This window comes from Mchenga conophoros, linkage group LG9 (assembly GCF_057382185.1).
Source record: "Mchenga conophoros isolate Kocher_MC1m ecotype Shallow Benthic linkage group LG9, M_conophoros_male_GT1.1, whole genome shotgun sequence".
In the NCBI taxonomy this organism is placed as follows: Eukaryota; Metazoa; Chordata; class Actinopteri; order Cichliformes; family Cichlidae; genus Mchenga; species Mchenga conophoros.
Window position 1 is genome coordinate 6,460,058 of NC_140534.1, and position 144,179 is coordinate 6,604,236.

The window sequence follows — 144,179 nt, forward strand, 5'->3', positions numbered from 1 at the left end:
TTGTACAAGGAGAGGATCAGCCAGGCAAGAAAGTGACAGGAATGCCTTTGTACGAGCCAGGAGACCACTTCGCTTCCCTCGTCTTCTCCAGCGTTTTCTCCGGTGTAGCTTGGGAGGGAGGAACCAGGTGCGACGTAGGTAAGGCGGAATGCCATCGAGCGGTGGAGGCGCACTGCTTGTTTGCCCATCAAAAACAAAGGACAAAGGTGCTGTCACTGCCGAGTCTCGGATGATAAAAAGAGTTTTTCGGTCATAAGTCCGGAGCGAGTTAATTTCCACAGTTAAGGCAATGAACAGCAAACAGAAAACCAGAAAACAGGTGGAGTGACGGCGAGCCGAACATACTGGCGCCATCTTGATTATTCAGATCGGCTTCCTCCGAGGCGTGGACGTCTATCAGCAGAGAATGTACCTTCACCTATCAGCAGAGAATGTCCCTTAGTCTGTAACACAGTCAAATATATTCTCAAGTAATATTCAAGCATGCCATTCAGCGTGTTAGTACGAGCTCGGGAGCAGCTTGGGAGAACAAGAAAACAGAGACTGCTTCAGGTTGTCTTCCCAAATTGACTCAACTTTATTCACAAGTACAACAGTTTATATAGAGGGTAAAATTCATGAGACAGCAGATTATCAGTTTAAACCAGTACAGACCAAGATAAGGGAGCGTCTTCCTGCCCTTGGGTGAAGAAGCACCCTTTGTATAGTTTATCAGTTCAGCTACAATGGTGATTATCTCAGCGACATATTTTCAAGGCACGAAATAAAGAGTTCTTTCATTAGTGAATTCTGAAACAAACCATCTGGCCTTCAACAGGCGTCTCCTAAGAGATTTAGCTGAGGGAGTGATCTCTGTGGTATTTCAACCTTGTACCAGCCTGTGATTCTCACACATCAATTCTTGGGTCAAAGAGAAAAATAACTAAAACAAAGGGGCCTTATTGAATGACAGAGTTTTCCTGTATAATGTCACTATAAAACAATATCCAGTAAATGCTCCCATGGTACTAAAATACCTAACAGGGTCTAAAAGACACGTTGATGGTTTGGAGGAAGTAATTATTGAAGTTAACTCAGAAAGATCAATTGGAGAAAAAGAGTCTAATATAACATCAATGGTACTAAGAGTAGCTGTAGATATTACATCTGTGGGATGATTATTGGTAATTTTTTCTCTAATGATAAAAATTTTATTTGTGAAGAAGTTCATGAAGTCATTACTAGTTAACGTTAAAGGGATGGTTGGCTCAAAAGAGCTCTGACTTTTTGTCAGCCTGGCTACAGTGCTGAAGAGAAATCGGGAGTTATTCTTATTTCCTCAATCAGTGACGAATAGTAAGATGTTCTGGCTTTGCGGAGGGCTTTCTTATAAAGCAGCAAACTATTTCTCCAGGCTAAATGATGATCCTCTAAATTTGTGACACGCCATTTCCTCTCCAGCTTACGAGTCATCTGCTTTAGGCTACGTGTTTGAGAATTATACCACAGAGTCAGGTACTTCTGATTAGAGACCTTAGTTTTCACAGGAGCTACAGTATCCAGAGTCGTATAGTGAGGAGGTGAAATTGGGGGTAGCAATCAGATAGCTGCTCTGCTCTATGTTGGTACAGGGCATTGAAGATGATAACAGTGGGTGGATTATATTCTTAAACTTAGTTACAGCACTTTCAGAAAGACATCTACTTTGATAAAGTCTATAGTAGTGATGGCCCGCTTGAAGCTGACGCTCCGGAGCGTGTGTCGAAAAAAACAACACACTGGTTCAGAAGCACTGTGTCGAGGCTTGCTTCGTTTGGCAAAAGTCACGTGACCAGTGACGTCCGAAGCTTCATTACGCACGTAACTGCTTCGGTACCTGATTCAAACAGATATAAGGAAGTGAATCATCCACGGGATTCGTGGAGTGTGTTGATGGTGACAGATAGCGACGAGGTGATCATTCCACTGACAGATATGGAGCCAGCGAGGAAGAGAGGACGTTCTGGCGTGTGGGAATATTTTGAGTTGATTTTGCTCAATTCATTTTATCTGCCGAAGTGAAAAACTTGAAATGTCCAAAATCATGTTTTCATAATGTAAATATCATTACAGCATATGACTTTAGGAACACTTCCATGTGAATTAAAGCTGATGAAGACTACAAAAATGTATTTGACACTATACGTACATGACATTGCTACAGTTTAGAAAATCATTTTGTTTATTGTTTTTAGGTGATAGTCTGCAGGACCCAGGAATACCTGCATATCTACCAACTTGCAGTGTAGTTCCTGCACTCCACAGCCTCTTCTGTTCCATGCAAGTGGATTTTCTTCAGGGCAGGAGAAACTATTTCTAAGAAAAGAAACAGACTCAGCCAGCGCACAGTAACACTAATCCTCTTGTTAACTGTAAATAACAAAAGGGCTACCTTACATTGATCATGTTTTTACTTTGCAAGTTCTTGATTAGGGGTGGGTTTTGATTATCGCCTTTCTGATTACAATCCATGCTAAATTGAATAAAGTGATATTGATTCATTAAAATCCCGTGTCGATTTGTAAATTAACGTTATTATGCCTGAAACGCCAGCATCTCAGGTTAAACCTCACAACATGTCGTCAAACACCATGCAGCTAAAACAGTAACTGGGAGCAGGTTTACGGTTTCTGCATACAAACGTGAACACAGAGCGCGGACCCGACGCGTCAGAGTCAGATTTTGATGTGTCGTCGGGTCCGCGCTGTGTTTGCCTCTTTTTTTCCCCGCTGGCTTCTGCAGCTGCAGGTTTCATAACTCTGTTTACATCTCTAATTAAGTCTCACATGTGTCAGCTTTCTTTTAATAGATACGAAATTATGGATATATACTGTTAAATGATCAGACTTGTAATATTTCTGACTGAGGCAAAACTTTCCAGATTCCAATCAAATTGAATCGGATCCTGTATCGAATCAAAATGATTCTACAAATCAGTGACGATGCAGCCCTACTCAGCTTCCTAAGCATTTTCCCTTTCCAGTTCACAATCAATCCCACCCCTAGGTCAAAAATATGTATAGGACAATTGGCCTAATCTAATATTTTGTATGAACCTGTCCAGCTGTCCAGTGATTAAACGACAAGTAGATGGAGGCAGGACTTCACAGCAGGGGCATACTCCATAATGTGCTGTGCATTATCATATGTATATTATATATATTGCTCACTTATTGTATTTACCAACATCAAGGAGTTATGAGCAAAGAAAGGCCACACCATAGTGCATGTTTAAATAGGGAAAGTTTATTGATCAAAATGTATTACGCAAATACGCATTACATTTTTTTCAGCCCCCCAATCGAGAAAACAAAACCAATTACATGTTCAAAGCAACGGAACGGTGGCCCAATATCAGAGAGAACTCCACTCTTGAGTGAGCAGTGATAATTGAGCAGTCCGTTTTATTTTGCAGATTCAAGCTGCTCTTCAAAATTTTCACCACCAGATGTCACCGGAGAGGACTGTGTTGAAAAGCTTCGAGTAATGAACCGTTTTTCAATACAAGCTTCAGTGCTTCGGAAAGCTTCATTTGGCCATCACTAGTCTATAGATACCCAAAATGCAGGACTCCGACTCGGGGGATGAACTCAAAATCACAGCTTTAATTGCTAGTCACAGAAAACGAGCATACAAAATTAAACTGGGAAAATATAAACTCACACCTTGCAGAGAGGCACACGAAGAAACACACAGCTTAAGGGACGACGCAGCACTGACTCAGAGAAACACAGGGTTTAAATACAATGGGAAGTAACGAGGGGAATGAGACACAAAAGGAGAGCACAGCTGGGAGAAATCAGAACTGACGAGACAAGGGAGCAAAGTAGGATACACTCACATGAGACACAGACCTTCAAAGTAAAACAGGAATTAGCACAGATGCAAACTAGACTAGGGGAGACAAAGCAACTAAGAAACACAGAGGGCAGCTACCAAATACTCAGAACTAAACAGAATACAAGAAAACCAAACTAAGACACTACACTAAAGAATACGCTGGGACAACAAAGAGAACTAAGAACATAATACAAAAAACTCAGAGGCACAAGAAACTCAAAACACTGGGTCACTGACCCAGGACCGTGACAACCTGTTTATTTTTTGTTTTTTTAAAAAAATCATGCCCTTGCTTTGTCACACTGAATCATGTTGAAAAGATATATTTTCATGGCTCCCCCCATTACCATTTCCTTGTACTTCTTTCTACCAGTCTATTTTATTTTGTGACATTAACATCTTAAATGTACCCCACTAGTTTAATTATTAATAGCTGTGTTAGTATTTATAATGCTTTTTTTTTTTATCATGTGCAGATCTACCAAGGGTCAGTGGCACAGTTCACCTTTTGTGGTAAGTTATAACACTTCATATGTGGTCACATAAGTAAGTTGTTTCATTCAATTCAATTCAATTCAACTTTTTCAATTCAATTCAACTTTATTTATATAGCGCCAAACCACAACATAAGTCGCCTCAAGGCGCTTCATAGATACAGAGAAAAACCCAACAATCACATGACCCCCTATGAGCAAGCACTTTGGCAACAGTGGGAAGGAAAAACTCCCTTTTAACAGGAAGAAACCACCGGCAGAACCAGGCTCAGGGAGGGGCGGCCATCTGCTGCGACCGGTTGGGGTGAGAGAAGGAAGACAGGATAAAAGACATGCTGTGGAAGAGAGACAGAGGTTAACAACAGATATGATTCAATGCAGAGAGGTCTGTTAATACATAGTGAGCGAGAAAGGTGACTGGAAAGCAAAAACTCAATGCATCATGGGAATCCCCCGGCAGCCTATGTCTATTGCAGCATAACTAAGGGAGGATTCAGGGTCACCTGGTCCAGCCCTAACTATATGCTTTAGCAAAAAGGAAAGTTTTAAGCCTAATCTTGAAAGTAGAGATAGTGTCCGTCTCCTGAATCCAAACTGGAAGCTGGTTCCACAGAAGAGGGGCCTGAAAACTGAAGGCTCTCCCTCCCATTCTACTTTTAAATACTCTAGGAACAACAAGTAGGCCTGCAGAGCGAGAGCGAAGTGCTCTAATAGGGTGATATGGTACTACAAGGTCATTAAGATAAGATGGGGCCTGATTATTTAAGACCTTGTATGTGAGGAGCAGGAGTTTGAATTCAATTCTGGATTTAACAGGAAGCCAATGAAGGGAAGCCAAAACAGGAGAAATATGCTCTCTCTTTCTAGTCCCTGTCAGTACTCTTGCTGCAGCATTTTGGATTAGCTGAAGGCTTTTCAGGGAGTTTTTTGGACATCCTGATAATAATGAATTACAGTAGTCCAGCCTGGAAGTAATAAATGCGTGAACTAGTTTTTCAGCGTCACTCTGAGACAGGATATTTCTAATTTTAGAGATATTGCGCAAATGGAAGAACGCAGTCTTACATATTTGTTTAATACGTGCGTTGAAGGACATGTCCTGGTCAAAAATGACTCCAAGGTTCCTCACCGCGTTACTGGAGGCCAAGGTAATGCCATCCAGAGTAAGAATCTGGTTAGATACCATATTTCTAAGCTTTTCAGGGCCGAGTACAATAACCTCAGTTTTATCTGAATTAAGAAGCAGAAAGTTAGCGGCCATCCAGGTCTTTATGTCTTTAAGACATTCCTGCAGTTTAACTAATTGGTGTGTGTTATCTGGCTTCATGGACAGATAGAGCTGGGTGTCATCTGCATAGCAGTGAAAATGTATGCTATGTCTTCTAATGATGCTGCCTAAGGGAAGCATGTATAATGTAAACAGAATTGGTCCTAGCACTGAACCCTGTGGAACTCCATAATTAACCTCAGTGTGTGAAGAGGACTCTCCATTTACATGAACAAACTGGAGTCTATTAGATAGATATGATACAAACCACTGCAGTGCAGTACCTGTAATACCTACAGCATGTTCTAATCGCTCTAATAGGATATTATGGTCGACAGTATCGAATGCTGCACTAAGGTCTAGCAGGACAAGCACAGAGATGAGTCCACTGTCAGAGGCCATAAGAAGATCATTTGTAACTTTCACTAAAGCTGTTTCTGTGCCGTGATGAGCTCTGAAACCTGACTGAAACTCTTCAAATAAACCATTCCTCTTCAGATGATCTGTTAGCTGTTTGACTAACAGATCAAACAGATCAAACAGCTAACAAAAATCCTCTTTCAAGGATTTTTGATATGAAAGGAAGGTTGGAGATTGGCCTATAATTAGTTTCATCAGTTGTTCAGTTCTTATAAAATGTTGTATAATTGTACCAAATCACTGAGGATACATCCAATATGTAAATCACAATCAACAATTTTACTGTGATATTTGCTCGTGTTTAGAGAATCTCCATTATCTTTGTTACTGAGTTTCCATTTTTGTAGGGCAAAATTTGTATTAAAAATTAATATTTTCATATGATGTGAAATGACTCAATCATTTCTAATTTTTAGAAGAAACCATTCATTAAGTCCCTTAAGGTGAAGATTTCATATATTGATAATGATAAAATTAACACAAATTAAAGGTTTCACTGATAAACACATAATTTTTCCTTGCTTTGAACCCCATGTTCTATATAGATTACAGCTCTGATCTGGAGAACACTATTTTAAAATACTGTGTAGGGTTTTTGTCAAATGATTAAGAAACAGACTCTCTGTCACAAGAGACAGAAAGGTTGTATCTTAAAAGAAAAGTCTCCAAAATTTGGTAGAGTCTGATGTCATGCAGTTTCATAAACATGTATTCTCCCCAAAGAATGACACCTGAAAACTTTGCCTTAAATGAACTTTTCTTTTCCCTTTTTAGGAGGCGCCTGATATCAACGTGAAAAGCACTGCAGTACTTCGTGCCCTTGCTGTATGTCTATGTCTGTGTCAATTTTGGGCTCCTGAGAGGGGTTATCATCCACTTCCTGCTCCACAAAGGCTTTGTGTGGATACTGACGCTTCACTGTACCATCCTGTCTGGCAACCTCTGCTTCTTTTCGTATTTGTTTTGCAGAAGAGATCCGCATGTTCCCTTCAATAAAACCAAGATGACGTGCAATGAATTTATCTATCCTTATAGGGAGATTTTCATGCTTGAACAGACCATGTTTAATGTTCTTGAACTCTGCTTCAACATTAGCTAAAGTTGCAGTGAGTTTTTTGCTCTGAAATAGGGGAACCATTTCTCCAGTCCAGAGTGGTAGGTATCCTCCCAATCTAATTAGGTGTGGGACGAGCTCAGGTAGATAGTGCATATTGTCTCGATCACCATGATCTTCAGCATGGCACCTGCTCCCCTCACAAATATCTGCCACCCACTGCCTTAAGTCGGTGTTTATTTCTGTGCATGGATCCAATCTAATGTCTTCTTCTTCCTTGTCATCAGAAACAGACATAGTCTCATCTGCAATTTTTCTTTTCAGATTTGATTTGGACACTTCTGACATAATGAGGTTTCCAAAACTGTCACAGCCTTCTGTCTCACTTAATGCCACAATAGCAATGCTGCATATTAGGACCTCTGCTTCTTCCAAGGATTGGGACTTGACAAGTTGTGCCATTGATCGCACGTAGAAATCCCTCACCCGATGAGGCTTTTTTTCCCTCAAACAGTCCCACTGGCAAATCATTTTGATTAAGTGTGCCACATCCACTCTAATGAAACATTCAATTCAATTTTATTTATATAGCGCCAAATCACAACATAAGTCGCCTCAAGGCGCTTCATAGATACAGAGAAAAACCCAACAATCATATGACCCCCTATGAGCAAGCACTTTGGCGACAGTGGGAAGGAAAAACTCCCTTTTAACAGGAAGAAACCTCCAGCAGAACCAGGCTCAGGGAGGGGCGGCCATCTGCTGCGACCGGTTGGGGTGAGAGAAGGAAGACAGGATAAAAGACATGCTGTGGAAGAGAGCCAGAGGTTAATAACAGATATAATTCAATGCAGAGAGGTCTGTTAACACATAGTGAGTGAGAAAGGTGACTGGAAAGCAAAAACTCAATGCATCATGGGAATCCCCCGGCAGCCTACATCTATTGAAGCATAACGAAGAGAGGATTCAGGGTCACCTGGTCCAGCCCTAACTATATGCTTTAGCAAAAAGGAAAGTTTGAAGCCTAATCTTGAAAGTAGAGATAGTGTCCGTCTCCTGAATCCAAACTGGAAGCTGGTTCCACAGAAGAGGGGCCTGAAAACTGAAGGCTTTTATTCGATTCCATTACTGTGGGGGGGCTGGTAGACCTTTTGACCTTTACATTTTCATTAATATCTTTAAAACAGAGGCAGCACAAACCAGCACAAACGTAGCACAGTTGATTGACACCAGTTTTGTTTGATTCCATTAATGTGGGGGGGCTGGTTGACCTCTGATGACCTCTACAAATTTTCTTGAATATCTTTAAAATGATAGCGGCACAAACAACAATTTTAGCAACACAAACCAGCACAAACGTTTGACATCAATTTTGTTCGATCCCATTAATGTGGGGGGGGGGGCTGGTTGACCTTTTGACCTTTACATTTTCATTAATATCTTTAAAACAGAGGCAGCACAAACCAGCACAAACGTAGCACAGTTGATTGACACCAGTTTTGTTTGATTCCATTAATGTGGGGGGGCTGGTTGACCTTTTGACCTTTACATTTTCATTAATATCTTTAAAACAGAGGCAGCACAAACCAGCACAAACGTAACACAGTTGATTGACACCAGTTTTGTTTGATTCCATTAATGTGGGGGGGCTGGTTGACCTTTTGACCTTTACATTTTCATTAATATCTTTAAAACAGGCAGCACAAACCAGCACAAACACAGCACAGTTGATTGACACCAGTTTTGTTTGATTCCATTAATGTGGGGGGGGGGGGGCTGGTTGACCTCTGATGACCTCCAGAAATTTGTATGGATTTCTTTAAAATGATAGCAGCACAAACGTAAATTTTTGCAGCACAAACCAGCACAAACGTAGCACAGTTGATTGACACCAGTTTTGTTTGATTCCATTAATGTGGGGGGGCTGGTTGACCTCTGATGACCTCTACAAATTTTCTTGAATATCTTTAAAATGATAGCGGCACAAACAACAATTTTAGCAGCACAAACCAGCACAAACGTTTGACATCAATTTTGTTCGATCCCATTAATGTGGGGGGGGCTGGTTGACCTTTTGACCTTTACATTTTCATTAATATCTTTAAAACAGAGGCAGCACAAACCAGCACAAACGTAGCACAGTTGATTGACACCAGTTTTGTTTGATTCCATTAATGTGGGGGGGCTGGTTGACCTCTGATGACCTCCAGAAATTTGTATGGATTTCTTTAAAATGATAGCAGCACAAACGTAAATTTTTGCAGCACAAACCAGCACAAACGTAGCACAGTTGATTGACACCAGTTTTGTTTGATTCCATTAATGTGGGGGGGCTGGTTGACCTCTGATGACCTCTACAAATTTTCTTGAATATCTTTAAAATGATAGCGGCACAAACAACAATTTTAGCAGCACAAACCAGCACAAACGTTTGACATCAATTTTGTTCGATCCCATTAATGTGGGGGGGGCTGGTTGACCTTTTGACCTTTACATTTTCATTAATATCTTTAAAACAGAGGCAGCACAAACCAGCACAAACGTAGCACAGTTGATTGACACCAGTTTTGTTTGATTCCATTAATGTGGGGGGGCTGGTTGACCTCTGATGACCTCCAGAAATTTGTATGGATTTCTTTAAAATGATAGCAGCACAAACGTAAATTTTTGCAGCACAAACCAGCACAAACGTAGCACAGTTGATTGACACCAGTTTTGTTTGATTCCATTAATGTGGGGGGGCTGGTTGACCTCTGATGACCTCTACAAATTTTCTTGAATATCTTTAAAATGATAGCGGCACAAACAACAATTTTAGCAGCACAAACCAGCACAAACGTTTGACATCAATTTTGTTCGATCCCATTAATGTGGGGGGGGCTGGTTGACCTTTTGACCTTTACATTTTCATTAATATCTTTAAAACAGAGGCAGCACAAACCAGCACAAACACAGCACAGTTGATTGACACCAGTTTTGTTTGATTCCATTAATGTGGGGGGGCTGGTTGACCTCTGATGACCTCTAAAAATTTTCTTGAATATCTTTAAAATGATAGCAGCACAAATGACAATTTTTGCAGCACAAACCAGCACAAACGTTTGATACCACTTTTGTTGGATTTGAAGAAGGTTGGGGGGGGCAACTTCACTCACATATGTCATGTCTACTGAATTCTCATTTTTCATGCCTGTGGAGTTTATTATATGGACGTGGTGACAGTGTAAAGACAGCCTGCTCTTCTGATTTAACTTTTCAAGCATTCACACTAATTAGTGTTTAAACCTCCCATGGTTCTATATCTGGGGATGTGGCTTTGGTTTGCACTGATGAAAGCTTATAGTTGAAATGTGTTTGACGGTAAATGGTCAATAAAGAAGACAGCATTTTGTTTTGTTTTTACACAATGATTTTGTCATGTGCTGTGTGCAGGCAGGAACTGTGGACCCAATGTGCAGACACTTGGAGGTAAAAGTGTGAACTTAAAACAGCTTTAACGCTAAACACAAATATAACAAAAGCAAGAATACCAAAAGAAACTTACACAGGCAGCCAAACAGAACACACAGCATAGGATGAGAGAGATCGCGACAAAGACCAAAGAAAACTCAGGGCTTACATACCCAGAGAGAGCCATCAGGGAATGGGAGACAACAGAGAAACACAGCTGGGACAAATAAGGGTAGCGAGACAAGGGAAGCAAATCCAGATACATTAACATGAGACATGGACTTTCAAAGTAAAACAGGAAACATAACACAGACAACGCGGACTTGACGAGGTGATACAGCAGACAGGGGGAGACAGAACAACTATGTAACACAGAGACAGAAACCAGAAGACAGAACTCTAAGAAACCAAAAGACTAGAAATGATAAATAATGGCAAAATCAAAGTTCAATAATAATGTAAAACTCAAAATTTTGGGTCAACGAACCCAGGCACCCTAACAGATTTATTTTTACAGTTAATTTTTTTCTATTTAATTATTTAGTTACAGTCCACCATACCTCTGATCCCCTGTCAATCCATCCACCCCCTTTTTAATGGTGTATCTGATTCAGGGTCATGAAGGGCTGGAGCAGCTGTCACAGACTGAGCAAGGTACACCCTGTACAGGTCACCAGTCTATGGCAGTGTCCCACTGTGTGTAGCACAGATTTCACTCTCTGGCTTTATTTATAGCATAATAAGACATTTTACTTTTAAAAATCAAGGACACCAACAAGGCAGATAGGGCACATGCACTGGGGCCACAAATGTCCCAGGTTTAGTCCGACAATATTTTTACGGACTGGCCTAGTACCGGTACCGTAAAAAAGAAGATTTATTCATAACACACGTGAAAAGACCCAGGAAAACCGAGTTAACGATAAAAACGATAACAAAATAACGCTAAAAAAACGATAAAAATCCTGAAAACCATACATTTCACACCTGAGCCTCAACTCTCAACTCTCGTGGCCCGGTACCAAACGACTCATGGACCGGTACCGAGGCCCGGGGGTTGGGGACCGCTGTATTAATACATAGTGAGTGAGAAAGGTGACTGGAAAGGAAAAACTCAATGCATCGTGGGAATCCCCGGCAGCCTACGTCTATCGCAGCATAACTACGGGAGGATTCAGGATCAGTGCTCTAAGTGCTCTAATGGGGTGATATGGTACTACAAGGTCATTAAGATAAGATGGGGCCTGATTATTCAAGACCTTGTATGTGAGGAGCAGGATTTTGAATTCAATTCTGGGTTTGAAGGGAAGTCAAAACAGGAGAAATATGCTCTCTCTTTCTAGTCCCTGTCAGGACTCTTGCTGCAGCATTTTGGATTAGCTGAAGGCTTTTCAGCGAGTTTTTTGGACATCCTGATAATAATGAATTACAGTAGTCCAGCCTGGAAGTAATAAAAGCATGAACTAGTTTTTCAGCGTCACTCTGAGACAGGATATTTCTAACTTTAGAGATGTTGCGCAAATGGAAGAACGCAGTCTTACATATTTGTTTAATACGTGCGTTGAAGGACATATCCTGGTCAAAAATTACTCCAAGGTTCCTCACAGCGTTACTGGAGGCCAAGGTAATGCCATCCAGAGTAAGAATCTGGTTAGATACCATATTTCTAGGCTTTTCAGGGCCGAGTACAATAACCTCAGTTTTATCTGAATTAAGAAGCAGAAAGTTAGCGGCCATCCAGGTCTTTATGTCTTTAAGACATTCCTGCAGTTTAACTAATTGGTGTGTGTTATCTGGCTTCATGGACAGATAGAGCTGGGTGTCATCTGCATGGCAGTGAAATTGTATGCTATATCTTTTAATGATGCTGCCTAGGGGGTGCATGTATAGTGTAAACAGAATTGGTCCTAGCACTGAACCTGTGGAACTCCATAATTAACCTCGGTGTGTGAAGAGGACTCTCCATTTACATGTACAAATTGGAGTCTATTAGATAGATATGATACAAACCACTGCCGTGCAGTACCTGTAATACCTACAGCATGTTCGAATCGCTCTAATAGGATATTATGGTCGACAGTATCGAATGCTGCACTAAGGTCTAGCAGGACAAGCACAGAGATGAGTCCACTGTCAGAGGCCATAAGAAGATCATTTGTAACCTTCACTAAAGCTGTTTCTGTGCTGTGATGAGCTCTGAAACCTGACTGAAACTCTTCAAATAAGCCATTCCTCTGCAGATGATCTGTTAGCTGTTTGACAACTACTCTTTCAAGGATGTTTGATATGAAAGGAAGGTTGGAGATTGGCCTATAATTAGCTAAGACTGCTGGGTCTAGAGATGCTTTTTGAGTAAAGGTTTAACTACAGCCAGCTTGAAGGCCTGTGGTACATAGCCGATTATTAGAGATAGGTTGATCATATTTAAGATTGAAGAATTAATTAATGGCAGGACTTCTTTGAGCAGTTTTGTAGGAATGGGGTCTAAAAGACACGTTGATGGTTTGGAGGAAGTAATTATTGAAGTTAACTCAGAAAGATCAATTGGAGAAAAAGAGTCTAATATAACATCAATGGTACTAAGAGTAGCTGTAGATATTACATCTGTGGGATGATTATTGGTAATTGTTTCTCTAATGATAAAAATTTTATTTGTGAAGAAGTTCATGAAGTCATTACTAGTTAACGTTAAAGGGATGGTTGGCTCAAAAGAGCTCTGACTGTTTGTCAGCCTGGCTACAGTGCTGAAGAGAAACCTGGGGTTGTTCTTATTTTCTTCAATCAGTGATGAATAGTAAGATGTTCTGGCTTTGCGGAGGGCTTTCTTATAAAGCAGCAAACTATTTCTCCAGGCTAAATGATGATCCTCTAAATTTGTGACACGCCATTTCCTCTCCAGCTTACGAGTCATCTGCTTTAGGCTATGTGTTTGAGAATTATACCACGGAGTCAGGTACTTCTGATTTGAGACCTTAGTTTTCACAGGAGCTACAGTATCCAGAGTCGTATGTAGTGAGGAGGTGAAATTATTAACAAGATAATCCATCTCTGTTGGAGTAGTATTCAGATAGCTGCTCTGCTCTATGTTGGTACAGGGCATTGAAGATGATAACAGTGGTTGGATTATATTCTTAAACTTAGTTACAGCACTTTCAGAAAGACATCTACTTTGATAAAGTCTACTTTCCACTGCTGTGTAATCAATTATTTTAAATGTAAATGTTATCAGGAAATGATCAGACAGGAGAGGGTTTTCAGGAAACACTGTCAAATGTTCAGTTTCTATGCCATATGTTAAAACAAGATCTAGAGTGTGATTATTAAAGTGGTGGGTGGGTTCTTTTCCTTTTTATGAAAAGCCAATTGAGTCTAATAACAGATTAAATGCCATGTTGAGGTTGTCATTTTTAGCATCTACATGGATGTAAAATCACCCACAATAATTATTTTATCTGAGCTGAGCACTAAATCACTAAATCAGATAAAAAATCTGAGAAATCAGACAGAAACTCTGTGTAAGGAGATGGGGGGGGGGGGGGGGGGGGTTGGGAGGGGGTAGCAGTAGGAGAGAAGCTGCAGAGATGCGTTTAAGACTGCAACTCTGCTTCCTGTCCCAACTCTGGATAGTCATATTTTGGGGGGTGTCAATGGAAAATTGTATTTAGTAGTCAGTATAATCTTTTAGTGATATAAGTTTGCTTATGGTAGGATGCTGTTTGTAGTTATTTGTATTAGGAAATGTTTAACCATGTATACTTAGAAGCATATAATTAATTGTGTAGTGACAGGATGTGTGCACCCCAGGAATGCACCCCCACGTCCTGGGAGCATGAGAGCTCGTACCTTGTCTTATTGCTTTACGGTAGGATTAACGTAGCTATGTCTGTTTTAGTTTAAGTGCTTCTTTACATATAGATGAACTGTTGGACTTTCCAGACCAGCAGGTTAAGGGAAGTTGTTTATGGGGCCACACTCTGACCCCACACACACACACACACACACACATACGCTCAATGGAGTATAAAATAAAGACCGGGGCAGTTCTCTCACTGGAGTCTCTTAGAGTGGAGGCTGCCCTTGCTAGCAAGAAGTTCTGTGTGTTTCTCTTCTCTGAGTCTTTACTGAAGAAGTGTTTTAGAACATTTTCCCTAACATTTACTTGGTCCTTCGTAGCCGGAGCAGAATATATCAGAACTGTTATCTGTGACTCTGTTCCAGGATCCAGCACTGATTCCTGACGCCGTGGGGAGCCGGCACCGAAGTCTGTGCACAGCCCTCTTAGACGAGGAGAGAGTCCCAGAGCGTGAATTCGAGTCTGGGCCGGTGACCAGGTCCACGGCGCTGGGATTCAGTCTGGTGATCCGAACCGTCAGTGGGACATCGGGGGTGAGAAACACTATTTGGTATTTAAAGACGGCCGCAAAGATTTAAAGTAACGTGACAAATTAAAAATACGTTTAAGTAACGTGATAAATTAGGTTGGGTTCGCCGGAAGGAGCCGAATTTGACTAGTTTTAGAGGTAGCTGAAATTATCTCGTGACAAATTAGGTTTAAGTTCGCCAAAAAGAATTGTGTTTCGACCAGTTTTAGAGGTAGCTGAAATTATCTCGTGACAAATTAGGTTGGGTTCGCCGGAAGGAGCCGAATTTGACTAGTTTTAGAAGTAGCTGAAATTACTTCGTGACAAATTGTAAAAGCGCGCAAATGTCCATATGTGTGTGTGTCTGGAAGTAAGTTGATTTTACAGCACAATAAATTGCTGAACTACTTCCATTTTTGTGTATCCTGCAAGAGCCCATGTACTGGTGACAAAGGAAAAAGGTTGAGTTTCATCTCATAAAACTGATACCGCTTCACCGTTAGGGTGAAGTCGAAGGCCGTATCAGTAAACCATTCCTGAGTCGAGCGTGCCAGAGAAAGCTTTGCAGTTCTGTGAAAATGGGGAATCAGCCCATTAAACTCACTGCTGACGAGCAGTGGCTAGAAAAGAAATGTCCAGGCGCCGGACAAATAAGTCTAAACAGGTGGAGAAATCCACGAAAAACAAAAAGCTGTAACTGGAAAGGGAAATGCAGCCCCTCAGCTGTTACCCAGCTGGGAGCTGCCTTAAAACAAGAGATTACATTAACGAAAGACCCAAAAAAGAAATTAAAACGTAATGAGGAGTATAGGTTTTTCCAAGCATGGAAAAGTGAAACTGAAAGGAGAACTGAAAATAAAATAAAAAAAGAGGAAAAGAAAAAACAACTAGCAGCAGCTTTAATAACCCCTGATGATGAAACTACAAAACAAGCATGTACTGAACAAAGACCTCCATTAACAGACCCACATAACTCTCTTTTAGACCCCTCCGTTAAATTTTCTGCACCAACTGTAGGAGAAACAGCCAGCATTACATCAAAACCTCATTTTGAACGATCTCCCATGTGGCTAAGACATAGGAAAATTAAACTTGACAATGCATACAGGGACGCACAAACGCTGTTAGCTGAGCATGAAATAGATTTTCATCCAGGAAGATCTGATCATGGCTCTGAAAAAGGGTGCAACAGTCGTGGTTCACACCCAGACCCACCACCACCATCATCTACATTAGCGTGTCCATTAGTTGAAGTGGCAAACCCCAGATATGGCACGCTCCTAGGTGATAGTCATGGAGGAGGCAGGGATGACAGACCCACGATCCTTGTTGTGGACACATAAAGATAGGCAGAATGTAATAAAAGGCATTCCACTAATACAGGAAGGATACGAACCATGGCAAGTTGCCGTGCGTGAAGTAATTACCCAGTGGCATTTAAACGGTCACGAGGTGATACAATTATTTCAAGACTGCCTAGGGCTCTCCTGGGGAAGAATTAGGGGAGACTTTACTGGCTCCCTACCAGATGGTAGAGCGTTTCCCCCAGGTCATGCTGATCTCCAAGCAGCATTAATACCTGTGTTTGATAGGGCCCGTCAACAATTAGCGCCAAAGGCCAACTATGGTAAAATAGACCAAGTTAAACAAAGTAACACGGAAAACCCACATGAATACATGGACAGGCTGAGACCAGTTTTCAGACAGAACTCAGGTCTAAATTATGCTGATGACCCGCAATCACCATACCAGCAACAATTTAAACGTGCTTTTATTAAAGAATTACTGCCAAGCATTAGGTCTCACGTAGAAAAATACTGGGTAACACAAGATACAGGCACAGTAGATGAGGCGCTTCAATATGCTAATCATGCACAAACAGTAGTGAAAAACAAAGAGAAGGCCTCAGTCTTTGCCCTAGACACTGACACCGTCTTTACGGCTTTTAGTGGGAGTGGGGGCTACAGGGGAGTTTTCAGAGGTCAAAGGAGAGGGAGAGGAATGCATAGAGGAGAAGCAAGAGGTAGAGGAAGGTTTAGACAAACACCAAACAGTGATTTTAACATTACATGCTGGGAGTGTGGGAAAAGGGGACACTTTGCACGTGACTGTAAGACACAAAGAACACTTGACACAGAATGACTAGCTGCAATCACTGTGGCTGCAAACAGCCAGGTAGCTGACAGGGAGAGCCACATAGATGAAAAAGAAGCAAAAGTTTTAACAAATGTGGAAAATAATTTAGAACAGGATGAAACTGAAGTATATAATGTTCATCAGCTAGTAAGTTTACTGGACGGTAAGCCAACGCTTACGATCTATGTAAATGGCAAAAAGTTGCAAGTGTTGTGTGACACAGGAGCTTGTAAAACAGTGCTTAAAGCAGAGCCCCCGCGCACAACCTTTTCTAGAGAAGTAGTAATGGTGAAAACAGCGTCAGGGCATGTAAAAACCCAGCCACTAACAATGCCACTGACATTTTTGCATAAACCCAGTCAACGCTCCTGTAACATGCCATGTATAATAGACCCAACCTGCCCAGTGAACTTACTAGGAAGAGACGCGATGACAAAATTAGGGATAGGAGTCATCCCCACAGAAACAGGTATGACGGCAGAAATAATGTTAGTAGAGGGAGACCCCTATCAGAGGGAAGGAAAGGGAGAGCCAAACTACTATTGGTCATTAGATTTGCCACCGCTTATGCAGCTCAAAGAAGCAGCTGAAAAACATCTCCCCGCAAGTGCCGAAAAAATGAAGCCAACTGAGTATCACAACACCCTGCGCTATAAACAAACCCCAGGCCCAGACCCTCTGTATGATAAACAGGTGCACAGCCTAAAAAGCCCATATTTGACTTTGCAACACTTATATGTTACAAAAAGCAGAAATGCAGTATGTTCCGTGATCCAACGAGATCAAATAAAAAACCTGACTAGGATCACAAAACCCCATGTGTCAGTTGCAAAAACGACAAGTACACAATGGAACCAATTAGGTAACATCCTGCAAAAAGTAGAAAATGATAAATATACGCCCACGGAAGAAGAGGGTTGGGCACAGGGTAAAAGAACAGGGTGCATGAGATACACACTAGGCTGGGTGGTAAAAACTACACCCAACACTCATTTGTACGACAGTACGCAAAAATGAGAAATTCTCTCGTTAGAGGAAGAGCCAGCACTTAAAAGTTTACCTTCTACACTGTGGTCGGATGGTCCAACTGATGTGGGATTAATAAAAAACGCAGATTCGGTAAAAGTACAGACCATTTCATCCCACAGGCCCATTAAATCACAGTATCCCTTATCTAAGGAAGCAATAGAAGGGATTAAGCCAGTAATAAAAGATATGGAAAAAGCAGGAATTCTAATAAAAACTAATTCTGCTACCTGCAATACTCCAATCTTCCCAGTTAAGAAAGCTAACACCGGAAAATATCGTTTGGTACATGATCTGCAAGCAATAAATGAAATTACTGAAATGATACCACCAGTAGTAGCAAATCCTCACACTATACTAAATCAAGTCACTCCAAAGGAACAATGGTTTTCAGTGATAGATTTATCAAACGCCTTTTTCTCAGTACCTTTACATCCAGATGCGCGACGTCTGTTTGGCTTCACATTTGAGGGACAGAGATATACCTATACTAGGTTACCTCAGGGATTTCAAAACAGCCCTACTCTCTATGCTGACGCTTTAAAGAAATCAATGATGTCCTGCCCTCTGCCAGCAGAAGGACAGTTTCTACTTTATGTAGATGATATTTTAGTGACTGGCCACACAGAGGAAGGGTGTAAACAGAACACTATGGCTGTGCTGCGTCACCTGGCAGAGCAAGGCCACAAAGTGTCTCTGAATAAACTCCAATTATGGAGACCTGAAGTAACATACTTAGGCCACACCCTTTCAGGTGAAGGAAGGAAACTCCTAAACAAAAGAAAAGAAGCTATACAAAATGCACCACAGCCACAAACTAAGCAACAGATGATGAGTTTTCTCGGGTTATGCAATTACTGCAGGGCGTGGATTCCAGAATATGCGGCACAGGTACAACCACTGCAAAACCTAATTTATGGAAAAAATCTCGTTTTAAAAGATAAAATACAGTGGACACCAGAGGCAGAAGGAGCATTTAATAAATTAAAAGTCATGCTCCAAACAAACGTTGTGCTTGCATTACCAGATTATGACAAAACATTCTACTTAAACGTAGACGGAACACAGGGATACATGAAAGCAGTATTGACACAATCATTTGGAGAAAAACAAAGGCCACTAGCTTTTTATTCAAGCAAACTCGATTCAGTGGCCTCGGGAATGCCAACCTGTGTACAAGTGTGTGCAGCAGCTGCAGAGGCAGTGCAAAAATCTGCCGACATAGTTTTGGGACACACCCTGACTATTAGAGTACCGCATGCAGTAACTTCTATACTGCTACAAGCACATTTACCTTTCTTAACACATGTGAGACAACTCTCCTATGTTGGCATATTGCTTTCACAATCCCATATCAACATAGTGAGATGTGGACCTTTAAATCCTGGCACATTGTTGCCAACACCCACAGAGGGAAAAACACATCGCTGCGTGGAAAAATTAGAAGAGGAAACTAAACCACGTGCTGACATTTATAGCACACCACAAGAAAGTTTCATTGACATTTTTGTTGATGGTTCAGCATCAAAAAATGCACTAGGGCGTAACTGTGTAGGATATGCAGTAACTACATTAGACACTATAGTAGAAGCAAGAGCTTTGCCACACACGCATTCAGCTCAGAGTGCAGAACTAATTGCAGTAATCAGAGCATGTGAGATACATGAAGGTAAGGATATTAATATCCACACAGACAGCCAGTATGTATTTGCAGCAGTTCATCACTTTGCAAAAATATGGGATAACAGAGGAATGGTTACCTCCTCTGGAAACCCAGTTCAGCACGCAGATTTGCTAAAGCGACTGTTACAGACAGTCCAATTACCGCGACATTTAGCAATTTGTAAATGTGCAGCACATCAGAAAGATGACTCTGAAATTACGAAGGGAAACAATTTTGCTGATAAAGCTGCGAAAGCAGCAGCCATGACAACTACAATTTTATTAGCCACTCATGAAAATCATAGCATTCCGATATCTGTACTGCAGGACGAACAAAAAGCAGCACCATCAAAGGAACAAAAGCAATGACTAAAGTATGGCGCAGTACTAGATGTTGATGGTATAATGAAAATTGCAGGAAAACTCATTCTTCCTAAATCGTTACACAAGACAGCCGCTCTAGTGAGTCATGGTTTAAGTCATATCTCGACAGGAGGAATGACCTTTATAATAACCCAACAATTTTATGCTATAAATTTTGAAACTTCAGCAAAAGAGTATGTGAGAACATGTATGATTTGCCAAAAACATAATACCCAAGGTAATTTAAGACCAAAAAGAGGACATTTTCCTACACCACCTCATCCATTTCATACAATTCACATGGATTTTATTGAATTGAATGAGTGTCAGGGCTCAAAAAATGCTCTAGTAATTATAGATGTATTCTCAAAATGGCCGGAAATATACCCAGTGAAAAAAGCAGACGCAATCTCAGTTGCAAAGTGTCTCTGCAATCATTTCATTCCAACATATGGCATTCCTACTCTGATAAGATCAGATAATGGAACCCATTTTGTAAATGATGTGATCAGCAAAGCGTCTGAAGTGTTAGGTTTCAGTTTGAAACATCACTGTGCCTATCATCCACAGAGTGCAGGATTAGTGGAGAGAACGAATGGCACTATAAAACAAAGGCTCAGGAAAATAATGGAAGAAACTGGCAGACCATGGCCAGAATGTCTGGGCCTGGTCAAGATGTGGATGAGAATAACACAAGGAAGCAACAAGCTGTCCCCATTTGAGATTATACATGGGAGACCTTTTCCGCTACCAGTTACTAGCGAGCCACTAGATAAATCGATTCGTGAAACCACTCTGGCAGAATGGATGACTCAATTGTTGACAAACAGAGAAGTTGTGTTGAATAATAAACTGCCGCAAGACTCTCTTTCACCTATTTCTTGCAGGTTGAAGCCAGGTGATTGGATCCTTGTTCGAGTACTCCGAAGGAAAAATTGGAGCTCGCCACGGTGGGAGGGGCCATTTCAAGTGCTTCTGACCACTCCAACTGCCTGCAAAATAGCGGAGAGACCCTCCTGGATACATCAGAGCCACTGCAAAAAGGTTGAGGTCCCAGGGAACCCCGACACCCCCAAGACAGCACAGTAGAGAAATCTCACGCTTGGTTGCTTCAGTGGTGAGGGGGGAGTGCTGATTGAGCCCCCGTAGGGTAAGCTCGCACTTCAACCTCCAGCCTCTGATCAACTGATCAACTCTAGGGCAACCAAGTGTGAGGTGTGACGGATCTGTGTGCAACCATGGGGAGGTGGACCCTCCTGGTTACCTTGACTACGATGCTCACCCTTACAGGACTTCAGCTGACCTCAACAGCAGCTGAACCAGGAGGCAGGCAGAAGAGATGGACACACGACAACTCTCACCTAAGGGACATGATGCAAGATCACATTCATCCGTGGATGAATAATGCCTGGTACCGTTATATCCACGACAGAACAAAGGCAGAATCGACAAATACAGACTGTTATGTCTGTTCTCATATGCCCAGCACGTCGACACACCCCACATTATATGGCAAATATATGAACAACACTCAAGCAAAGTGTGCAGCCAGCTTTGCTGGCATTGGATTCCAACACAGTCGAATCATCATCGATGATAAAATCTCACACGCTGTTGGACTTAGTAATGGAACATGTGATCAACTCTTTTGGATCGACTTCAATGTGACAAATCGGAATATCTCTATCCATTTCCCAGTGTTCCTGGACCAAGTGCCAGGAAAGAACCACTCCATGTGTTACCAGCAAGAGAAAGGTAACAGACCCCTTGGAGACACCACAAACTGTGTCCAAACTGCAGGCCACGGAGAGGGCGCACCTGTGAACATGAGTGGACCCTCTAACGGCACATACTGGGTGCAAGGAATGGCCTGGCTATGTGGACAACGGGCATATTTCATATTGCCCCCAGACTGGACAGGAACATGTGCTCCTATATTCCTGTCAGACCACACCTTCAGGATGACTGCAGTGAACACCACTTCTACAGTACGCCGGAAAAGAAGATTAGTGATTCCTAAACTTCAAGCACATGACCCGATATGGGGAGGCGACGTGCCCAAGGAATTCAAGTTATGGACTACTGGACAGAAAGTACTCCATTCATTGTTCCCCTGGGTGGGAGCTGGAAAAAATATGCTGAGAATTGAAACTCTGGATTACCGGTTTGGACTTTTCCTGAACGCTTCATGTAAGATCAACGAACAACAGAACCAGGAAATTGATGCATTACGGATTACAGCGATGCAACACCAAGTCGCTCTGGACATGATATTAGCAGAGAAAGGGGGACTTTGCGTCCTTTTTAATACCACATGCTGCACTTACATACCAGACGACGTGCATTCATCAAACATGACTGACGCCCTGAATGTTTTGAGACAGATCCAGCAGGCTCAAAATCAGGACTATGTAAGTGATACACGTGACTGGTTCTCTTGGCTATACACTGGCTCCTGGTTACAGGTGCTAAAAAGACTACTCATCGGAGTTGGGATATTTTTACTTTTATTTTGTGTCTTTGTAACGTGTATATTGCCATGCTTAAGACTCATGATTAACCGCATAATATTTTCTACTGTTGCTGCATATACAGCTGTGACAAATGATGATGATAACTTTGGCCTGTTGGAACATGAAGACTTTGTGTGATTAATGACGATGTGACAGAAAATGTACGACAAGATGTTACAAACTGATATCTCACCTTAAAAGTTTTTTCTGACAACAGGAGGGAATGTCAATGGAAAATTGTATTTAGTAGTCAGTATAATCTTTTAGTGATATAAGTTTGCTTATGGTAGGATGCTGTTTGTAGTTATTTGTATTAGGAAATGTTTAACCATGTATACTTAGAAGCATATAATTAATTGTGTAGTGACAGGATGTGTGCACCCCAGGAATGCACCCCCACGTCCTGGGAGCATGAGAGCTCGTACCTTGTCTTATTGCTTTACGGTAGGATTAACGTAGCTATGTCTGTTTTAGTTTAAGTGCTTCTTTACATATAGATGAACTGTTGGACTTTCCAGACCAGCAGGTTAAGGGAAGTTGTTTATGGGGCCACACTCTGACCCCACACACACACATACACACACATACGCTCAATGGAGTATAAAATAAAGACCGGGGCAGTTCTCTCACTGGAGTCTCTTAGAGTGGAGGCTGCCCTTGCTAGCAAGAAGTTCTGTGTGTTTCTCTTCTCTGAGTCTTTACTGAAGAAGTGTTTTAGAACATTTTCCCTAACAGGGGGTTTAATAAATTTGTCCATATTTCTAGAAATGAGAGCTGCTCTATCCAAAGTGGGATGGATGCCGTCTCTCCTAACAAGATCAGGTTTCCTCCAGAAGGTTTGCCAATTATCTATGAATTCCACATCGTTTCTGGGACACCACTCAGACAGCCAGCAATTTAAGGAGAACATGCGTCTAAACATGTCAATCCTGGTCTGATTGGGGAGGGGACCAGAGAAAACTACAGAATCTGACATTGTTTTGGCAAAGTTGCACACAGATTCAATATTGCTTTTAGTGACCTCCGATTGGCGTAACCGGGTGTCATTACTGCCAACGTGAATTATGATTTTACTGAATTTACGTTTATCCTTAGCCAGCAGTTTTGCATTTCCTTAAATGTCGCCTGCTCTGGCCCCTGGAAGACAATTGACTATGGTTGCCAGTGTCTCTAGCTTCACATGTCTGAGAACAGAATCACCAATTACCAGAGTTTGACCCCCGGCGGGCGTGTCGCCGAGTGGGGAAAAACAGTTAGACACATGAACGGGTTGGTGGTGTACCTGGGGCTTCTGTTTAGGACTATGCTTCCTCCTCACCGTCACCCAGCCGCCCTCTTTCCCCAGCTGCTTGGGGTCTGCCAGGGAACAGCTAGCGGGGTCTACGCTATCTTCGGCTGCACCAGTTACAGGGGCCTGGCTAGCTACGGGTGAATGAAGGGTGCGAAGCCGAGTCTCCCTTCCAATGTGGATCACATCAGCCAGCAACACAGGCTCTTGTGAAATGTAGATGACCTCAGACAGTAGCGCAGGCCCTGCTGTCGTGAAGTTGGCCTCAGAGGGAGCACTAGACCTTGGTGTAATGTGGATGGCCTTAGCCAACACCACTGGCCCTGGTGAAATGTGGATGACATCAGCAAGGACCAATGGCCCTGATGTAATGTGGATGGTTTCAGCCAGCAGCACAGGCCCTTGAGTATTTTGAAAGGCATCAGCCAGCAATACCACGGGCCCATGTGAAATGTGGATTGTTTCGGCCAGAAATACAGGCCCTTGGGTAATGTGGAAGGCTAGCAGCACTGGCCCTTGTGCAATGTGGATGATATCAGCCAGCACCAAAGGCCCTGGTGTGGTGATGATAGCCTCACAGGAAGCACTGTCCCTGGTGTAATTTGGATGGCCTCATTCAACAACACTGGCCCTGGTGAAATGTGGATGGTATTAGCCAGCACCACAGGCCCTGGTGGAATGTGAATGTCCTCAGCCAACACCATTAGCCCTGGTGAAATGTGGATGGTATTGGCCAGCACCAAAGGCCCTGGTGTAATGTGAATGTCCTCAGCCATGACCACGTGCCCTGATGAAATGTAGATGGCCACAGCCATGACCACAGGCCCTGGTGAAATGTAAATGTCCTCAGCCAGTAGCACAGGCCCTGTTGTAATGTGGATGGCCTCAACTAACAACTCTGTCGCTGGTGAAATATGGATGATATTGGTCAGCACCACACACCCTGGTGAAATGTGCATGATATCGGTCAGCACCACAGGCCCAGGTGTAATTGTAGCAGGTTGAAAAAAGCTACATGTTTATTTTTTTAAGAAAACCAATTACCCCCTTATTTTTTGTTTATTATTGTGACTTATTTTGACATTGTTATGTGTTGTTATATTGGTTATATTTCATTATGCCAGTAGATGGTGCTCTTGCACTGCTGTGGAACTACCAGAGAGACTCTAGCTATAGGCTCTGCGCATGCGCAGCTCAGAAATAAATGAGCTCCGGCCTGAGCAAGACGCTAACTTCGGTGTCCTCTCTATTAATCCACAGGTACTGACAAACAAACTTTTATGTTACCGAACTGGTTCTAAATGTCATGTAAGTTGAGTAACAACTGTTCGGCTATATTTTGAGATGAGAGTGATGATGTTGTTTTGTGGTATTTTGTTGTAATGAGTATTAGTGTATCATCGGCATAATGCTATAATGCTACGTAGCACTATAAGTATATGCTATGACAGTGGCAACCTGTGACTTCCGAAAATGTGTTGTAGTGTTTGTTTTAGTGTTAGCCAAGCAGTACTGAGTACATGTATTAAGAGGAAAGCTTTTTGTTGGTGAAACAACGTTGCAGTCGTCTGCCGCCATGTTATGTTGCGTTCAAGGGACGCCATGTTCAAAAGTAATAGCGTATATGGCGCGAATGTGGGTAAAGGTTGTGTGAATGTGAGATGGGTTATTTTGGTATGTTGTTATGCTTTAACCGTGAGTGTTTTGTTTAAGTTGTGAGTATGTAAAGTCATTTTGAATTAGTTTGTATTTATTTTGCTTTTGAGAGAATGCTTTTTGTAACTTCATTTTTGTTTATGAACTCTGTTATTTTATGGGAAGAATGCATGGTCTAGTGTGATTTGTATTGTGTATATGTAGGAAATAAATGAGCTCCGGCCTGAGCAAGACGCTAACTTCGGTGTCCTCTCTATTAATCCACAGTTTGCTCATATTTGGCTACGCAGTGCTCTCTAGCCTGTGTGCCGCTTGCTGCCGGTCCAGATTCCCCTAGGTCTGGTGCCGGTAACATAATCTGGATGGCATCAACGACCAGCAGAGGACTTGGTGTGGTGAAGATGGCCTCATAGGAAGCACTGTCCCTTGTGTAATGTGTATGGCCTCAGCCAACAACAGTGGCCCTGGTGAAATGTGGATTATATTGACCAGCACCACAGGCCCTGGTGTAATGTGAATATCCTCAGCCAGTAGTAAAGGCCCTTGTGTTTTGTGGAACGCATCAGCCAGCAACACAATCCCTGGTGAAATGTGGATGGCCTCATCCAGCACCACAGGCCCTGGATTGGTGATGATTGCCACACAGGAAGAACTGTACCTGGTGTAATGAGGATGGCCTCATCCAACATTACACCACCCGCCCTGGTGTGGTGAAGATGGCCTCACAGGAAGCACAGGCCATGGTGTAATGTGGATGGCATCAGCCAGTAGCGCAGGCCCTTGAGTATTGTGAATGGCATCAGCCAGACACACCACTGGCCCTTGTGAAATCTGGATGTTTCGGCCAGCAACACAGGCCCTTGAGTATTGTGAATGGCATCAGCCAGACACACCATTGGCCCTTGTGAAATGAGGATGTATCACCCAGCACCACAGGCCCTGGTGTGGTGATGATGGCCTCACAGGAAGCACTGTCCCTGGTGTAATTTGGATGGCCTCATCCAACAACACTGGCCCTGGTGAAATGTGGATGGTATTAGCCAGCACCGCAGGCCCTGGTGTAATGTGAATGTCCTCAGCCAAAACCACTGGCTCTGGTGTAATGTGGATGGTATTGGCCAGCACCACAGGCCCTGGTGTAATGTGAATGGCCTTAGCCAACACCACTGGCCCTGGTGAAATGTGGATGGTATCATCGAGTAGCACAGGCCCTGGTGTAATGTGGATGGCCTCATCCAACAGTACAGTCCCTGGTGTGGTGAAGATCGCCTTACAGGAAGCAGTGTCCCTGGTGTAAATTGTATGTCCTAAGCCAACAACAGTGGCCCTGGTGAAATATGGATGGTATTGGCCAGCACCACAGGCCCTGGTGTAATATGAATGTCGTCAGCCTGAAGCACAGGCCCTTGTGTATTGTGGATCGCTCAGCCAGCAACACAAGCCCTGGTGTAATGTGGATGGTATTGGCCAGCACCACAGGCCCTGGTGTAATGTGAATGTCCTCAGCCTGAAGCACAGGCCCTTGTGTATTGTGGATCGCTCAGCCAGCAACACAAGCCCTGGTGAATTGTGGTTGGTATCAACGAGTAGCACAGGCCCTGGTGTAATGTGGATGGCCTCAGCCAGCACCACAGGCCCTGGTTTGGTAATGATGGCATCACAGGAAGCACTGGCATTGGTGTAATGTGGATGGCCTCAGCCAACAACACTGGCCCTGGTGAAATCTGGATGGCATCATCGAGTAGCACAGGCCCTGGTGTAATGTGGATGGCCTCATCCAACAGTACAGTCCCTGGTGTGGTGAAGATCGCCTTACAGGAAGCAGTGTCCCTGGTGTAAATTGTATGTCCTAAGCCAACAACAGTGGCCCTGGTGAAATATGGATGGTATTGGCCAGCACCACAGGCCCTGGTGTAATATGAATGTCGTCAGCCTGAAGCACAGGCCCTTGTGTATTGTGGATCGCTCAGCCAGCAACACAAGCCCTGGTGAAATATGGATGGTATTGGCCAGCACCACAGGCCCTGGTGTAATATGAATGTCGTCAGCCTGAAGCACAGGCCCTTGTGTATTGTGGATCGCTCAGCCAGCAACACAAGCCCTGGTGTAATGTGGATGGTATTGGCCAGCACCACAGGCCCTGGTGTAATGTGAATGTCCTCAGCCTGAAGCACAGGCCCTTGTGTATTGTGGATCGCTCAGCCAGCAACACAAGCCCTGGTGAATTGTGGTTGGTATCAACGAGTAGCACAGGCCCTGGTGTAATGTGGATGGCCTCAGCCAGCACCACAGGCCCTGGTTTGGTAATGATGGCATCACAGGAAGCACTGGCATTGGTGTAATGTGGATGGCCTCAGCCAACAACACTGGCCCTGGTGAAATCTGGATGGCATCAACGAGTAGCACAGGCCCTGGTGTAATGTTGATGGCATCATCCAGCACCACATGCCCTGGTGTGGTGATGATGGCCTGACAGGAAGCATTGTCCCTGGTGTAATGCGGATGGCCTCATCCAACAACACTGGCCCTGGTGAAATGTGGATGGTATTGGCCAGCACCAAAGGACGTTGTGTAATGTGGATGGCCACAGCCAACATCACTGGCCCTGGTGTAATGTGGATGGCCTCAGCCAAAAGTACAGGTCCTGGTGTGGTGAAGATTGCCTCACAGGAAGCACTGTCCGTGATGTAAAGTGTATGGCCTCAGCCAACAACAGTGGCCCTGGTGAAATGTGGATGGTATTGGCCAGCACAACAGGCCATGTTCTAATGTGGATGGCCTCATCCAGCAACACCACAGGCCCTGGTGAAATGTGGTTGTTTTCGGCCAGCAACACAGGCCCTTGGGTAATTTGGATGGCTAGCAGCAAAGGCCCTGGTCTGGTGAAGATGGCCTCACAGGAATCACTGGCCCTGGTGTATTTTCGATGGCATCAGCAAACAGCACAGACCCTGGTCTAGTGAAGATGGCCTCACAGAAATTACTGGCCCTGGTGTATTGTGGATGGCATCAGTCGTCAACACAGGCCCTCGTGAAATATAGGTGGCCTCAGTCAGCAGCACAGGCCCTACTGCAATGTGAATGGCCTCAGCCAGCAACACAGTCCCCGGTGTAATGTTAATGTCCTCATCCAACCCCATGGCCCCGGTGCAATGTGGATGGCCTCAGCCAGCAGCACAGGACCTGGTGTAATGTGGATGGCCTTAGCTTACACCACTGGCCCTGGTGTAATGTGCATGATATCGGCCAGCATCACAGGCCCTAATGTGGATGGCATCAACGAGCATCAAAGGCCCTGGTGGGGTAAAGATGGCCTCACAGGAAGCACAGGCCCTGGTGTAATGTGGATGGTAGAAGCCGGCATCACAGTCTCTGGTGTAATGTTGATGGCCTAAGCCAACAACAGTGGCCCTGGTGAAATGTGGACGGTGTTGGCCAGCACCAGAGGCCCTGGTGTAATTTGAATGGCTTAGGCCACCAGCACAGGCCCTCGTGTGGTGAAGATGGCCTCACAGGAAGCACTGTCCCTGGTGAAATGTGGATGGCCTCATCCAGCACCACAGGCCCTGGATTGGTGATGATTGCCACACAGGAAGAACTGTACCTGGTGTAATGAGGATGGCCTCATCCAACAGTACAGGCCCTGGTGTGGTGAAGATGGCCTCACAGGAAGCACATGCCATGGTGTAATGTGGATGGCATCAGCCAGTAGCACAGGCCCTTGAGTATTGTGAATGGCATCAGCCAGCCACACCACTGGCCCTTGTGAAATGTGGATGGTTTCGGCCAGCAACACAGGCCCTTGAGTATTGTGAATGGCATCAGCCAGACACACCATTGGCCCTTGTGAAATGAGGATGTATCACCCAGCAGCACATGCCCTGGTGTGGTGATGATGGCCTCACAGGAAGCACTGTCCCTGGTGTAATTTGGATGGCCTCATCCAACAACACTGGCCCTGGTGAAATGTCGATGGTATTAGCCAGCACCACAGGCCCTGGTGTAATGTGAATGTCCTCAGCCAACACCACTGGCTCTGGTGTAATGTGGATGGTATTGGCCAGCACCACAGGCCCTGGTGTAATGTGAATGGCCTTAGCCAACACCACTGGCCCTGGTGAAATGTGCATGACATCGGTCAGCACCAGAGGCCCAGGTGTAATGTGGATGGCATTAACAAGCAGCAGAGGCCCTGGTGGTGTGAAGATGGCCACACAGCAATCACTGTCCCTGGTGTAATGTGGATGGTAGAAGCCGGCATCACAGGCCGTGATGTAATGTGGATCGCCTCAGCCAAAAGCACAGACCCTTGTGTGGTGAAGATGGCCTCACAGGAAGCCCTGTCCCTTGTGTAATGTGTATGGCCTCAGCCAAGAACAGTGGCCCTGGTGAAATGTGGATTATATTGGCCAGCACCACAGGCCCTGGTGTAATGTGAATATCCTCAGCCAGTAGTAAAGGCCCGTGTGTTTTCTGGAAAGCATCAGCCGGCAACACAATCCCTGGTGAAATGTGGATGGTATCATCGAGTAGCACAGGCCCTGGTGTAATGTGGATGGCCTCATCCAACAGTACAGTCCCTGGTGTGGTGAAGATCGCCTTACAGGAAGCAGTGTCCCTGGTGTAAAGTGTATGGCCTAAGCCAACAACAGTGGCCCTGGTGAAATGTGGATGGTATTGGCCAGCACCACAGGCCTTGGTGTAATATGAATGTCCTCAGCCTGAAGCACAGGCCCTTGTGTATTGTGGATCACATCAGCCAGCAACACAAGCCCTGGTGTAATGTGGATGTCCTCACCCTGAAGCACAGGCCCTTGTGTAATGTGGATGGCCTCAGCCAACAACACTGGCCCTGGTGAAATCTGGATGGCATCAACGAGTAGCACAGGCCCTCGTGTAATGTTGATGGCATCATCCAGCACCACATGCCCAGGTGTGGTGATGATGGCCTGACAGGAAGCACTGTCCCTGGTGTAATGCGGATGGCCTCATCCAACAACACTGGTCCTGGTGAAATGTGGATGGTATTGGCCAACACCAAAGGACGTTGTGTAATGTGGATGGCCTTGGCCAACACCAGTGGCCCTGGTGTAATGTGGATGGCCCTTCTGTGTTGTGGATGTCATCAGCCAGCAACACAAACCCTGGTGAAATGTGGATGGTTTAGGACAGCACCAAAGGGCCTGGTGAAATGTGGATGGTATCGGCCAGCACCAAAGGCCCTGGTGTAATGTGGATGGCCTCAGCCAAAAATACATGCCCTGGTGTGGTGAAGATGGCCTCACAGGAAGCACTGTCCGTGATGTAAAGTGTATGGCCTCAGCCAACAACAGTGGCCCTCGTGAAATGTGGATGGTATTAGAATAGAATAGAATTCAACTTTATTGTCATTGCACATGCACAGGTACAGGGCAACGAAATGCAGTTTGCATCCATCCAGAAGTGCTTTAGTGATATAGATATATTACAATATACAGTATTGGCCAGCACAACAGGCCATGTTGTAATGTGGATGGCTTCATCCAGCAACACCACAGGCCCTGGTGAAATGTGGTTGTTTTCGGCCAGCAACACAGGCCTTTGGGTAATTTGGATGGCTAGCAGCACAGGCCCTGGTCTGGTGAAGATGGCCTCACAGGAATCACTGGCCCTGGTGTATTTTCGATGGCATCAGCAAACAGCACAGACCCTGGTCTAGTGAAGATGGCCCCACAGAAATTACTGGCCCTGGTGTATTGTGGATGGCATCAGTCGTCAACACAGGCCCTCGTGAAATATCGGTGGCCTCAGTCAGCAGCACAAGCCCTACTGCAATGTGAATGGCCTCAGCCAGCAACACAGTCCCTGGTGTAATGTTAATGTCCTCATCCAACCCCATGGCCCCGGTGCAATGTGGATGGCCTCAGCCAGCAGCACAGGACCTGGTGTAATGTGGATGGCATAATCTAACAACACTAGCCCTTGTGAAATATGGATGGTATGGTAAGCACCACACACCCTGGTGCAATGTGGATGGCCTTAGCTTACACCACTGGCCCTGGTGTAATGTGCATGATATCGGCCAGCATCACAGGCCCTAATGTGGATGGCATCAACGAGCATCAAAGGCCCTGGTGGGGTAAAGATGGCCTCACAGGAAGCACAGGCCCTGGTGTAATGTGGATGGTAGAAGCTGGCATCACAGTCTCTGGTGTAATGTTGATGGCCTAAGCCAACAACAGTGGCCCTGGTGAAATGTGGATGGTGTTGGCCAGCACCAGAGGCCCTGGTGTAATTTGAATGGCTTAGGCCACCAGCACAGGCCCTCGTGTGGTGAAGATGGCCTCACAGGAAGCACTGTCCCTGGTGTAATGTGGATGGCCTCAGCAATCAACACTGGCCTTGGTAAAATGTCGATGGTATTGGCCAGCACCACAGGCCCTGCTGTAATGTAGATGGCATCAGCCAGTAGAACAGGCCCTTGAGTAATGTGAATGGCATCAGCCAGCAACACAGGCCCTTGGGTAATATGGAAGGCTAGCAGCATAGGCCCTTGTGTAATGTGGATGGTATCAGCCAGCACCACAGGCCCTGGTGTGGTGATGATGGCCTCGCAGGAAGCACTGTCCCTGGTGTAATTTGGATGGCCTCAGCCAACAACATTGGCCCTAGTGTAATGTGGATGGTATTGGCTAGCACCACAGGCCCTGGTGTAATGTGAATGTCCTCAGCAATGACCACAGGCCCTGATGAAATGTAGTTGGCCTCAGCCAGTAGCACAGGCCCTGTTGTAATGTGGATGGCCTCATCTAACAACTCTGTCGCTGGTGAAATATGGATGGGATTGGTCAGCACCACACACCCTGGTGAAATGTGCATGATATCGGTCAGCACCACAGGCCCAGGTGTAATCTGGATGGCATCAACGAGCAGCAGAGGACCTGGTGTGGTGAAGATGGCCTCACAGGAAGCACTGTCCCTTGTGTAATGTGTATGCCTTTGCCAAAAACAGTGGCCCTGGTGAAATGTGGATTATATTGGCCAGCACCACAGGCCCTGGTTTGGTGATGATTGCCACACAGGAAGAACTGTACCTGGTGTAATGTGGATGGCCTCATCCAACAGTACAGGCCCTGGTGTTGTGAAGGTGGCCTCACAGGAAGCACAGGTCTTGGTGTAATGTGAATGGCCTCAGACAGCAGCCAGGCCCTGGTGAAATGTAGATGGCCTCAGCCGGCAACATGTGCTCTGGTGAAAGATAGTCTGCCTCAGCCAGTGGCACAGGCCCTGTTGTGGTGAAGCCAGTAGTAAAGGCCCTTGTGTTTTCCGGAACGCATCAGCCGGCAACACAATCCCTGGTGAAATGTGGATGGTATCATCGAGTAGCACAGGCCGTTGTGTAATGTGGATGGCCTCATCCAACAGTACAGTCCCTGGTGTGGTGAAGATCGCCTCACAGGAAGCAGTGTCCCTGGTGTAAAGTGTACGGCCTAAGCCAACAACAGTGGCCCTGGTGAAATATGGATGGTATTGGCCAGCAAAACAAGCCCTGGTGAAATGTGGTTGGTATCAACGAGTAGCACAAGCCCTGGTGTAATGTGGATGGCCTCAGCAAGCACCACAGGCCCTGGCTTGGTGATGATGGCATCACAGGAAGCACTGGCAGTGGTGTAATGTGGATGGCCTGAGCCAACACCACTGGCCCTGGTGTAATGGGGATGGCATCAACCAGTAGCACAGGCTCTTGTGTATTGTGGATCGCATCAGCCAGCAACACAAGCCCTGGTGAAATGTGGATGGTTTGGGCCTGCACCACAGGCCCTGGTTTAATGTGGATGGCATCAACGGGCCTGTGGTGCTGGCCAATACCATCCACATTACACATTACGCTGAGGCCATACACTTTACATCAGGGACAATGCTTCCTGTAAGGCCATCATCAGCACACCAGGGCCTGTGGTGCTGGATGATGCCATCAACATTACACCAGGGCCTGTGCTAGTCGTTGATGCCATCCACATTACACCAGGGCCTTTGGTGCTGGCCAATACCATCCACATTTCACCAGGGCAACTGTTGTTGGCTTCTACCATCCATATTACACCACGGACAGTGTTTCCTGTGAGGCCATCTTCACCCGACCAGGGCCTCTGTTGCTCGTTGATGCCATCCACATTACACCAGGGTGTGTGGTACTGAGCAATACCATCCATATTTCACCAGGGCCACTGTTGTTGGCTTCTACCATCCACATTACACCAGGGACAGTGCTTCCTGTGAGGCCATCTTCACCACACCACTGCCTGTGTTACTGTCAGGGGCCATCCACATTACACGCGGGCCTGTGGTGTTGTCCGAAACCATCCACATTTCACCAGGGCTTGTGTTTCTGCCTGATGACATCCACAAAACACAGGGGCCTGTGGTGCTGGATGAGGCCATCCACATTCCACCAGGGCCTGTTGTGCTGGCCAATACCATCCACATTTCACCAGGGCCAGTGTTGTTGGCGGAGGCCATCCACATTACACCACTGCCAGTGCTTCCTTTGATTCATTCATCACCACACCAGGGCCTGTGGTGCTGGCCAATACCATCCACATTTCACCAGGGCCACTGTTGTTGGCTGAGGCCACAGACTTTACACCAGGCACAGTGCTTCCTGTGAGGCCATCTTCACAACACCAGGGCCTGTACTGTTGGATGAGGACATCCACATTACACCAGGGACAGTTCTTCTTGTGCGGCCATCATCACCACACCAGGGCCTGTGCTACTTGCTGATGCCATCCACAATACACCTGGGCCTGTGGTTCTGACCAATATCATGCACAATTCACCAGGGCCAGTGGTGTTGGCTAAGGCTATTCACATTACACCAGGGTGTGTGGTGCTGACCAATACCATCCACATTTCACCAGGGCCAGTGTTGTTGGCTGGGGCCATCCACATTACACCCGGGACAGTGCTTCCTGTGATTCCATCATCACCACACCAGGGCCTGTGGTGCTGGCCAATACCATCCACATTTCACCAGGGCCACTGTTTTTAGCTGAGGCCTGTGACAAAGTGGCTAGGACAGAATTCATTTGCCATTTGTCACTTGCGTATATTGTTATTCTGTGTTCTGTTATTTTACAGTCAGCCATAATGCTTTAATTTAGACATTGCTGGTGTAACTTCTCTTAACACACAATATCCCGGGTTTTGTTTGTGGTAGCAGTAGTTACATTCTTTACATCCATGCATGTGTTTTAAAGCAAACACTACTAACCATCAGATCATCTGAATTCTCTTCTGTTTACAGGCACATGTCTAGCAAATTATGTTTCTTTATGTTGCTTTGGTTATACTTACCATGGTGTCCATGTTGTGCTTGCAGGTCCTATATGTGAGACAGGTGTATGGGAAGGGCCGCCCACTACTTCCTGTTTATATAGGGTCATGAGGTCAATGATTGGATCACTGGGTGTAACCAAATGGAGGGTTTTTCATTTTGTATAGTATTGTTTGTTTTCTTTAAAGTAGCCTTTTGAGTTATATTGTATGCAGTGTTTTACTTTACAAACTATTTAGTTGAGTAAATGAGTTTGTCAGTTTCATGCATGACTTTATTCCTGTTCTTTGTTTAGAATTGTATTATTTGGTTTGACCTATTTTGTTCAATGGTAGGGACTAACGAGGTCAGGTGTGGGCAAAGTCTTGTATAAAGCCAGTGGGATTTTTGCATGCCTGATTGATTGTTTTATGGTAAAAGGGAGATGCTAGCAATAAAGTATGCTTAAAAAGAACTTCAATTGTCTGCTAATGCTATTTACTTATAACCTTCCTTGCTGCTTAAGTTATGCTACATCACAAGGCCATACACATTACACCAGGGACAGTGCTTCCTGTGAGGCTGTCAGGGTCCTGGGTCTCCTGACCCAGCGTTTTAGTTCTTTGTGATTTTTGTATTATTGTACTTGGCGTGAGTTATTCTATAGTTTCTAGTTTCGATCCCTTGCCCTTCTCGTTTCTCTGTGTCCCCTCTGTTCTGTAAGTCTGTGTCTGCATGTTTGAGTTCCCCTCCGTGTCTATCGGTTCTTAGAGTCCTCTGCCTTATGGTTTATGTCTCTATGTTTCTTAGTTGCGGTCTCCACGGTGTCAAGTTCGCGTCTCTGTGTGATCCTTCCTGTTTTACTTTGAAGGTCCGTGACTTATGTGAATGTGTCCTGCTTTGCTTGTCTCGTCAGTTCTAATTTCCCCCAGCTGTGCTCTCCTTCTGTGTCTCATTCTCCTCGTTACTTCCCAGTGTATTTAGACCCTGTGTTTCTCTGAGTCAGTGTTGCGTCGTACCCTCAACAAGCTGTGTGTGTGTTGCCTCCGTGTTGCCAGTGTTTTGTTTCCAGTTCCAGTTCAGTGTTTTGTTTCCAGTTCAGTGTTTTCTGCTTCAGTGTTTTAGTCCACCAGCGTTTTTGTTTGTCTTTTGATGCCTTTAGTTAGTAAGAGGGTTTCCAGCAATAAAGCTGCGCTTTAAGTTGAATTTCTGTGTCTGAGTCCTGCATTTTGGATCCACCACTCCTGCTTGCCCGCCTGCCACACAGCCAACCATGACAGAACGACGCAACCATCAAATGGATCCTGCGGACTCACAGTCTCAGTATCTCGCGCAGTTGTGGAATTACTGCCGGGGCGTAATCCACGCTGAGGACACCCCCAAGAGACTCATTCAGGTGGTCTTTTTCGAAAACTTTTTGTCTTCCACCCTCTGCACAGCTGGTTTTTTTGGACATTAACAGATTAAAACAGCTAACAGCTCTGAGGGCCAGGATTTGCTTCGAACTGTTTGGCATGGGCGGTCCAGGCAAGGAAGGGTCAGCTACCCTCCTGGAAGCCCTCGCTGCCTGGTATTCTCAGCATCAGCATCCTTTCACATCAAGATTTATCACTAAATCATTCGATCCTCCCTTAAGAGAGAAACTGCATCCTCGCTGCCTTCACCCCAGTACACCAGTGTCACCTGTGTCTCCAGTAGCTCAGCTCCCAGTGTCACCTGCCCCGCAGCCTCCCTCAGCTCGGTTAGCCGCCCCGCAGCCTCCCTCAGCTCGGTTAGCCGCCCCGCAGCCACTCTCAGCTCGGTTAGCCGCCCCGCAGCCACTCTCAGCTCGGTTAGCCATCCCGCAGCCACTCTCAGCTCGGTTAGCTACCCGGCAGCCACTCTCAGCTCGGTTAGCTACCCGGCAGCCACTCTCAGCTCGGTTAGCTACCCCGCAGCCACTCTCAGCTCAGTCTACAGAGTCACCCTCAGTTCAGTCTCCAGTGTCACCCTCAGTTCAGCCTCATGACAGAGGCCATCTTCACCACACCAGGGAGTGTGCTTTTAGATGAGGCCATACACATTACACCAGGGCCTGTTGTGCTGGCCAATACCATCCACATCTCACCAGGGCCTCTGCTGTTCGTTGACGCCATCCACAATACACAAGGGCCTGTGGTGCTGACCAATATCATGCACATTTCACCAGGGCCAGTCGTGTTGGCTGAGGACATCCGCATTACACCAGGGCCTGTGGTGCTAGCCAATACCATCCACATTTCACCAGGGCCACTGTTGTTGGCTGAGGCCATACACATTACACCAGGGACAGTGCTTCCTGTGAGGCCATCTTCACCACACCACTGCCTGTGTTACTGGCACAGGCCATCCACATTACACCCGGGCCTGTGGTGTTGTCCGAAACCATCCAATTTTCACCAGGGCTTGTGTTTCTACCTGATGACATCCACAAAACACAGGGGCCTGTGATACTGGCTGATGCCATCCACATTACACCACTACCAGTGCTTCCTGTGAGGCCATCATCACCACACCAGGGCATGTGGTGCTGGATGAGGCCATCCACATTACACCAGGGCCTGTGGTGCTGGCCGATATCATGCACATTTCACCAGGGCCAGTGTTGTTGGCTGAGGCCATCCACATTACACCAAGGCCAGTGCTTCCTTTGATTCATTCATCACCACACCAGGGCCTGTGGTGCTGGCCAATAACATCCACATTTCACCAGGGCCAGTGTTGTTGGCTGAGGCCATACACTTTACACCAGGGACAGTGCTTCCTGTGAGGCCATCTTCACAACACCAGTGACTGTACTGTTGGATGAGGACATCCACATTACACCAGGGACAGTTCTTCCTGTGAGGCCATCATCACCACACCAGGGCCTGTGCTACTTGCTGATACCATCCACATTACACCTGGGCCTGTGGTGCTGACCAATACCATCCACATTTCACCAGGGCCAGTGTTGTTGGCTGAGGCCATCCACATTACACCAGGGACAGTGCTTCCTGTGATTCCATCATCACCACACCAGGGCCTGTGGTGCTGGCCAATACCATCCACATTTCACCAGGGCCACTGTTGTTGGCTGAGGCCATCCACATTACACCAGGGACAGTGCTTCCTGTGATTCCACCATCCCCACACCAGGGCCACTGTTGTTGGCTGAGGCCATACACATTAAACAAGGGACAGTGCTTCCTGTGAGGCCATCTTCACCACACCAGGGCCTCTGCTGCTCGTTGATGCCATCCACATTACACCTGGGCCTGTGGTGCTGACCGATATCATTCAAATTCAAATTTTTATTTGTCACGTACACAGTCATACACATTACGATTTGTAGTGAAATGCTTGGACAACTGCTCGTGACCTAAAGAAAACAAAAAAGGAAAAGGCTATGAATAAGATAGGAAATAAATATGAAAAATTAAAAAGGGTAAATTTAACTACGATGGAATAAAATATAAATTAAGGTTAAAAATGAAATAACTGTACAACACAAATTAGAATGAAGGGTAAATTTAACTGGGAAAGAATAAGATAAAATATATAAATTAAAGTTGAAAATAAAATAACTGTACAACAAAATACACAATATAGAACTATATAAGAATGTATGAAGAAATATAAATAAATATATACACAATAACAGCAGGTGTACAAGTATTAACTGGAAATGAAGAATATAATGTCCGGTGTTGTGCAATCCACATTATGTCTTGTGCAGTGCAAATATGCTTAAAGTGATTTAAGTGATGAAGTGAAAACAATGTCCAGAATGTCCAGTGTGTGTGTAAGAACTGTATGTGTGGGTCAGTGCTGTGTGGTGGTGTGATTGAGAGACCGTATCGCCTGCGGGAAGAAGCTGCTCCTCAGTCTCTCTGTGTTGGTCTTCAGGGAGCGGAATCGCTTTCCTGACCTCAACAGAGAGAACAGTCTATTGTTGGGATGGCTGAGGTCCTTCACGATCTTCCTGGCCTTGGTCCAGCACCGCCTGCTGTAGATTGAGTGCAGGTCAGGGAGCTCGGAGCGGATGGTGCGCTCAGCTGACCGCACAACCCTCTGTAGAGCTCGTCTGTCCTGCATGGTGCTGTTCCCGAACCAGGTTAAGATGTTTCCCGACAGGATGCTCTCTATGGTGCACGAGTAAAAGTTCCTGAGCACCTTGGAGGGCAGTTGGAAGTCTCTCAAGCGTCTGAGGTGGTAGAGACGCTGTCGGGTCTTTTTCACCACGGTGTTGATGTGACAGGACCATGACAGGTCCTGCGTGATGTGAACTCCAAGGTATTTGAAGCTGTCCACTCTCTCTGCTGGGCACTCGTTGATGAAAGTGGTCTGGTAGTTCCTCTCCTGCTTAGTGCTGAAGTCCACTATCAGCTCCTTTGTCTTACTGACGTTTAGAAGGAGGTTGTTCCTCTGGCACCAGTTCTCCAGATTCCTAATATCCTTCAGGTACACTGTAAAAACTGTGATTGGGGTTAATTAGAATCTAATAGGAGAGTAATAGTAATTATTACTCATTAAAAACGTGTATGAGTAGTTTTAATCAAATCTAAGCAAAATTCAACAATTTTGAGATGTTCAGTTATTTAAATTTACACAGTTTTGTTTGGGGTAAATTCAGCAATGGTTTGTTGAGTAGATTTAAAAAAAATGTTTGAGTACTAAAAAAATTTAAGAAATCTAATAGATTTAACTGATGAAAGCATTTTCATTTTAATCATTGTACACTTCCGCCCATAATCCTTTGTGCCACGTGCAGGACACACGCGCTTCATGAGTGGACGTCTCCATTTTGTCAGAGGTAAGACTTCTTAATTTGTTCAAATATAAGACGCGGTTTAAACAATAACGTATATCGGTTTTGAGTAAAGGTTTTAAACAGTATGATACGTCAAAATTTTATTAATAATCATCACTGTAATGATAGTATCGTATTTTTACACAAATGGCAGTTAGTGGACTGCTAGCACAAGGTCACTTTCCAAGCCTTCACGACTGTGTTACTGAACAGCTTTAACTAACCACATGTTTTACCGTATTAAAAAATATCAACGGTATATTCTGATGAGTTTTAACGTCTTTCATCCACGTTTAAAAGTTCATGAAAAGGTTTTGCGGTCAGTTGTGAGTGATTTTGTCAGCCACAGTCAGTTTTTCGAACTCCAGTTTCCAATAATGGCGGCCGCTACTAAGTTTTAAAATTACTCTTAGTAATCTTTCTGGGTCACAAAATAAACTTTTAACATATTTTCAGGCGCGAAAGTAGCTGTGTAAACATCAAATATCTGCTCGGTTTATCAAGATATCGCATGTTTGCAAAAGTGCTTCGACGTTTTCGGAGCATCTGCTACCCACCAGCTCGATAGCAAGCCGGGAGCTCGAGGGTCACTGAAGCCGCTGAGAACGGCACAACTCCCGGCACATCATTTTCAGATCACCGCGGGGTTTCGCTACTCAGTTTAAACGTAATGTATAAGTCACTTAGACAACCTAAAAATGTTATTGTTTGGTTTTTTTCAGTGTTTTATTTGTTCGTGAGTAAATCGGTTTGGCTGAGATTAAAGTTATTAGATTAGATAAAATAAAACTTTATTAATCCCCCGGGTGGGTTCCTCCTTGGTTTTCACACAGCTGACTAAACGTCAAAAATGATAATGTTGCTTTCCTTTCAGGTAATGGAAGATCCCTCAACTTAAATTCACCTGATCAGCATGGGATTGAAGTTGCAGGCTATCATAGCCAAGGTATTTTCCACAGACATTTCAGCTTGGAATTTTATTTAAAGAATTTTTTTGTCAAATTTCATTTGCATGGTGCACAGCTCCACTAATTTGTTTGCATGTTTTTGTCAGTGCAAGAGGACGCCAGGACGTCACTGATATAATTAACAACACAATTATGGGTTTCATGTTTTAATTGTATTTTAAATACATGTCTATTCTTAGTAAAAAAAACAAACAAACAAACAAACAAAAAAACACAAGTACAGGTATTGCTGGGTTTTTGTTTTGTCCCAAGAAGGAAAAACCCTTTCTGACGAACATAAACTAAATTAGATAAAAAAACTAAATGACTAAATTAATGTAATTTACTAAAACGACACATTTAAAGATTGAACCTGTCAAGCATGTTGACAATACCTTTGTGTTGACTGTCAGCACCCAGGCATGTGCATTAACATCAGCTAATTATCGCACATAATGCTCCATGTGATGATAATTTGATATTTAACAGTTTTTTTTAATACTGCCAATTCTCACAGTTTTGTCTTAATAAATGGTCACTTATCTGATGGTAATTTTTGGAATTCTTGCTCATTTTCAGTCACCAAGCAATCCTAGCAATAACATAACCAGAAATCTGGTTATTCAGTGCTTGATGGTGTACCTTGGGAAGTCCATTGATCAACTGATCAAAGAGTACAGTGTAAGTGTTGAAGTAGAAACATTATTCTGTTTTTGTTATTCATATGTGTTTGTCAAGTTTCAAATAATTTGAGGCATTATCATGTTTTATTTGTCATTCAGCTACAGGATGTGTCCAGGAAATATTTCATGTGTGCAACTACAGTCAGAAAACCCATGTGTTTGTTGTTTCAGGATGCTGATGAGGATGGTGTGTCACAAGATCTTTCTGAACAGAGGATGAAAATCTACAAAATCAAGGCTGTTGGATCTGAGGAGGATGACATTGGCATTGTGCTGGAGGGTGTGAGAGTTATGCCTGCTCTGGGCAATTTTCCAAGAGCATGCGCAATGCTGGTTGGATTGACATATGCAGTCGATCTTGCCTATCCCAAAGAGCTAAAATACACCTTGGAAGTATTCCAGAAACTTTTCCTTGAACTGGATTGTGCTAAGCTCTCACCAAAAGTGAACAGCCTCAAGAACAAGTTATTGGCTTAAACGAGGACTCTGAAAGAATGAAAGGGAAGTAAGCTCACTGAAAACCTTTGGTTTGTCTTTGTTAGATGCAGCTATCTTTTCAGTTTTTAAGTTAATTTCATCTTATTCATATCTTACCCAAATGACCTGCAATGTGTCAGGCTGTATTTGTGCTCTTCATTTTAATTTTGTTTTTTATTACCTACAAGTTTCTTAGGAATATTCTGTTTGAAAGGCAGCAAATTGGAGGAATCACTAGTGAAGCTTTTCTTTGTTTATAGTGTATGTTACTATAAAACATTGGTTTAAAACAACTTTAAAATTTAACAGAAGTGCAGTCCTGTAGCTGTAGAAATGTTACTTCCTCTTACATGTGTCTTAGATTTTCTCAGGTTAAACATCCAAATTGGGATAAAAGGTTGATTTACATTATTGATATTCCATGTACATGAGTGAAAAACCTTTGTTCTACAGTTATATTGAGTGATTCAATTTAACAAAAGATTGACAAACTAAAGTTTTTGTTTGTCAATCATAAATAAGTAACAGAGATAAAGGAAACGGTAAAGGATATTCAAATTTCAGGTTCATGTTGATATTACAGTCTAAAGATTAATTTCTTTTTTACAAAACTGGTTTACATTCATGCAGTTTATGTTGCTGTTGCTCTGTACACAAAGCTGTGTGATAAACTGTTTATGACACTAAAACAAATTTACAGCAGAGGAATGTATTTAGGAGATCAGGAGATTGTTGATGAGAATTCAGTGTATACGAGCAGAAAAATGTTATATTATAAATTACTGTGTTTTATTTTCCACAATAAAACAAATTACTGTTTTGATGTTTTCTTTGTGAAATTGATTCATTTTACTCAGAAAATAAGTAAAATTCATTTCATTTTCTCTTATTATTCAGTCATTATTTTTAAGGTTTATTTGGAAAATTATTGAATCCAATTTGAGTTTTACTGAAAAAACAAGAAGATTTCATTTCTTTGTAATGGATATTTTAGGAAGTTTTTACTAAACCTTTGCCAGATAGTTAGTAAATTCAAAGTAATTTTTCTCAGAGACTTATTTCATATCAATTATTTTTTTTGGTAAAGTTGGGCAATTTCAACCTTCAGTTTGAGATTTTGACCCTAAATCCAACACATATTTACAGTTTAATTCTATTAATATCTACTTTTGTTTTCTATTTGAATTTAATTAACATTTTCTCTACATTTTACATAAATCTTTTGAAATTAAAATCTACTTAATTATTTCAAGTGTCACTTTGTTGCCATAACTTTTTTAAGTAACCTCTAGTCACAGTTTTTACAGTGTAGGCCGTCTCATTGTTATAAGAGATCAGGCCCACCTGGTCGTCAGCAAACTGACCATCATGCACATTTCACCAGGGTGTGTGGTGCTGACCAATCCCATCCATATTTCACCAGCAACAGAGTTGTTAGATGAGGCCATCCACATTTCACCAGGGCCTGTGGTCATGGCTGAGGCCAACTACATTTCATCAGGGCCTGTGGTCATGGCTGAGGACATTCACATTACACCAGGGCCTGTGGTGCTGGCCAATACCATCCACATTTCACCAGGGCCACTGTTGTTGGCTTAGGCCATCCACATTACACCAGAGACTGTGATGCCAGCTTCTACCATCCACATTACACCAGGGCCTGTGCTTCCTGTGAGGCCATCTTTACCCCACCAGGGCCTTTGATGCTCGTTGATGCCATCCACATTAGGGCCTGTGATGCTGGCCGATATCATGCACATTACACCAGGGCCAGTAGTGTAAGCTAAGGCCATCCACATTACACCAGGGTGTGTGGTGCTTACAAATACCATCCATATTTCACAAGGGCCAGTGTTGTTAGATTATGCCATCCACATTACACCAGGTCCTGTGCTGCTGGCTGCTGTGCTGCTGGCTGCTCTCTGGCAGGTATACCTGCCAGAGAGCAGCAGGTAAGCGCATAGTCCCTCCTGCTAGCCCTCAATGTCTACGTGTATTTAAAATTGAGGGGTGGGCAACGACGCCAGGGGTGAGGTGTACACCCTGATGGTAATTTGGAGTCCGTGTATCGTGCCCACCCCCAAGATCCTATATGTATGTGTAATGAGAGTGAGTAATGTGAATGTCTAAGTTGTGGGATAAAATTGAGGCAGAGGCAGCCAGAAGGGGACAGGGGGGGGGGGGTAGCCTCCTCTGCACCCTGGTGACACACCCCTACTCCAAGGCCCTGCATGTGTGGGTGGTTGTGGTGGAGCGGGAAGAGGAAGGCAGCTGGAGATGGGGAGGGAAGGAAGGGAGGGGCAAGTGACCCCTCCCTGGGGCCAGCTCCCCCGCTGACCCCAGTAGGCACCCCCATATATTCCCGACCCGCTAGGGAAAGGGGGCCCAGGCCCATCCAGACCGGGGCCCAGTGCAGCAGCGCCTCCCGGCCCCACAGAGCCCGGGACAGTCCACCCAACCCCACCACAGAGAAAACCCCACCATCCACTCATCTTCCAGACTACATAAGACAATAGACACCCAGGCTGAGATCTTCCTCCACCTCTCCTGTATCTCCCCTTCCTGCAGAGAGAGTTCCTGAAGAGAGGAAAGCTCCTGCAAGATGTGACAATCTTCCCCACCAGTTGAAGAGCCCCCCAGGTGGCTCGACGCACCGGCGGCACCCTGCGCCAGGGATGGGCCCCCATGCACCCACCCACCCACAACCCCGGCAACACACCAACCAGGACCCAAGCCCCCGAGGCCCGGCCAGGGCCCCAGCCCAGAGAGGGAGCGCCCCCAGAACCTCACGCCCATCCCGGACCCACCCAGGGGCAGCCAGGCTACCAGGTCAGTAACCCACGTCCGTCAGCACAGACCCTCCCCTAGCCGCGCTGCACGCAGCCACGAGGAAACAGTCACCTGAGAGCCAACAGAGCCCCTAACCGGACATGACCGCTACCCCGGGTTGAGCCCCCCAAGGAAGATGCCTCCGACGCCCTAGGCCTGTCCCTACCCCCACACCAATCACAACAGTGAAGGCGGGACCAAACTAAGACCCCCCCACCCCCACTAGGTGATGGAGCTGATCAAAGGAGCCCAGAGCAATTGATCTGATGTGGTGGCAGAGGCTGTATCAAGACTAATGTAATCTAATAGATAATTTCTATATTGGTTAGAATTAAGATTATTTTTATTTTTCCAGTTCATGAGGACTGTTTTCTTGGCTATGCATAGGGCAGTGAAAACCATATGGGCTATATTCTTTTCTGAAGTGACATTATCTAAGCTGCCCAACAAACACACTAAGGGGGAAGTTGGAATGTTACATTTCAGACACTTTGATAAGTCCTCACATATCTCGCGCCAAAACTTCTGAACTGGTGGACAGAACCAAAGAGCGTGGATATAATTGTCCGGTGAATTGGTTTGGCAGTGTGAGCAGTTGTTGGTAGACGTAAAGCCCATCTTGAACATCCGATGACCTGTATAGTGCACTCTATGTAATATTTTGTATTGAATTAATTGAAGACTGGGATTTCTAATTAGATGAAAGCGATCTTCCTGCCGCTGCTTCTCCAGTTTCCATCGGGCCTCTCTGTCACTTTGTTGCCTCATAAAACCACGCAGGAGGTTAGAAAGTTCAGCAAGGTTATGCAGTCAATACCTTGCTCTTGCTCTGCTTCCTCTAGCTGATTGAGCACTGGAGGCTCCTCACTTGCAGAGTCCATTGGCACTTGGTGCTTTTATTGGTCTAACCCCTTTCTGCATTGCTGCTACCTACTGGCCTGGAGCCACTGCTGCCACCATTTGTGAAGTAGTCAGACTCAAACGTCAAGGAAGGTGGTAGGGAAGCAGACTATGCAGACATTTCAGATTTCCAGAGGTGAGCAATTTATTTACAGTGAACTTAATTTAATGTGTAACTTAATAAAACTTCCCCCCCCCCAAATCAACTCAATTAACAAAACTCAACAGAACATGGACCTGGTAACACAGCTCACCTCTCCACTCTGCTGCATCTGGTAGAGACTGGCTTTAAATAGGGCCATCGATTTCCCTCCAATTGTCCAGCCAGTACCACTCACTCAAACTGAGGGATCTAAAACTCTACACAGATGATCTAAAAACACAAAATCTCTTCACACTTCTAATATGCACATTTACACAACTAAATGGCAGTATTAACGAAAGGAAAAACATTCAACAAATCCCTTTAAACCTTAACACAAACAAAAGGCAGCGTTTCTATCCAATTGTTCAGTCTGACGTCACTAGCCGTGTCTGGGTCTAAACTCCGCTGCAGGTCCATATATCAAACGATCACTATGGCATTACTGAGAGTTGAAAAACTGTCTAAAGTCTTTCATCTTTAATAAAATGATCAGTGTTCTGCTCTACCAGGTGTAACAATTGAGTTTAACATCCAGGCATCCATGAAAACGGAATTTATGACATTTAACGGAGTTAGAAGTTAGCAGGGAGTTAGCTCGCTAGCTTCTATCTAAATACAATATAGCATGTCCTGACTGCGGGGTTTTGGAAACAAATTAAAACGTACAGCTCTGCTATCACTTCCAGCATAAATGAAGACAGAAAACTAAACAGCAGTGACGTTTGTAGGGTTACTGAAGTTGGGCTAGCTGGTATATAATGATGTGCTACGTGACCGCTAGCGACACAGCTATGTTAGCATAATATAAACAAGCTAACTTTTTTTCCACTCGATAAAAGTTAACGTGAGTGTTCTCGGTGGTCAGGAACAAATGTAATCGCATGGCAGGATGCTGTAAAAGGACCAAACTTCAGCCAGGAGAACAACTGAGATAATCCATCCACAATACGAGGTTAGTCATTCATATACTGCTGCATGGGCTGGGCTGTAGTTACATCCTAAGGTGTTAAAAACTGAGCTTAAATAAATGATTAGTGGTAATAAAAGCCGAGGGAGGTCAACAGTGATCACTGACTGTTTTAGGAGCTTTTTGAGATCAAATAGAAGAAAATACATAACATTAAACATGTTAACAACACAAAAGCCATATTAAACGCAGACTACTTTAGACCCGGAAGTAGGATTCGTCGCGTCATCACTGAACAACCGGATTGCCATTCTCTCCTGACTTTCTCTGATAAACCTCCAAACTCTCACTAACCGCAACTCTCCATCAAACACCTACATTTTGAATGAAGTCTGAGGGGTTTATATCGCTGTCATAGCTCGCGGCAAAGTTCGAACCACTTCATGAACCAGTCACGTGGTACAGCCGGGCAACGAGGCTTCGGACGTCATCATTTTCAGCTCCTCCCATAAACGAAGCAAGCCTCGATACGCGCATCGCGGAAACGCCCCCTAAATTACTCAACACAAGCTTTGAAGCCTCGATACAGAACGCCACATCACTATCGTTTCCCCACACCTGACCCTCATGAAGACTGAAAAGACAAACAAAGTATGAACAAATTTAATCTGTAACATAATAAAATATAAAGAAACATGTACCTGAGTATTTGCCTTAATTTGCAGAATGTTTGATTTGCTGGCAACAAAACGCTTACACAAACAAACCCGGGATAGTGAGTGAAGCAATGTTACTTGACAAATAGCAAATCATAGCAAATACATAGAAACAATGTGCAATGTGTACAATGTGCAAAAAAAAAAGGTAAACACATATGGGACAAATGGAGAGCATTGCAACTGCTCCTCCACTTTGTCACAGTCCCCGCTGGCCGTATAAACCCTCGCACTGTGGGTAATACGCCAGACAGAAACCCGGCTAAGTAGACTGGAGAACTCTCACTCGCCGCAGTGAGGTCCGACTGGCGCATAAGCTGCTGAAACACCGGCAATATGCCAGGGGAACACAGCCTACTATAGCCACTTGAGCACAGCAGCTACAATTGCCTTTGCTTACTAAGTGAGATAGGGGGCTAGGAGATAGGCAGCCTCCAGGGAGGATGCCAAGACAGGCTCCCACGAGCGGACACCACTGCCACTGTCACACACAGAAACACACACATAGTACCAAACACAGGTACCACCTGTCAACCACACATGTACAAACAAGTGGAGATCAAACAATCACCGGTGTCACGTTTGCACAACTGTTTTATACGTAGCTATGGGGTGTGGGCGGGCTAGTCAGAGTGTCTTAAAGAAGTATCCACATTCCACTACCGGGAGTATTGAACACATCACCCATTTGTAAATACATTTCTAAAGATGCTACTGACTAGAAATTCTAACCACATTTCTGCAATAACCCATCCAATTTTTACATGCAAGAAATCCAACCGTAGATCATAAATTGAATTATGTGTAAAATTGAGAAATGATATGGAAAAAGTATTGAACACATGAAGAAAGGGAGGTGCAAACTAGATGAAATCTTTAAGTTCAAAATTCACACAGATCAGTGAAAACAATTATGACAAGAGTTGCTAAAGAAGAGAGCTGAAGAAAGACCTGGAATCAACAGGTACAATTGTTTCAAAGAAAACAAAAAGCAATGCACTCAACCACCGTGACTTGTATACACCACACAAAGAGAAATAAAAAAAAGTATGTTGAAGTATGTTTAAAGTTTGCTGAGCAATATTTAGAGAATCATGTGAAATTCTGGGAGAATATAGAGTTATTAGAACAATTGAACTCTTTAAATGCCATAAGGTACACCATGTTTGGAGGTCAAAAGGCACTACATGTCACCCTAAAAACATCATAGCCTTTATTTTAGCATATGGTACTGCCATGCTTCATTTAACTGAAGGAAGGATGAATGGAGAAATGGACCAGAAATCTGCTGCGATTAACCAGTATAATGAAGTTTTAACCAGGGTGGATGTTTTAGCAGGGCAATCATCCCAACACACAGCCAAGGAAACTCTCAATTGGTTTCAGGAAAAAAAAAAAGGCTTCTTGAATGGTGTAGCCAATCACCTGACCTGTATCCAATTAAAAAGCTATGGAAAGAACTAAAGCTGAAAGTTTATGAAGGTACCAGTGAAATGTTTAGGATTTGAAGACTGCTTATGTGGAAGAATGGGCCAAAATCACACCTGAGCAATGCATGAACCTAGCTTCTCCATACAGGAGGCGTCTTGAAGCTGTCATCACCAAGAAAGTCGTTTGTATGAAATATTAAATAAATGTAGGTAACTGTGTTCAATACTTTTCCCCTGTGCCATTTCTCACTATTACACATAGCTTATAACCAGCAATGGTTTGAATTCTTTGCATGTGTGGATTGGATGGGTTGTTACTGACATCTAGTGAGAATTTAGTGTCAATAGCACCTTTAGAAATATATTTACAAATGGGTTATGCGTCCAATACTTATTTTACCTGCTGTATGTGAAAATTCTGGAAGAAAAACCTCAAGCAGTCAGGAGCACCATTTTCTCTTCCAACATGACAATGACCCTAAATTTACTTAACACTTGGTGAAGAACTATGTCCAGAAGAACAAACTGAATATTACTTACTGGCATGCACAAATCCTTGACTTGAATCCCACTGAAAATATGTGGGGTGAACTAAAGGCCAAGGTCCATGCCAGAAGACCAGCAAATCTAGAGGAGGTTGACAGCTTTTCCAAAGAAGAATCAGCTAGAATTTCTTAAATATTTTTGAGACTTATTGATAACTAAAACAAATGACTGCAGGCTGTTATCAGTCAAAAAAGGATACACAACTGACCATTAGCATCTGGGAGCCTAATTGTTTTAACTTGTTATTTTTAACTTAACAGTCTTTTTGTAGAAAAAAAAAAGAGTAAAATTAATTAAAACTTTGGAAAAGTGTGTTTAAAAGTATTTGCGCTGTTTAAAAGCACTGAGGAAATACTTTTAAAAAATGAAATTTTCATAGGAGGGCTACTATTTCTGTCATCTGTATCATAAAGTCTCAGTGAAAGACACTTTTGTTTACATTCCAATTTTGGAAACAATAAGATATATCTGTCATAATTCTTATAATTGTAATCTGCCCGTGGAACTGTGTATTATAGATTCAAAACAAAAAATCGGTACCCTCAATTTTTTTCTCAGAAAGGTGCCTCTCATGCAGAAGATATGACAAAAATATGTTTTTTTATCCTATTTCACAGAATCTGATTAATAACATCAAATGGTATTGTGCTGCCTTTCTCATCTGAAAAAATACAATATGTCAGGTAACTGTGGACCACTTGGGGTTTATGGGTTTTAAAGTGGACATTACTTCTGTTCTTGTGTTTGAAAAAAATGATGCCCAGAATGTTTACACTGAAGATAACCCCAAAATTATCTTTGTGAAATGCACTGTAAGTAGCAATGTAACAGAGTAGCAGAGAGGCAATCATAAAAGTGTCATGTTTCGCTGTGTAGCAGGCAGGAAACAGGGTGCAAACGCAGTACTCATACATTGGAATGAAACTCAAAACGGCAGCTTTATTGCTGGGATCATACTAATACTGAAACTAAACACAAGGAACTACAAACATGAAACTCAAACCAAAGAAAAAAGCTAAACTGGGCACAAGGAACTAGGAAGCATGGAGGAAAACACACAGTGTGAGGGGACAACGAACGGAGGTGAGCACAAATAATAAATACACAAGGAGAACACGGCAAACAGGGAACAGCTGGGAGACACGGCTGAGGGCAATTACACACGTGACAAAACGGGGAGGACACAGAGACAGCCTGGAAGGGGAGAGAGAGAGGTGGACATGATGGGATGAGGGAAACATGGAACATAACATAACATTGTGCTAGAAAAAAAACAGAACTAGACTCCGTTGTTCCTTTTACTGCAGATAATTAACACTGTATTCTCTTTATCTGTTAAGTTGACTGCACATTTAAACCATTTATTAATGCAACATTATGACTTGTTCAAACAGTCGTATCCAATAGATTCTGAAACTTGATTTTGAAACATCACTTAATAATACACTTGCTGACTCGTATGTATCCGATCTTTAATATAAATGCTTACTATGATATTTGAGGGAAAAAAACATGGCTTTTCCAAAACATTCTAAAAAACTGGAAAAATATTGGCTGACAACATTGTCAGTTGTCAGCCAATGAGCAAGTGGTTTTACAGCCAGACCTATCCTACAGTCTTTTTATCTACACCTAAACACTCCAAGAACTTCATCATTAAGCAGGGGCAACTCGAAGTTCAGTATTTCACTACAGCAAATAAATTGTAGGAGCTGGGACTGAAACAATGACCTTGGGGTATCTACTGATGGGTAGAAAACCTGTTCCAATACCTGAGTCTTCAAGTCAAACACTGTTGCATACAATTTAATTTTTGCTTAATGCAATGTGCATAAAGTTAAAAGATTAAAACTAGTGAAACAATTTTTAAGAAGAGGCTTTTTCATTTGATTCAGTTTCACATGGTGGATTATGCAGAAAAAAAAAAGAATAGGGCTGAAAGGTCGAAGGACAAGAGAGGCATTATGGAGAAAAACAAGACATCCCCCCATAATCTTTTAGTTACAATATTATATTTGGTTAAAATGGTCTGATTGTTCAAATATATTATTTTCTTTGGTTGTTGTAAAATAATGTGTGCCTCAGTCTCCAATAAGACATAGTGCGGGAAAGGTAGTTATTCCTTTGTTACACCACAAGAGGGAGTATCCCCTAAAATGAGCAGCTCTAGCAGGAGTAAATAAGCCCAGCCACTAACCATAATGCAGTGCTTCCTAAAAGAGCTGTGTGAGACTGTGTAAAACAAATGTGTAACAATGCAGACACAGTAAAGGTGAACTCACAAAGCTACACTGGTTGCAATTCCTTTCAATCCAAATGTGCAACAAAGGTCTATTTATTATGTATTCAGGTTGTGTAACATGTTTTTAAATAGTAACTAAGTAACTAATTACTTTTGAAAATAAATAATTACTTTTTCAAGTAACTTGACCAACACTGGCTGTTAATAATAGCAATAAAACAGAAGTGAGTGAGGAAGGTGCTATTGTGAATACTCTTCCAGGATCAGAGTAGCTTTGAGAAATGAAGAGAAAAGAGTTAGGCAGCACGTGAAAACCTACATTCCTTTTAAAAACTGTGGATTGGTGCCAGCAGAACTACCTCCAGATCAACACTAAAACCCAGGAGCTGGTGGTAGACTTCCGCAGGCACAAACATCCTCCACTGCAACCACTGAACATCCAAGGTATGAACATTGAGGCTGTGGACAGCTACAGGTACCTTGGTGTTTATCTGAACAATAAACTGGACTGGACTCATAATTCTGAAACCCTCTACAGGAAAGGGCAGAGCGGGCTGTACCTGCTGTGGAGACTCAGGTGTTTTGGAGTGAAGGACCCACTCCTTAACAGGAAGAGACTGAACAGGCTGATCAGGAGGGCCAGCTCTGTTCTAGGTTGCCCTCTGGACCCAGTGGAGGTGGTGAGTGACAGGAGGATGGTGGCTAAGCTGTCATCCCTGTTGGACAACATCTCCCACCGGAGACTCTGACAGCACTGAGTAGCTCCTTCAGTGGCTGCGGCACCCATGATGTGGGGCGGAGAGATTTCGCAGGTCTTTCCTCCCCTCTGCTTTAGACTCTACAACAAAGAATTTGCAGCTGATCAAACACACAAACCCACAAATGTGCAATAAGACTAAGTGCAATACTCTTTTTCTGACAAAGTTGTATTATAGCATTTGTATTCTATTTTTATCCTATTGTATATATTATTTTATTTTATTCTATTGTATATAGTATTTTATTTTATTCTATTCTATACAGTATCTTATTCTTATTGTATTCCAGTGTTCTCTAATTTTTGCTATATAACTTTGCACTGTCCACTTTCTGCTGTAACAAAACAAATGCCCTATGTGTGGGATGAAATAAGGTAATCTTATCTCATCTTATCTTAAAACAACTGCTCAAAGCTCAGCACCGCCTCCAGCATCTGAAATGACTATCAGCAAAGCCAAGGTTACACCCACTTGAGGGGAAAAAGCCTCCTGGGTCTCAACCCTCCTGGGAAACAGTGATCTGCTTTCAACATTAATCCACTCACAAACAAGGTATTACAGGAGTGTACAGGAGAATCAAGAGTCACGATGGCAGAATCTAAATCTAAAAAACATGGATTTAAAAAATGTCGGAGTGCCACGTTCAGCATTGATGGCTTCAGCTTTACAATTGGTAAGAGACTTTGAAAAAAAACCCCAAAAATATATATATGTATGTATATATATATATATATATATATATATATATATATATATATATATATATATATATATATATTCATTCATTTATTTATTTATTTATTTATTTAAACACGGTATGATCTCATATTTAGGTCTATGCAACACTGAAGCATAATTTCTGTGTTAATGCTTAGTAGTTTTCTATCTAGCTTATGAATTCTTAAATGACTACTCTTTAATCAGAATGTGATTATCACAACCTTTTCAATATGAAAATTTTGAGATGAAATTATATTGTGAATGAGGTACTGCCTATATTTACATTAACAGAACTAGATCCCTCTGTGTGTGTGTGTGTGTGTGTGTGTGTGTGTGTGTGTGTGTGTGTGTGTGTTTGGTCAGGGTATAGATATTAGGGTTTTGTTGGGAATTTGTCAAATGAATGTAAGCCAGTATATTTTTCTCTGAATTGATGAAAACTACAGCAGAAAATGGTCACAAAGGATAATTTGCCTGTTCTTTATCTCTGCCTCACAATTAGTGATAATAACTCCCTGAGCTCAGTATCCTAACAACTGACAACACATATTTAATTGGACCAGTCAAAATGATGACATAGTCATTTCCCATGCCTTCTGGTTCTCATGGATACTGCGGTATGTAAACACAAACACACAGAGAGATGTGTGCTTGAACACACATACTCACATAGACACATTTGGGGGCACACTATATTACGTATTCACTCACTCATCCACAATACTGATTCAGATTAGTTTGAAAACAGTGTTTGGGGAGAGCTTCATTAAATGGCTAAGCAGCTGCATCCAAGCCTTAGATCACCAAGCAGAATCCAAAGCATCAGATGCAGTGGTGTAACGCACCGCACTACTGGAGTCTAGAGCAGTGGACACATGTCTTCTTGAGTGATGAATCACGCTTCATCATTTCGCAAATTGGATTACAAGTCTGGGTTTGGTGGTTGCCAGGAGAATGGCACTTGTCTGACTGCATTGTGCCAAGTGTAAAGTTTGGTTGATGGGGGATTATGGTGTGGGGTTGTTTTTCACAAGTTGGGCTTGGGCTCTTAGTTCCACTGAAACGAACTCTGCTTTAGCATAGCAAGACATTTTGGGCAATTTCATTCATAAATGGTATATGAACTGGTTCACTTCTCTATTCTACCTGAGCACTCAAAGCGCTCTATACAACCTGCCTCATTCAGCAATGAAAAAAGGCTTTGCATAGAACACACACACACACACACACACACACACAATCACAGTGTTACCATTTTGTAAAACAAGGTTTAGATAACAAACAAGTGTATTTAACCCTCTGGGTTCTAGGGTAAAATTAGCTGTTTTTGATTCATTTTACCTCTATACAATCTCACGTCTGAACTTACAGTTATTTTTTCAAGTTGACATATGGTATTAAGACAATTGAACTAAAATCAGACAACCCCCCCCCCCCCCCCCAAATCTGAGTATGTTTTGACACACACACAAAAAAACGAGTACACTACACACTAACTAGACACTTCAAACGCACTAGATGTCACAAATCTCTCACATCTCAATCCAATAGAGAACAGGTGGGTTTTTTTGTTTTTGTCTTTTTGCTCACAAGCAGAGTGCTTGCTAGCGTTGTCCTTAGAAAGCAACTTTTTAAACATCTGTTCCTGCATTAAACGTGATGATAGCTTTTATGTGCATTCCTCGACCCCACAGTTGAACAGCAAAAGCCTTTCTCTGTGTAAGGTAGTATTATGATTTTCATAAGATTTTACTCCAAGCAAATTAGTTAGAGGTTTCATGTTGATACAAAAACGCTTTTAAGACAACTTGCATGTGTCTTCCAACATCTTTCATAAGACAAAGCTGTATCTTAGTATATAACAAAACAGTCTTCCGCAGTCAAAATGCATTGGTTAAGGTGTATCCATTTTTTTTGTAACAGACTACAAATTATACTTAATTTATTGGATGAATCTTGGACAGAAGGTCTGAACAGGCAAGAAAAATAGATTCAAATATCTGAATTATGAAAGTTTCAAACTTTTACATTTCTGATTTATATTAAGAATTACAATTTTAAGAGTATTTATTACAATTATGCTTCACAGTTGCCAATGAGGCAGGGGACAACAACCAGCGCCCACTACCCCTCTTTTCACGTAAGTTCTGCACAGTATATGTAATTTTCTATATACTTGAAAGTGTCTTCAGGCCATGATGAATATATGTATTTTGCTCACTAAAATACATAAAAGTCTCTGGATATTCAGGAGTTACGTTAATGTGGTGTGTGTTACTGGTAACAATCTGTATTAAAATTGTCCAGGCTCACGGTCCCAGAATGCACTGTGCACTGATGTCACAGCTCAAACAGGTGTCACTGACTCCAAAGAAATTCTGATCGACCCACGCAGTGCTGATGAGATCCTGGCTGATGAACTGCCAATCCTTGATGCACCAGACAGCATTGAGAAGACTGCTATAAGGTCAGATTTGGACACATACATAAAAATAACTATCAAATAGATAGACACACATCGTTTATTTCTTTAAATGGTCTTAAAGAATGTTTTTCTTGAACGGCATTCAAATCTCTTCTCTTCTTTCTTTGTTGGCTGCCTCTTCTTCCATTCTCTGTCTCTGTCAGATTGCTTCAGTAATATTGAAAATGTGTCGATGTGGTTTTTCAACCAGGAATAATGCATTGGCAGTGTGTTTTGGATCATTGTCATGTTAGATAGTTAAGATACTGACAAAAAGATTCTTTCCAGTCAGTAGAAGTGTGCCTCAAAAATGAATTACAATATTTTAAAAAAGATGCAATAACAACATTTTTGAAAATGTAGAAGAAAGTAATCCTGAAAAATGTTTTATTGATGCTTGTAGGCAGCAGCATTTAGAAATAAAAATAAAGGTAGAGCATTTCTATTCTTTTTCTACTGAGTTACTGTCAATGATTCAATTTTAATCAGTTCAATTTATTTATTTATACAGCACCAAATCACAACAACAGTTGCCTCAAGGTGCTTTATATTGTAAGGTAGACAGAGAAAAAAAGACAACAATCATATGACCCCCTATGAGCAAGCACTTTGGCGACAGTGGAAAAGAAAATCCCTTTTAACAGGAAGAAACCTCTGGCAGAACCAGCAGGGCCATCTGCTGCGACCGGTTGGGATGAGAGAAGAGACACTACCCAATTTGAAGAGCGACTCTGTTGAAATAAGATGCCTGGAATTTTATATTTTGGTTCAGGCTTTTAAACCAGCTGCCTAAACCACTGCTTTTGCAACATGTAACCACATCAGTAATTTCTATCTTTGCTTTTCTTATTCTTTTGTAGTGCAACTAGGGAGTACTTCAGGAGCAGTTGGTGTAGTTGTCTTTACGTTTGCTTAGGACATCACCTCGTTCTTCATAGCTAAGTTTTACTCAATGGTGTTTATGCCTTAAGTGGTGAAACAAATTTGTTGTTTATACTTTTAACAGGAACCTTTTTTTTTTTTTGCATATTTTAGAAAGTACTTGGTTGGCAGTTGTTAAAGTAGCTTCCTTTTAGTTTCTACATTGTTGAAAAATGGTGAATGACATTTGCTATCAGTTATGCCTGGGCTTGTTTCATTATTGTGAAACCTAGGTAACATAAACACTTGGTGTTGATATGGCACTGATGTTGTAATATGACATTTTAATGCCACATAACATTTTTAATGGGTAATATTTAGAGCTGGGCGATATGAGATTTTTTCATATCACGATATGTTTTTTTCATTTCAGGCGATAACGATATCTATCACGATATAAGCCAAATAACTGTATTTATAAGATTTAAATGTGCCGTTGCTCACAAGTAAAATGTGAAATAATCAGCAGCTTGTTTTTATTTAAATATTTATTTCCCATAATAAGTTCAACAGGGTAGATGTACTTAAGGAACATGAGACTTTTTCAGATAGATAAAGGCAAATATTGCAAACTACACAAAAGGCAGCGGCTAAAGCGTTTAAGTTTCAAAATAGAACAAACGAAACAGACTAAATTGTCAATTCCACTTAGAAACAAAATATTAATTCTAAAAATAAATCTTAGTTTGTTTTACAGGTGAACAGACAAAACTGACTAACTTTTGTCAATATCAAATAAACTGAGAACTAAAAGGAAATTCTCAATCTCTCCTTGTTGTATAGCTGAGCTTTTCAAACAGTTACTTTAGTCTGACAAAAGCCGAATGACGAATTAGCGCTTCCAGTCAGAGACTGAGGCTACATCCACACGTACACGGGTATTTTCCGTTTTCGTTTTAAAAATAATCCCGTCCACACATAAAGGGAGAAATGAAAGAAAACCCTGCTATGAACATGCCAAAGCAGCAGGTGTTTCATCTTGTTCTCTCTATAAACTTCACAAGATGCTCGGTTGAACTTTCCCTCCTCCGAGGTAAACTTTTATTAAACTCTTAATAAACAGTCATGAGTCTCCGGTTCTCACCTTCCGGTGTTACACTCTCAAGACCCCGGGTGGAACACACAGGTAAATGCAATTCCCATTGCTACATCCCTTTTCTTTTACAAAGACAATGAACTATTCATAAGTTGAGAACTCAATTTGCAACTGGAACAAAACTTAGACATGACATTTCTTTGTTAGACACAATTTTCTTCAAAAATAAAAATTCTTTCTTCCACTTACTTTTTTTAGCTTTCTTTCTATTTTCCTTTAGTATTACTTTTATTCATTTTTTCTGTTTTGTTTCTCATTTCCTTATTTTTATTTATTTTTTCCTTCCAAACAAGTAAACAGATCACAAAGCCATAACTCAAAATATTATCACAGATGTTCTGCTCTGTTCTCTAACCAGTAAACAAATCACAACATATAACTCAAATGTCGTCACAGATCTTTTTTTTCTTTTTCTTTTGTCTTTCCTCTGACAAGTAAACAAATTACAGCGTATAACTCACAGATTACCCCTTAATTGCATACATAGTCCTTCAAATATCCAGGTTGTTGTACTACCCGTCCTGACCTGGTAGTGCTGTTTTGTGTGTTCTCTTTGCTCTGTGTTGGCACAGTAATGTTCTGTCCCTCAAGCTGGAGATGTGCTGACATGTCTTTTTTGACCTCCGTAGCTCGCCTCAGATGGCGACGATTCCTTCTGAGGACTCTGCCGTTGTCCAACTCCACATCATAGGATCTGTTTCCCAGAGTGTTACACACTCTAGCCTTGGTCCATAAGTTGTGTGGTTCAAAAGGTTGGACTCGCACCAAGTCCCCTGGGTTTAATGTGTCCATGTCCTTCGCTGTCTTGTTGTAGTACTTTGTTTGTCTCTCTCTGTTTTTCATCAGTGCTAACTTGTTGTCAGTCACTGTGGGTTGCAACAATCTGTCTCCTATTGGGAGAAGTGTCCTCGTCCTCCTGCTTAACAGTCTCTGTGCAGGGCTGGTAGTTAAACCTTGTGTTGGGGTGTTTCTGTGGTCCAATAAGGCCAAATATGGATCCTGTCCAGCCAATTTCGCCTTTTTCATGAGTCGTTTGGCAGTTTTAACGGCAGACTCAGCTTTGCCGTTGCTCTGCGGATAGCCAGGTGATGAGGTATGGTGTCGAAATTCCCATTTCCGGCTGAAGTTAGCAAACTCTGTTGAGCTGTACTGGGGCCCGTTGTCAGAAAAAACAATATTTGGGATTCCCTGACGTGCGAAATGAGCCTTTAGTTTCCTAATCACAGTACTCGACTTGGTATCAGGTAGATAATCTATCTCCCAAAAGTTGGAGTAATAATCAACAGTTATTAGGTAGTCCCTACCCTCAAAGTTGAATAAATCTGTCCCCACTTTGGTCCATGGTCTGGTGGTCGGCTCGTGTGGTTTTAGTGTCTCTTTCTGTTGTTTTGCATCCACAGACCGACATATGTCACATGTAGCGATGTACTTTTTGATGTGGTCGTTCATACCGTGCCAGTAGACGCAGTCTCTAGCTCTCCTGAGGCACCCTTCTGTGCCGATGTGTGTTGAGTGAATTCGCTGGGTTATATCTGCCTGCAGTGCTTCTGGAATCACCACTCTCTCTCCCTTGAAGACCAATCCATCCTGTGTGCTCAGTTCATCCTGCAAAGATTGGAACTGGGTTATTTCAACAGGTACATCTTTCTTACAGGCCGGCCACCCCTTTTGTATTGCTTTTATCAGCGTTTGTAGTGTGTGGTCGGTTCTCGTCCCTGCCCGTATTCTGTCCATGCTTTCTGTTGAAACAGGTACATAGTCCACCATGTTGACACATTCTGTCTCCAACTCTGTCTGGCTTTTGATGCTATCCTGCAGGTAGGCCCTACTCAGCGTATCAGCAAGTAGCATGTCCCGGCCTGGAACATATGTTATGGTTATATCATATTTTTGCAGCCTTAATAGCATCCTTTGCAGTCTCTTAGGTGCATGTAACAGTGGCTTTTTAATAATGTTCTCGAGTGGCTTGTGGTCTGATTGCACTCTCACAAGACGACCATATGTATATTGGTGGAATTTCTCCATCCCAAACACAATAGCTAAGCATTCCTTTTCAATTTGTGCATAACCTCGTTCAGTGAGCGTCAATGCACGACTTGCAAATGCCACTGGTTTTCCATGTTGAGTCAGAGCTGCTCCCAGTCCTGTCTCGCTGGCATCATACTGCAGCGTCAGCTCTTCTTCAGGGCTGTAATATTTCAAAACTGGGACTTGTGTTAGTTTTTCTTTCAGTCTTTTAAATGCATCTTCCTGCACGTCTGTCCACTCCCATAGGCTATCTCTGTGCGTCAGTTGTCTGAGAGGCTCACAGTCGTCTGACAGATGCTTGTAAAACTTTGATAAATAGTTGACCATTCCAACTAGTCTCTGCACCCCTTTTATGTCCGTTGGTGCTGGCATCTCTGTGATGGCCCGTACCTTCTCTGGGTCAGCGCTCAGCCCCTCTGCTGTGAGTAGATGTCCGATGTATGGTACTTCCTGTCTTCTAAGCTTGAGTTTTTCCACATTTAATTTGATGTTTCTCTCTCTGCAGCGTTCCAGGAAAAGTCTCAGGTTTCTGTCATGATCCATTTCTGCCAACTCAGTCGTCTCTCCTTTTCCAGTGATCAGGATGTCATCAGCAATGATGTATGTGCCTGGCAGGTTCTCTAACGCTTGCATCAGTTTGCGCTGAAAGACCTCTGGCGCTGGGCTGATCCCCATCGGCATTCTCAGCCAACGAAAGCGACCAAATGGTGTTGCGAATGTCGTGAGATGGCTTGACTCTTCTGTAAGCTTCACATGCCAAAAGCCATGTTTCACATCACAAACTGTGAAAACTTTCGCTTTTGACACATCTGGCAAGATGTCATCTATTGTCGGTAACGGGAAGTGACTACGCTTCAAAGCTTTGTTAAGCGGTCTTGGGTCAATACATATCCTGGGTTTGCCATTTGGCTTCTGCACTGTCACCATCCCACTGATCCAATCAGTACTACCTTCCACTGGTGCTATTATTTGTCTGTCTGCAAGGCTCATCAGTTCCTCTTTCAGTGGTTTCATCATCGACACTGGGACTCTGCGTTTTGGCAGTTTGACGGGCTGCACTGTTGTGTCGATTTCCAGCTCATATTCACCTTGCAAACATCCATCTCCTGTAAACACATCCTGAAACTCAGTCTTTATCTCTTCCAACAACCATGCGTTGTTCTCTGATGGAGCTGTTGTCACTGAGCTGTCCAAAGCACAGATGTTATCATATTTAACTTGTATTAGCTTCATCGCTTCACTAGCTGTTCTCCCAAGTAGAGGTGTTTTACTGTCATGGTCTGCGGCCCGGCGTCCGGGGTGCTGCTGGGATGTCCACGCCCACGAGCGTGGCTGCTAACCCCACACCTGCATCCCATCCCAGGCGATCACCAGGTGGACTATTTAATCCTGCCCTACCTGCTGCTCCACGCCAGTCCGTAGTCGCCTCTCAGCGGTAACGTACGCCTGCGGAAAAGAACTCGTGTGACAAACTCTCCATCGGACCTAACCCTGTTTTTCTTTCCCTGTGTGCCCAGATCACAACTCGGCGTGTTTTTTTTGAGCCACCTGCCTGTCCACCTGTCCGCCTGGGATTCGGTTCACATTCAGCTTCGCCGTCTCGACCCCTTTTGGAGCTCCACCCCCCCCTCTGGTTCACTCGGCCCGGCTATCACCGTGAGACGCACACTCCACCTTCCCTCATATGCTGCCTTTTTTCCGCACCCCAGTAATCTGTCTCTCTTTTTGTTTTACAGCCTCTCACAGCCCCGCTCTCGGCGTTCCCTGTGCGGTCCCTCGGTTTCGTCTGGTTTCACCCGTTGTTTTTCTGGCTACCCTCACGGGACACCTTTAGTTTCAATAAAAATTACTTTCTTTATTCGCTCATACCCTCGTGTGTGTGTTCTGCTACTGGGTCCTGCCTGCGCTCGGAACTTCGGTTCATGACATTTACAATCCTCCTCTACCACTTGGAACTCGACTCTGTACTTTTTGTTGTTTCTTGGGTTTGTCAGCTTGACCTTACACTTTCCTAATGGACACAGCTTTGACTTATTGTACATCACAAGAACCTTGTCTGTGTGCTCCATTTTGATGTTCGGGTTCAACAAGTTGATGGGAATAACGTTGCAGGTTGCACCACAGTCAACTTGAAACTTGACCAGGCTGTTGCCAATCATCATGCCTGCAAACAGCTGTTCTCGTTTTTTCATGTCTGATTCTTTGATCTGGTTCACTTCTACTGCAGTCTGTGTCATAGCTGTGACAGTCATTATGTCCTCACAGGAATCCGAGTCCTGCTCCGTCACTGTGTGGATCTTTTTTCCATTTTCACTCTGTCTGCTTTTACTCCTGCATGCTATAGCAAAATGATTTTCTTTGCCACATTTTTTGCATTTTTTTCCATATGCTGGGCATTTTGATTTGAGTCTTTCATGTGCTCTTCCACAAAATCTGCATGATATCTCTTTATCCAGTCTTTTTCTCTCTTTTTGTTTTACTGCATGCAGTTCCTCTACAGCCTGTCCCGCTATTGTTTTGTTGTATTCTCTTGAAATCTCCATTGCTCTACAAATATCTAGACATCTGTCTAATGTGAGGTTCTCTTCTCTGAGCAACCTTTCCCTCCAACCGGAGCTGTTCGTGCCACAGACGATCCTGTCTCTGATCAGTGAGTCTTTTAATTGTCCAAAGTTGCAGGTGCCCGCCAGCATTCTCAGGTCCGTAACATATTTATCAATATTTTCTCCAGGAGCCTGATTGCGTGCAAAAAATCTGTATCTCTCGACAGTCTCATTAACTTTGGGATTACAGTGTTCATCGATTTTTCTCATCAGCTCACTTACTGTTACTCTTGCCTCAGCTCCGATCAGCGTTCCACAGAGCTCCCTGCCCCGTTCCCCGATCAGATAGTAAAACAGCTTCACTCTCGCCTTTTCCTCAGCATCCGGCAGAGCTAGTTCCGTGTAGAGTGTAAACTCTTCTTTCCATGTTTTCCACGCTTTAGACAGGTTCACTGAATCCATACTCCACTGTGCGGGTGGCTTCAATCCATCCATCGTAGACGCCGCTGCGCTCTTCTCGTCAGCGTCTCACTTGCTGTCCTGAGCCGTTAGCACCTCCGAGGCTAACTAGCCTAGCTGGACGCGTCGATACCGTCCGCTCAATCTGTTGTCTTCAAAACGCGGTGTGGATCACTCTAGACCCCGCTGCCACCATGTTTCATCTTGTTCTCTCTATAAACTTCACAAGATGCTCGGTTGAACTTTCCCTCCTCCGAGGTAAACTTTTATTAAACTCTTAATAAACAGTCATGAGTCTCCGGTTCTCACCTTCCGGTGTTACACTCTCAAGACCCCGGGTGGAACACACAGGTAAATGCAATTCCCATTGCTACAGCAGGTGGCGCTAGATTCCTAACCGTGCAGAAATGTTGGCCAATCAGAAGCCTCGGTGGGAAAAAGTAAACAAAGCTGGGGCATAGAAGCAGAACAGAGTCGTATGTGTGGACTGTGTGTATATGTAAGCATTTAAACACTGCAGAGAGTACAATTAACAGTAACAGTATTGTAGAAGTTCATTTCACCGAAACAATAACATGACGCACAGTGTGACGCATGCACCAGTTTATTGTATTTCCAGACTTGCTTTCGGCACAATTTACAGTGCACGCTACTCTGTTTTTTGTCAGACTTGAAATAGCCGAAATACCTTCACACTACGGAACTTCTATGGCTCTTCTGTTCGACAATCTCTCCGGCATTGGAACCATCATCTGTTTTCTCTTCGGTCACGCTCGGTTGATTTTTCTAGTCGGCACACTCATTTCCTCCATTACGCGCTGGCTCCATTACCCGCTGGCTGCTTCCCAAACAAACACACGTGCAGCTTGGCACTTGTGCTGTACGTAACAAGTCACGCGACGTGACGCTGCGGCTGTGATTGGTTCGGCTCTGCGCTACTTAATTTGGATTGGCTGACCTTTTTTTTTTTTTTTTTTTAAGAGGACAAGAGCGGCGAGGTCTATCGCGATAGCTTAATTTCTCTATCGAGTAAAAGTTATATTGCGATACATATCGTTATCGTTCTATCGCCCAGCTCTAGTAATATTGTAGATCAGCCCTTTTTGCCACTTTCAAGTTTTATGAGGTACTGTTACAGAAAAGCACCATCAGATTGGACAGGAGCTCTTCTCTAAATGGTAAGATAATAATTGATCATTCCAAATCAATAATTCAGTTTTTTAAATCCAAACTATAAATTTGTAATCATTCTACACATCAATAATCAGGACCCATCTCATCTTAAAGAGCTTATAGTATGGTATCACAGATGTAGATCTTTACTCAGACTGCTGGCTCAGTTGTGGCTCAGGATATTTAAGTTAAGTTAAGTTTAGTATTGTTTCTCCTTCAACTTTTTTCACTCACCATTTCTTTATGCAGCACAAAGCATTCAGTCAATAGTTAATATTAACCTCTGTCTCTCTGTGGATTCTCATGTGTGTTTTCATGTTCTTGCTCAGATATGGTTGGATTATAAAAATACTTCCCTTTTTTGAAAATATGTCTTTGTAAGGAACTTAGCGTTAAATGGACACCCTGTCCACTATGAGATAAAGGAGAACAACAGCCTGATACCTGCAGGCCTGACAACAGGAGATGTATCACTCCTGTAACATCTGTAACATTCAGCAGTCGCCTCATTGTTCTGACACACACAACAAAACTACACTACACACTAACGACACAAGATTTGCGCTAAACGTCTCAAATCTCTCACATCTCAAAGCACCGCCGTCACTCCCAAAACTTCCCCCCGTTTCTTAACAACTAGATGCTCCTTGGCGGCCGCTTATCGGGGCCTGGAGCCTGGGGCTCGCTCGGGCCACTTCGGAGGTGGGGTGCCCCCGGCCTCTCGGCCTGGGGCTCGGTCACTCAGGCACAGCGGAGCTCACGGGCGCGTCACTGCAACTCCCCCTGGCTTCTGCTCCGCGGTTGCTGAGTGAGCCCTCATCTGGGACTCTCCTCAGCTCTTTCTGGGACAGTGGCGCGGCTGCCCCTCTGTTGGTCTTCCTTGGTCTCTTGTGTTCTGGGGGCCTCTGGATGTCTGGAGTTTTGATCTCCTCCATACCTGCTTCATGCCCTGGAGGACGGGGCTGTGGCCCCCCCACACCCTCTAGCAGATCATTACATGAAGGAACCTTTTAAAAAAAACAAGCGCGTCCATGCTCACAGGTGTACACACGGGTGATCACACCCACAAACTACACCCTTTTTGGCTCCTACCTCAAAGCACACTGTGTTCTGTTGATCTTCTGTGCTGCACAATAATGTTTAATATTTAGTATTTACTGTCATATTCCCATATATCATTGTGATGTTGTTTATTCTATTACTCTTGTTCTCTTCTGCTTGTTTTCTTTTTTCTTTCTCAGCAGGTGACCCAGGTGATTGATATATGTATTTTTTTTCTTTTTTTTTTCTGCCCGTTCTGTTGGTTTTTGGTTTTTGCCCTTCTCCCCCGTCCCTCTTCTCAGCTGTTTCTCTTTCCCTCTTTCTTTCTCCCCTTCTTTCCTCCAGTCAAGTCTGTCCCGTATTCAGCAAGTGAAAATAAAATAAACAATAAAAGGTGAATCAAATAGGCCATTACGGCAAGGCTGGGATGGTCAATTTGGTAAAGTAAATCCGTTGGGCATCTTTCTTTGCCTTTAGACAACAATTCTGATGGCAAAAGAGCCAAACGGGACAGGCAGAAAGAAAAAAAAAAAAACAACAACAACTAGATGCCACGTTGCCATATCATTTTTTGATTGGTCGACATGGTACTTTTTTGGACGAATAGGAAAGGGAGACGGGGATGGAGTTTGTTTTTGCTCACAGGCGGAGAGCGCTTTCGAGCCTTTTTTCTTATAAAACGTCGTTTTTACCGTTTCTTCCCGCAGTAAATATAAACAACGACAGTATTCAGGAAGAAAACCAAACATTGCAGATATTTTTTATTATAACTCTGGTTTTACGTGGCCTATCAACAAAGTTGGAGTGAGACACTGAGACCTCTCCTGTCGTTTTTCCGTCAATTGTTCCGTCTGTCCTGCTCACATCTCCAATGGTTGTCCACGTTGTCATTAACGTGGCTTCACTCCACATCAGCCATGCCGCTTTGCTTGCTAAAACACCGCTGTCATAAGGACGCTGTCATAACCTGTCAGCGACGTTGATTAGCTGCGTATATACGAATGTAAATCGCATTATTGGCTGGACTATGGGATAAGGTGGCATCGTTCTAATCCCATACGGGAGAGATTGCGCACGTGCGCAGCTTAGAGGGAATATTGACAGAGATGTCTCTTCAATCAATATGTGCATGCAGTTCTTACGTGTTAAAAGAGGGTATATTGCTGATCTGTGTGCTGCCTAACCTATTATGAACATCTGGAGGGTAAGGACATTAACCATTGCCACCACCTCTCTGCACACTAACATCTGTAGCTGATAATATTAGTGTAACCAGTATGGTGATTCTAAGTGCTGTTCAAGATAACGCCACTCTGGGGTAGCAATGCAGAGTCAACATCAGAAGTACAGTAACCAGCAAGGTGAGACTTCGGAACAATACTGTGGTTCACGTTATCGAACCACACACACACACACACACACACACACACACACACACACACACACACACACACACTCAGTGGCGTGTCCAGCGGGGTGGCCTGGGGGGGCACAGGCCACCCCCCAACCAGACTGGCCACCCCAGGTGCCACCCCAAAGGCAAAACAATAAAATTCAATCAAATATCAAATGTCCGATTATGTTTTCACGGCGAAGCTCAGATATCCGAGTGTAAGTGAATGCAGCATCGGCTTCTGCGCTATGTGCATCACGTTAGCAAAGGTAGGAGAGCCAAGCACGAAAGACGGCACTGCAGGAAACAATTTTTCGGTGAAAGAAAATGAGGACAGAATAAATGTCCCGGTAAGTAATATTAAGTTTGTTGAGTTTAGTAAACTTCGGTGAAATTAGAATACCAAAGAAAAAATAACAGTTAAAGAATTATTGCAGCCATCGAATATATCAGACAGTATGCTACTGAGGGGAGCTAACATAAGAGTTATGAGTTATAAGATATAATCTAAGTCGTAACATTGCTGTATGGAGCTGCAGATTTGGTTGCAGGTTAACATAGCTGGACTGGCCATCGGGCATACCGGGCATGTGCCCGGTGACTTATTTATTTATTCATTTTGTAATGGCATGAACAATGAGAGGTGGTGGATTGGCCAGATGCAGGTCAATGTGTAAAAATAACTCAGTTGTTTGGTGGTGGCTATGGCGGGGCTTCCACAGAGGCCAGCAGGTGGATGAGGGAAGGGGAGGCAGGAGGAGAGCCCCGAGGCAGCCCCCAGTCCGAGTGTCAGGTGAACTGAACTTCAGGTAAGAAGTTATGATCTGCAGTCTATCTGGGTCAGATATGAACCAAGTTTAGGTGGAGTTTATTTTCGTTGTGCTGACTATTTACCCTCAGTTGCAATAACTCGTACTGCGTTCTAGCCAGCTTGACGGAGTTTTTATACAACTGGGTGGGTGCTATGATGTTACTGATAGTGAACTTTATTTTATTCATAAGGTTAGTTAGTAGAGTTGCCAACGGCTCCTTAAAAAAATGGGATGGTCCCTCATTCAGAGAAAATATTACATACAATATTTCGTATTGAGCTGAGAAGAGACGCAGTTTGTCCCGGACTTTCGCTATAATGAAAAAAAGACACAAAGCTGGAGTTATTCTGTCGTTACGCTGCACAGCTGCCTCTTCTTCTCTCGTTCTCTCCCCCTGCCTCTCCTGTTGCTACTTCAATCATGAAACTGATCAATGATCAGCTGATCGGCTTTTCTCTCTTGTTTATTTATCGCCCACTTTGCGCCAGAAAGAGGAAACCACCAGATGTCGCGCTAAACAACAGCAGCACGTTTAAGCTTGATCAGCTGTTGTTAGAATTTATTTAATATTAATTTCTAGTATCAGCTGATGTTTGCTGGAGCCACAGCTGTAAAGCTGCTGGTCATGATGTCGGTTTGGTTATGTGGTGAGAGGGAAACATGAAGATGAAACCAGGAGATGTCCTTACTGAATCATCAGAGCTGAACAGGTGATGGAGAAACAGGTTTACCTTTTAGGTGACATGGATGAGTTGAAGTTATGAACTGTTTCTGGGAGACAAATAACACCAGGATTCTTTTTTATGTAGCTGACAGCTGGTAACTGTGCAGGGGCGGGTCTAGGAAAGTTTTGCCAGGGGGCCAGGTAGGGCATTAACAGGGAGAGGGGGGCACAAAGAAATACTTTTCTTTCTTACTCTCATTTAAAATATCTAGCTTTTATTAAATAATTATCTAAATCTTACAACCAAAGTTTTTATCTGATGTAAAATGTATAGAAATCATACATATACCAACAAGACAGTGTACATCACTGTCACAACAGCATTTGTTTTCATTCAAAGGCTTTATGGCTTTAATACCTGGGCCCTATTTCAGGAAGCCGGTTTAGTGCAAACTCTGAGTAAGTAAACCCTGAGTTAACGAAAACTCTGGGTTTTCGGTTTCACAAAGCGAGTTTAGATTAATTCTGAGTGAGTTACTATGACGACACACTCCGTGAAGCTAACGTGCCCCCTAGCAGGTTTACTTCAACTAACCCTGACCTTCTCCGCCTCTTTGTCGGAAACCTGACTGTAGGAAGTGTCAGACATGGCGTGCCCCTTCCTTGAAGAGCCAGTAGATGTTGAAGCCCAAATTCTCCGCAGAGCTCTCCGCCGGGAGAGAGTGATTAGAGCGCGTTCGGACATGTTATCATTTCCTGATGATTTTCTGTGTGAACGTTACCGTTTTTCAGCACAATCTATAATTTATTTGAATAACATCCTCAGGCCTAATATTGCTCATGTGACACACCGCGGACATCCTCTCAGTTCTGTACATATTATTTGTATTGCACTTCGGTTTTTTGCAAACGGGAGCTTTCTATATAATATTGGTGACGCTGAGCACGTTTCCAAGGCTACCGTCTGTCGGGCAGTCAGGAATGTTACAGTTGCACTGAAACGTCTCCTGTACTCGTTTGTGGTGTTCCCCGGTCATAGACCCACAAGATTTATCAAAGAGGGATTCCACAAAATTGCAGGTATCAGGATGAACAAAACTTAATTCATGATGTGGTGATACTTGAACTACTACTTAAATTTTACATTTATTTTCACGGTTCCCAGGCGTGATTGGCTGTATAGATGGCACTCACATTCCAATCATTGCTCCTTCAGTAAATGAAGGAGACTATGTGAACAGGAAGTCTTTCCACAGCATTAATGTACAGGTACATAGTTCCCTGTAGCATTTCAAACTAACAAATTATTTCATTATAGTAATGGATGCTAATTTGTGTTCTCTGCACTGTGAAGATCATATGTGATGCTGCCAACATTATCACAAATGTGGAAGCCAACTGCTCAGCCTCTGTGAGTGGTGGTGGTGGAGGACCCCCACCTGTTTTTCGGGCCTCCGCTTTTTTCTGTTGGCTATAACGGGTCACATTTGAGCATACAGAGTAAGCAAATATGTACTTGTAATGTGCTCAGATAATTTCAATAAGTGCTTACAGAGGGGAAATTAATGTAACCTCTAACTGCAATTGATTTATATAGGACAAACAGACCAAGCACTATGGCTCATAATTAGGGATGGGTACCGGTGTCCGGTGCCATGACATAAACGGTAGTAAGCAGACCGAAAAGCAGCGCACATTTCAGTGCTTTATTTCGGTGCTTTTTTTTTCCTGAGCTGTGATACACTTCTAGCCAATCATTTTACGTTTCCGAGGATAGTAGGCGGGGCCAGGTACGTACGTTCAGTTAGAGCAGAGCTACAGATTAAAAATGTCCAAGGCGAAGCGGTCAAAAGTCTGGCTGTACTTCACAGCAAAATATGCAAACTCAGCAGCCTGTAACAAGTGCTTTAAGCTGATACTGTGATACTGTCAAAGGAGGTAACACCAAGAATCCGATTAAACAGCTGGCGACGCATAGCGTTTTTTTTAAAAGCCGAGAAATGCGCCATATTTGATAGCTTGCTGTGAGACCTCACACCGTGCACGTCGGGTGGGTTGCCAGTTATCGGACCCGGAGCAACATCCCCCAAAAACCCGAAGAATAGAGTCCTGGCCCCTAGCCCTGCCAGTGTAGCAGAAATGATGAGGATGATGATGCAGCAGCAGCCGTTCTTCTCTGCATGAGTAGCTTCATGTTGTTCGTGTGTAATTTACGTTGAGTAGGCTAACCACGTTATTACATTAATGCATGTAAGGTGAACTAGCAAACATCATCATAGCTACATGCGGCTGTCTTCTTGTTTGATGGCAGATACTCCCTTCACCCTGGCCAAAAAGGCTAAAATGACCAAAGAAAAAGTGGGAAACAGTTAAACATATATGCCACATAGCTGCAGAAAAGGCACACATTGTTATCTTTTTACAAAAAAAACCAGCTGAACATGAGAGGTTTTTGGACAAAGTTTGTGTTCTCCATTCTTTAAGCACCGGTTCGAGCACCGTTTAAGCACCGGCACCGTTTCAAAAGTACCGATTTGGCACCGGTATCGGATAAAACCTAAACGATACCCATCCCTACTCATAATACAATTACACCTTACCTGGTTGGACTATATTTTTATATTTCATTTTTACTTGCTGCCAGGAACGTTTGGGGCCTGTTGGGTTGCACCTGCGCTCACATCACATCACAAAATAAAATGTATGAAATAAAAAATAAAATAAAATAAAATAACGTGTTAAATGGGTGGAAATCCCTAGATCAATGTTTAAATTAACACTCACGCATTGACGCTTTGTTTTGCCGTGCATGCTCCCTTTCTTTTGCAGCTGAGGCTGTGTTACTTTTTTTCTGTGGAATTTGCATGTTATCGGCATATGCTGCCATCAGAATTTCGGCCTCAAGCGCTGTAAAATACATTGACCGCGCCTTCTTTCCCTCCGTCTCCATGGTGACTCGCTTAATCTGTGCTCCACTAATCAGGGCTTTATGTATCCTCGTGCGCGTGCTTAACTTGGGGTTAAAGCAACTCCGCGTTGATTGAACTAATTGTTATCAGCCTTTCTGAAACCGAATATTCCGAGTTGGACAGTTCGGGGTTACTCAACCCTGAGTATCGTTTTTCACTCTGAGTTTTCTAAACCGGCTTCCTGAAATAGGGCCCTGGTGGGCCGGTCTCTAGTCAAAATGCCCGATTTTCTGTCCCAGTCCAGCCCTACAGGTTAATACTGGCAGTGTCACCATGCTGACTGTATTTCATCATCAGCCAGTGTTGTTCTTGATCAATATTACCAAAGTTTACCATAAGGCAGCATAGCAAGTATTTACTTGCTTTCAGGTTTTATTCAAATGTTAGTCTTTTCAGTTGTTTCCCCACTTTTTTCCTGTTTCAAAATCACCAGTTTGTGAGAAGATTATCTTCTTTTTTTAATAGGCACAAAGTTTTGCAATTGGCATTGGCTAATTTGTCAATTGTTTGTTACAAATGTTTGTATTTTAATATTCAAAAATGTTTTTGCCCAAAACATATGTGCACTATATGTCAGTAAAAATACTATGCAAATATTGCTGTCCTTGAATGCTGAGTAAACACTGACTGATTGTATCTCTTGTACTTTATCAACGCAGTATCTAAAAACTTTGCACCATAGTGGTTAAAATCTCATTCTAATAAGAGTTAAAAGCGCATTCGGTTATTAGGTTTATAGGATTATTGAATTATGGTTAACGGTTGGTAGAATTTTTTTTTTAAACATTATCTGCCAATTACATCTGCCACCCTTCTCCAAATCTGTGCCCCTACCTGGCCCCCCAACAAAAATTTTCTAGACACGCCACTGCACACACTATTCCAAAAAAAAAAGCGAAATTTTCACTGACTCATCCCTGTTGCTGTTAGCAAACTAATTACATTAGTAGAAATATATTTAGCTTATAATTAAAATTGGGTGGGGGGAAACAACAGCCATTTTCTTAACAGAAACATTTCTGCTCTGAACTGGAAGAAAAAACCCTGAGTAGAAAGCTCACATCAAGACAATAGACCCTGTGCACGAGAAAATGCTGAACCAGGTTCAGGGAGGGGCAGCCCTTTGCTGCGACCAAGGTTTTCTCAAAATTTCTCAATTATCTATAAAGCCCACATTATTTTTGGGAGGTTTGGAAGGTTAACCCAGCACTATCTTCAAAGGAATACTCCAGACCTTTCTCCCATTTGGTTTTGGCAATAAGTGATTTGTTCTCCGGGAGAGTTAAGATCTCAAGCACATGGTGTGTTAACAGTTTTGAGGTGATACTGAGATATGGGCTATTTGTTCTAGGTTACGGTGTCTTGTTAAACAGCTGGAGAAGGGAGAAGCATCTGTGGTGGAACTGAAGAAAAACCTGGAGTTTGCCGCCTGTCTCCTTGAATCTCTCTGTTCTGAGGAAAACAGGTAAGGAGCTTTTAGCTAATTTCCCCATGTATAGACTTTAATCAGTGGTGGAAAAATAAAATAGTCAGTATTTCAATAAGACAATGTAATACTCACAATGCAATAAAACTTTTTTATATGTTGCGCTATGCCAAACATATTATGAGGCCTGGGAGCTTGAGGGTCCTGCGCAGTATCTTTGCTGTTCCTTGGAGTGTGCTCTTCTGGACAAAGATTTAGGATTTTGTTCCTGGGATTTGCTGGAGTCAGTCACCTAGCTTTAGGGTCAGTGCACCAAATGCTCAAATTACCACAGGGACCACTGTTACCTTCACTCTTCTTGAGTTCTTCTCTGAGCCCTTGGTACTTTTCCAGCTTCTCATGTTCCTTCTTTTTGATGTGTTTGTCATTTGGTATGGCTACATCTATCGCTACAGCCGTCTTCCTCTGGTTGTCCACCACTATTATTTCCGGGTGGTTAGCCATCACCAGCTTGTCCGTCTGTATCTTTAAGTCCCACAGGATCTTAGCTTGGTCATTCTTGACTAGCCTAGGGGGCGTCTCCCATTTTACCAGTTTTCATGGCCTCAGGTATGACAGTACTGCTCCTTGTGGCTGTCTATCTTGTATCCAAGCATCTACTGTTCACTGTGGTGTGGTCTTGGTTACATTGGGGGGGTCTAGCCTAGGGAACTTTTCTGGATAAAGATGCTCTGGTTGGGAGTTGAACTCCTGACCTGAAGTTTCAAAGGTGTCTCTTTTACCAGCATAGAGGATGGCACTGGCCACAGCATACGCATAAAAAGTCCTGAGCATTGTCACTCACAGGTTTCTCTACAAATATTTTATTTTATTTTATTTCATTTTATTTTGTCCTTAATGTGAAGCTCTTTGGTCACAACTTGCCATTTTAAAGTGCTGTTTTAATTAAACTTGGCTTGGCTTGGTTCATTTAAGATGAGGATGATAGATTAATTATTTTAGAAGATGAAAATGTACATTCAGTGTTTTTGTGAATGGTCTTGCAGACAACTGGGGCACCAAGATGATGAGCTGAGTGATATCCAGTCAGACTCTGTACCACTGGAGGTTCGTGACTGGTTGGCCTCCACTTTTACACGGCAGAGAACCCTGTTGCTACACCACAGTGAAGACAAACCACACTTCCGCAGCATCGTCCGTGCAGTACAGGCTGGGATCTTTGTGGAGAGGTTTGGCTTAAGACAGCTATAAAAAATACAAGTCAGTTTAACAAGTCAGCATAGTAACAGAACAGAAGCCTAGGTAGCAATAAAAAGTGTGTACATTTGTTTTTCTATTTTCTTGTCTATTTATTTGAAAAAAAAAGCATCACACATTTCTGTAACTAAAACATATGTTGAGAAGTTCGGCCAAATGGTACTTTTTTCTTGTAATGGTTTTGATTAACATACAGTGAACAATTTGGATAAGGCCCCGAGATGCATCATTTTGTTTCCATGGATAAGACACAAACAATAGAAATGGACTGGCATATATATCATTTCTCTAGACTTGATGAACACTTGTTGCACTACCAGTCACATCCACCAATTAGAATTAATCTTAAATCTATCTTGATGTTCTTCAGCTATCTTACATCCCAAAAGTTAATTAAGAATCAGCAGTTAAACTAACAACTTGTCTCTGAGCTCTTGGGATACTGGAGTGATCAGAGAAAATCTATTTAGTACCTAGTAATAGCTTTGAATTACCCCTTTACCTTTGAATAGCATATTATGGCCGCAACTCAGGTCAACAGATATTATATTAGAATGGCTTGGGAGCCAATCCGAACCACTCAGTACAACACATATTATTCTCAAAATAAATTACGCAGATTATAGAAGTAATGCCAGAAATATAAACATTACTTTATCAATATAGAAAATGGAATGGTAAAAAAAATTGAGGTTGACAAGGTTTTAATAGAATAGATTTATTTTCCCCTTAGACTGAATAACAATTTAGAATAAACAAAAGTTAATCTTTCTTTATTATTTGGCCTAATATTGCAGTACTGCTTCAAAACTCTGGGGATCTTCTATTTTGGGGATGGATTTAAAAAAAAAAAAAAAATTGCCTCTGATTATTCCTTCTCCAAAATAAATGTAACATATTCAAATTAATAAATGAGTTACCATACTGGGCATAGTGCATTTGTTCATTTGGTGTGTGCTTGTGTTGCTGTGTACTTTTGTCTGTGGGTTACAGGATGTTCAGACGAACCTCCAACATGACTGGTCTCAGTTATTCCCTAAATGTCATCACTATGCTTAAGGTATAAATGCACATGTACTTGGTGATTTCTTTAAAAATAAAATCAGTGACATGTATGTGAGTCTGCATTCAGTTTTAATCTCAGTATTAAAATGTCATGAGCAAGTTATACAATAGAGAGTTAACAGATTAAGGCCAGGGAAAAAGTTTTCTATCTACCATACTAATATGCAGGAACAAAAACTGCCATTTTGTGTATGACTTAGGTAAGACAAGGTACACAAGGACACACTCGTTTATGTTATTCAAATGATAATAAAACTGGTTTCTATGTGTCTGTAGCATGTAGATATGTGGTCGTTTGATGTGTTTGCACTGAATGATGCCAGCGGAAACCATGCTCTGAAAATTGTCTTCTTTGAACTGCTCAACAGATATAACCTGATTAATCGTTTCAAGGTAAACTCAAATAAAGACAGCTTCCATATATCATTTAAATGATTGACCCTCATATTATTTTAAGTTTTAAAGGGAATTTCTAATTCTAAAACAACAAGGTCTGCAGTTTTGTTTAAGAAGTGCAATACTTTAATAACCTTGTGAAAAAATTTCCCATACAGACTATAAATGACTTTTTGTTTTGTTTTTTATGTGGTGTTATCTTTTAAAGTGATGTAATCATATACGACTTAATTTTGCAGTCATCATGCTTCTCTCCTGCATTGTCTCAATATCAGATTCCTACCTCTGCACTCACATCATTTGTGGAGTCACTGGAAATGGGATACAGCAAATACAAAAACCCCTACCACAACTTGATACATGCTGCTGATGTCACACAAACGGTCCATTACCTGCTCATTAAGAGTGGAATAATGGTAAGTCTTGCTTGGTTAATGGTGATTTAAAATGTAACCAGGAAAACTGCTTTGCTTCTTTCGAGTTCTCAAAGAGACTTTTTCATATCTTGAAGTAATGGACTCTTTTTTTTCTTTACTGTTATGACCTGCTAGCAAGCCACAACATTTAAAACCTTAAAACTACCCCACATCCTGATAAAACATTAAAGGGGAAACACTGCTGCAATCCAATAGTTGGTATACCTTTGTCTTTTTTGTACAGATTTTGATCATTCTTTAGGTTTGTCTTTGGGGAGTCCATTAATCTTGCAGTTCAAGAAAGACCAGTATACTTTTAAAGCAATTCTAAACACAGAACTCATGAAGCCTTAGATTTAAGTGGCTATTGAATTTTTTTTATATTAACAATTGTGTAAAGCAATATTATATTCATATTTATTGCTTGTTTGTTTGTTACTACATACAAAATGCATCATCTCACTTTCTTTCAGCACTGGCTAACTGAGCTGGAGATCTTTGCCATTATTTTTGCAGCTGCCATCCATGACTATGAGCATACAGGGACTACTAATAACTTCCATATTCAGACCAGGTAATTCCTACTGAGCAACATTCAAATTATTGCAGTTTCTGAGGGGCTCTAGTGTTATTTAAAACTCGTAAATAATTTTACTTGTAAAACGCCCTCCCAGGGAGGCCCCCTCTTCCTGAAGGACCAGAGAGGGGTCTCTCTAGCTGTCTATTGTCTAATGTTGCCTGGGTGTCCCTGCCTATATCTAACCTACTCTACAATACTTAACCATGTGGAATAAAGTGTTTAAAGTCATAATATTGTTTTTATAAAAAAAAAAAAAAATTCCCCGCTCGCCCCTGCGGGCGGTCAATCCTTCAAGATCGGGTCCTCTACCAGAGGCTTGGGAGCTTGAGGGACCTGCACAGTATCGTTCCTAGGACTGTGCTCTTCTGGACAGAGATGTCCGATGTTGTTCCCGGGATCTGCTGGAGCCACTCGCCTAGCTTGAGAGTCACTGCACCTATATGTATATATGTGTATATATATGTATATATATATATATATATATATATATATATATATATATATTACCAAACAAGAAAAAAATCTGTGATGACAAATTTTCTGTGGCATTTGCAGGTCAGACACGGCGCTATTTTACAATGACCGAGCTGTTTTGGAGAACCATCACGTCAGCGCTGTCTATCGCCTTCTACATGATAATGAGGAAATGAATATTCTCTCTAATCTTTCAAAGGAAGAGTGGAGGTAAACAGTAAACAGTATTCAAATATTCTCAATTTGTGTAGCTGCTCCACATCTGTCATGGTCCTGTCCCAGTTTTTGAGTTTCTGTTGTGGACTTTTCAATTTAAGAAACTTTTCTTCAGTGCTTGTATTATTTGGTCTTAATTTTGTGAAAAAACATAATGCTTTTGTTATCTATATTTCTTGTTCTTGATTCGTGTTTGATTGTGTTAGTACCCTTTTGTCTCCAGTCTATCCTAATCTCTTTTCTCTATTATGTCAATGCCTCCTGTACCAGTCAGTCATGTCTCATTGTCTCACTCTAAGTCAAGCTCATGCATCTTAGTCCTGGGCCCTGTGCTTCGTACGTCGCTTACTACATCCAAGATCAAATGAAACATCCAAGACCAAATCATCGCGCTAACTCTGAGCTCGCTATTCCGGTTCCCCGAACACACCTGTTGTTGACGATTAGTATAGCTGGATGAAGTAATGTGAGATCACTGGGTGGCCCAACAGGGGCTACGCATCGATAGTAGAAACATTGATCGGCAACCCTTTGATTGGTCGGCGAAAATGTCGAAGGAGCGCGCTCGGTATTTTTCGGCAGCAGAGCAAGAACTCTTGAGTGAGGGATTTCAGGAGTTTCAGAGTTTAATTAAAACGCAAGGGAACACTGCAAAGGCTGCAAAAGCAAGGAGAGAGGGCTGGCAGAAAGTTGCTGACAAATCAAACTCGTAAGTAATCCAATAATAACAATAATAATGGAGTGGATTTATATAGCGCTTTTCAAGGCACCCAAAGCGCTTTACAATGCCACTATTCATTCACTCTCACATTCACACACTGGTGGAGGCAGCTACGGTTGTAGCCACAGCTGCCCTGGGGCAGACTGACAGAAGCCAGGCTGCCATATTGCGCCATCGGCCCCTCTGGCCAACACCAGTAGGCGGTAGGGTAGATTTATCATATCACACCATATTATCCAATATTATATTACATTATATTATATTATAATATGTTATATTATATCCTCTTTCACATTAGAGCCACGACAGGACCCACTAGAACATGGGAACAAGTAAAAGTGAAATATAAGAATATTCTACAGAATGGTAATATTTATCACTTATATTGCTTGTCGTCTCTTGGAAAGAGACCCTGGAATACTCTGTTTGTTTGTTCATAACAGCAACCAAGAAAAGGGCAGAGCAAAAAAAAAGACAGGTGGTGGTCCTGCACCCCCTCGTCAACAAGTTGGTTAAGTGAATAATACCCTCACGGGAAAATCGATATCTCTCTATGAGCACACTGTCGCGCTGAGCTAAAGGATCCTGTCTATCCCGCAATATACGCTGAATTCTGAGGACTCTCCTTATCAATCTTGCACCTTCCGCAATGGGTTGCTCGCGTAAACGGACAGGACATGGCTGCAACAGACTTCCCAAATCCACCTTCGCTTTTATAGCCGTGGTCTCTCATCTTGATTACACGAAGTAATTTACAATTACTACTCTGAAATATGAATTACATCTGTAATAATCACATACATGTAATAGAATGTTAATAGTACATTTCCCTTTTTTAGGGAATGACCTGTATGTATCTGTGTGAAATCAATAAAAGGATCAAGTGCTGCATTATCTTTAGTTACATTGATGTTATTTATTTATGGTGAAACAGTGGTGGAATATCGCTGTTGCTTTCGTATGAATGACGCGGACATACCTGCGTGGCCACGATCTAATCCTGTTTACATAAAGTAAACCTGCTCCCCAGCAGGTTTACGCTTACGGCTCTGTTGCTATGACAGCAAGTCCCGGATGGGCTTCGGGGAACCGAACGATCCAGGATCACGCGAAATCGTCAACAATCTCATCCAGCTAACTCACTTAGCGCGGTACGAAGAACAGGCCCCTGGTCCTTGTATTTCAAGGATCAGTTACCTCCTGTTACCTCCTGAGAGTTTACTTTTCTCATGTTTCCCAGCGTTTCCTATTCCTAGTTTATATTTCCAGTTCAGGTTCCATAAGTTTCAGCTTTTTTGTTTTCCTTTTCCTTTGTTGGAAGTAAACTTCATACTGCATACATCTTAAGATAGCTAAAGTCAACAAAGAGCAGCCTGGTGTTACTCCCCTGTTAGGGCTCTAGACTAACTTTTTGCCATGGGCGTACTGGTACGCCTAACTTTTCAAAGTTAGGCGTACTGGCACAAAAGTTAGGCGCACACAAATTTTATAATAATTTATATAATATAATGTGTTTTTCTGGATACACTGTTCTTTTTCAGCATTTAAAGATTGATGACACCGTGTCAGAGCACTGGCTATGAATTTCAGAAGGATCAGGCCTTAACTTAACAGAAAAGTTAGCAATAGTTCTTTTCCTATTACAGCTACAACCACTTCTGTCGTGCCTAGGCTGCTCACTAGGGCTGGGTATCATCACTGATTTCTATAATCCATTCGATTCCGGTTTTCAAAGTCCTGATTCGATTCAACTTAGCCTCAGACAGTTAGAAATATTATAATTCTGATCATTTATCAGTACTGACTTCATCAGAATTGTGAACATCACAGCAGATGCCTTTGTGTGAAAGTAACTGAGAATAAAACACAGAAAAAGATGAAGGAGATTTTCCTGGTCTGGCTTTTTATAGCAGATAACCTTAAAAATATTCTACAATGTTCTGCATATAAAGTTTAAATTTCTTCAGTATTGAACAGTGTTGGTTAAGTTACTTGAAAAAAGTAATCAGTAACTAATTACTGATTACTTCCCCCAAAAAGTAATCCCGTTACTTTACTGATTACTTATTTTCAAAAGTAATTAATTACTTAGTTACTTAGTTACTTTTTAAAAACACGATTTACAACCTGAAGAGGTTCAAGTTCAAGTTCAAGTTCAAGTTCAACTTTATTGTCACTTCAACCATATACAGTTTAAAAATACACAGTGAGGCGAAACAACGTTCCTCCAGGAACCAAGGTGCTACAAGACAAGTTAGTGCAAAAAAAATAATAATATATAATATATCTAGTAATAATATTGTGCAAAAGAGCATTTACAGGTTGGTGTGTGCGATGGTTTGGTGGTGTAGGTCAGTGTGTTTGCGCCATCCGTCTCCTCAGCAAAAAAAAAAAAGGGGGACTGACTGATAAACACGCACACACACACATACACTAACATTATCACTCAGCTTAACTCAAATACCTCAAAAACATTGAGACTGGACTGACTAACCAACACAAGCGCAAACACACTGACCTACACCACCAAACCATCGCACACACCAACCTGTAAATGCTCTTTTGCACAATATTATTACTAGATATATTATATATATATATATATATATATATATATATATATATATATATATATATATATATATATATATATATATATATATATATATATACATATATATATATATATATATATTTTGTGATAAAGCGATAGATCTTTCAGCCCAATTCTACTTTTTCTACATAATCCATCATACAAAATGTAATCAAATGGAAAAGTCTCTTTTTTTTAACTTGTTTTATCAGTTTTAATCTTTTAACTTTATGCATCAAGCAAAAATTTAATTATATGCAACATTCTCTGAGTTGAATAAATTAGTTTAACATTTAAACCTATTTTCTACACATTCCAGCACATAAAATAAAATATTTTTTGTGTTTACACTCACTCTTTCAAATAGATGCAAGTAAAACACAGCAGAACATAAATAAAGTCAAAGACTCAGCGGTCCTGTTGCTCTATTTTCACCCAGTGGCGTGTCCAGCGGGGTGGCCTGGGGGGGCACAGGCTTCCCCCCCAACCAGACTGGCCACCCCAGGTGCCACCCCAAAGGCAAAACAATAAAATTCAATCAAATATCAAATGTCCGATTATGTTTTCACGGTGAAGCTCAGATATCCGAGTGTAAGTGAATGCAGCATCGGCTTCTGCGCTATGTGCATCACGTTAGCAAAGGTAGGAGAGCCAAGCACGAAAGACGGCACCGCAGGAAACAATTTTTCGGTGAAAGAAAATGAGGACAGAATAAATGTCCCGGTAAGTAATATTAAGTTTGTTGAGTTTAGTAAACTTCGGTGAAATTAGAATACCAAAGAAAAAATAACAGTTAAAGAATTATTGCAGCCATCGAATATATCAGACAGTATGCTACTGAGGGGAGCTAACATAAGAGTTATGAGTTATAAGATATAATCTAAGTCGTAACATTGCTGTATGGAGCTGCAGATTTGGTTGCAGGTTAACATAGCAGGACTGGCCATCGGGCATACCGGGCATGTGCCCGGTGACTTATTTATTTATTTATTTTGTAATGGCATGAACAATGAGAGGTGGTGGATTGGCCAGATGCAGGTCGATGTGTAAAAATAACTCAGTTGTTTGGTGGTGGCTATGGCGGTGCTTCCACAGAGGCCAGCAGGTGGATGAGGGAAGGGGAGGCAGGAGGAGAGCCCCGAGGCAGCCGCCAGTCCGAGTGTCAGGTGAACTGAACTTCAGGTAAGAAGTTATGATCTGCAGTCTATCTGGGTCAGATATAAACCAAGTTTAGGTGTAGTTTATTTTCGTTGTGCTGACTATTTACCCTCAGTTGCAATAACTCGTACTGCGTTCTAGCCAGCTTGACGGAGTTTTTATACAACTGGGTGGGTGCTATGATGTTACTGATAGTGAACTTTATTTTATTCATAAGGTTAGTTAGTAGAGTTGCCAACGGCTCCTTAAAAAAATGGGATGGTCCCTCATTCAGAGAAAATATTACATACAATATTTCGTATTGAGCTGAGAAGAGACGCAGTTTGTCCCGGACTTTCGCTATAATGAAAAAAAGACACAAAGCTGGAGTTATTCTGTCGTTATGCTGCACAGCTGCCTCTTCTTCTCTCGTTCTCTCCCCCTGCCTCTCCTGTTGCTACTTCAATCATGAAACTGATCAATGATCAGCTGATCGGCTTTTCTCTCTTGTTTATTTATAGCCCACTTTGCGCCAGAAAGAGGAAACTAGCAGATGTCGCGCTAAACAACAGCAGCACGTTTAAGCTTGATCAGCTGTTGTTAGAATTTATTTAATATTAATTTCTAGTATCAGCTGATGTTTGCTGGAGCCACAGCTGTAAAACTGCAGGTCATGATGTCGGCTTGGATATGTGGTGAGAGGGAAACATGAAGATGAAACCAGGAGATGTCCTTACTGAATCATCAGAGCTGAACAGGTGATGGAGAAACAGGTTTACCTTTTAGGTGACATGAATGAGTTGAAGGGAAGTTATGAACTGTTTCTTGGAGACAAATAACACCAGGATCCTTTTTTATGTACAGTGGGGCAAAAAAGTATTTAGTCAGCCACCGATTGTGCAAGTTCCCCCACTTAAAATGATGACAGAGGTCAGTAATTTGCACCAGAGGTACACTTCAACTGTGAGAGACAGAATGTGAAAAAAAAATCCATGAATTCACATGGTAGGATTTGTAAAGAATTTATTCGTAAATTAGGGTGGAAAATAAGTATTTGGTCACCTCAAACAAGGAAAATCTCTGGCTCTCACAGACCTGTAACGTCTTCTGTAAGAAGCTTTTCTGTCCCCCACTCGTTACCTGTATGAATGGCACCTGTTTGAACTCATCATCTGTATAAAAGACACCTGTCCACAGCCTCAAACAGTCAGACTCCAAACTCCGCCATGGCCAAGACCAAAGAGCTTTCGAAGGACACCAGGAAAAGTATTGTAGACCTGCACCAGACTGGGAAGAGTGAATCTACAATAGGCAAGCAGCTTGGTGTGAAAAAATCAACTGTGGGAGCAATCATCAGAAAATGGAAGACATACAAGACCACTGATAATCTCCCTCGATCTGGGGCTCCACGCAAGATCTCATCCCGTGGGGTCAAAATGATCATGAGAACGGTGAGCAAAGATCCCAGAACCACACGGGGGGACCTGGTGAATGACCTGCAGAGAGCTGGGACCAAAGTAACAAAGGTCACCATCAGTAACACACTACAACGGCAGGGAATCAAATCCCGCAGTGCCAGACGTGTTCCGCTGCTGAAGCCAGTGCATGTCCAGGCCCGTCTGAAGTTTGCCAGAGAGCACATGGATGATACAGCAGAGGATTGGGAGAATGTCATGTGGTCAGATGAAACCAAAGTAGAACTTTTTGGTATAAACTCAACTCGTCGTGTTTGGAGGAAGAAGAATACTGAGTTGCATCCCAAGAACACCATACCTACTGTGAAGCATGGGGGTGGAAACATCATGCTATGGGGCTGTTTTTCTGCCAAGGGGACAGGACGACTGATCCGTGTTAAGGACAGAATGAATGGGGCCATGTATCGTGAGATTTTGAGCCAAAACCTCCTTCCATCAGTGAGAACTTTGAAGATGAAACGAGGCTGGGTCTTCCAACATGACAATGATCCAAAACACACCGCCCGGGCAACAAAGGAGTGGCTCCGTAAGAAGCATTTGAAAGTCCTGGAGTGGCCTAGCCAGTCTCCAGACCTCAACCCCATAGAAAATCTGTGGCGGGAGTTGAAAGTCCGTGTTGCTCGGCGACAGCCCCAAAACATCACTGCTCTCGAGAAGATCTGCATGGAGGAATGGGCCAAAATACCAGCTACTGTGTGTGCAAACCTGGTAAAGACCTATAGTAAACGTTTGACCTCTGTTATTGCCAACAAAGGTTATGTTACAAAGTATTGAGTTGTATTTTTGTTATTGACCAAATACTTATTTTCCACCCTAATTCACGAATAAATCCTTTACAAATCCTACCATGTGAATTCATGGATTTTTTCTTCACATTCTGTCTCTCACAGTTGAAGTGTACCTCTGGTGCAAATTACTGACCTCTGTCATCATTTTAGGTGGGGGAACTTGCACAATCGGTGGCTGACTAAATACTTTTTTGCCCCACTGTAGCTGACAGCTGGTAACTGTGCAGGGGTGGATCTAGGAAAGTTTTGCCAGGGGGCCAGGTAGGGCATTAACAGGGAGAGGGGGGCACAAAGAAATACTTTTCTTTCTTACTCTCATTTAAAATATCTAGCTTTTATTAAATAATTATCTAAATCTTACAACCAAAGTTTTTATCTGATGTAAAATGTATAGAAATCATACATATACCAACAAGACAGTGTACATCACTGTCACAACAGCATTTGTTTTCATTCAAAGTCTTTATGGCTTTAATACCTGGTGGGCCGGTCTCTAGTCAAAATGCCCGATTTTCTGTCCCAGTCCAGCCCTACAGGTTAATACTGGCAGTGTCACCATGCCAGCTGACTGTATTTCATCATCAGCCAGTGTTGTTCTTGATCAATATTACCAAAGTTTACCATAAGGCAGCATAGCAAGTATTTACTTGCTTTCAGGTTTTATTCAAATGTTAGTCTTTTCAGTTGTTTCCCCACTTTTTTCCTGTTTCAAAATCACCAGTTTGTGAGAAGATTATCTTCTTTTTTTAAATAGGCAGATAAAATTTTACATTGGCATTGGCTAATTTGTCAATTGTTTGTTACAAATGTTTGTATTTTAATATTCAAAACTGTTTTTGCCCAAAACATATGTGCACCATATGTCAGTAAAAATACTATGCAAATATTGCTGTCCTTGAATGCTGAGTAAACACTGACTGATTGTATCTCTTGTACTTTATCAACGCAGTATCTAAAAACTTTGCACCATAGTGGTTAAAATCTCATTCTAATAAGAGTTAAAAGCGCATTCGGTTATTAGGTTTATAGGGTTATTGAATTATGGTTAATGGTTGGTAGAATTTTTTTTAAACATTATCTGCCAATTACATCTGCCACCCTTCTCCAAATCTGTGCCCCTACCTGGCCCCCCCAACAAAAATTTTCTAGACACGCCACTGTTTTCACCTGTAAAGCAGGACTGCGGTAGGCGGAGGTTTACCCTGGTGCAGGTGTGCCACGGTCAGTTGAAGAATCCGCGAGTTTCTCTGTGAATTTCGCATTACGTCGTTGCGCACTCGGTGCTTGCTTGGAAGTTTAGGGGTTTTTTTCGCTGTAAAAAGAAGTTTTCTTCCCACACACGATGGACGCTAATGTTTTTGTCACTTTTTATGGAATCAAACTCAGAGTAAGGTCAGTACTTCCACGCTTTAAACGCTGCACGCTCACACTCTCTCCCACAATCGATATGTGATCCACTGTTGATCTGCACACAGCTGTTGTCACTAACGGCGCACTCGCTTACGTCACTGTCATGAGACATTCTCGCAAAAAAATCACGGTTTTAGTAATGCAGTAACGCAAAAACGGTAATCTAATTACCGTTTTTGCAATAGTAATCCCTTACTTTACTCGTTACTTGAAAAAAGTAATCAGATTACGCGTTACTGCCCATCTCTGGTATTGAACAACAGAAAAAATAGGCTTTCTTGTCCGAGGTCATTTAAGTGAAAAAAGAAAAGAAAAAGACAGCAGCCGACAGCGCTGTAAACAACGGTAGACTGGTGGGTAATAAGCGAATGAATAATACAGAAAACAGAGATTGGAGACGGGAAACTGTTCTTGAAGTATAGAGAGAGATAGAGAGAGAGCTAGCTGTGCATGAAGTGTGATTTTAATAGTCGTGGAAGCAAAACAGCAAAATTCATGACGACATTGATCAAATGTGAAGCGCAGTTTGCCGCTTCTTTTGCTGCTGGCTTGGTGAATTTTGGTTGGAGAGAGACAAAACCTGCAGCTCAGAATCAGCGCAAAAAGACGTAAACACAGCGCGGACCGGACGCATCAGAATCGCTAAGCTCCGACAGCGTGTCCGTCTACGGGCCGTCGGGTGAGAAAGCCGAGAAAGACAAAGTTGATTCTGATGCGTCGGTCCTCTGTGTTTACGTCTTTGTGTGGAATCCGTGTACCTGCTCTCATTTGCTGTTTGGTTGTTGTTGAAATGGTTTTGTGAGCTTTAATCTGAGAATCTGGCGTTTCTGGCCAAACACAGTTATATTTAAAAGTCGATTCAGGATTTAATGAATTGATATCGCTTTATTCAAGCTACTCACCTCCCACTTCCACCTGCACTTTCAACTGGACCACGGCCAATCAGAGAGGTCCCGCCCCTTACTATCTCTGATTGGTTTAGTCCACGATAGGGGCATAATGTGTGTCTGTTGTTGACCACAGGGAAGGTTGCAGATTTTTTTTTTTTTTTTTTTTTTGCTACCCGAACATTTGGTCGCACAGGTGCAACCAAATTTTTTTTTTTAGTCGCACCACTGAAAAATTTGGTCGCATTTGCGACCAAATTGGTCGCACTCTAGAGCCCTGCCTGTTGTTCCAGGTGGGATATGGTGGTGTGGAGCGTTGTAGCAATAGCATCTTCAGTTGATCTATTATGTCAGCTGAAGTAGGTCGAGTGCAGGTGGCAGGCAGGACATGATGTGGCGTCAGACCAGTTTCTCGAAATTCTTCATTACAACGAGTGTTAGAGCAACTGGTCGGTAGTCGTTGAGGCTGTTAATGTTGGTCTGTTTAGGCAGTGGGACGATTGTGGACTACTTTAGGCTTGGCAGGATTGAAGCATTGAAGATCTTAGTGAAGACTTAGGCCAGCATATTCCTGCACCATTAGGCTTGGGCTGCTCCTGCCTTCCAATGTTTGCATTGATGTAGATGCATACATAAGCATAAACCCTCTCCTCTGTTCTTACTGGAGTGGCTGTTTCTGTTGTGATGGTGGACAGTGCAGCATGCTAACTCAGTAGCTGAGTCTGGTATTGATTGCTGTAGCCAAGTGTCTGTGAGTAATACAATGCTACTGTCCCGTACACAGTTGTTGACTGGAGCCCGTGTTCTCAGTTCATTGATTCTGTTGATTATGGACTTAATGGAGAGGAAAATGCTCAGAAGCAGTGGCTTTCTTTAGCCTTGCTAGTGGGCCCACCCTGCAGCCTCGCCTTTGCCTCCCGTGTTTACACTTCCTCTGCTGGCCACTGGGAAGAACCAACCATTGACACTGTGGAGTTCTTATTATATCCTCTGGAATGCTGTGGAAGTGATGATAGTCCCACTTGATGTTCCTGGCACAGTGTAATCCCAAACTCAGAAGGCCCTAACGACCTTGCCAGACATACAGTAGTAAAAAGCCACATACACCCGCACATATACATGTATAAAATATAGAAAACAAAGCATCAAACATGAAGAACAGTAAGCCGCTGCATCTATGCATGCTGTCATCTTAACAGTACTTTCCATTCATATTTATCTATAAAGTGTCCCTGCAGTTGCCCAACTTCCCAAGAGGAATGGCTGAAATCACAGCATCCTCTTTTTCGCCTTCTCTTGGCGAAGGCGGTCGCACTTTTCTCCTCTCCTCCCCTCCCTTAGCTTCGCTGCTTAGCCTCTTATGTCCTTGTCTAGTCACGTGTTTTTTTTGTACTACTTTTCCCTGGAACACTCTCTCACAGTCTGTTCTCTAAAACCTAAAAGAGGAATTATGGATTGGATCAACTGGTCCCTGAATGCAATTGACACCCCTTTCTCAACGAGAAGTTTCGGCTTGGGTGAGCCTGAGTGCTGAAGATATCTACCTATTCGGAACTATGGTAACAGGGTTCTTGCTGATCGGAGCTGGCTTGGCCCTGGCTTATCGAAGAATTAAGGAAGCGGAACCGGCTGTTCAAACCCCCACAAGGCTGCCCGCTGGGATTGAGACGATGGGAGAGGCGTGAGTTTCTCAAAATGGGCTCATTGAGTACAGCACGGATAAGATCTTGGAAAGGCTACGGCTGCTGTGAATACTCAGAATAACATCTCTGAGAGCAGACTGGATTACATCTTGGAAGGGCTCGCTCGGAATAACATCTCTGAGCGCAAATTGGATGACATCTTGGGAAGGCTCACTGTGGTCGTGAGTTTTCAGAATCGGCTCTTTGAGCACAAGAATGACAACATCACAGAGCGCAAATTTGATACCCATATGGAAAAGAAATAGTAAAAACATATATGATTTACTCATGAAAGTGGGCACTTTCATGAGTAAATCATATATAAATCATATAAGGCTTACATGATTTACTCATGAAAGTGGGCACTTTCTCATTACTTTCATATATTTTTTTAGTAAGTATACAAAACATACAAGTTTCATTGTATAATTTTTCAAGGGATCTTATATGTGTTTTCACTCTTGTATGCTTTTCATACAAGTTTCATACAAGACAGATAAAAACTTTATAAGATTTATATATATCTTTTCCATATGGGTAACATCATGGCGAAGCTCGCGGCTCTCCAACGGGAGATTGAGAGACCAGTGTTGGACTGTTAGAACTGCTTTGAAATTCATATTAGCTGTTCGCACTAAAGTAAAAAGCACCATCACTTATGCGGATACCCCTTTGGCGCCAGCTGCGGTTGCAAGGCTGGAGCCGAACAAAAACACCCTGATAACGACTGTGTTTAGTCTGTTCCTTCCCATTCCATGCAAGGCCACCTGGGTTGGCTGGTAGACTGTTTACTTAGCCTAGCAGGGCGAAGGACGCTGTCTCAGCTGAACTCTGGACACGCACACACATACATATACACTGATATGCACACACTCATCCCCCCTCCCTTTCCAAACGCCTTCGTTGCTTGTTCCCTCCTGGGAACACGGCAGGTCTGAGCCCGCGCTGGAATGGTAGCGCTGGGCAGGATGGCTGCTGTGTTTGCTTCGGATTACTCCTCACCCCCCACCCGACCCTGTGGCTTTTCACGTGCTCCATAATGTCGTGCTGTGGACATTTATGTGCTTTTTTGTGCAGAGGAGTTTTTTCGTTTCCTGTTCTCATGCTGTCCTCCCAGGAGCCCAGCATGAGCAGAGGTCTCTTTTTTTCCCATTGTAGTGTATATTTCAGTGTGTTTTTTTTTCTGTAACGCTACCGATCTCCGACCTGTATCCCCATGTGATGTCTGTGTTGTGTGTGTAAGGTCGGGGGGCATCTCTGAATCGAGGAGGCGGCCTAACAGTACATCTTTAGCCATCTTACAGTGCTGTGATTCCAGCCCTTCCCCAACTCTCTGTCAATGCACTCATGGCCATTGATCACTTTGATCAATGATCAATAGGCTTTGATCAGTCGTTGTAGGTGGTCATGAGAATTTGCAATGATTAACGAATTGACCTCACAGTCCATTGTTCATTCAGTGGGCTGGTTTCAGTTACTGTGCAAATGTATTGTTTATAAGAATGAAAACTCTACGTCCAAAGGAACAAAATCAACTTTTTGGGATTTACTTAACTGTATGATTGAACATGCATCAAGACATAAAATAAGGTGATATCTTAAAAATAATAATTAATATGTATTTCTATTTGTATTATTTTTCTGTTATTTTACCAATTTTGGTAATATAGCATACACCATTTGTAGATTACTAGTAGATGTTATATACTCTTGAAAAAATCATTCATATCATTTCCCCACCAAACTTCTATAATTTCACAACATACCTGTTAGTTAACAAACCCACATAAAATTACAGAAACTTTACTTCTTTTAGTAGCATTTTGGGGTCATTTTACGCTCAATGCACCAAATGTGCATTTGAATGTGTATTTAGTGCACAAAATTAGAATTCAACAGTTTTATCTTTTAAATAAACAAGGTAAATATATATGAAATTATGTTAAACTTGCAACTGTATTTTTGCACTCTTTTTCTGTGTAAAAAGTTTATTTAAAAATGTAAAACGTGTTTATTTACAGGTACAGGTTTTTTATTTTATTTTTTATTACTCATGTTAATTTACAGACTTTGACAGTTTTTTTTTTAAATAATCGTGTTGATATTTCACATATTTAAAAATAACAGGAAAATACTGTATCATTTATGAAAAATTCTGTTAAATGACAGATTTCAGATTCAGTTCCTGAATCCTAATCCTTTCAGATTGCTATTATTTCTAATTCTGGAATATTTTACTTTCTACATTTATTTTTTTCAGAGAACTGCGAGCCTTAGTAGTGGATATGGTATTGGCCACTGACATGTCCTGCCACTTTCAGCAGATCAAAGCCATGAAAAGCCTCCTGCAGCAGTCTGAGGCGTGAGTAATGGCTTCCAAACTCTTATTATAATCAGCAGTAAAGTATGAAAGACTGGGATAAAGATATTTTTGTTAAATACTGTCAGCAACGTTAATGTGTAGCTATCATATTTGATGGATGCTTGCTGAAAATCAGGAAAATTCTGATCTTATTTACAGAGTCTCTATATCCAAAAGCCAATGGCCAATCTTTAGCTTTACTTTCAATAATTCTTTTTTCCCTTGGAAAAGATGAAACTGATTTAGCAATCATGGTTTCTCTCTAGATCTTACTCTCGGAAGTTTCATTGCACTCAAAAAGTACACTCATATTTACCCAATTTTAATGTACTTTTCTTTGGGAGCTGAACAGCTGCTGTTTGTTTACACCCACCAGTGACTAACCACTCTTTATTCACAGGATTGACAAACCAAAGGCTTTATCATTGCTGCTGCACACTGCTGACATCAGCCATCCTGCCAAATGCTGGGACCTCCATCATCGCTGGACAACATCCCTGCTTGAGGAGTTCTTCAGACAGGTAGTCACCTGAAAAATTAGCACCTACCTCCTAGTCCCTCCATTGACACTTTATTGTGTAAAGGAAGTGGGAGCCATACTATAATGATGATAACCTTTTATCGGACACATAAAACAAACAAACCAATATATACATATACACAGCTAGCTGGATATACTTGTACACACACATGCTCAAACAAAATTTCTGTGACATGAAATAACCACTCAATCATTAAGTCAAAAATGGAACAGAAGTATGCACAGACTTATTTACACCTTGCCCATCTACTGAAGTAAGGACCCTAGAAGTTTTCATATGCTGCCAAAAAAGAAACAAACAAATAAAAAAAACCTTGAGCTTTGTTTTGCTGTAATCTGCATCTGCAATTACAGTACAGTCACAGACAGGAAAACAATTACTGTTTAGGACTGACTGCAAAAATAGGAATATTAATCTACTGCAGTTCTTTAATTAAACTTAAACACTTCACATGTGCAAGTTGTATTACAGCTGAATACGGTATTTCAGAAAGGTATGAGTAATGTTATTGCAACTTAATTATTGGACCACAGTAGTTTACCATGCAGATAACATTACTCTTCAACAGCCAACTAGACATAGGGTGAAAAAATTATGCTTTGACATAACAAAATAGAAACATTTCTTGCCAGGTACAAACATTTTGTTTAGTCTCCTATTGTGGTGGAGTCTGTTTCCCATTTCAGTCGATGTGGTTTTCAGAGGAGGCTTGCATTCCGTCTCAGTTCATAGTGTCTAATAAAAGGCATAAAATAAAAGAACTTTTATTTTATAAAAGTTTTTAAGTCACTTCATTACTTTTCTAATTCAATAGAATTAAAAACAGTGTTTCAGGGAAATTGCATTGGTTAGTTGTACACATAATAACTCTTACATATACACATGCAGATATACACTCATCCCCCCCTCCCCTTCCAAACGCCTTCGATGCTTATTCCCTCCTGATGCAGATGGTGGATCAAAGGGGACCAGCGCATATTCTGCAGGCCCGGATGCGCTGTCTACACTGGCTGTCTCTCACCTTTTACCTTTCCCTGTTGCTTGTCATGCGTTTCAGTGGTGTATTAAGATTTTTTCATGTGCTATGCGCGGAGGAGGGTTTTTTTCTGTTCTCAAACTGATCTCCCAGTAGGAGCTCAGTCTGGAGTGAGTTCTTTTTTCTCCTTGTCCTTCCTGATGTTGTGCATTTTTCCATTGTTCGGTTCCGGGTCGCTGCTCGTGCGGCTGACCGGCCAGCTAAAGTAACAGCTGTCTAGCCTGACCTGTCTCCCCAATGTGATGTTTGTGTATTGTATGTACGGTCGGCAAGGTCAGTCTCTCTTAATTGCCCCTTGGGGATAAATAAAGTCTTCCGAATTTGAATTACAGTGTACATTATTGAGGCCAACTGTCTTTGTAAACATAGCGGTGTCATTTGTTTTCAGGGAGATAGGGAAGCAGAGCTGGGTCTACCTTTCTCCCCTCTTTGTGACCGCAAATCCACCATGGTGGCCCAGTCCCAAATAGGTAAAGTTCTTAAATACAGTTAATGCTTCTTTCTAAATGATTAGCATATTTTGGATACATTTTAAGTTTTGTCAAGCAGCAGTCAGTGACCAATAACAGCCAAGTGAATATAATAATATTTTTTCAAGTTCATTTTTGGAAGAATTGCAGTGCCTACAGATAAATGTGGAATCTGAATATCATGAAACAAAAATACTAGTAAGTCAAAAGAGTTAATATTCAATTCAGTTTCAGTTTTCAATTAAATTGTATTTATACAGTGCCGTATGCAGTATACAGTTATTTATACAGTCTAAGACTGTCTAAGACTGTATAAATGTGACGAAATGTATAAAGTTATGTTTATGTGTGTCAGTCCAGTTTGTGAGTGTTCAAGAGTCTGGGAGAAGAAACTGTTTCACAGTTTGGAGGTAAGAGAGGCTCCAATGAGCTTCTCAGCTGTTCAGCTAAAATATACCATTTATAAAGCTCTCACCGTTTTTTGGACAGCCAGCAATTTACCACCTGCTGCAGCTTCCTCTTATCCTCCACAGTATAACAGTTGAACCAGAGTGTGCAGCAGTAGGTCAGAAGGCTCTCAATGGTGGATTGGTAGTAGTTAATTAGCAGTCTCATGGACAATGTTCCCTCTAATTGTTCATGTATCTGAGCAAACACACAAACTCCCTGAGCGGTCCCTTGGACCACTATGAGCAACATTAGACTTGTGCACTGTGGTCACGCCAGCATCGAATCCATCCAAGTTACATGGTTTATTAAAATAATCAAATTACAGCATTTACATTTATGCTAGATTACTTTTAATGAAGTACTTTAGCCCACTTATGAAAATTTTAAAAAGTCTTCTTCATGACCTGTGTAGTATGTTAACACTATTGGTAAAATTAACTTGAACTCCAATTTTGAAAACACAATTTTTTTTTTTTTTTATAAAGCTCTGACTTGTATTATGAGTAAACGTCGCAAATCTCTCACATCTCAAAACACCGCCATAACTCCTAAAACTTCCCCCCCTTCCTAAACAACTAAATGCCATGTTGCCATATCATTTTTTGATTGGTCGACAGTGTTGGTCACGTTACTTGAAAAAAGCTCATACTCTCTCCCACACTCGATATATTATCCATTGTTGCCACAGCTGTTGCCACGAACGTTGCACTCGCTTACGTCATTGTCATGAGACACTCTCGCAAAAAAATCACAGTTTAAGTAACGCAGTAACGCAGCGTGCTTACGGGAAAGTAACCGTAATCGAATTTCCTTTTTTGCAATAGTAATCCCTTACTTTAATTGGATTACAGAGATTACAGTCAACCAACAGAGATGGGCAGTATCTCTGTTGGTTGACATGGTACATTTTCCACTAATAGGAAAGGGTGTGGGGTTTTTTGGTTTTGTTTTTGCTCATAGGCGGAGAGCGCTTTTGAGCGCTTTCCTTATAAAACGCTGTTTTTACCGTTTCTTCCCGCATTAAATATAAACTATATATAAATTCCCGCAGTAAATATAAACTATGTAAATATAAAATATATAAGTAAATAAAGTAAATATAGTATTCAGAAAAAAACAGACATTGCAGATATTTTTTTATCATAACTCTGTTTTTACGTGGCCGATCAACACAATTTATAAACTGGTAAAAAGTCCACATGTTTTCCGTCAATTGTTCCGTCTGTCCTACTCACATCTCCAATGGTTGTACACGTTATCATTAACGTGGCTTCACTCCACATCAGCCACAACGCTTTGCTAGCTAAAACGCCAGTGTCGGCACATAAGGACGCTGTCATAGCCTGTCAACTATATTGATTTGCTGCGTATATATGAATGTGAATCGCATCATTGGCTGGAGCAGCCAGTCGCTGGTCACTTACTGACTTCCACTGCAAAACAGAATGAATTGTTAATGTATTTATTTTAATTTTAATTCAGGTTAGATTTTTATTTTTGTGCACAACGCAGATTTTCTGTGCGCAGAGACCGTGCGAGCAGTGAGCACAGATTGCACAGGCGCGCAGTTTAGAGGGAACATTGGTTATAAGATAAGATAAGATAAGATAACCTTTATTAGTCCCACACGTGGGAAATTTGTGGTGCATTTATTTTAGACATGTCACATATGAGGCAAGCCAAGACCTCAAATCAAGTGTTGCATGGGCCAGTTCGCTAGGTTTGTGACCTTGAGATCGTGGCTTGTAATCAGAAGGTTGCCGGTTCGTGAATGTGAATAAATGGGTGAATGGCTGAATGTAGTGTAAAGCACTTTGTGGTACTTAGGGACTTTACACTAGGGACTAAGTAAAGCGATATACAAATACAGGCCATTTACCATTTAAAGTTTGCATTACAGGTTGTAATTATACATGATCAATTTGTCGTTCTCTTAGGGGCTGCTAATAATTGGTACTTGATCAGGAATTCTTGTCCCTAACTTCATAGGTTTGAAAATGTGATGAATCTATGATTCTGCTTCCTCCTTCCATGTGATTATTCATATGATGAAACTAACTATAAATGTCAATTTTTGTGTGTAATATAGAAGGCTCTAATAAAAATTTGTTTCTTGAATTAAGTGGGAGAATTTAAAAAAACTGTGCCAATTATGAATGTCTGTTTTTGTAGGATTCATTGATTTCATTGTGGAGCCAACATTCACTGTGTTGACAGAAATGATCGAAAATATTGTGACACCACTCATCGAGGAGACCTCTCGCTCTGAATTGCCTGTCTTCAGACAGTACAGGTGATCCACACAAAATTCTCACTTTCAGTGCAGTCTCATTATTTGTTAATGTGTGTGAATCTGTCTCAGTTGCTGTGTGTACTCTATATAAAAACCAGTACAACTACTCTGAACTAAAAGTATTGTCGGGCTATAGGCCAGAGAAAAATGAAGAGTAATACATATTTATAAGGCACCTGTGCTACCGGACTTGTCTTCATCCAGAATCCCCTAAAGTAGACATTAGTGTGAAATGCCATTGTGGGGGTTGATGCCAATTCAAGTATAGGCATCAACCCCCACAATACCACAATGCCCACAAAGCCTCTTTTTGAAATGCAAGAGCAAAAAGTAGAACTGGTTAACTTAAAATACAGTTCTACCACCTAAAAACATTTCTGTTTAGCTTTTACATTAGAATTAGAATTAGAATTAGAATTCAACTTTTTTTGTCATTGCACATGCACAGGTACAGGGCAACGAAATGCAGTTTGCATCCATCCAGAAGTGCTTTAGTGATATAGATATATTACAATATATATTAGCAATAATATAGATATGTGAGTATATTACAGAAATGGGTCTATTATGGTATGTTATAATGTACACGGTATGAAGTATGTTGTGAATATTCTATAACTATAAGTATGTACAGGCTGTAGTGAGTACAAGCTATGTACAGGATATGAACAGGATATAAATATGAAAAACTATACAGAATATGAAATAAATAACTTTACAGGAATCTGAGATATACAGCTATACAGAAATGGGAACTATGCAAGTTGTAAACAGTTGTAGGGTTAAAAATTATCGTATGTACAGAATGATTATTTACACAGAGCTATACAGTAGTGCAGTTAAGATAAGTGAGGGTGTAGATAGTTTCTACAGAGGCTATATAAAGTGCTAGTGGTTGTGAGTGGTGGTTCAGTCCATGTTATTATTGTGTGTTTGAGGGTACAGTTGTCCATTGTGGGTGTGTGTATGTTCAGTCCATGAGTTTAATGTGGGTCAGATGTCAGGAGGCAGAGTTCGGGAGTCTGACAGCTGTGGGGAAGAAGCTGTTCCGGTACCTGGTGGTCTTAGTCCGGAGGCTCCTGTGACGCCTCCCAGAGGGCAGGAGGGTGAAGAGTCCATGTGATGGGTGACTGGGGTCTTTGATGATTTTCCCAGCCCTTTTCAGACACCGCTTCCTGTAGATGTCTTTTATGGCAGGAAGTGGTGCTCCGGCGATGCGCTGGGCAGTTTTCACGACCCTCTGCAACGCCTTCCGGTCCGAGGCAGAGCAGTTCCCGTACCAGACTGTTATACAGTTGGTCAGGATGCTCTCGATGGTGCAACGATAGAAGTTCACCAGGATGTCTGAGGACAGGTGGTTCTTCCTCAGAGTCCTCAAGAAGAAGAGGCGCTGGTAAGCCTTCTTGACCAGCTTGGAGCAGTTGGTCGTCCAGGTGAGATCCTCGGAGATGTGGACTCCCAGGAACTTGAAGCTGCTCACACGCTCAACAGCCGTCCCCTTAATGTGGATGGGTGGATGTGGGTCAGCATTCCTCCTGTAGTCCACAATGAGCTCCTTGGTCTTCTCGGTGTTAAGCAGCAGGTTGTTTGTGTCGCACCACTCAGCCAGACAATCCACCTCCTCCCTGTAGGCGGCTTCATCGTTGTCACTGATGAGGCCAATCACCGTGGTGTCATCTGCAAACTTAATGATGGTGCTGGAACCATCAGCAGGTCTGCAGTCGTGGGTGAAAAGGGAGTAGAGGAAAGGGCTCATCACACAGCCTTGTGGTACACCGATGTTCATCGTGATTGTAGATGAACAGTGGTTATCCAGCTGGACATGTTGGGGGCGGTTGGTCAGGAAGTCCAGTAACCATTTGCAGATGAGGGAACTGATGCCCAGGTCTGTCAGTTTCCTGATGAGTTGTGAGGGGTGGATTGTATTGAATGCTGAACTGAAGTCTATAAACAGCATTCTGGCGTAGGTGTTGTTGTTGTCCAGGTGTGAGAGGACAGAGTGCAGTGCGATGGAGACTGCATCCTCTGTGCTCCTGTTCTGGCGGTATACGAATTGGTGGGGGTCCAGGGTGGGGGGGAGACAGGATTTGAAGTGTGCTAGGACCAGCTGCTCTAAGCACTTAGTGATGATGGGGGTGAGTGCTACTGGGCGGTAATCATTGAGGCAAGATGGGTTGGAGTTTTTGGGTATCGGGACGATGGAGGTGGATTTGAAGCAGACCGGTACCACAGCGTGGGCCAAGGACAGATTGAATATGTCTGTGAGCACTCCTGCAAGCTCCCCAGAACACGCTCTGAGAACACGCCATCAGGGCCTGCAGCCTTGTGGACATTGATCCTGCTCAGCACCGCTCCTACATCGGTGGGGGAGAGAGTCAGAGGTTGGTGGTCTGGCGTCATGTCTGCTTTGGTTGTGGTTGTGGGGTTCCCTCGCTCAAAACGAGCATAAAAGTTGTTGAGCTCGTTGAGGAAGGAGACATCAGAGGATGCGGGGGAGGTTTTGGTGGTCCTGTAGTCTGTAATGGTCTGGAGTCCTTGCCACATGCGTCGGGGGTTGGAGTTGGAGAAGTGTTCCTCTACCTTCTTTTTGTAATGGTGTTTGGCTTTTTTGATGCCCTTCTTTAGATTAGCCCTGGCTGTGCTGTAGGCGTGTGCATCTCCTGACCTAAAAGCGGTGTTGCAGGCCTTCAGGAGGAGACGAACATCCCGGTTCATCCAAGGCTTCTGGTTGGGGTACATGGTGATCCGTTTCTGGGTGGTGACACTGTCTGTGGTTTCGGAGATGTAATCCAGTACAGATGAGGCGTACTGGTCCAGGTCTGTGTGGGTGAACATATTCCAGTCTGTGTTTTTAAATCTGTCCCCTCTGGCCACACTTTAATTGTCCTCACAGCAGGTTTCACACGTTGGATGAGTGGTGAATACCGAGGTGTGAGGAACAGGGAGAGATGGTCCGATTAGGTCAATAAACATTTTTTTTAATTGAGAACATTTGTCTCTCAATGTTGTATTAACAAAGAGACTGATTAATATATAGTACCATTTGACTCTGAGCACTTAAAGTGCTTAATACAACTTGCCTTATTCACTTCTTCTATGCTTGCTATCTAATGTTCACACTCCGATGGATGCGTTGGATATTGGATGCGTTGGATGCACAAGGATATTTGCAAACTCCAGAACCCAGGGACTGAACCAACAACCTTCCAAGTAGTAGAGCACCTACTCTACCTCCTAAGCTACAGCCACCCCTGTAGCGCTTGGGGCTCTTACATGTAATCTTTTTCAATATAATAGCTTTTAACTCAAAAGTACAGTTTTTAAATTTAATGTTGCTGAAACAACAAAGTAATAAAAAAATAAATCTATCTGATCGAGAAATCACTCTTCTTTGGAAAAAGAGAGTTTATTACAGAGAAATGGCTCTTTCCAAAATAAAAGCTATACTATATGCTTCTTCTGGGCTATATTCTCAGCAGCATATTAAACATATCAGGCCCCCATAAGGAGAATCATGTGCTAACAGCTGTCTAAATGACTCGGGTAAAGTTTGTAGCATGCGTGCTTGTTGTTTTTGTCTGCTTCCACTTGTCTTTGCACTAGGATGATATTGGCGTAAATGTGCAGTCATATTCGTTGTGTTCCCACTAGTGCTGTCAGCGTTAATCTCGTTGAAATGACATCAACGCCACAACACGGCAAATCTCCGTTAACGAGCTACCGCGGATCGACCCGTGCGTGGGGCTGGACGGCGTCAACACGTGCGAGCAAACTGCGCTAACGTACTAGTTCCCACCAATTGAGCATTGCGTGGCACATCCAACATACTGTTTTACTTTTGTTCATGACGCGCTTACCCTTAGGGTCATGCGTTACATGAAGACCAAAATAGTTCCAAACGCCAGATCTGATTGAGGGTGGGGGAGGTTCAATTTGGCATGTTGCAACGAGCTTAGCTTCTGTCTCGCTAGCTTGTGCTGCGCTCAGTGGATCTGCGCTCGACAGTGCAGCCTAGGCGGATAAGTCGAACGCAGATCCACTGAGCTCTCAACACAGACAGCATCGTCAGAAGAAAAGTTGATAAAATAAATTAAAAATTTTGTATTGTTTGATACATACGCGTACCGAACCGAAAGCACTGTATCGAACGGTTCAATATCGATACGAGTGTCGTTGCACCCCTAATATATATCTATATCGCTCCATATATATCTAGATAGATAGAGTTACAGTTAAATTTACCGTTTACTAAAATGCATTACTTATTATTTTTTGTCTATGTAGGCAAGACAGTTGGCGTCGTAAGCCACCTGTTCAAAGATGGTCATTCACAGTGGACATAGAGGGCTTCTTTCACTCCGCTTTAAAACCTACTGTCTTCTCGGTCTAAAATGTGAACATTGGCATCCTCAAAAGACTGACCTTTTTCCTTTAAACGGGACAAGACTTGGCTGTCCATCTGAATCTCCAATGAGAGATGAAATGTTTTCGAGGAAACTTAAAGAAGTCCAGACGCTTTTCTTTTCAAGCTCCCTAGACTCCGTCCTTTAAGTTTACTGTTGGCTAATTTTTACCATTAACTGCAGTAACTAACAACTACTCACTATGTTTAACTATATTTAACATTATACTTGTGTCCTGTCATAGTTTCAACAGTACTGGAAGTGACGGAAAGCAGTCCAGCATGAAGAGTACACACTCAGAAGGCAGCTGCTCTCTGACCACAGTGGACTTCAAAGGTTTCAGGGGTACATGGAATCAAAAAATTCATCAAAACAGGGAGACATGGAGGGACCAAGCAGGAAAAGGTAGCTGGAACACAATATAACTGACCTTTAGAATACACTTCCATTTTTGCCTTGAAATCCAGATTTTCTAATTCAAATTTATGAACTGCAGGTTAGGCTGTCTTCTTCCCACCGTCCAAGCACAGGATGTTCAATGTACTGTCATTCATAGGGTTTTAGACACTGTGGTTTTAATTAGAAGAGGCTGTGTGTGAACATTAATGTTATATACCTTGTGCATTTAATTCAGGAGAATGATTTTTCCTCCACTTCAAAAGCATGCACAATGCAGAGCAGCTACTTTTAACTTTACTCCCGAAAAGGTTGATGATCTTGTTAATAGTGTTATATGCTCACTGCATACAAGCTTGGATATTGGGGCTCCTCTTAAAAGGAAGGTAACAAACCAGAGATGCTTGACTCCCTATAGCTCAAAAATATGGACCTTAAAAGAGATGATTCATAAGCTAGAGAGGAAATTGTGTTGCACTCTTTGTTTGGCCTGTAAAAATACTTTTCCAGGCTAGGACATCTTACTATTTGTCTCATATTGAGGAAAACAGGAACAACCCCTGTTTTTTTGGCAGCAATTTAGACAGTCAGTTAACTCTGTTGAGCCAAATACTCCTTGAACTTTAATTCAGTTTTATTTATATAGAACCAAATTCCAACAAGTGCCACCTCAAGACACTTTATGTTGTAGGATAAAAACCCTACAATATTCGGGAGAAAAACACAACAATCTGATGAGTCCACTTGGCAACAGTGGGAAAACCTCTAGCAGCCTGAACCTTACAGCCTAACTAGAGAGAATTTAGGTCACCTGATTCAGCTTTATCAAAAAGGACGGTTTTAAGCCGAATTTCCCATTCTAATTTTAAATCCTGCAGTTTCAGAGCAAAGACCTCTGTCAAGTTGATATGGGACTATGGGGTCTTTAAGAGAAAAAGGGGCCTGTTTATTCAAGGCCCTGTATGTGAGGAGATGGATTTTAAATTTGATTCTGGATTATAGGGAGCATATAAAGAGAAGTCAATTTGGTACAAATATTCTCTTTTGAATCCCTGTCAGACAAGATGTCTATAATTTAAGAGATTATATCCAAATGCAAGAAAGAGGTCATATGCACATTGAAGGTAACAATTACAGTGTGGAGCTAAACAGAGACTACACGAGAGCTCTCACTTCTCACTCCAACTTTATTTTTGACCTGACAACAACTGACTACACTGTGCCACAAAACTCAGCAACACACTTCCTGTACAATGGGTGGAGCCCTCCAGAGCGCGGCCTTGAGTTAATGGTGAAACCGCTCGCACATCCCGTTGGCTTGCGGGTGGTAAGCCGTGGTTTGACGGCCTGACAGCCTAGGCCGTCACAATCAAAAGGTGTGTGAAATCTTGTGACTGCGGCAAAGGGCCAACAAGATCAAAATGCCTACCAGGGACACAGAAGGGTTCGAGGGGCTCCTGTGTGTGTGTCTATCGATCTTTGCATGTTGGCATGGAGCACACGCCGCTGTCCAGTCCTTCACCGATTTGCGAAGGCCCGGCCAAATGAACGTGGCACTCACCAGCTTAAACGAGGCCCGGACGCCTGGAGGAGAGAGGGCATGTATTGAGTTGAAAACACAACGACACCATGAAAGGGGATCCACTGGGTGTGAGCAGCCGGTGGAAACGTCACAAAGCAGGTGAGGACCTCCCTCCCATATGGACCTGCCCTCCAGCACGAGGCCCTTTCTCCAGCTTTTCGGCTCGCTCCACGTTGGAGAGGGCGTAGCGCCGAAGAAGGATCTCTTTAAGGGTGGGTGGGTCCCAGAGGAGGGTCATCGCACGATGGTTGAGCGAGCCCACCACATGGTGATACTTTGTATCGTCAGTCAAGATGCCGCGAAGGGCAAACTGAGCCTCCACGTGCACGAACCACGACGGGGGATCGTGGAGCCAAAAGTCCGGCAGCTTAAGCGCCACAGCAAACACAGCTGCAGCAGGAGGCGAAGGGCCAGCGGTTGCTGATGCATCCAGAGTGGAGCGGGCATCATCTTCATCTCGTAAGATGTTCAAGTCAGGGGTCACCAATGTGGAGGTAAACACAGACGAGAGCTCTCACTTTAATCCAACTCCAACTTTATTCTTGTCCTAACAACAACTAACTACATCGTGTCACAAAACTCAGCAACACAATTTCTGTATCTGATTTCTGATTCAAATAAACAACCACTGAGGGAGTAAGTGTTTAGTTAGCTGGTCTGCATTGTGTACATGATATTAAAGGAAGCTAACAGTGGAGAAATTCCATCCTTATTTTTTGCTACAGGACTTTCAGAAAGACTGCTACTGTAATGAAATGTATTCCCCACTGTTATATAATCAATTATTGTAAATATTATTAAGAAACAATCACACAAAAAGATTTTCACTTAATACAGTATATAGTTAAATCTTTATTTTCTATGCTGTATATCAGAATAAGGTCTGGAGTTCGTGATGAGTGGTGGGTTCGCATTTTGAAACAAGCTAAATGATTATAACAATAGAATCATTAAATCCAAGGTTAGGGCTGTTGTTTTTAGCATCGAGATGGATGTTAAAATCACTTACAATAATTTTTTATTTTTTAGAACAGAGCAATAAATCGGCAAATTGTCTGAGAAATCAGATAGAAACCGAGTACGAGGTGGACAATGAGTAGCAACTGAATTTAGCTGTTGTTGAAGTGTATTCTGTTTTCACAGCGATCCCAATTGATCTTTCTAAATTAACATAAATAATATATTTCTCTAAACCATAAATATGTCTTCTAGATCCATTCCTACAGGAATGTTCAAATAGGTTTTGCTACTACTAAAAATTAGATGCAGATTATTGTGTAGGTACATAGTGAATGTAGGATCTACTGTTGTTGTGATTTGGCACTATATAAAAAATGAATTGAATTGAAAAAGGTAAGTGAAGATGAAATGCTTATTGGATTGTAATGAAATTGAACGGAATATCTGTCAGTGTCAAGCCGTCTGAATTAAATGAAACACAATTTTGTTTGGGTATATCAGTTGTAGACCTGGAGGTAAAGGTCACCGAGATGGCAGAGGAACATAGCCAAGAAGACAAAGAGACAAACGGTGGAAAAGACACAAGCACAACTGTTGACGGAGCCAACATGGGACAGGGGAAAATGAAAAAAGAATCTGCGGGACAAGAGGTGCAGAACAGGAGACAGCAAGAAGAAAGAAAGACTAAAGATGAAAGAAACAATAATCAGGCTCAGTCTTCAAGCATTCTGCTGAAATCAGTCCCTGATGCCATAAAGAAGTCACCTGATGGACACATGAAGAAGCAGCAATCCCAGAATGGTACACACCTCTGAGTTTTATTGTTATTTTTTTTATATTGAAAGCACCTAATTAAACTGATAAGAATAGATACAACTTTACCTTTAATTCACAAAATACATTCTATATGTATTTATAGTATATATTTTACACCATATTACATCTACATTAAAATTTAATGTTAATGATATTATGTTAGTCTGATTAGGGTTAACCTCACAAAGTTTCTATAATTAAAACTAATATGAATAATAGTAACATCCGGGTAAAGGTCTATTAAGATTGAAGTTCTGTTTTTCAAGAGTGATCTGGCTAAGAGGCCATTTAACAATTAGTTTAACATACAGTTGTTACACATAAGTGCACACAAATGCCTTGAGTATGAATTATATTTTGCCTCCACAGACCCTCAAACTGTTTTCCCTCTGATTCATTATTGCAAAACACCCACCTATTGCGCCAGCTCCTACAGACTCATCAGGGCAAAAGTCATAGAAATATGGCCTATTGATGCCAGGACAAAAGCCAGGAGACTGCAACGCTTCTACTTGCATCGACGGAAATAACTTTGTAAGTTTGAAGTGTATAATAATGGCATATTGTGTGATGTACTCCTTCATCACTCTGCTTCAGTTTTTTCTTTGTGAATAAACTCAGAATTCCTTTCTCAGTACAAATATAATTACTTGCACTTAGTTTCCTTATTTGTATTATTGTAGGGTCTTTGCCTTATATTAAATGAATTTTATTATTATTATTATTATTATTATTGTTAAGAACTTAAGTTATTAAGATCCAATGAAAAAACAATTATGCTGCAATTTACACCATGGATACTATGTTTTTGTTTTTGTTGCTAATAAATTTCCCTATACCACATCCCATAGCTTGTGAACTTTCCTTTTTGCTAAAGCATATAGTTAGGGCTGGACCAAGTGACCCTGAATCCTCCCTTAGTTATGCTGCAATAGACGTAGGCTGCCGGGGGATTCCCATGATGCATTGAGTTTATCCTTTCCAGTCACCCTTCTAACTCACTATGTGTTAATAGATCTCCCTGCATTGAATCATATCTGTTATTAACCTCTGTCTCTCTTCCACAGCATGTCTTTATCCTGTCTTCCTTCTTTTACCCCAACCGGTCGCAGCAGATGGCCCCGCCCCTCCCTGAGCCTGGTTCTGCCGGAGGTTTCTTCCTGTTAAAAGGGAGTTTTTCCTTCCCACTGTCACCAAAGTGCTTGCTCATAGGGGGTCATATGATTGTTGGGTTTTTCTCTGTATCTATGAAGCGCCTTGAGGCGACTTCTGCTGTGATTTGGCGCTATATAAATAAAATTGAATTGAATTGAATTGAATTTCATCTGAGGTCAATATCAAAATGTTGTTACCAAATGGAGAGCTTGAACAGGGGGAAGGAAGTGGTGTTTTGCGAGACTGCCTGACATAATTTTGGATGGATTTCTATGACAGCTGCACATTGGGAGTTGAGGTGAAAGTCCCATTCATCCGGCATGACTTTCAGTGTGAAGAATGGCAGGCTATAGCTAGAGTGTTTGTTGTAGGGTGGAAACAAGCTGGTTACTTCCCAGTGAAGCTTGCAATACCCTTTCTGGAGGAGATATTGTACGGCTCGACAACCAGTAGTTTAAAAGATTCCTTTCTTTTGTGCGTCTCACAAGAAGAGCGATCTGTTCTCCTGAAGGCTTTGGATGACTTCAATTCAGTGGATACAGATGAATTGCTGGAAGTACTTGATGCACATGAGTGCAAGCAGGTTCCTACCAAGGACACACTGCTCCCTGTTTTGGCACAGATAGGACACAAAGTACTTATTCAGGCCCCAATGTTTGTAATCAAGTGCTGGCGTCCCGTTGTGGGTTCTGTAGCTGGTTTACTCCCACCAGAAGGACTGCATCATTTCATTGCAGAAAAAAAAACAACTGTAAAAACAGTGAAGGAGCTTCTAATCTTTCCAGAGGAGATGACCGCTACCCAGTCAACAGTTTCTCGTTACCTGAAAAGGTACATTGGAGAAATTGATTTCAATTATCTTCAGATTTTCCTGCGGTTCTGTACAGGATCCAATCTGTTGGCTAAAGCCATACTAATTGAGTTCATAGAAACTACAGATTTCCTCCACAGACCACAATCCCACACATGTGGATGTGTACTAAAGCTGCCCCTTGGTTATCACAGCTATCCAGACTTTCGCAGTGAATTTAACAGCATTCTCACAAGTTCTATGTGGGTGATGGATGTGGTGTAGGTCAGTGTTACCCAACCATGGTCCTCAAGGCACTCTGCCCTACACGTTTTAGGTTTTCCACCCTAACAGTTCATAGAAACACGGGTGTAGTTAACAGTAACATGAAGGAATGAATGTGACTGTTCAATAGACTGGGTGGTTAAGTTCTCTTAACAGTGTAGCCCATTGTGCCTTTTTCATGTGCAGCCTTTTTTTCATCTGGTCTGTAAGTGCTTTCTTAGTTTCTCCCCCCAATTAAAATAGTAAGCTAAAGGGAATGTTCAGGTTTTTTGAAGTGGAGTTACCTGTAGTAGACAGCACTTAGCACGCTGACTTTGCAGAAACAGCAGTGAGTGTTGGGGACAAAATAAGGCAACAAATTGCTTGGGGAATGAGACCACAAAACAACACCAGTTGAAAATACATATACATATTTAAATAATATTTTCAGTGCTTCACCTGGTAGGAATCCGTACACTAAACATAGAAGTGCATCTGTTCCTGCTGCACACATTGTTACTGTGTTTTTGGCTAGTGCCAAAATAAATTACTAATTTTAACATTCTAATGATTTTTTACTACAGGAAGAGTAACAAATATTTCCAATATAGCATACAGTAACTGTTGGGGGAAAACTCTGTAAAAAACCCAGGAGAAATAAAGACACAATGAGACAAAGTTACTTTCTTTATCAAACGTGTACACGGGTGAGCTGCTAAGGACAACTCACACCATGCACAGTGGCTTGGTAATTTTTATAGGAAAGACAGTGAGAACAGGATAAGAAAATACAAAACAAATAAAATAAACAACTCCATATGTGGCGCTAGTCTCGTCAGCAGAGAGCTGGGAGAAGGCTGTGAGAGATAAAACAATCTAAAACAATATGTCCCAAAACAGTATGTCTTTGCTGAGAAAGTCTAAAAAGATAATTCTAAACTAATCTAACCATAGACAAAAGGCAGACAAAAGGCATCTTTGTACATTTAAAAGAAGGTAAAGAAACATAGAATCATTTTTCCTGTAACATTCCCTCCTGTTTAACTTATTTTAAATGTATACAACAATTGTCTATGAAAATTATTTATTAAGTATCTTAGGCAATTTTTTAATTTCCAAAATCTTCAAAATGTCAGCATAGCAGAAAAGGCAGTCATTTGGTCTAAAGAATAAAACAAAAGAAAATAATACAAAGAAAAACATAGTAAATGAAATAACAAGTGGAATAAACAAGAAAAATAACAAAACTAAAACTACAAAAAATAAAGGAAAAAACCTTATATTTTAAAACGAAAACTTACAAAAAATAAAAGAATGAAAAGTAAAATGAAAACTTTATATTTTAAAAATGATGAAAACCTAATATGTAAAATGAAAACTTCAAAAAATACAAGGATGAAAACCTTATATTATAAAATGGAAACTTCAAAAAATACAAGCATGAACCCTTATACTTAAAATGATGCAAACCTTAAATTGAAAACTTCATGTGTAAAATAATGAAAACTTCATATTTAAAATGGAAACTTTATGTTTAAAACTGAAGACTTCAAAAAAATAAAATAAAAGCATGAAAACGTTATATTTAAAATGAAAAACTTTATGTTTAAAAGTCAAGACTTCAAAAAAATAAAAGCATGAAAACTTTATATTCAAAATGAAAAACTTTGTTTAAAACTCAAGACTTCAAAAAATAAAAGCATGAAAACTTGCATAACCTACTAATGTTTTAATCAGTGCATGATCACTTGACAAGTCATTTTTAATCACCACGTCATTTATTAGCAGCTAGTACAAGTTCTCCTCTAACAGAATTGCAACGGGATGTTGTTCTTCTTCAGGCACGGCAACATAAGCAGTCATTGTAGTTGTTATCATCTGTGAAATCATTACTCTTAGGCATGGCAACACACACAACACTAATATGAGCAGTGCTATCATGATGAGACCTAGAAGGAAAAATGGCTTTGCTACAGCAGCCAGCCATGAACCGCTGAACAGCCAGTCCAGCCAGCTTTGTGCTGTAGCTGCTCCAGGTGTGTGTTCAGTGACATATTTTTGCAGAGCGGTCAAATTCTGCAAAGCTTCATAAATGTCTCCTCCAGTTTCGTATCCATCAGGGATAAAAGTGCAACATGTTTCCCCGATCAGCTTGCAAACTCCTCCTTGTGATGCTGTTAGCAGGTCTAGTGTCAGTCTGTTCTGCAGCACCATCGTTCTGATGGCCTGCTGTTCTCCTGCTAAGGCGGTTCCCAGGGTCTTAGTCAAGTTGATGTGTCGTAGCAGAGCATATCGGTTGATTTCCACATGATCTCGCACCTCGGCAACTCCAATGCCGGGGATCAAGCTCTGTAAGAATTTCACTCCTCCTCCCCAGATGCGAAACTCTCCCGGCACTCCAGTGTCCACGGTAATGCCGAAAGAATTGGGGGAGGCGATGTCCACTTCACGTCTCTGCCGGCTGCTTGGGTGATGTGCAACACTTTGCATGAAGAAAACGTGATCTGATAATTCCACCAGGGCGCACAGACCTCCCCAACCTTCAGGGAGTGACAGATAAGCCTTGTTGCCACATAGGAAGTACCAGTCAGCCAAAACTCTGGTTCCTCTGCTGCTGGGTGCTGTCCGTGCACATCCTGTCTGGTACTGAGTCTTTGTTTGTAGTGGCATTCGGTAGCTGTAGTCGGAGCGACAGTTTAGGCCCATCAGCGTCGTGTTACTGGCACAGGTGGCGTTGATTGAACAGGTCATACACTTCCTCTCGTTCCTTGGTGGGCAGAAAGTGTATATGGACTTACATAGGTGAGTAGGCAGCTCCCCCACTGCCCGCGATCCATTGTTCATCACACATACTGGCAGTTGTGATGCGTTCAGTTTGTTCAGTAGAATTACATCAGGCAGTGGGTCTGAGACTTGGGGCCAGGTCAGTAGGTAGGTCTGTCCGGAACAGTTCACATTTGTGAGTGATGATGACCTCCAGGTTGCTTTTGCTGGGATGCTGTAGTTGGCTTTGGACCAAAGAGTACCGTAGCCTGGATGTGTTGCCAGGCCCAACAGACACCAACTGCGATCTTCAGGTATGCTGTACGGCCACAGGCCAGACGTCTGTGAGGATAGGGGCATATGGGTACATGCATAGCAGTCAGTTTTGTTATTCAAATGAGCTGTAGTGTTCATAAACTGCCACCAGAAGTTAGTGGCGTATCCATGGGGAAACTTGGTGTACTTTCCTTTGTCATACAGTGTCTGCCTTTTCTCCATATAGCGTGACTTGTTGTCCCTCACGGAAGCAAAGGTGAGGAGCCCGGCCATGGTCAGGGCCGCTGCAGTTGATAAGAGCCACCACCTCATGACGACGGAACACACCCTCCTGTCGCAAGTAGACCCCCCGGCCAGGAAAGCTGACCCCTCCACCGGGCGAGATCACAACAAGTAGGCAAGCCTGCCGTCAGCTGTGTTTAGATGGCTTCACTGACTCGCCTGCAGTGACTCTGATGGACCCAGGATGGTCGTTCCGCAATTTTGCAAGCGGTCGGTGTAGTGAGGAGGACTTGGTATGGCCCCTCCCACCTGGGTGTGCTCCAGTTTTTCCTTTGGAGCACCTTGATCAGAACCCAATCACCGGGCTTTAGTCTGCAAGACACTGGAGAAACATCATCAGGTTGTTGATTATGTACAATGATCTCTTTGTTTTCTAACAGCTTAGACATCCATTCTGCTAATGTGTTTTCTCTGATTGCTTTGTCTATTGGTTGACTGGTAATAGGCAGTGGAAACGGCCTGCCATGAATGATTTCAAATGGAGTTAGTTTATGGGAGCCTTGTGTTAAGCGCATCCACATCTTCACTAAACCCAAACATTCAGGCCACGGCCTTCCTGTTTCTGCCATGCATTTCCTGAGCCTTTGTTTTATAGTGCCGTTAGTTCTCTCTACAAGGCCTGCGCTCTGAGGGTGATAAGCACAGTGGTGTTTTATGCTGAAACCGAGTGCTTCAGAGACCTTAGTGATGACATCATTTACAAAATGAGTGCCGTTGTCTGACCGTATCAAAGCTGGGATGCCATATGTGGGTATGAAGTGATTGCACAGGCACTTTGCTACTGAAATTGCATCTGCCTTTTTCACTGGATAGATTTCCGGCCACTTTGAGAACACGTCTATAACCACTAGGGCATATTTTGACCCTTGACATTCGCTTAGTTCAATAAAATCCATATGAATTGTGTGAAAAGGATGAGGCGGAGCTGGAAAACGGCCTCTTCTTGGTCGCAGGTTACCTTGAGCATTATATTTTTGACACGTCATGCACGTTCTGACAAATTGTTTTGCTGAAGTTTCAAAATTTACAGTGTAGAAATGAGAGTTGACAATACAGGTCATTCCCCCCGATGACAAATGCGTACAGCCATGAGTCACTAATGCCGCCATCTTGTGGAGCGATTTTGGCAACACTGGCTTGCCATAACACATCATTAAATCGTTTGTCAGAACTGCACCGTGTTTTAGCCATTTTGCCTGCTCTGCTGTGCTCGCTGCTTTTTGTTCACTTTGCAACACATCCAGTGGAATCTGATGCGTGTTTACTGCCATCAGTGTCATGTTTGTCTTTTGTGCCGCCTGTTTTGCGGCACTGTCAGCAAAATTGTTGCCTGTAGTAATAAAAGAGCTATCAGTTTTGTGTGCTGCACATTTACACAATGCGAGTTGTTGTGGTAAATTTATTACAGTCAGCAGTCGTTGTAAGAGGCTTGCATGCTGGACTGGTTTACCGGTTGATGTAATCATTCCTCTGTTTTGCCAGAGCTTTGCGAAATGATGCACAGCAGAGAAAACATACTGGCTGTCTGTATAAACGTTTATTGGTTTATCTTTGTGGATTTCACACGCGCGAATAACAGCTATCAGCTCAGCGCTCTGTGCAGAATATGAAGAAGAAAGTGGTTTTGCTTCTATTATTCTACTGTCTGTGGTTACTGCGTAACCTACACAATTACGGCCTGTGTTGTCTTTAGAGGCCGATCCGTCCACAAAGACATCAGTAAAACCAGCTTGTGGCTCAGCATGGATGTCAGGGCGGGGTTTGGTGTCTTTGTCTAATTCTGCATGGCAGTTGTGCACATCTCCATCAGCTGGTGTGCTCACTAGAGTCCCTGGATTCAGTGTGCCACATTTTTCCAGTGTGATGTGAGACTGTGATAGTAAAATGCCTACATACGATAGCTGTCTGGCATGAGTCAGGTAAGAGAGATTGGCTTGCAGCAGTATAGATGTGACAGCATGCGGGACCTTGACAACTAGTTTGTGCCCTAAGACAATGTCTGCTGACTTCTTTACTGCTTCTGTGGCCGCTGCACAGCTTTGGACGCAAGTCGGCAGGCCCGAAACTACAGCGTCTAACTTACACGAGTAGAATGCTAAAGGGCGCTGTTTGTCACCAAAAGCCTGTGTCAGAACTGCCTTCATGTAGCCGGCCCCCCCATCAACATGCAGCACGAAAGGCTTGTCATAATCAGGCAGGGCCAGGACTACATTTGTTTGTAAAGCCACCTTTAGGTTAGTAAATGCTGTGTCTGCCTCTACCGTCCACGTTATTGTGTCGCGCAAAGCGAGGTTTTTGCCATAAATCATGTCTTGGAGTGGCTGAACTGTTAGTGCATACTCTGGAATCCAAGCTCTACAGAAATTACACAAACCTAAAAAACTCATCATCTGTTGTTTTGTTTTAGGTTTGGGTGTGTTTTGCACTGCCAGCTTTCTGGTTCCCAGCAGTGTTTTGCCCTGGCCTGTGAGTGTGTGTCCGAGATATGTAACGTTATCACTCCACAGCTGCAGTTTGTGTTTTGAGACTTTGTGGCCCTGTTCAGCCAAATGCTGTAGCACAGCAAGTGTGTTGTCTTTGCACGCCTGCTGTGTGTGACCGGTTATTAAAATGTCATCTACATACAGCAAGTATTGACCTAGCTGTGGGAGCTTACAGCTAGACATTGACTTCTTCAGTGCTTCTGCATAGAGGGTTGGGCTATTCTGGAAACCCTGGGGCAAACGAGTGTATGTGTACCTCTGACCCTCAAAGGTGAAGCCAAACAATGGCTGTGAGTCTGGATGTAGTGGAACTGAGAAAAAAGCGTTTGAAAGGTCGATTACTGAGAACCACTGTTCGTTCGGTGTGACCTGATTTAAAATAGTGTGTGGATTAGCAACCACAGGTGGGATTTGTTCAGTCACTTCGTTTATAGCTCTCAGGTCATGTACTAGACGGTATGCACCCGTGATAGCTTTTTTAACAGGAAAGATAGGAGTGTTACAGGTGGCTGTCTTTGTTTTTATTAAAATTCCTGCCTTTTCCATGTCTGCTATCACTGGGCGAATGCCATGTCTAGCCTCAGTAGTGAGTGGGTATTGAGATATCAGTGGTCTGTGTTTTGAGAGAGGTTTTACTCTTACTTCATCTGCATTTTTTATAAGGCCTACATCAGCAGGGCCTGTAGACCAGAGAGTTTTAGGCAGCTGAGCTAGTGCTGCCTGATGTCATTCAGTTAATTGTGCATGTGTTTCAGCGGCATCGGCTAGGTGTACAGCGGGCCTGACTGCGACCAGCCAACCCAGTGTGTGTCGGAAACAACCCGTCCGGCGGCCTTGAAGCCAGCCTTCATGAGTGTCTTCCGTTTTTTCATAAGTGTCTGCTTCAACCCTGGCTAATACTTTTCCTAAATCCTTCCAGTCTGAATGATAGTCATGCGCTACAGACACGTGTGGCTTAGGCATGCGGTTCAAAGCCTTCACGGCTGCTGATTGGATTACTGAGCACACTGCATTTCCCGACTTTGTGACATACAGGTGTTGTAAAGTCAAACTCTGTTGTCCTAGCTTCCACACTTGCTGATCGTAAAGTGGGTCTGGGCCTGGAGTTTGTTTAAATCTCAACGTGTTGTGATAGTCAGTGGGTTTCTGGAAATAGGATGTGGGGGGTGTATATTTGCGGGCCACATTGTGTAGCTTTGTGAGCTCGGGCAACTCAAGAGTCCAGTAATAATGTGGGACACCGTAGCCTTGAGAGAGACACACGTTGCTGCTGTGTGCCGTGTTAATGCTATCTGGCTCTGGAGTGTTGTCATTTAGCATGCATTCAGCAATCATGCCATTCTCTTCCGGTACCACGCCTATCTTGAGTTCTGTCAGAGCGTCTCTTCCTAGTAGGTTTACTGGGCATGACGGGTCATATATGCATTTAATGAAGCACCTGCGGCCACTTTCGGTATGCATTAGTTCTAACGGGGCAGTTAGTTGTTGTACAGTGGTGTGGCCTGTGGCTGACTTCACAACTAATGTGTCTTTTGAGTACTGTAAGTTTTTAGGCGGCTGCCTTAGAACCGTTTTACATGCTCCGGTGTCACACAACATTTGGATTGGTTGCCCGTTCACATGAATTAGCAGCATTGGTTTGTATTCTGACCCTAATAGCAATTGTTCTATGTTAAAAACTTCCCCTCCCTCATCAATGTTCATGTCTTGTGTGTTTTCTAGTCACATGTCATTGTTTTCCATAGATTCGCCACTGTTTTGCCTGTCATTGTTCCTCCTACTATTATGTGTCTGTGGCTTACTTCTGCACTCTCGTTCAAAGTGACCTCGTTTTCCACAGTTGAAACAGGCATTGTCTCTTTCATATCTGCTGTCTCTGTTTCTGTGTCTGCGGCCTTGCTGTCGATTACCTTGCTTCCCTTTCTGTCTCTGATAGCCTCCCGAAAATGCAAGGAAACCTGTCTCTGAATCTATGGTGAAGACGTCAGCCTTATTTTTCTGTTTGTGCACTTTTGTGGCGTGTTCAGCATGTAACAGGGCATCTGGCAGGTTGCCAGTGTTCATTGTTGTTAGGTATTTTAGTACCATGGGAGCATTTACTGGATATTGTTTTATAGTGACATTATGCAGGAAAACTCTGTCATTCAATAAGGCCCCTTTTGTTTTAGTTATTTTTCTCTTTGACCCAAGAATTGATGTGTGAGAATCACAGGCTGGTACAAGGTTGAAATACCACAGAGATCACTCCCTCAGCTACATTAGTTTCTTAATCTTTTAGACGCCTGTTGAAGGCCAAATGGTTTGTTTCAGATTTCACTAATGTAAGAACTCTTCGTTTTGTGCCTTGAAAATATGTCGCTGAGATAATCACAATTGTAGCTGAACTAATAAACTACACAAAGGATGCTTCTTCACCCAAGGGCAGGAAGACGCTCCCTTATCTTGGTCTGTACTGGTTTAAACTGATAATCTGCTGTCTCATGAATTTTACCCTCTATATAAACTGTTGTACTTGTGAATAAAGTTGAGTCACTTTGGGAAGACAATCTAAAGCAGTCTCTGTTTTCTTGTTCTCCCAAGCTGCTCCCGAGCTGCTCGTACTAACACGCTGAATGGCATGCTTGAATATTACTTGAGAATATATTTGACTGTGTTACAGACTAAGGGACATTCTCTGCTGATAGGTGAAGGTACATTCTCTGCTGATAGACGTCCACGCCTCGGAGGAAGCCGATCCACGGAGTAGGCCCTGGAAACAGTTTCCTTCAATTGTGACCCAATGTTTCTCTACATGTGCTCTGATTGGTGGGAGCAGGCCATTTAGAAACGCATTTTTTAATTGCTGCTGGAATGGCGTTGCATCGCCATCGGCATAATCTAAACCTGAATGCTGCCTAAAAACTGGGCGCAGGCGGTCTAAAAAGTCTGATGCAGTTTCATTTTCTTTCTGTTTTACCTCTCCTATTTTATTGTAGTTTGGCTTGGGGGCCAGCTGTAGTTTCACACGTTCATAGAAATTATGTAGTTGGCCTTCTAATTCAGGGTCACCTGCACGCAGGGGTTGTGGTCCGTTGCCGACCACTAAAGAATCTAAAGGATTATTAATTGCCCCCCCAGTGAAAGAGCCTTTCACTGAGCCAAACTTCAAACCTAAAAGATCTTGAAGTACCTGGTACATTTCTTGACCGTTTAAATACCACTGAGTCCTAATTGCTTCAACTGCTCTCTTCCATGTGTCAAAACCGTCATGCAGGGGCGGGACATCTTTAAGAACATTTTTGCGATCCTCATGTGACCATGGTCTAAACACAAGAATTGTGGGGTGTGCGTCTTGATGCCCCATAGGTCCAATCGGCTGACCATATCTGGGGTTAGGTGAACTTATTAATGGAAATACTCCTGGGGGGCTTGGGGGGTCAGGCCATATTTCCCTGCCTACATGATCTAACCCTTTATCTGCTTCAGGTGCATGTGTTAATGACATTTTAGCTAAATCTGCCTGCACTGAACCGTAAGGGTTATTCACAGCTGCATCTTTGTCTGTTTGCTTGGGAGTTGATGCAGAGGCAGTAACATAGGGGGGGAGGGGCTGCAGCCGTTGCTTCAGGCACCTCACAGCTTTGCTTTTGTTTTTTATTCTGTCTCTTTTCTCTATTCTCAGCACGTCTCTGTTGCTCTTTTTTCCATGCATCTAGGAAAGTTAATTCATTTGTGCGTTTTCCTTTCTTTCTAAGATTTGTGGTTGCACTTATTTCCTTTAATAAGCTATCTTTGAGCTGTGTTAAAGCTGCGGGGCTGCACGTACCCTCCCACCCAGGACATGACGTCTTTTTAGGATTACGCCATCTCCTTGCGCTGATTTTTCCTGCACCTGGATATTTATTTTCTATCCACTGTTCGTCATTAATGAACTTTTGTGTATACTGCCCATTATTGGCAACAGGTTTAGAGGTTTTATTCCCCATTTTTCAATTTTTATTATTTAGTGTATCTTACTTATGTATTTATTTAGTTATTTATTTTTATTTATTTATTTATACACTGGCAATACAGCTGCTATCCACCTTCGCTGGTATGAGGAATGAGAGTGGTTGCTCACACGCCCTTCTACTTTCGGACTATTTCCAAAAGCGGTGTGAACTTTACGAGGCGGAACTCGACCGTTCTCCCAAACCACCAGCACTTCAGCGAACAGCAGTGAAAGAAAAACACAGTAGGAGCGGCTCAGTCTCTTATTGGACCGTGAAAAGTCAGCTTGCTCCGTTAGTTACAACAATACACACATACATTCACATTCACACTTATTCGCGCAATCGGAACCCTTATAATAAGGGGAGCTGCCAGTCTTTCTGTAGACGAGCTACTTATTCCCTTGACCCAGCTGGGGGAGCTACTCAGAGCTCCAAACCTAACCCACAAGAGTGGGGAGCTTCCAGTCGACGAGCTCCAAGCTACCAGCCGACGAGCTACTTTAAACCCACAGAAGTGGGGAGCTTCCAGTCGCGACGAGCTACTTTCGCTATTTTAAATTCCCTGAATTTAAAATACGATTTTACGCAAGATTGTGTCAGTGTGTCTGTATCTACCTGGTCAGTGTCGCCGGGTCTGGTCCACCTCGATCGGGCCCCACCACCGTGGGTCGCTTTCTAAGAACGTTGGCCAAGACTCGAATTTAACGCCCTTGGTCTTTGACCACACACCTAGTGTGTGGGCTGTCGACAGACGAGCAACGTGGACTGGTCACGGAGATGGGACACGATGGAGGCGATCCGGCTCGAAGGACCAAGAAATGTTGGGGGAAAACTCTGTAAAAAACCCAGGAGAAATAAAGACACAATGAGACAAAGTTACTTTCTTTATCAAACGTGTACACGGGTGAGCTGCTAAGGACAACTCACACCATGCACAGTGGCTTGGTAATTTTTATAGGAAAGACAGTGAGAACAGGATAAGAAAATACAAAACAAATAAAATAAACAACTCCATATGTGGCGCTAGTCTCGTCAGCAGAGAGCTGGGAGAAGGCTGTGAGAGATAAAACAATCTAAAACAATATGTCCCAAAACAGTATGTCTTTGCTGAGAAAGTCTAAAAAGATAATTCTAAACTAATCTAACCATAGACAAAAGGCAGACAAAAGGCATCTTTGTACATTTAAAAGAAGGTAAAGAAACATAGAATCATTTTTCCTGTAACAGTAACAGTTCTACAAACTGGAAGATTGCTGAGTGCTGTCTACTGTATATACAAACATAAGTACAACACCATTACAAATACTATATTCCAACCGATTAAGCATGTTCTATATTAAAGTATTTCAGATGTTTGCAGAAATCTTAATAGAAACAAGAATGTGAACCTTTATGTTCCTAATGGGTTTAGAAGAAAAGTTGTCAATTACAGAGATTGATTACATTGTAAAGAGGTTTGTATAACATTTTAGAAATAACTTATTTTATCCTGTTATTATATGCAAAATACAACCTGTTTTTGAGTATGGTGTATTTTGAAAGACACCAGTAAACCATTCTCATTTGTACAAAACATTGTCCTCTCTGTTACATTCTATACATCTTTAAACATGAACATGTCTAATGACACCGCTGAAAGTTATTTAACTACTCATTCTATAAGGTCAAGGTCAAGGTAACTTTATTTATACCCAAAGGCAAGGTAAATTTGCTTTACAGAAAAATGACAGCATTTGGCATCCCTTTAAAAACACACATACCTAGTAAATATATAAAGCTCACTGTGGCACATATATAGTAATTTTAATCATTATTTAATTCAGTGACAGCAACGGGGACAAAGCTATTTTTATAACGCTTTGTCCTGCATCTCGGAAATAGAAACCTCCGTCCTGAGGGAAGAAGCTGAAATTCACCCCTTAGAGGATGGGAACCATTTTTAAGGATTGATAAAGCCATCCACTGTACCTCCTTAGAGTACAGGGAGGCTAAACAAGACTGTGGCTCACCTATCAGACGACTGGACCATCTCACTATCTGATTTAGAGAGTTTTTCTCTGTGACAGAGGTCTGACCAAACCATGCCACCAAACAAAAGGATAAAACAGACTCAATAAAAGAACGATAAAACAAAGTTAAAATTTTTTGGTCAATGTGGAAATGAACAAGTTTCCTAAGGCAATAAAGGTGCTGGTGACCCTTTTTACAAACTGATTTGCAATTTTGATCAAAGTTCCGTTTTTCATTTATTATGGTCCCAAGATATTTATATGATTGTACTTGCTCTATTTTCTGACCTTTAATTAAAGTGACTCCGTGCCCATTTTGTTGTTTCCTAAAATCAACAACCATATCTTTTGTTTTAGATATGTTCAGCTGGAGATAAGACTCCTCACACCACTGAACAAAGTCATCAATGACTGGACCGTGGTTAATTTCACCCTCTTTCAGTAAGCTGACAATAACAGAGTCATCTGCATATTTAATAATGACCCTGTTTTCATGTCTGCCCTGAGTTACCGTAATTGTCGGGCTATAAGCCGCTACTTTTTGCACAAGCTTTGAACCCTGCGGCTTTTAGTCAGGTGCGGCTTTTCTATGGATTGTTCATGAGCAGATTTGTTTTGTTTGTTCCGCTGTTGTACGGCACTACGTTGCCTGGCGGAAGGATCGAGGTTCAAGAGTGGTATGTTGGTCACATGTCCATCCGCCAGGCAACGTAGTGCCGTACGAAGTAGCGCGAAAAACAAACTTCAAAGTAGCACTACGCGTTCAGCTGGAGGCGTGGATGATGAGCGGTGATAAACTTGCGAAAAGCAAGTTATGCTCAACTCCACCGTTGGATTCTGACAGCGTGGAAAAGTGTGAAAACATCCACGATCACCAACGGATTTCGAAGGGCTGGACTGCTGCATGATGGAGAGGAGGACACCGCCACGGCCCTTCTGAGGGTGTTCGACTCTGACACTGACAACGAGGATTTCTTTGGTTTTGAAAGTGACAATGAAAGAGAGAAGCGGAGAGTGGATGACAAAGCCATCCTGAACCTGTTCGTTTCCGACACTGGAGAAGAGGACTTTGGTGGTTTTAGTGCGCAGGAAGAAGAGAAAGATGGTGAATGACTGACTTTTCTTCTTGATAAAGCCGTGTCACTGCACCTGAGCCTAAAAGGTAGTCTGAATCTATTTTTCTGGTGTGCTGTAGGTTATTATGTACTACATTTGTTACTCATTTATGAAGCACAGTACATGTTTTGTACTTGTAATTACCGGTACTTGTACATGTACCCTAAAAAGTTATGCAAATATGTACCCATAACTTGTTTTTCAAAATATTAATAAAAGTGATGTCTCCAAACAGCCGTCTCTTTCCTGACAATTCGCTTTGTGCATATTCTCTTACATATGATAAGTTAACATTGAAACACCTGCGGCTTTTAGTCAGGTGCGGCTAATGTATGTACAAAACAGGATTTTCCCCTGATTTTAGCTTGTGCGGCTAATATTCAGGTGCGCTCTGTAGTCCGGGAAATACGGTAATTTACTGACATGGATAAAATTAAAATTATGTTATACAGTCATTTCTGATAATTTTGCTACAAAAACAAGATAACTACACACTGGAGAAAAATAATTACTTAATAATAAGTACATTAAGCTGTAGGAATACGTACTAAAGTACAAAATGTACTAAATTTGTATGTTTGTGTCCATTTAAGTAGCCTCAAATAACTGTGAACGAACTGTATCCCTGAGATGAAAATATAAATCAAGGGCCTGGGACATGGTAAATGGTAGGGCTGGGCCATATTATACCGTTCACGGTAATACCGGTATAATGTTAGGCAACGATAGGAAAATGAAATATCGCGATAGAATATGAGTAAAACGCGCATGTGCAGTGCCTTTGTTTTCATACGCACATGGCTGATTGTTGAGTGAAACAGATGAACCAGAATTGGTTTGTAAAAATGGTGCAACTTCAGTGATGTGGAACTGGTTTGGTGTTTGTCCGTCAGATACACGACAAAGCACATTTTTTTGCAGAACATGCAAGTGGCCGTCGTTATTGTCGTATTTGTCGGACTAAGATGCTCTTAAATCTGGGAGTAATCTGGGCCCTGAACTCCGTCTTTTTCAGGTCAAACGAACACTGCAGCATCACTGAGAGTTAAAAACTGTCTAAATTCTTTCATCTTTAATAAAACGATCAGCATTGCTGCTTTACCAGGTGTAACTATGAAGTTTAACTTCCAGGCATCCATGAAAACAAAATGTATTACATTTAACGGAGTTAGAAGTTAGCAGGAAGCTAGCGGAAGTTAGCTCGCTAGTTTCGCTAGTTACCTAAGCATGATATTGCATGTTCTGACTGAGAGATTTCTGATCACTTCCAACATAAATGAAGACAGGAAACTAAACAGCAGTGACGTTTGTAGGGTTATTGAAGTTGGGCTAGCTCATAGGTGTCAAACTCTGGCCCGCGGGCCAAATTTGGCCCGCAGCCTAATTACATTTGGCCCGCGAAGCCATACCAAATTACTATTAGAGCTGGCCTGCTGGTATTATACAGCTAATATATATATTTTTTAGTATTAAGCTTTGCTTGTTCCATATTCAGTTTTCCAGCGAAACTTATTTGAGTCCATAAGAAAAGATTCATTCTTATATCTGGAGGAAGATTTTTTTTTTCAATAAATATTAACGTTAGCCCGCGACTTTGTTCCAGTTTTCAATTTTGGCCCACTGTGTATTTGAGTTTGACACCCCTGGGCTAGCTGGTATACAATGATGTGCTACGTGATCGCTAGCGACACAGCAATGTTAGCATAACATAAACAGTGAAGCTGGAGGATGAACACTAACACTTTTCCACTTATAAAAGTTAACGTGAAGGTTCCTCATGGTTAGAGACAAATGCAATCGCATGGCAGGATGCTGTAAATGGACCAAACTTCAGTCAGGAGAACAACTGAGATAATCCATCCACAATACAAGGTTAGTCATTAATATACTGCAACAATGGGAATAGAGCAGCTGCCAGAGAATTCAACATTAATGAATCAATGGTACAGAAGTGGAGGAAGCAAGAAGAATGAGTTTAATAAAGTTTGATTTATCTGACTGCTTTGTTTCGCTTAATGTGCCTTATAATCCCGTGCACCTTATGGTCCGAAAAATACGTACTGCACACTGCAGTTTAATGTTGCAAAGCACCTCTTTTTAACTTCAGTGGATATTATACATGGTTATGCTGAGGATATGTCAGCCCATTTCTACTGGAAATGCCTTTTGGTTAAACTTTCAGCAAGGAATTTGCATTTGCACTGTTAAAATTGTATAAAGCTTTAATGTACATAAAAACCAGCTTCTTGTTTAAGTGAAAATAAATGGAAGGTTGTCTTTTTGCGCTAGTAATGTTGTGGAGTTGTATTTTGTCTCGCATCAATTATATCGTCAGTTATATCGTTATCGCAAATTTTCAAATATATATCGTGATAAATATTTTTGGCCATATCGCACTGCTCTAGTAGATGGGAATTCCAAGCTTGATTCCTCCATTATTATTGTGCACAAATCAAACACTTGCACATCACATGGGACTGAACTAACAAAAGTGCATGTCACGATCCTGGGTCTTAGGACCCAGTGTTTTGAGTTCTAGTTCATTTTGATGTTTATAGTATGTTTAGCTCATTAGGCCTCCTATGTTCATTTGCTTATTAGTTCCCCCTTGTGTTTCAACCCATGTTAAGTCTCCCCTGCCCTTCATGTCTCTCTGTGCCCCCTCTGTTCTGTTTAGTGTGTGTCTTTGCATGTTTGAGTTTCTTGTTTTCTGTCACCCTGCATTGTGCATTATGTTCTCATGGTTGGTCTTTTGTTACTCCCTCTAGTCTAGTCTCTTGTGTTCAAAGCTGAGTATTTCCCTCTGTGTATTTTGGTTCTTAGACCTCTGCCTTATGGTTTGTCTCTGTTTCTTAGTTGCTGTCTCCACTGTGTCTAGTTCGCATCTCTGTGTGATACTTCCTGTTTTACTTTGAAGGTCCATGCCTCATGTGAGTGTTTCTAGTTTTGCGTCTCTGTCTCGTCCAGTCCTGATTTCTCCCAGCTGTGCCCTCCTTCTGTGTCTCATTCCCTCGTTATCCCTCTGTGTATTTAAGCCCTGTGTTTCTCTTTGTCAGTGTCGTAGTCTCCATCATAGCTGTGTGACTTTCCCTGTGGCTCCTTGTGCGTTAGTTTTCCCAGTTTAGTTTATTTTGTATTGTTTTTCGTGTCCCACTTCACGCCAGCAATAAAGCTGTGTTTTTTTGAGTTTACCTTTTGACTCTGAGTTTGCGTTTGGGTCCTCTCCTGCCTGCCACACAGCCGAATCATGACAGAAGACTACGACCATTACATGGACCCAGCAAACCGCTCTCAGCTGTATGAGCGCCAGGAGGCAGCCCTCGCCCAGCTGGAGGAGGAGCTCCGCTGGAAGCACTTATTCCGCGGAACTCGGCTGGCTTTTGGAGGTCCCCGAAGTTGCCAAAAGCCTCCGCCTGTTGCCCCGCTCGCACCCAAGCCTCGGCCGCTTCGGGTGGGAGTGCTCCATTTTTCTTCGGATGCTCACGCTCCAGCCTCTGCATTGCCGTCCCGCACGTCAGAGGCTCAGCTTTATGCCCCGTCTGCTTCCTCACCTCAGAGGAAGCCACGCTCACGCCGCCGTCACTTTTCATTTGCTGAGCAACTCCCGGTGGTGAGTTATAATGACTGCCTTTCACACATCCCACCTGAAGCCATAACTAAAAAGAACAATAAGCTCACCTCTGATCCGTGGGGAACTTCCCTTATGGATGATGACACGGACTGGGAAAAGTTATTCTGCTTTGCTCCCTCTACACAGGGAGAGATGAAAGACACTACCCGCTCGCCTAAGTCTGCACATGCGGTTAAAGGAAAAACTGTGAACCACTCCACCAGGTCTCAAACACTCAGTTCAGGTTCTGTCAGTTTAGGTTTTGTTAAGTCTGGTTCAGTCATCCCCAAGTCAGCTCACTCTACAACTGTTAACCCAAGGATTTCAAAAACTATGAAAACAAGGACTGCTAATACTAAGACTGCAAATCATGAAGTGGACGGCGGGTTCATTTTTGATAGATCTATTTTTGTCGACCCTGAGCCTGCCGTTTCTCGGACTGTTTTTTCTGAGCCTGATCCTTTTCCTGCTCGTGTTTCTCCCCCCGGGGCAGCTCGGGCCCAGCGTACCTCTGCACCCGTGTCTGTTCCTCGGGTGGGGGAGACTGAGGCCCAGTTGGCTCCCGCTCTGGTTTCCAGGCCGGCTGAGGCTCTGACCTTTTCTTTTTTTTTTTTTTTTTTTTTTTTCCTTTTTGGCCTGTCCCGTTTGGCTCTTTTGCCATCAGAATTGTTGTCTAAAGGCAAAGAAAGATGCCCAACGGATTTACTTTACCAAACTGACCATCCCAGCCTTGCCGTAATGGTCCATTTGATTCACCTTTTATTGTTTATTTTATTTTCACTTACTGAATACGGGACAGACTTGACTGGGGGAAAGAAGGGGAGAAAGAAAGAGGGAAAGAGAAACAGCTGAGAAGAGGGACGGGGGAGAAGGGCAAAAGACAAAAACCAACAGAACGGGCAGAGAAAAAAAAATACATATATCAATCACCTGGATCACCTGCTGAGAAAGAAAAAAGAAAGCAAGCAGAAGAGAACAAGAGTAATAGAATAAACAACATCACAATGATATATGGGAATATGACAGTAAATACTAAATGTTAAACATTATTGTGCAGCACATAAGATCAACAGAACACAGTGTGCTTTGAGGTAGGAGCCAAAAAGGGTGTAGTTTGTGGGTGTGATCACCCGTGTGTACACCTGTGAGCATGGACACGCTTGTTTTTTGTTTTTTAAAAGGTTCCTTCATGTAATAATCTGCTAGAGGGTGTGGGGGGGCCACAGCCCCATCCTCCAGGGCGTGAAGCAGGTGTGGAGGAGATCAAAACTCCAGACATCCAGAGGCCCCCAGAACACAAGAGACCAAGGAAGACCAACAGAGGGGCAGCTGCGCCACTGTCCCGGAAAGAGCTGAGGAGAGTCCCAGATGAGGGCTCACTCAGCAGCCGCGGAGCAGAAGCCAGGGGGAGTTGCAGTGACGCGCCCGTGAGCTCCGCCGGCAGCCAGCTGTGCCTGAGTGACCGAGCCCCAGGCCGAGAGGCCGGGGGCACCCCACCTCCGAAGTGGCCCGAGCGAGCCCCAGGCTCCAGGCCCCGATAAGCGGCCGCCAAGGAGTGAGCCGGTGTGTACCTGGACGCCCATCCCCGGACACAAGGAACCACCAACGCACCGATGTCTGAGGGGGTCCGCCACTGGCAGGGGAAGTGGTGGTAGGGGGAGATAGGCCTCCAAACCTTGGAGGGCCTGAGATGTCCCCAGAGAGGTGGCGCCTGACACCCAACCTGACATATAGACACAGACATACAGGCACACACAGATACAAACATCCATTCCCACCCTCATGCTCTCATATGCACTTACTCCACACTCAACCAACGTGGAGACAGACATAAAGAGACGTTGTACACACGATCACACTCCCCAAGCGTACTCTACAAACCGGGTCTAGGTGCCCCCGCCCCTGGAGGGGGGAACTGCACCCAGACCCAGGTGGTGTTTCCCTTTTCCCTGCGGTGGGGGGAGGCAGACCGCCCCGACTCCGCAGCAGCAGGAAGGCTCCACACTCTAAGGTGTTCTAAGGTGCATTTAAAACCCAGGAGGGCTTGGAGCTACCTGCCAGAGAGCAGCAGGTAAGCGCATGGTCCCTCCTGCTAGCCCTCAATGTCTACGTGTATTTAAAATTGAGAGGTGGGCAACGATGCCAGTGGTGGGGTGTACACCCTGATGGTACTTTGGACTCCGTGTATCGTGCCCACCCCCAAGATCCTATATGTATGTGTAATGAGAGTGTGAGTAATGTGAATGTCTAAGTTGTGGGATAAAATTGAGGCAGAGGCAGCCAGAAGGGGACAGAGGGGGGGGGGGTAGCCTCCTCTGCACCCTGGTGACATACCCCTACTCCAAGGCCCTGCATGTGTGGGTGGTTGTGGTGGAGCGGGAAGAGGGAGGCAGCTGGAGATGGGGAGGGAAGGAAGGGAGGGGCAAGTGACCCCTCCCTGGGGCCAGCTCCCCCGCTGACCCCAGTAGGCACCCCCATACTCCGCGACCCGCCAGGGAAAGGGGGCCCAGGCCCATCCAGACCGGGCCCAGTGCAGCAGCGCCCCCCGGCCCCACAGAGCCCGGGACAGTCCACCCAACCCCACCACAGAGAAAACTGCACCCACCCCACCATCCACTCATCTTCCAGACTACATAAGACAATAAACACCCAGGCTGAGATCTTCCTCCACCTCTCCTGTATCTCCCCCTCCTGCAGAGGGAGCTCCTGAGGAGAGGAAAGCTCCTGCAAGATGTGACAATCTCCCCCACCAGTTGAAGAGCCCCCCAGGTGGCTCGACGCACCGGCGGCACCCTGCTCCAGGGCTGGGCCCCCATGCACCCACCCGCCCACAACCCCGGCAACACACCAACCAGGACCCAAGCCCCCGAGGCCCGGTCCGGGTCCCAGCCCAGAGACGGAGCGCCCCCAGAACCTCACGCCCATCCCGGACCCACCCAGGGGCAGCCAGGCTACCAGGTCAGTAACCCACGTCCGTCAGCACAGACCCTCCCCTAGCCCCGCTGCACGCAGCCGCGAGGAAACAGTCACCTGAGAGCCAACAGAGCCCCTAACCGGACCTGACCGCTACCCCGGGTTGAGCCCCCCAAGGAAGATGCCTCCGGGGAATCCCCCGACGCCCTAAGCCTGTCCCTACCCCCACACCAATCACAACAGTGAAGGCGGGACCAAACTATGACCCCCCACCCCCACTAGGTGATGGAGCTGATCAAAGGAGCCCAGAGCAATTGATCTGATGTGGTGGCAGAGGCTGTATCAAGACTAATGTAATCTAATAGATAATTTCTATATTGGTTAGAATTAAGATTATTTTTATTTTTCCAGTTCATGAGGACTGTTTTCTTGGCTATGCATAGGGCAGTGAAAACCATATGGGCGATATTCTTTTCTGAAGTGACATTATCTAAGCTGCCCAACAAACACACTAAGGGGGAAGTTGGAATGTTACATTTCAGACACTTTGATAAGTCTTCACATATCTCGCGCCAAAACTTCTGAACTGGTGGACAGAACCAAAGAGCGTGGATATAATTGTCCGGTGAATTGGTTTGGCAGTGTGAGCAGTTGTTGGTAGACGTAAAGCCCATCTTGAACATCCGATGACCTGTATAGTGCACTCTATGTAATATTTTGTATTGAATTAATTGAAGACTGGGATTTCTAATTAGATGAAAGGTTTTTAAGCAAATCTGAGACCAGAAGTTTAGGTCTAAGTTAACTGATAAATCCGCTTCCCATTTTGCAATAGGAAGTGATATTGATTCATCTGTTTTAGAAAGCATTCTGTATATTTTGGATAGTAATTTGGGGTGTTTAAGAGTAAGAAATTGAACCACACTTGGTGGTGTTTGTAGTTCAACTTGACCCGGTTTAAATTTCTTTTTTACTATGGATTTAATTTGTTGATATTCTAAAAATCTTTTCTTGTTGATCCCATATTGTGTAACTAGTCCGTCAAATGAAATAAATTCTGTTCCTTCTAGTATATGTTCTAAATATTTGATTCCTTTATCACTCCAATCTGAAAAGTTTATCATATTATTGTTTTGTAATATGTCAGGGTTGTTCCAGATAGGTGTACGTTTGCATGGGATTAATGAAGACGCCGTCAATTTTAGAAACTCCCACCATGCTGTCAGAGAAGAGCTGATGTTGATGCTTTTAAAGCATTCATGTCGTTGGATGTTTGAGCTGATAAATGGTAGGTCTGAGATCTCTAGATTATTGCAGAGTGCTTGTTCTACATCTAGCCAAGGTTCATCTAAGAGGGTGTGTTTTAGCCATCCTGAGATAAACTGAAGCCTGTTGGCTAAGAAGTAGTGCTGAAAGTTAGGCAGTTCTAGTCCTCCTTTATCCTTGGTCTTTTGGAGTGTTTTTAAGCTTATACGTGGGGGTTTATTTTTCCAAAGGAATTTGGACATACATGAATCTAGAGATCTGAACCAATCTTGTGGCGGTTTAGTTGGGATCATTGAGAATAAATAATTTATTTTTGGTAAGACCATCATTTTTATAGCGGCAACCCTTCCCATGAGTGATATGGGTAGACATTTCCATCTAGCCAGATCATCTTCTACCTTCTTTAAAAGTGGGATATGGTTTAATTTAGTTAGATCTGCAAGCTTGGGAGAAACATTAATACCTAAATATTTTATATTTCCCGATTGCAGTGGTGTAGAAGAGGAATTATGGAAGGAGCAATTAATTGGTAGGACTGTAGATTTTGACCAGTTAATTGAGTAATCTGATATTCTTGCAAAAGAGTTTATCAATTCAATCACCCCAGAGATATTGGTTTGTGAATTTTGGAGAAAGAGTAACACATCATCCGCATAAAGGCTGATTTTATGTTCCACGTTCTTGCATTTTATGCCCTTAATTACTGAATTCTGTCTAATTGCTGCTGCTAGTGGTTCAATAAAAATTGCAAATAGTGAAGGGGAGAGTGGGCATCCCTGCCTGGTGCCCCTCAAGAGACAGAAGCTGGAGGATGTCTGGTCATTTGTTCTAACACAAGCTGTTGGGGAATTATATAATATTTTTAACCAGTTTATGAAAGAGGATCCAAAACCAAATTTGTGTAAAGTTGCAAATAGAAATTTCCAGTTAACTCTGTCAAATGCTTTTTCTGCGTCTAAAGAGAATATTGTAGTTTCTAGGTTTTTACTGTATGAGTAGTCTATCAAATTAAGTAATCTACGTGTATTTGTTGATGAGTGCCTACCTTTTATGAAACCAGTTTGGTCAGGATGAATTAAGAGGGGGGTTATTTTCTCCAGTCTCTTTGAGAGAGCTTTGCAGATTATTTTAAGGTCTACATTTATAAGGGATATTGGACGATAGCTTGAGGGATATACAGGGTCTTTGCCTGGTTTTAGCAAGAGATTAATGTTTGCAGAATTCATATTTGATGGAAGTCTGCCCTTTTCTTTAATTTCCAACAACGTTCTGTAGAAAACTGGTGCTAGAATCGACCAGAATTCTTTGTAGAATTCTGCAGGAAAGCCATCTGGACCTGGAGCCTTATTATTGTGCATACTTATCAGGGCTTCCTGGAGTTCACCTGGTGTCAGTGGTGAATCCAGTGCCATTGCTTGAGTGTCCAATAATTTTGGAAGAGTTATGTTGTCCAAAAACTGATCAATTTCTTTTTTAGATGGGTTTATTTGTGGTGAATACAACGTTTTATAGAAATCCCTGAAAATGTTGCTTATTTGTATCGGTTCATATAATGTGTTCCCAGATGAATCTTGAACAGCACATATAGTTGTTTTTTCTTTATTTATTTTTAGCTGGTTTGCTAGAAATTGACCGGATTTATTACCATGTTCATAATTTTGTAGGCGTAGTCTTTGTACTAAGAATTTTGTTTTTTTATCAATTATCTCATTTAATTCTAGTTTTGTTTTGCGTATTTTGTTCAATGTTTCCTGATCTTGGTGGGACGCGTAGGCTTCTTCTAGTGATTTGATGTTTTTTTCTAATTCCTGAATATTTTTGTTTTCTTTTTTCTTTTTATGTGATGAGAAAGAAATTATTTTACCTCTCATCACAGCTTTCCCTGCTTCCCATAGAACAGAAGCTGATGTTTCGGGAGTGTCATTATGGTCCAAATATGAAGTCCACTCTTTTTTAAAATATTTAATAAAGTCTTCATCTTTAAGTAGTGATATATTAAATCTCCAGTTTTTTCTTGGCGTAGTATTATTCTTGTGCATTAGTGTTAAAGATACAGGACCATGATCGCTGATAGCTATAGGGTGAATCTCAGTGTCTGAAATGTCGTTCAGCAGTGAGCTACTGACCAAAAAATAATCCAGACGAGAGTAGGAGTGATGGACATGTGAGAAAAAAGTATATTCCTTACTGGTGGGGTGAAGGGAGCGCCATGCATCGCAAAGACCAAAGTCGCTCATATACTGTTTGATTATATTTGTGGACTGCCAATTACGCTGAGTTCCCGCTGTATTGAGCCTATCCATGTCTTCATTTAGTCCAAGGTTGAGGTCACCTCCAAGAACAAGTGTGCCATCTAAGTGTTCAGAGAGTGCACTGAAAAAACCGTGAAAGAATGAGGGATCATCAACATTTGGACCATATACATAGGGCTGCTCAATTAATCGAATTTTAATCACGATTACGATCTGGGCTTTCAACGATCATTAAAAATGACTGAGCCGATTATTAGCCCCTCCCTCATTTATCCGCGACACCTTAAAGGCCGGTCCGTGAAAATATTGTCGGGCATAAACCGGTCCGTGGCGCAAAAAAGGTTGGAGACCGCTGATTAAGAGGACCCGAGGGAAGCTCGGAAAGCTAAGCACAAGTTATTTGGAGAGTGACTGCCGTTGGTTGAAAAGAGAGTTTAAAAAAAAAACTTCAGTGGTGTTGCACACTATTTTATATTATTTTTTTAAAGTCATTGTTAACCCTTTAAAGCCGGTCAGAGCAGCACGCTCCGTTTTGCGTAACTATTGTTAAATCCCTGTAGAACCTGAACCACGTAAGCTAGCGCAATAATTTGTTTTGCATATGAAACCGGAGGAGTTGTACTTACATCTGATGCCATCAGCTTGTCCTCGGTCACGGTTTCCTTCCACATATAGCTTTGCAAAAATTGCATAAAAAGCGCTTGCAGGAACAAAAACATAATATTCCAGAAACACGTTTTGCCGATCCATCAGCTGTTCGTAACACTTCCCACAGTGAAATGATGCACATGCTGTTTTCTTTGCAAATTTGCATCATAGGATTGTTTTTTTGTTTTTCCTGCAGTATATAAAAATTGCTGTATCTCCAAAATAAAACTATGAAGACACTCAAAATAAATTTCCTGTTGTTGTAAACTATTTTTTGCAACTTTATTGTATTTAAAGTTTTGAGGGATAAACCTCTTAAATTTCTCCAAGTAGAAATATATGTAAACAAAACAAAAGCGATTTTCAATTTTTTTTGTAGTTTATTGCACTTTTTTGCAATTTATTTAATTACTATGGACTTAATGCATACATATTATTAAAATATGGGCTATAACAGTTGTATTGATGTATAGCAACTTGAAATGCTCCCACAAATGGCACTACAGCATGTAAAAAAATAATATAAGCTCTGGTGGACTTGGTTCTATAGTAGGTCTTAAAGGGTTAAATAAATATCGTCAAATAATCGTGATCTCAATTTCAGTGAAAATAATTGTGATTATCATTTTTGCCATAATCGAGCAGCCCTACATATACACTTGCAATACATAGCTTTTTATCACGTATAGATAGTTTAATGATTAAGAATCTGCCCTCTGGATCTATAACTGTATCGAGTACTGTGAAATTAATATTTTTATGTATTAAAATTGCTGCTCCCCTTTGTCTAGAATTATAACAAGCTGAGAACACATTGGGAAACTCAGGTGTTTTAAGTTCATTTGAACCTCTAAGAGGTCTGTGGGTCTCTTGTAATAGGACAACATCCGCCTGTAGTTTTTTGAGTTGGTTAAATATTTTTAACCTCTTTTCTCTGGAGCCAGCTCCATTTATATTCCATGTAATGAACCTCAGTGTACCCACAGATGTTTGTGTATAACTAGGGATGTATGCTGTGTGCGTCGCTTAGACAGGTGGAGAGAATACATCACTTGTTCATAAATAAAGAGAAGGAGAGAGAGAAAAAATGTGTGGCGAGATGCTCCCTGAGTCTGACTTTGTGTATGCATAGTTACTAATATGAGTAGGCTTGGCATACTCATATGTGTGTGTATCCTAAACGACTGTGTGCGCTGTCTGACTGATGTAAATGTGCTGCCGTTGAGCGCATGGTGCGTATGTGTCGAAATAAAGGATGTTTGTGGATGAGTGTCGAAGCAGGTGATCGAGGCAGTGAAAGGAATAAAGAAAGAAACCAAGGACAGGGGTGAGCAGCATAAAACCAAGAGGGGGAAAAGAGAGGAGGAAAAAAAACAAACAAAAAAAAACCAGAAACAAAACGTAAACATTCCAATTAAATCACTGACGGAGAGTGACGGTGTTAATTCTGCTATGAAATCACACTTTAAGATGCGATTTGATACTGGTAAGTTAAACAGATGTTAATGCAAGTTAATGTGAGTGGATAGGGAAATGGTGTAGCTGATTCTTATCTGGTGTGAGGTTAATACAGCCACGGAGTGATGTTGGGGTCGCGGTGGAGCTGTCCGTCCACGTACAGCCGGTCCACAGCGATGACAGCGCGGGAGCCCTTCTGGATGAAGCCGCGTCGGATTGGGAAGAGGACCCTGCGTCGTTCCAAGATCTCTTTGGGGAACTGGTCGTTCACGCTGAAGTCCGTTCCTTTTAATTCCCTGCCGCGGCTTTTCACATGTTGCTTTTGTTTGAAGTGGCTCTGACCTTTTCTGCACCCGTACCAGCTCCTCGGGTGGGAAGGGCAGTTGCCCAGCCGTTGCCGGTACCTGTTCCGGTCCCCAGGGTGAGGGCAGCCAGGATACAGCCCGTCTCCGCACCCGTACCTACTCCTCGGGTGGGAGTGGCTAGTGTCCGGCATGTGCCTGCACCCGTCCCTGTTTCTACTGAGGGCTCAGGAGAATTCAGTCCACAACCATCACCACCATCACTACTGCATGCTTTTCAGTCTATAGCTCGGTCAGTAGCTCTGTTAGCAGCCCAGTCCATAGTTCACTTTCCTGTGCTTCCATTAGCTCAGCCCTTAGCCCACTGTGCAGCTCAGCCAGCTCCCCATTGTTCAGCTCAGTTATTTGCTCCATCACCTGCTCAGCCTTTTGTTCAGCCAGTAGTCTCAGCACCTACTGGTCCTGCCACTGCTTCAGCTGGAGGGCCCGAGGAGCCCGTCCAGCCTCATGCCTCGTCAGCTGGAGGGCCCGAGGAGCCCGTCCAGCCTCATGCCACCTCAGCTGGAGGGCCCGAGGAGCCCGTCCAGCCTCATGCCTCGTCAGCTGGAGGGCCCGAGGAGCCCGTCCAGCCTCATGCCTCGTCAGCTGGAGGGCCCGAGGAGCCCGTCCAGCCTCATGCCTCGTCAGCTGGAGGGCCCAAGGAGCCCGTCCAGCCTCATGCCACGTCAGCTGGGGGTTCAGGAGAACCGCACCAGCCTCCTGTCTCCGCTGGAGGGTCCGAGGGGCCCGTTCAGCCTCCTGTCTCCTCTGGAGGGTCCGAGGGGCCCGTTCAGCCGCCTGTCTCCGCTGGAGGGTCCGAGGGGTCCGTTCAGCCCCACGCCACGTCAGCTGGAGGGCTTGAGGAGCCCGTCCAGCTGCCACCTGCGGCCGCCTCATCAGGGTCTTCGTCCTCGTCTGGTCCAGCCTTGTCAGAGTCTTCGTCTTCGTCTGGTCCGGCCTCTGCCTCTGCTGCTACGCCTGGTCCGGCCTCTGCCTGTGCTGCTGCTACGCCTGGTCCGGCTTCTGCTACGCCTGGTCCGGCTTCTGCTACGCCTCAGCCTCTGCTTCAGCGTCGCCTGGTCCTGTGTCCTCCAAGCCTCGGCCGGTACGCCTGACGCTTGGCAGCCGCCGCTGCCTTCCGCGCGGCCGGCCCCCTGAACTGCTCCGTCTCCTTCGCCGCCGCCGCTGCCTTCCGCGCGGCCGGCCCCCGGATCGCCATCGCCTGAGTCGCCGCCGTCACCTTCCGCACGGCCGGCCCCCTGAACTGTTTCCACGCCGTCGCCTTCCGCACGGCCGGCCCCCTGAACTGTTTCCACGCCGCCGCCGTCGCCTTCCGCACGGCCGGCCCCCTGAACTGTTTCCACGTCACCGCCGTCGAGGTCGGCCCCCTGAACCGTTTCCGTGTCGCCGCCGTTGCCGTCCGCACGGACGGCCCCCTGATCAAATGAACTATGGACTTCTGGACCGTCACCCTCCGGGTCGGCCCCCTGGGGAGTTGTGAACTGTTCCCTGCGCTCCTGTGTTTTTGATGGACATTGTGTTTTTGTGGCTTTGTTTCAACAGCGTAATTTAATGTAATTAATTACCACCACTGGTTATTATAGTATGGGCCATTTACCTGAATGATTGGCATGAAGCAGAACTGTGACAGAGCTTTGTCAATGAAATCCCCAAAGAAGAATCCTTCGTCCTTCAGTTCTCCTAGAAGCGTGATCCATGGCTCGACTCCTTTTCTCATCACTCCCCACCAGCTCTCAATTCTCTGGTTTGTGGTACTTGCTCCTGTGACGTATCTTCTGTCTCCTGCTCTATCATGCCCGTCATTTCTCCGTAAATAACGCTGGAGGTCTCTGACCAACACGTTCTCAGTGCCCATGTCCGTTCGTACGAGCCTGGGGAAACTCCCACGACTCTCCACTGCTTTCCACAAAGTAACCGCCGATAACCTCTGGGTCACTGTTAGTGTGTGCGGCCCACAGCCAAATGATGTTGTGTGAGAAACCGTCGATGCATCCATTAATACATATCCCATATGGCTTCAGTTTGTCATAAGAGTCTATGGGGCCACACAAAGTTAGGCCCCTGAGCAAAATATTGCCTCCTTCTGAGACGTCTGGTCTGGTGAACCTGGGAACCTACTGGGTCCAGTAAAGAGATGAGGATCCTGATGTCTTCTTTCCTGATCGCAATGCCGTGTTGTTTGCACTTTGTAAACATCCACCGATAATCGTGCTCCTTCCCAGGCCCTTGCAGTTGGTTCACAATAAAATCTATCCCGGCGTCCAGGTCATACTTACGTCTGTAAAGCGACTTGGCTCTCAATATCCGGTTTAAATGTTTCTCCGTAATGATGGTTCCTTGCATTGCCAGGCTTTTCAAAATGCATTTGTAGCTCATTCCCAGCCTAAAATAAAACTCAATCAGACTGTCTCTGTCCATAGTGTATAGGTTTAGCCTACTTTTATGCTTGTGTCTCTACGCAGCTGTCCAGGAATTGTATCAATATGATGTGCGCACGTTATCTATTTCGTGGCCACAAATGCAGAATTCGTTGCCACGTTATACCCAATTCGTGCCCACAAATTAGCATTTCATGCGCACGTTATACCTATTTCGTGGTCTCGAAATAGTATTTAGTGTCCACAAATAAGTATTTCGTGGGCACGTTATACCTATTTCGTGCCCTCGAAGTAGTATTTTGTGGCCACAATTTATTTATTGTGTCATCAGAGGGGCTCCGTACTCTCTCTCTCCTCGCACTTTTTTTCGCTTCACTCCGCAGCCTTGTGCTTTGTGCTGGGAGGAGGGGGTGGGGCGGTAGGTACACTCGCAATAGCACAGGAACAGAGCTGGAGAGAAAGAGAGCCAGGGACAACAATGTCACATTAGAAAGGTATAGTAATCATCCACAACTATTTTCAGTTGCAGATGATAAAGGATTCAAAAAGTTTATTCATGCAGGCCTATATGACAGAGACTGTGCATCTTCTTTTTGTTTTCATATTTTTATTTATATTTAATTGTGTTGTGGTTTGTAGTGTTTTGTGTTGTTTCACTTTAAATCTGTTTAAAAGGAAAAAGCTGAAAATGTAAATAGTTAAAAGTTGAAATGTAAATAATTGGTCTTTGTATTATATGATTTATTTATGACGTTTTATGTGGAGTGAATAAATAAAAGTATATTTACAGTGGCCCCTAGAGACAAAGCAGCACGTACAAACTCCAAAACACGTACAAAACACAACAGAAGTGCTCCAGGATGCTAGGGGGCAGTGTTGAGCTTTTGTTACCTAGTGGCTACACAAGTCAGGAAGTACCAACGACCAGATTTGGTGTGTGGTAGTAACAGGTAAATGAACATTTTTTTAAATTATTTGAATATATATGAGTGCTTGTGTATAAATACACAAACAATACAAATATGCTTTCAATTGTGTAATTTAAGTGATCTAGGTAGCTCTGATTTGGAAGTTCAGTTAACGCTAGAAATGTGTTTTGGAGTTTGTACGTGCTTTTTGGAGTTTGTACGTGCTTTTTGGAGTTTGTACGTTTTTTGTCTCTAGGGGCCACCGTATATATTTATATATAAACATTTATAAATAAAACCACCGGTTTTTTTTTACATTAGTAATTCCTTTTGTGTATAATTTTACATTGTTGTTAATAGTAAATTAATTAAAGCAACAAAACAACCTGAAGAGCCGGTTGGGAGCCGAAAGAGCCGGTTCTCTAAAAAGAGCCAGAAATCCCATCACTAATTAAGACTCGACTGTACACCGTGTTCTTGTTTTCCTCCGAATCAATAAGTTGGAGCAGGCTTTCAACGCCTCTCTCTGTCTCTCGCTAGCAAAGTTGACCAGACCACAAAGTAAAGCTAATTTTCAGCTAGCCAGAGGTCCCTTTACTATGGTTCGGAGCCGCGGACCTTCAGTAATAGTAATAAGGGCTAGCTCTGTGAGAAACTGATCAGGAGGAGAATCTGTGGTCGGCATGAAGCTGGACACTCTGGTGACAGTGGCAGAGAAAAGGACATTAAAGAAACTGATGGACATTATGGACAATGCCAGGCATCCTCTGCACACGGCCATTAACAACCAGAAGAGTCTGTTCAGTGACAGGTTGCTTCTCCCAAAGACAAGAACTAACAGACTTAAAAACTCCTTTGTCCCACACGCCATCAGACTGTTTAACTCCTCTCTGGAGGGGAGAGGGAGGGGAAACAGGAGGACAAAGGAGGGGGGAACAACTAAGCTGTAGTGCCTCTTCACCTCACTGTGCAATACCTTTTGTGCAATACTTTTGTAAATAGTCAACGGTGCAATAGACTCAATACTTGAAATGTGCAATTCACTTGTATTTTTATTTTTATTCCTATTTATTCTATTTATCCCCTTCGTATATTTTATTTATATTGTCTCTGTATTTATATATATGTGTGTGTGTATAACTCTGTAACTTCTGTCGGTGCTGTGCTTTTTTGGAAATCGAATTTCCCAGAGGAACCCACCCGAGGGATTAATAAAGTTCTATCTTATCTTATCTTATCTTATCTTATAAATCATATTCATGTAGTTGTAAACAGCCTGATAATATATTAAGTAATCCAAAGTATTCAGAATACATTACTCTCATTGAGTAACGTAATGGAATACGTTACAAAATACCTTTTGGGGCATGTATTCTGTAATCTGTAGTGGAATACATTTTAAAAGTAACCTTCCCAACACTGGACATCTTATGCTCACCAGGAGCATGTATCCCCAACTTCAAAACCTTAAGTTGTCAAATTCACAAACCCAACATGGGCTCATTCCACACAGGGGCCAGAAGTGCATGTTAGCCTTTACTGACACACTGTAAATAAGTTCAATACATGGCAACGCGGCTAACAGCCTTGGAAACGCTTTACATGAAATAAAACTTTTTAGAAAACCCTTTACAAGAATAAATGTGATGATCTGTTTTACCTGAATTAAATGTATTTGTTTACTTGAAATAAAACTTATTTTGGAAACCCTGTACAAAGTATCGTGTTGTAAGTTCTGGCTTTAATATTTCCAGCTGATAAGGAGACGTATTGGTAAATGGTAAATGGCCTGTATTTATATAGCGCTTTACTAGTCCCTAAAGACCCCAAAGCGCTTTACATATCCATTCACACACTGGTGATGGCAGCTACATTGTAGCCACAGCCACCCTGGGGCGCACTGACAGAGGCGAGGCTGCCGGACACTGGCGCCACCGGGCCCTCTGACCACCACCAGTAGGCAACGGGTGAAGTGTCTTGCCCAAGGACACAATGACCGAGACTGTCCAAGCCGGGGCTCGAACCGGCCGGCAACCTTCCGATTACAAGGCGAACTCCCAACTCTTGCATTTCAAATGCTTCATACAAAAGACTTTTAAACATCCACTTTGTCTGTAACGACAGTATCAAGCTACAAAGCATTGTTTTTACTAAAATTCAACATTTTCAGATGAAAATTTTCTTTTTAAAATAAATTTTATTTTACTGTAACAACCCGCTGAATGCCATTTTAGGATGATATTCTTGGAGATTCCATATATATAGATATATGCTTTTGGAGTGAGGGTATCTAATACACAAGTTGTCACTGTGTTTTGTATTACCAGCTGTGAGGGCACTGCTTTTAATTTGTCTCGTGAGTATGTATTTTTCAAAGGAGATCTTCATCAAGTTGATTTGGTACCGCAGTCTTGTTGACAAGATTGAAAGACACATCCATCAGAGTTCAGCAACATTTCATTTTGATTAAATTGAAGTTTTTTACAGTTTTTCTCAGTTGCTTTGGTGCATTTCTCACAACAGAATTGATCTCTGCACCACTACTAAGGCTCTTCTCAAAACAATTAGTGCAAACTGCAAAACATGGTAGATAACTTGCAAAAGTGAGTCACTTCATCAAAAAGAAAAGTCAGTTGTTCAAAAGCAAGTCAGTTGCTCAAAATAAGTAGTCAATGCTTCAAAAGCAAGTCCCTTAATCAAAACAGATAATATATTCATCAAAAGCAAGTACTTATGTCAATCAAAGTGTCAGGGCTGTCACAATTACAAGTCACTTTCACTATATATATATATATATATATATATAGGTTACACATCAAGTTTTCATTGTACAGTTCAGAATTTTATGCCATCTTTATGCAACACGTTTGGTGTAATGGCCCTTTCCATTAATACTAAAACTAAAATGCACTGGATTACACAAATTAAAGTTTGCCTTATGATTAGCATATTTTTTTATTGCTAACCGCAGCTTTCACGTTATACTAAACAACATTAAATAAAACATTAAGTACAGGAAAACTATCAGTGAATGCACAGAAATATAAACCTTGTTTTCATTATTTAATTGCGCTAATAACACTTACCTTTATGAAATTTCTAGAGTATACAAATCAACAGTCTGTGCGTGGTGTTCATTCAAAATGTCCATGGTACCAATCAGAGCATAGCATTGGTAGCTATTGACAACACGTTGGAGGAGACGCTATGGGCTGAACCATTTTTTTAGGAGGCATTTTTTAAACTAACTATTCAGTTAGTTTAAAAATTCATACTCTGTACAAACTGAAGATAGCTCGATAGAAGCATAAATGCTATCTTGTTTTAATAAACAACATTGCCATATGCAAAAGTAGGCTGGCACTTGGGGTGGCAAAGGCTTATTTTAGGGTGGCACTTTCCACCCGCTGTCACCGTTCATAAAGCGGGCGATGGCCAACAAGTACCGGAGTTTTCTGGCATAACCGATCCGCATGACTTTGCTTTTGGCAACGCTGATCCGCAGTCCAATCTTTGACGCTTTATTTTCCAGAATGGCGGTCAAATCGCAGATGGAGCGTTGAGTAGATCCAAGCAGCGCAATGTCATCCACGAAATCAAGATCTGCAATTTGTCATCCGTCATTTCCTTGGACTCCGTGCTTGCCGTCCCGCAGGGTACACCGCATGATGAAATCCACAGCCAGCACAAGCAGGAATGACGAAATAACGCAGCCTTGTCGGACTCGTGTCTTGATCTCGAACGAGTCCCAAATCCCTCTATCTGTACAGACACAGAAGCAGATATTTCTCAGGAGGGTAATGAACATCTCCGGTATGCCTGGCAATTGTTTCTTGATGGACGTTGTCGAATGCTTTTGTAAAGTCTATGAAGTTGTTTGACAGTTATTGCTGTAGCTCCGGCACTTTGTTTGATTATTGTCCGTAGCACAAAAATCTACTCTGAACAGGATCGTTCATTCCGGAACCCGGCTTGTTCTTCTCACAGCAGCTGGTCGTCGAGCGAAGACGTCAGAGTAGCACGGAGCACAGAACCGATTGTAACAACTGCCGAGTTATCCCATGGCAGTTGTTACAATCAGCAAGATCACCCTTCTTTGGCAGTTTCACGATGACGCCCTTCCTCCAATCTTTCAGAGCTGTCGTCGTCTCCCAGCAGTGAATGAGCAGGGCCGATTGAGCAGGGCCGACTATAAGGTCACCGCTATTTTTCAACATCTTGACCGAAATCTCGTCCAACCCTGGGCCCGGCCAACCTTCATTGACTGAATGATAGCTTTTGTCTCCGCAACGGTAATTGGACCAACGTTAACTGGGAGGTCATCCATGGGGCGGAGGCGTCTTCGGGTTTCCTCGACAGGCGCCGGTTGATTCAGGATTTCCTTGAAATGTTGGACCCATCATCGGTCTTGTTCCTCTGCCGTTGTTAAGAGGCGGCCGTCCTTGCCCTTGATTGGTACTTGTCTGCCGCTTAGAGCACCAGTCAGTTCGTTCTTGATCGCTGCCTCTTGCGCTTTTTGTCCTTTCCATTCAATCCAATCCCGTTTATCTTGACGGTAATTTCGTTTGACCATCCATCAGCCGATAACGCATATCCGCTGCATCCAAGACTTGTCCCGGTGGCTCTTGATCACGTACTTGCTTTGCCTTATTCCGCTCATCAATAAGGTCCCACATGTCTCTCTGGATCCATCGTTCATGAAACATGCCACGCCTGCGGCCTATCAAGGTTGCGGTACTGTTGACCACGGTGCTCCGGAACCGATCCCACTGGCTTTCCACAGAGTTGTCCTCCTCTTGTGCCAGGGCCTCAAAATGGATCTGAAGCTCCAATCGAAACTGGCTGGCCATTTCTGAATCCTTGAAACGAGCAACGTCAAAAGGCTTCAGGCGTTGACTGTCGGACACTGTTCTCATGAGCCGGAGTCAACGCTTGGTGCAGATTTTTGACCCTTTTCAGTCTGGCTTTCAAAAGCAGCACTCTATGGAGACCGCTCTCTTAAGGGTCAATAATGATCTACTAATGGCATCTGATGCAGGAAATTGTTCCGTGATCATTTTGCTAGATCTTAGCGCAGCCTTCGATACCATCGACCACAAAATCCTACTCAACAGGCTGAAGGTTCTGGCTGGTATATCTGGCACCGTCTTAGACTGGTTTTCTTCCTGTCTGATGAAGACAGGACTTTTTCTGTTAGGACTGATAGGTTCTCCTCTAACACTGCTGCCCTAACCTGCGGGGTTCCACAGGGTTCAGTTTTGTGTCCATTATTATTTTCTTTTTATATGCTTCCTTTAAGCTGGCATTATTCAGTCTTTTAGTGACCTGTCTTATCATTTCTATGCCGATGACATTCAGCTGTATATGTCCTTTAAGCCTCATCAGCTGGATAGGCTGTCCACCCTAGTCTAGGCTTTAACTCAAATCTCTGATTGGCTTTCTAACAATTACCTTGTTTTAACATGAACAAGACAGAGACAATGATCATAGCTTCTGTTCTTCTGCTAAGTCGAGTAATATTTGACTCTTCTTTGGGCCTCGACTCACACGTAAAGTCTCTGTCTCATTCCTGTTTCTTTCATTTAACCTCCTAAGACCCGAACTCTTCCACGGCATGCATTTTTAATTCCTCTTTGATATTTGGGCTGATTGGGGCCCAATGAATATAAAAACAAAGAATTACCAGATTTTTTTTTTTTTTACCTTATTTTTGTTTTTAAGAAAAATAAGAGCCGAAGCTTATAAATGTCAGATTAAAAACAAATTGATTGCTAAACTTACAATCACTTAAGGATCAATCAACCAATTATATCAAAATTAAATGGGAAACGGAGGCTTTTTTTTTCTTTCTTTATTCTTTTTTTTGGGGGGGCGGGGCGGTTTCTTTTTTTTTCTTTTTTTTTGGTTTTTTGTTTGTTTGTTTGTTTGTGGGAAAAAAAAACTCTTTATTTTTCAGTAATGATGGGAACAAACGGTAACATATAAACCTAGCTTTTTGTGTTTGCATCTTCATGCGACATTATCACGGTGTGGTTTATAAACACGTTTTCTGTGATTTTCATTTAAAAATGAAATAAAGGGTTGAATGGAAAAAAAAAAGAAAAAAAAAGAAAAATAACAGCCACATGTGAGGATATTCATTTAAAATTTTGATAGAACAGTAGCAGTGTAATGTCCTCGTAAGTGGATATCAGGCCCTTGCAGCGCAAAATTGAGTATTTTGGTCTAAATAAGCCAAAATGTGATGTCCACATATGTGGACGCCAGGTCCTAGGAGGTTAAGGAATACTTCTAAACTGCGACATATGGTCTCCTTAGCTGAACTGGAAAAAATTGTCCATCCATTTGTGTCATGGCGTTTAGATTATTGTAATTCCCTGTTTACCAGCTTGGATAAATCATCTCTTTCTCGCCTCCAAGCTATACGAAATGCAGCAACCAGACTACTAACTCGCTCTAGCAAGCGAGCTCACATCACTCCTATACCTATACTTTGTGTCGGGCGAAAACTCCATTCAAATGCATGGGATCGTAAGAAACGTCTTGGCGAAATAAAGCATTTTTCATCAACTTCATAAAGACAGCTGTAACTTTTGATAGAAGACTCACATACACATATTTATGGCTTTGCCTTATAGAATTCAATATCACGTGTTGAGCAAACAGGTTTTGCAGCTGTTTGAGCTAAGATTTTCAAGTTATTCACAAAATGAAAACCTATACTTTGTGTCGGGTGAGAACTCTATTCAAATTCATGGGAACGGAAGAAACGCACTGTCTTGGCGAAATAAAGCGTTTTTCATCACCTTCATTAAAGGCAGCTGTAACTTTTGATAGAAGACTCACATACACATATTTATGGCTTTGCCTTATAGAATTCAAATCGGACTAAAACATTTAAAGCAAGATATGTTGCTAAAGGCTATAGCCAAGTTCAAGGCATTGATTACGAAGAAACCTTTTCGCCGACTGCAGATATGACATCAGTGCGTACGCTGATGCAATTAGCAGTACAGTACAACTTTAAACTCCACCAAATGGACGTGAAGACTGCTTATTTGCACGCCCCAATCGATTGTGAGGTGTATATGCAGCAACCAGAAGGTTTTGAAGTAACCTTCTGGTTACTTCAAAACCTTCAGGTGAAAAACTGGTCTGTAAACTAAACAAATCACTATATGGTTTGAAACAATCTGGCAGGAACTGGAATAAGATGTTACATGACCATTTATGTGAAAAAGGTTACAAACAAAATCCTGTAGACCATTGTGTATATTCCAGACAGACAGCGAGTGAGACAGTGATTCTTATCATCTGGGTTGATGATGTAATCATAGCTGCCAACGGTGAAGACGCTATCAGAAACGTGAAACAAATGTTGGATGAGAAATTTAAAATGAAGGATCTTGGTGAGCTCAAACATTTCTTGGGTATTGACAAGAGAACCATGAGATAAGACTAAACCTGACACGGTACGTCACAAAAATCCTGGAAAAGTTCAAAATGTATGACTGTAAGCCACGTTCTACTCCTTGTGAACTCAAAAATGACTTTGGTGCACATGGTGAATCAGTTGATTCAGGAAAATATAGAGAATTAGTGGGCAGTTTGATTTACTTAATGACATGTACAAGACCAGATTTGAGTTGGATAGTGAGCAAACTGTCACAATCCCTGTCTGAGCCAAAAGAGCATCATTGGACAGCAGCAAAACATGTATTACGTTACCTTAAGGGGACACTAAACAAAGAGCTGTGCTATAAAAGGATAGAAGGAAACCTAAATCTTATAGCATACAGCGATGCAGATTGGGCCACAGATTTGAGTAACAGGAGAAGTACAACGGGTTATTGTTTTGTACTATCCAAAAATGGGCCAGTGATCTGCTGGAAAACCAGGAAGCAAGCTACAGTAGCTTTGTCAACGTGCGAGGCAGAGTACATGGCGATGGCCGCCACAGTACAAGAAAGCTTATACCTCTCACAGCTACTTAATGGCATGGACATTAAAAGGCAATATTCACCAGTTACCTTTCTTGCAGACAATCAAGGTGCAATTGCATTGTCCAAAAATCCTATAAACCGTCAAAGATGTAAACACATCAATATCAAGTATCACTTTATTAGGTCTGCTATAACTGAGAAGGAAGTACAAGTTAAATATTGTGCAACAGAAGACATGGTAGCAGACATCATGACTAAGTCTGTAAGTAAAGTGAAAATAGATAGATTTACGCATATTTTGTTTGGAACATAAATGTTGATATGTGGATTTCATGTAAATATGTATATCATGTAAATGTGTGATGTATAGTGTTAAGAGCAAGTGGGGGTGTTGCCCTATCATATGTATGTGCTCTTAATCTGAAAGGTATAAATACGGAAGTGTGTGTGCAATAAATGATGGCGCAGAGGACGGCGTGTGCCTCTGATGTAAAACTCTAACAACGTGTGATGAAAGATTTTTGAGTTTTGTGATTATGCTTAGTTGTAGCTTCATTTAAAGGAAGAAGAGCTTGTGAATTGGAACCACTATAGAGAGGGGGAGTGGAGACGTATGTGCAGAGGAATGCTGTGACATACGACACTATTTCCTGTGAAGACAAACTAGCGCTCGCTCTCTCTCTCGCTCCCCTTATATGGGAATCTATACATACAAAGTTATCTCCTGTTTCAGTTGACAAGCGAACAGTCTCTCCTTTTATGGAAATGTTTTTGCCACTCCTACTTCCCTGAAAGCTCGTTTAAGTATAAATAAAGAGAGTTCTGAAAGCCCTGGGCGGTCTTTCCTCTCTCTCAAATCTGTCCTGCACACGTTGCTGCAGGATGGATCGGGGGATGAGGGGGGGATCGTCCATGTGTTCACATGAAAAAGATATCTTGAGTCTGAGTTCCTTTGCCTTCTACAATTTCTCTTCACAACGTGTATGTGGTTTATTCCTCCGTGAGATATGCGAGTTACCACGGTATTTCTGCCCTAAAAAATGGAACCTCCAACATACGATTTTCAAGTTATTCACAAAATGAAAACTACTTTGTGTCGGGCGAGAACTTCATTCAAATGCATGTAATAGCTAGAAACGCACTACCGTGGTGAAATAAAGCGTTTTTCATGGTCTTCATAAAGACAGCTGTAATTTTTGATAGAAGACTCAGACTCACATATTTATGGATTTATCTTATAAAATTCAATATCCCCGTGCTGGGCAAACAGGTGTTGCAGCTGTTTGAGCTAAGATTGTAAAGTTATTCACATAATGAAAACCTATACTTTGTTTCGGGCGAGTTCCCCATTCAAATGAATTGAAATCGCAAGAAACGCACTGTCTTGACGAAATAAAGCCTTTTTGTACAACTTCATATGAATAGCTTTAACTTTTGATAGACGACTCAGACTCACATATTTATGGCTTTATCTTATAGAATTTGTCAATGGAAAATTGTATTTAGTAGTCAGTATAATCTTTTAGTGATATAAGTTTGCATATGGTAGAATACTGCAAGTAGTTATTTGTATTAGGAAATATTCAACCATGTATACTTAGAGGCATATAATCAATTGTGTAGTGACAGGATGTGTGATCTCTAGCAGGCTACAAAAGGCTTGGCGTGCACACCCACATCCTGGGAGCATGAGAGAGGTCGTATCTTGTCTTATTGTTTTACGGTAGGATTAACGTAGCTATGTCTGTTTTAGTTTAAGTGCCTTCTTTACATATAGATGAACTGTTGGATTTTCCAGACCAGCAGGTTAAGGGAAGTTGTTTATGGGGCCACACTCTGACCACCCCCCCCCCACACACACACACACACACACACACACGTACACCTCCACATTCCAATGTAAAGAACAAACGCTCACTGAAGTATAAATAAAGACCGGGGCAGTTTCTCAGTGCAAGTCTCTCAGTCTGGAGACTGCCCTTGCTTGCAAGAAGTTCTGTGTGTTTCTCTTCTCTGAGTCTTTACTGAAGAAGTGTTTTAGAATATATTCCTTAACATTATTTGGTCCTCCGAGCCGGAGCAGAAAATATCAGAACTGTTATCTGTGACTCCGTTCCAGGATCCAGCACTGATTCCTGACGCCGTGGGGAGCCAGCACCGAAGCCTGTGCACAGCCCTCTTGGACGAGGAGAGAGCCCCAGGACGTTAAATTCGGGTCTAGGCCGGTGTTTTTAATCTGGTCCACGGCGGTGGGATTCAGTCCGATGATCTGAATCACCAGTGAGACGTCGGAGAGTGAGAAACACTATTTTGGTATATAAGACGGCCGCAAAAGTTTAAAGAAATGTGATAAAAAAGGTCTAAGTTCGCCAAAAGGAACTGTGTTTTGACTAGTTTTAGAGGTAGCCGAAATTATCTCGTGACAAATTAGGTTTAAGTTCACCAAAAGGAACTGTGTTTTGACTAGTTTTAGAGGTAGCTGAAATTACTTCGTGACAAATTAGCGCGCAAATGTCTATGTGTGTGTATGTGTCTGGAAGTAAGTTGATTTTACAGCACAATACGCTGCTGAACTACTTCTATTTTTGTTTTCTTTGCTGAGGCTCACGTACTGGTGACAACGGAGAACGGATGAGTTTCATCTCATAAAACTGATACCGCTTCACCGTTAGGGTGAAGTCGAAGGCCGTATCAGTAAACCACTCTGAAGTCAAGCGTGCCAGCGACGGCCCAGCAAAATCTTTGAAAATGGGGGATAAACAAGTAAAATTGACACCTGATGAGAAATGTCTAGAAAAACAGCAAGCCGGAGCAGGACTAATCCAAAAGAAAGAGAGAGGAATGCATAGTGGAAGAGCAAGAGGTAGAGGCAGAGCTACACACACACCAAACAGTGGCTTTAACACTACATGCTGGAGGTGTGGAAAAGAGGGACATTTTGTACGTGACTATACGAAACAAAGAAGACAGTAACTCAGAATAG

General features: G+C 42.7%; 2 protein-coding genes across 2 annotated transcripts; one reads left to right on the forward strand and one right to left on the reverse strand.

The window, feature by feature from the left end:
* The first annotated feature begins 52,821 nt into the window (after positions 1-52,821).
* Positions 52,822-102,903, forward strand: LOC146566671 (dual specificity calcium/calmodulin-dependent 3',5'-cyclic nucleotide phosphodiesterase 1A-like). Its single transcript, XM_085286236.1, has 17 exons — positions 52,822-52,906; positions 55,043-55,093; positions 55,261-55,420; positions 71,868-71,981; positions 72,989-73,171; positions 74,193-74,259; positions 74,541-74,657; positions 74,936-75,076; positions 75,550-75,650; positions 76,212-76,340; positions 89,300-89,401; positions 89,802-89,922; positions 91,368-91,449; positions 94,072-94,192; positions 98,840-99,000; positions 102,035-102,334; positions 102,719-102,903. The coding sequence occupies exons 1-17, from the start codon at positions 52,822-52,824 to the stop codon at positions 102,877-102,879; spliced, it is 2,196 nt and encodes a 731-aa protein (XP_085142362.1). The 3' UTR covers positions 102,880-102,903.
* Positions 102,904-106,189: 3,286 nt separating this feature from the next.
* Positions 106,190-108,727, reverse strand: LOC146566672 (uncharacterized). Its single transcript, XM_085286237.1, has one exon. It carries the CDS (start codon positions 107,907-107,909, stop codon positions 106,347-106,349), a length of 1,563 nt encoding a protein of 520 aa, XP_085142363.1. The 5' UTR covers positions 107,910-108,727; the 3' UTR covers positions 106,190-106,346.
* Positions 108,728-144,179: the final 35,452 nt, after the last annotated feature.

Bases quoted from the DNA above. Each gene is read 5' to 3' on its own strand.
- LOC146566672 (XM_085286237.1), bottom strand. From the start codon at position 107,909: ATGAGGTGGTGGCTCTTATCAACTGCAGCGGCCCTGACCATGGCCGGG.
- LOC146566671 (XM_085286236.1), top strand. From the start codon at position 52,822: ATGGCAGAATCTAAATCTAAAAAACATGGATTTAAAAAATGTCGGAGT. The intron at 74,260-74,540 runs GTATAAATGCAC...ATGTGTCTGTAG, and splicing joins ATGTCATCACTATGCTTAAG to CATGTAGATATGTGGTCGTT. The intron at 89,402-89,801 runs GTGAGTAATGGC...CTTTATTCACAG, and splicing joins CTCCTGCAGCAGTCTGAGGC to GATTGACAAACCAAAGGCTT.